This window comes from Aedes aegypti, chromosome 2, assembly GCF_002204515.2.
Source record: "Aedes aegypti strain LVP_AGWG chromosome 2, AaegL5.0 Primary Assembly, whole genome shotgun sequence".
Lineage (NCBI taxonomy): Eukaryota > Metazoa > Arthropoda > Insecta > Diptera > Culicidae > Aedes > Aedes aegypti.
In genome coordinates, this window is record NC_035108.1 from 101,605,172 (window position 1) to 101,749,350 (window position 144,179).

The 144,179-nt window shown below is 39.2% G+C and overlaps 6 protein-coding genes across 9 annotated transcripts; 4 read left to right on the forward strand and 2 right to left on the reverse strand.

The window, feature by feature from the left end:
* Positions 1-12,293: 12,293 nt before the first annotated feature.
* On the forward strand, positions 12,294-24,355 carry LOC5571393. The gene is made up of 3 exons (XM_001653593.2): positions 12,294-12,440; positions 12,528-13,127; positions 23,037-24,355. The coding sequence occupies exons 1-3, from the start codon at positions 12,395-12,397 to the stop codon at positions 24,293-24,295; spliced, it is 1,905 nt and encodes a 634-aa protein (XP_001653643.2). The 5' UTR covers positions 12,294-12,394; the 3' UTR covers positions 24,296-24,355.
* Positions 24,299-73,314, reverse strand: LOC5571389 (mediator of RNA polymerase II transcription subunit 24). 2 transcript variants are annotated; one of them, XM_001653591.2, is made up of 7 exons: positions 73,236-73,314; positions 73,014-73,166; positions 38,877-38,963; positions 36,697-38,814; positions 36,520-36,632; positions 24,597-25,082; positions 24,299-24,537 (listed from the first exon to the last, which is right to left on the reverse strand). In XM_001653591.2, exons 2-7 carry the CDS (start codon positions 73,125-73,127, stop codon positions 24,438-24,440), a joined length of 3,018 nt encoding a protein of 1,005 aa, XP_001653641.1. In that variant the 5' UTR covers positions 73,128-73,166; positions 73,236-73,314; the 3' UTR covers positions 24,299-24,437. The 2 variants fall into 2 exon arrangements, with proteins under 2 accessions (XP_001653641.1, XP_021697404.1); XM_021841712.1 differs by having other exon boundaries at positions 73,240-73,313.
* Positions 73,315-77,668: 4,354 nt separating this feature from the next.
* On the forward strand, positions 77,669-98,951 carry LOC5571387 (NEDD8-conjugating enzyme Ubc12). 3 transcript variants are annotated; one of them, XM_021841717.1, is made up of 5 exons: positions 77,669-78,036; positions 78,105-78,367; positions 86,134-86,267; positions 97,604-97,771; positions 97,854-98,951. In XM_021841717.1, exons 2-5 carry the CDS (start codon positions 78,262-78,264, stop codon positions 97,992-97,994), a joined length of 549 nt encoding a protein of 182 aa, XP_021697409.1. In that variant the 5' UTR covers positions 77,669-78,036; positions 78,105-78,261; the 3' UTR covers positions 97,995-98,951. The 3 variants fall into 3 exon arrangements, with proteins under 3 accessions (XP_021697409.1, XP_001653640.1, XP_001653639.1); XM_001653590.2 differs by having other exon boundaries at positions 78,225-78,367; XM_001653589.2 differs by having other exon boundaries at positions 77,669-78,367.
* Positions 98,952-108,390: 9,439 nt separating this feature from the next.
* Positions 108,391-109,166, forward strand: LOC110675120. The gene is made up of 2 exons (XM_021839498.1): positions 108,391-108,533; positions 108,596-109,166. Exons 1-2 carry the CDS (start codon positions 108,520-108,522, stop codon positions 109,164-109,166), a joined length of 585 nt encoding a protein of 194 aa, XP_021695190.1. The 5' UTR covers positions 108,391-108,519.
* Positions 109,167-114,576: 5,410 nt separating this feature from the next.
* On the forward strand, positions 114,577-126,071 carry LOC5571388 (cilia- and flagella-associated protein 52). Its single transcript, XM_001653587.2, has 7 exons — positions 114,577-115,127; positions 115,183-115,546; positions 115,811-115,914; positions 115,975-116,390; positions 116,451-116,629; positions 116,689-117,517; positions 125,603-126,071. The coding sequence occupies exons 1-7, from the start codon at positions 115,064-115,066 to the stop codon at positions 125,927-125,929; spliced, it is 2,283 nt and encodes a 760-aa protein (XP_001653637.1). The 5' UTR covers positions 114,577-115,063; the 3' UTR covers positions 125,930-126,071.
* LOC5571390 (putative serine protease F56F10.1) lies at positions 125,926-140,853 on the reverse strand. Its single transcript, XM_021841718.1, has 2 exons — positions 139,576-140,853; positions 125,926-126,467 (listed from the first exon to the last, which is right to left on the reverse strand). Exons 1-2 carry the CDS (start codon positions 140,654-140,656, stop codon positions 126,037-126,039), a joined length of 1,512 nt encoding a protein of 503 aa, XP_021697410.1. The 5' UTR covers positions 140,657-140,853; the 3' UTR covers positions 125,926-126,036.
* Between the last annotated feature and the right edge of the window lie 3,326 nt (positions 140,854-144,179).

Sequence of the window (144,179 nt, forward strand, 5' to 3'; positions counted from 1 at the left end):
TTAAACAGAACAAGCTTCTGAAAATTATGCTTGATTTAAGCCCTTGGTATTGTACAGAAGAGGTGCATGAAATAGCTGAAATTGAAACAATTTTCAGATTCGTAGAAAAAGCTGCAGAAAGATTCAGATTATCTTGCGAAATGTCTAATAATCCACTAATTGTTGCCATTTTTCCTTAAGCATAGCTGTGATACTATTAGATGTAAGAATAGAATAAAATTGAATTCGAGGGTTTTTTTTTAATTTTTCCCTGTTAGTTGAATTTTGGAAATAATAATCGACCTCCTGAAATAGTTTTTGACATTACTCGCAGCTGTAAGTGACACAAATCTCTGCAAAAAAAACGAATTTGTAACAACATTAGGTAGAATCGAATGAATAAATAAATAAATAATAATAAAAAAATAAAAAATATCGAGATAAGAAGGAAATCGACATATGGAGAGAGAAATTGTATGCAGAATGAAAGCACTGGAGAAATCATCGACTTAAGAAGAGATATCGAGATGTAGAACATCTAGGGTAAGTGTTACATTAGTTGTGGGTGTTCCTATAGTTGCGGTAGTGCCGTTTTCACTGATTTTCTTACATTAGCCACATAAACGACACTGCCAATCGACGTATTGGCTTGTTGATACACGGAATATTGAAAAGAGCGTTCAAATTGCTTTAAAACTGATAAAATATTACTAAAATTGCTAAAACTTTCCTTACTTGTACCAATAGTTGCGGTAAAGTGTTCCTATAGTGGAATATCCCATAAGAAAATAGCGGATACCGCAACTATAGGAACACAACTTAAAAATATACCGCAACTAAAGGAACAGTGTACCAATAGTGGAGGTATTATTTTTCACTGACATGCCGTGGATTACTGCGATGCAATCATTTTTCTCATTAAGTCAATGATCGTTACTTCCCGTTACAACATTAACATGTACATTAATTGCGCTTCTTGAATTTAGGTGGTTAAATGAAGTTCAATCGTGCTTAGTACCTCCACTATTGGTACATCTACCTTAGATGTGGAAAGTCAACTGAATTATACGGCTGACGTTGTTTTCAGTGAAGCAAACAAATTGACTGGATTACCCTTTCTAGCGTAATATTGAAAAACAGGCACGAAAGTCCATCATGTTTCATAGTTCCTTTGGGATTCAAACGAACTGAAGTCTTCACACCACTATGTAGCCTCGTTTAGGCCCATTTGTCTGCTGGATACGCTCGGAACGACGTGTGCTTCGGCGGAGTATGTGAGAACGGCGTATGGAGGAGAAGAATGAACCACGAGCTTGCGCAACTCTACGGTGAACCCAGTATCCAGAAAGTCGCCAAAGCTGGAAGGGTACGATGGGCGGGACACGTTGTGAGAATGCCGGACAACAATCCCGCAAAAATGGTGTTCACCTCAAATCCGGCCGGTACAAGACGCAGGGTGTCCATCCATCCGGGAAATCCGGGAAAAGCGGGAAAAACCCGGGAATTACAAAAGGCCGGGAAAAATACGGGAAATACCCGGGAATTTGAACAACACGCCGGGAAAACCGTAAATTCGGGTGAAATTGATCAGTAGGGTGAAATTGATCACTGCGTCACACGATTTTATTTCCCTCTAATAGGACACAGAAACCATTGCAACCTATGTAAATGAACGTTGTTTGTCTTAACTGTTGTCAAATTGCATGTTGTGAAGCTTTTTGTGTTAAGGAATGTTTATTTCTATTAAAATAATAGGAAATTCCATCATCGTGTTCTGTGTGGTATTGACAGACATCAATAAACTTATAGTTTTAAACAAGGATTTGGGCATAGTGTCAACCTGAAAATTTGTAAGGATGGTTGAAATATATCCCCAAAACGAATTGGGGACCAATTTGTTCATTTTGTTGTAATAATTGAATTTTTGTATACATATCATCAAATTCCTTCGGAAATTGCCTACATATCTGGCATAACTTTTGATCTCGCCCTAAAAGCCATTGGTAACCATGTGTGTAGCTCGTTGTTTTTGAGCATTTGAATGGATTTTCATGTTATTTAACAACACTATGTGGAAGAAAGGATCAGACGATTTTCAGCACCAAAATCACAACTGTATGAAAATTTGAGTATATAAATCAATGAAGCTCACCGTCGTACTTGTTTTCCTGCATTAAGTTGTTTGGAATTGGCAACATCATAGAAAACAGACATGGAAAACAGTGAAAAGTGATCAATTTCACCCGAAATTACGGTATTTCAAACATAGCAATACCGGTTTATATCAATTTCAAGTCTATAGACAAAGCTGGAAAACTGCATGTCAACTAGTAACTAGTTGTTAGTTGTATTTAAAAATTGTTGGTTTCCTATGAGATTGCTTGGTAAATTATTCTAACAATTCTTACCGATTTCTTGTAAAATGCTTTGTTTATTGCGGAAAGATATTAAACAAATTCAAATAATTTTCTACAAAACATCAACATTCATAGAAGGGTTGTTAAGGAATCCTGACAATGTTCTTGTTGAGATGGTTGATAGATTTCCATTTAGATTTCCATTTAGACTTGATAGATTCCATTTTAGGTAAATTTTTAATAAGATTATTGCAGCAGTCTACCGTGGTAATAATTGGTAAGTTTATTGGAAGTTCTTTGATAGATCATTAAAAAGGTAATAGGTAGATTGTTTATAAGGGTCTACCACGTTTAGCAGATTGTATGACATTTGCCAGAAAACCATTTGCCAGAATCAATTTGCCAGAAAACAATTCCCCAGAATGTATCATTCGCCAGAAAGCCATTCCCCAGAATGGACCATTTGCCAGAAAACCATACCCCAGAATCATATTTTGTAATTCGTTTTCAACCTTGATATCAACTGATCGACATATTTGTGAAGATGCATCGAAGCCAAACTTCAAATTTTCAAGAGCGCAAATCTAGAGACTCAAACAGCCATTCCAGCTGAAAATTTAATCGATTGGTCACCACCAGCGTGTGACCAATCGATTAAGTTTTCAGCTCAAACCGCTGGCTGGTTCTCGAGGGTTATGCTCTTAAAAATTTGAGGTTTGGCTTCGATGCATCTTCACCTCAAGCCTACCGAAATTTTCGATATTTGTCATTTTTGTATCTTGAATATACTCATATTATTTGCACTTATAGCATGAAACATTGTGTAGTCAACTTTCACATTATTTACATCAAGAGGATTGGACTACTTGCACTGCCCAGCTACAGCGCAAAATTAATTAAAATTTAGCGTCACTTCTACAGTACTTCACTCGCATCGTAAATATTGCTCCAAATAATATTTATATCTTTGTAATATTATAACAAGTATAAAACAACGCAACTGATCGATCCGTGTTATTTAGTCTATGTTGTTAAAATCCTTCGCATACAATTTTATGCAATTTTCACTACTTACATAGCTGGTCTGAGAACAAAAAAGCTGAAACGTTTGACACGAATTAGTTTAGTTGAATAATTTCTGAAATATGAATAGTGTATCTTTGCGAAAAAAAAAAATGCAAAACAACTAAAAAGATCAGCCTTTGAGTGAAAGAAGGGAAAATTATGTTTGAAATATGATCAGTTTAGCGCCAATAATCATTGGAACAATATAACTCAAATGACTACCCAATGTTCTTTCGGTCATATATTTAAATACATTATTCAGTCCTTGAAAAGAACGTTAAACTGTTTTACTCTTAATAATAATTTGAACCGCATTATTTATTGTTTTAAAGTAGTTTTAAAACATTTGCTACAGGCTGCCGGAAAACTCTTCAATCTTCAGTGTTTACCCTGATTGCTAGTTTTAGCTATCTGGAACCAGAGATATTTTGAAATTCTTAGCAGGACTGCTACGTGGCCATGATTAATGGTGGAAACCAAAAAAACACACATATATTGGTTTCTCATATTCTGTCGCTTGCTCTACGAAACAAGTCGGTTATGAAGATTAATGTTTTCGGAATCACTCGAGTAATCTTCAATCAGAAATTAGATGAAGGTCATGGTAAATATTCCATTATTGAATCACTTTCAATTTTGTTTTTTTTTTATTTGAGGACATATATTGATTGTCCATTTCCCGATATTTGCATTTTTTTTACATAAATTCTTTTTACAGACATTTTTATTGACAGCAGTCCTATATTGATTTTTTTAGCTGTAATTATTTAAAATTGAGATGACATAACCTTGTTTACTTTACTTCCATTCCTTCTGTTAACTGCAGGCAGAAACACACAGTACAATTATAACGACTAGCCAATAATATAAAGAAGGGTAACTCTCCTATGAAGCATATAAGTCCTTGAATTAGTTAGCCCTAAAGAACAGCCTAATCTTCAAAGAAGGGAAAATCATTAGATCAGTTGAGTCAGTCGTCGGGTGTAGACGCATTTTTAAGCGCTCCGTAGTTATTTTAAATTAATTTTTTTTGCTGTTTACAAACATCGCGCGCGACCGGTAAAAATGCAGTGTAGTGTTAAATCATGCAACATCAGTGACGATCGCTTCCTATGGAAGTGCGAGTTCTGCTGTAAAAATTACCACGCGGCATGCATTGGTGTGCAACGCCATCAGGAGAGTTTTATTTTATCATTTATGGTACCTCTCTGCGGCGATTGCCAGCATCATTTGAAAAACGGAATTGACACCCGCAAAGTGCTCCATCAACAGCAGCAGCTAATCGATTCAATTAGGGCACAAACTGACGCCAATCTTCGAGTAGCCGCCGATCTAAAAAAGCTCAGTGCAATGGAGGATTTATTTGACCAAATTGAGCTTCAACTAAAGGAATCGGTGCTGAGTATTAACAACAGCACATCGTCGATCGTCTCAAATGCTGTGTCGGCATTATCGCGTGTGGCTGAAAAAAACTCAACAATAAAAACTGATACGCCCAACAGTGATTTACTCGCAATAAAAAATCATTTGACCGGGCTTTTAGACATATCTATGAAATCTTCAAAACAGCACATTGAAGATTTTGTTGAAACGTTGACTACAGATCTAACCGGCGAACTAAAAAAGATCTGTTCTGAAGTCCAGTCACTGAGCAGTCTAACCATTGAGATGGCTGCTCATTGCAACGATCATAATGCCAGTCAGCCACACATGACAACGGATGCGATAGTTGAAATGCAATCGATCGGCAATGAAATTTTGAGTGAAGTTAAAGTTTTAATCGATACTGTTAACTCACCACAAACCAACATTGGCGCTGTTCGATTCGTGGAAGATGAGTCACCCCCTAGCCTTTTAGATGAGTTGGCTGATCAAGGAATCGAAACTTTGAACCCAGGCAGAAATTCGAATGGCACTGCAGGTTGGCGTCTGCTAGGAACAAAAAAGGTTTGGCGCTCTGATTGGACAGAATATGACAATCGTCAGCAGTGTCGTGCATCACAGCAAAAACCTAAGGAAAAGGCCCAAAAACGGAAGAAAGCGAATAAACACAGAGGCCATAACAACAGTACCAATCGAAAAACAAACACCATTTTTTCAAAAACTCCCTCCAAGCACACCAGAAGTAAAAATGAACGCGAAAATAATACCTCACAAAAATGGTTCAACTACAACGATAGCAACATGAAGCGCAGAAGCAATGGAGCGGTTTCTACTGGTCTTCCCTCGGATAAGGATTTACTCGCAGCAGCAAAGCTGACTTTTTCCAAGCCTCCAGTTAAGCAATGTGGGATCAAATTTCAGAGAGGCGAAATTTTGAATCCGTATCCTGTCGATGATGCATTCCCTTCGTGCTCAACCTCTAGTTCCAACTGGTTGTTTGGTCCTGCCTTAAGAAACTCCTTTTCGCAGCATTGTTCCTCGTGCTCCTGTGAAAAAACGTGTTTTCGATCAACTTGACGCAGTCTTCAGACGTAGACCCTGACGATCCAATCGTGGCTGATGAACAACCAGTTGGTAATATTTTAAATAATGACAATGTATCTAATGATAGATCTGAACTTTCAAATATTGTTATGCAAAGGGATGTGTTACCATCAACTTCTTCAGAAGCAAATGCTACCGAAATTTTAGTATATTGCCAAAATTTTAATCGCATGAAGAGTGCATCTAAAATGAACGAAATTTATAAAAGAATTCTAACTTCATCCTTCTCAGTTGTTATGGGCACTGAAACTAGTTGGAATGAAAAAATTAAAAGTGAAGAAGTTTTTGGTAATAGTTTTAATGTATTCAGAGACGACCGAGATTTGGTCCTTACCCAAAGAAAGATTTAGAAAGTGCAGTGACGGATTTTTATTCAATTTTGTCGGAAATTATTCAGATGGAAGTTCCTCTATTGCGAAGACGTCGTAGAAATGGGTCGAAAAACCCTGTTTGGATTAATAAGCAAATAACTAATTTAAAAAATCGTAAGCAAAAGGCTCATAAAATTTACAGGCAACAAAAATCTCGAGAAAGTTTAGAAAATTATTTGTATATTGTCAACCAACTTAATCAAGCCATATCCGCTGCACTTGAAGAGTACAACACAAAAATAGAAAATGATTTAAAATCTTGCCCTAGGAATTTCTTCAATTATGCTAAATCGAAGATGAAGTCCAACAATTTTCCATCTAAAATGACATTGGATGATAGAGCAGCAGATAATCCAGATGGTATGTGCAATCTTTTTGCTACTTTTTTCCAAGAGACTTTTACTAACTTTTCGGATAAAGATCGTGACTTTGAATATTTTACTAGTTTTCCTGATTTCACAAGCGATATCGGTGTAAGTCAAATACTGGTACAGGACATTTTAACAGGACTGAAGAATTTAGATTCCACCAAAGGATCAGGGCCAGATGGAATCCCACCTATTTTACTGAAAAACTTAGCTAATGAATTTACAGCACCATTATTTTGGCTATTCAACATGTCACTTGAAATGAGCAGATTTCCAAAAGAATGGAAAAGATCGTATCTCATACCCATTTACAAGTCTGGTAGAAAATCTGATGTTCGAAATTATCGTGGAATTGCTATTATTTCATCCATTCCGAAACTATTTGAATCAATTATAAATAAAAATGTGTTCAGCCAAATAAAACATAGAATAACGAATACACAACATGGTTTCTATAAAGGTCGTTCTACTACAACAAACCTTCTGGAATTTGTAAATTACACTTTGAATGCAATGGATAGAGGTAACCACGTCGAATCACTTTACACCGATTTTAGTAAGGCATTTGACAGACTAGACATTCCTATGTTGATTTTCAAGCTCAATAAAATGGGAATTGCGATGAGACTCCTCAACTGGATTGAATCTTATTTAACAGATCGCCAACAAATAGTTAGATTTGAGGGAAAAATGTCTAAACCTGTTCACGTTACATCAGGAGTTCCCCAGGGTTCGCATTTAGGTCCATTGTTATTTATATTATTTGTTAACGATATTTCATATGTGCTTAAACATCTTAAAATTCTGATTTATGCCGACGATATGAAACTTTATATGGAAATCAATAGCAACAAAGATAGCGACATATATCTGAATGAAATAAGTATATTTGATAAATGGTGTAGCAAAAGCTTACTTCAATTAAACGTCAAAAAATGTAATTTAATCACATATAGCAGAAAACGGAATACACCACAGATTACTGTCTCTTTAGGAAATCAAATTGTTCAAAAGTGCGATAAGATTAGAGATTTAGGTGTCATATTAGATTCTAAACTTACCTTTACTGATCATTATAATACGATTATCCATAAAGCAACCAATATGTTGAGCTTTATTAAGCGTTTTAGCTACAATTTTCGGGATCCATATACGATTAAAACCTTGTACATTGCTTATGTAAGATCAGTTCTAGAATATTGTAGTATTGTGTGGTCTCCGCATATAAAAACACATGGTGATAGAATTGAATCTGTACAGAAGCAATTTCTTTTATATGCCTTACGCAAATTAGGCTGGACAACGTTTCCACTGCCATCATACGAGGCTCGATGCATGCTTATCGATATTCAAACTTTAAATGAGCGTCGCGAAATAGCCATGATTTCATTTGTCAATGATATTGTATCGCAGCGTATTGATTCCACCCATCTTTTATCATGTTTGAATTTCTACACGCCCGCTAGACAGTTAAGAAATCGGAATTTGTTTGCATCAAATAATCATCGAACTAACTATGCAAAATTAGGCCCAATGAATCGAATGATGTCGCTTTATAATCAGCATTGCACAGAAATTGATCTGACCATGTCGCGAACAAAGCTAAGACAATATTTTAATTCCTTAAGATATAATACAACATAGAATTAAGTAAACGTGTAGTCTACTATTGATTGACGAAAATAAATAAATAAATAAATAAATTAATAGAATGTTGAAAATACAGTTGCCTATAAGGGGTTGTCCATTAACAACGTGGTCAACTCTTTAGGATTTTCTACCTCCACGGGGTCTTTCGTCCATACAAAAATTTAAAAAGAATTGTTTGTATCGTGGTCATTGGTCAGGCCCCCTTCCATCCTCCCATAAATGATCACATGGGTAATGGATGACCCCTAATAGCTTGTATAAAATTGATGACTATTTTAACATTAAAAAAAAAACAGTTATTTCTCAGAAACTACGAAAACCTCGGAAATCTATTACACCTTCTTCTTCTTATCTTGTGTTACGTCCCAACTGGGACAGAGCCAAATCTCAATTTTGTGTTCTTACGAGCACCTCCACAGTTATTAACTGAGAACTTTTATGGCCAATTGATCATTTTTGCATGCATTTTTGCATCATTTTTAACGTATTGCCGATATGAATATGCTCTATGCCCTGGGAAATTGAGAAAATTTTCAATCCAATAAAATCTTCGCCCGGTGGAATTCGAACTCACGTCCGTCAGCTTGCTGAATAGCTGCATGTTTACCCCTACAGCTATCTATATAATAAGTTTATGATATCATTATTAGTTTAAAACATTTTATCAAACAAAAAGCTTAAAAACTTACGTCACAATTATTTTGCATATAATTATGTATCGTACGCTGAAAATCATAATGATTCGAAAAATTTTACACACCTAAATATTGCTACACAAAGCAAAGCAATGTAGTAATATTTTTTTCTGGGAAATGGTCTTTCTGGGGAATGACTTTCTGGGGAATGGTCTATTCTGGCAAATGGTTTTCTGGCAAATGATCCATTCTGGCAAATTGATTCTGGCAAACGGCTTTCTGACAAATGGTTTTCTGGCAAATGTCATACAACCCGTTTAGCATAATGCCGTTTGGCATTCAGACGTTTGGCATACAATCACTTGGCATAATAGTCGTTTGGCATAATAGTCATTTGGCATAACTTGGAAAGTAAGATATTGCAGTGGACCGGGACCATAAGATGCGTCATAAAATATCATGTTCATTTTTTTTCATATAACATGGCATAGCTTAGACGTTGGGTACATTTGTTAAAAATACTTTATAATATCCCGGACATTATGACTCCCGGAAGTCATGTATGATGCAATTCTAAAAGAACTTTATTAAATATTGGTTTCTTCGAAAAAAGAAGATTAGAAGTATGTCCTATCAATAACTGACAACGGAATTTACGATCGCAAGCAATTTATCCACACCCCTTTGCTTAATGGAAGGAATTGGATCAAATTCAATGTTTTTCACAGTTATGCCAAATGACCCGCTTATAAGGTTTTTAATGGATTCTACAAAAGTTCATTAGCTTTTTTTTTTAATTTCTACTAGATTCGTAGCGGTTGGCCAAGAGCTGAGTCAAAACCAATGTCAAAATTATTGGGAGATGTATTGCAATTTTGGGCAAATTTATTAAGAATTTCGTTTGATGGTTTCTGGAGTTGCCGATGATACTGATTCTTGGTGAAGCCTAATCTGTATTACTAGTTTTAATAGTCCCTAATCTATGACAGAATTTTTCTGAGGCCCCTAATAAGTTTTTGTATGGATTTCAGCAGATTTACAGTGAGTTGTTGAGTTCTTGACGAGATTCTTGGCTAAATCTTTCATATATTGTTTGGAAGATGCTATATTGTTTGGAAGATAGGGGAACAGTAAAATGCGTTTTGGCAAGACATCATTTCTGTTAAAAATATCTTTTCTTGGATCTAACACAAGTTTCACAAGAATAATCTCGTCAGGTGTCAGCCATGAGCTATGTTTGCCTCATAATTCCGAAGGCATTCTTAGAAGGTAACGGGTTGGCTACTCAACTTTGTCATTTTGTGAAAATATATTGTAAATTTAGAATCAAAGAGTAAAAATTTGTTCATATGTTAATTCCAAGATCTTTGTTAGATATTTCAACAAATAGTTTGTATACTGTTGTTAACAAGTTTTTCAAAATTCTAACCGTTTTAATTTATTCAAAAATAATTTATTAACCCTCTAATACCCAAATTTTTATTTTCGATTTAAGTATTATTTTTCGTTATCTAAAATCGTTCTAAACAAGTTTTGGGCATTTATTTATTTTTATTCACAATTTTTTAAATTTTGGTTTTTGATTTTTATAATTTTTATTTTTGAACATCCCTAGCTTTTTTCATTTTTTCTTAAAGCCTTTTCTAGTTGTTGATTTTTGGCAATAATAAAAATTTAAATTGTTACGGTATTTTTAAAAATATTTAATTTTTAATTTTTTTTCGGAGCGTATTTTATTTTCCGTGTAACTAACGGAAAACAGGTTTGAAATGATTTTAATACCTTCAAGCTCTTCGTTTGTGATAGGTTAATCGTAGAAAAATATAAAAGGTACGATTTTTTATATTACACGTTAAATGAAGCCGAGGCATTTGTAGGTTATATAAGAATGCAATTTTTCAAACAATTTCTAAAAATACAAAAAAGTTTCAAAAGTCATAAAAAACTTTTCTTATATGCGTGTTATGAGTCAAGGAAGAAAAAATACACAAAATTCCAAAGTGTACCCCGTCTAAAGGCGGGGTTGGGTATTAGAGGGTTAATAAGTTAAATTAAGCCTAGTTTGGCCATTTTGTACAAAAAAAAAAAAAACAAACAAAATACATATAATGTCGCTGGATCGTTTTGTCATTCGTTTTTAATTGTTTGAGTATCCGGGAAAAATCCGGGAATTGAAAAACTGATTTTGAATGGACACCCTGAAGACGAAGGGGAGCGCAACGAGTTTGACCAAGTGGAGCAGGATCTTGGAAGTGTGGGGCGATCGAGAAATTGGAGGATAGCAGCCATGGACCGAGTTAGTTGGCGTAACATTGTGGCGCAGGTCATGTCTTGAAGGACGTAGAGCCAGCAAAAGTAAAGTAAGTAATACGCTCGGAAAACTCCTAGAAAGAATCATCCTCAACAGGCTGATGAAATTTCGGAGAGTGAGCACGTTTTGTCAAAAATTCAGTTTGGATTCCGCAAAGGAGTATCGACGGTAGATGCAATTCGAACAGTGCTCGAGTGCGCTGAGAAAGCGTCGAAGCAGAAACGAAAAAGTGATCGATACGATTGTACCCTGTTTGGTATAAGACGGATTTCACGCCAACTCGACAAAGGGATTGGCAGCACCCCTTCAGAATTCAATGAAACTTTCTGGGTATGAAGACTATGTGAAACTAAGATACTTTACATACTTTGTTTTTTCAAAATCGATCTAGACTAACATTTGGAAAGGGTCAAAGTTTTTTTTTTTACTTTTTTTATAAACCCGTATAACTCGAAAACGGTAAGACCTACAAAAAAGTGTTGTATGGGGGACTGTCGTGAAATTTCCTGACGTTTTAGAGAAAAATATTGAAAAAAATAAAAAAACATTTTCCGAACCGAAAAAACAATGATTCAAAACTTTAAAGTCGATTTAAAAAAAAACGGCCATTTCAGATTTTGATCATCCTTAAGCAAAAAGTTTCGTAATTAAATTTACTAAAAGTCGTCCATACATTGCAAATTGGGCATATTTTAGGGAAAAAAGTTTTTCTAACACCGAATTTTTTAAGTCCCAAAGTTTTTTTTTTACTTTTTTTATAAACCCGTATAACTCTTGATGATATAATATAATATCTTGAGTGTTCAAATGAATATTCTTACGGATTTTATTGTGGTGACTATTTGAGGCATCCTTTAGCAGATCATAATGACACTAGACATTAAAACACTGTTTTTGAGGTCAAAACCGGGGTGGCTCATATTGCCCCCATTGCCCCTACAGGTAACAGCTCCAAAAGCTATCAATCAAGCTTGCATTTGGCAACTCTGGCCGCTCGTTAATTGCTCAATTGTGCGCCAGTTAGGATAAAGATAATCCCAACGATTGCTTTTTGATTAGGACCAAGTGGGTATTTTCGGCTAGCCAGTCTTCGTCAGTTCCTCCCGAGCAATGTCCGCAAACGGTAAGTTGCGACAATTGCTCCCTGGCAGCGGTATTCCCATACAAGACCATGGATCTAACGATCGGAATTTGGCTGATTTGCGTAGCGTCTGGAGGTGAGTTTAAGTGTGCGCGCATGCAGATGTCGATAGATAAGCTCATGCGAGTAATCGATTGCTGTTATCGTTAATCCACCCCCACAGTGCAATTGGTATCGGCTCAAAACCTACTCACGAACTACCACATCACGAATGGGTTCATTTTTCCGGACAACGTGACGGTGGTCGTCGGCGAAAGTGTCCACCTGAAGATTCTCGTAGCTATGACGGGTGATGATCGTTGTTTATATCGGGAGCCGGGATCGAATCAGGACGTGGACATCCATGCACCGTCTCGTTTCCGAGACCAAGGGTCTCGTAATGTAAACGTGGACGCCAATGAGTGTGGGATCAAGATTTTGAACGTTAACCACGAGGACGCTGGCTTTTGGCGCCTTACTCTGGTCCGTGGCACCAACTTGATCCGGGGCATTTCGATGGTTAAAGTGATTGGTGTTCCAACGGTTCCGGACACCAGCGACAGGGATTCGATTACCGGGTTGGAGGAGATTACTCCGATGGGTACGGACTATTGCTACGTTCTGAGGGATGCCGACACGCAAACAAGGGACACTCCGATGTACGAGCAATGTTCACTGGAGGTGGACGAAATGGATCCCACCGGAACTGGCCACTGGAACGTGATTGCCGGGGTGCAGGGATACATGCGGGAAATGCACTTCGCCATCAATATCGAACACAGAGGTGAGTGGTGCGTGGGTGTGTGGGGGGAGATCAGGATGAATGGGATTGGATAGGCGGATTAGTGATAAGATTTGTGAGACGACGTTGCAATGGATGGAGTAATCCAGTTCATACAAAAATTAGATTGTTGCAATTTTGGGTAAGAAGAAGCTTACTATAGCCGATAGCAGTCGTTGTTATTCGATTGGACTTCAACGTCACTTCAGAAAAATAAATTTGGACCAGGCCCGGATTTGGGGGAGGGGGCCTGCCAAGGGGGCAAATGCCCCGTTAAGTATGTTAACAAAAAATCCCGGGATTTGACAAATTTAGGGATTTCCCGTTTCCCGGGAAGTGATTTCTGACGTCCCGGGATTTTCGGGATTCCCGGGATAAACCTAAAGTTTAATTAAATCCCTTTACTTTCAATCAAAGCAATACCACATTTTCTCAGACCCAATGTGTATTAAATAAAATAGAATAAAAATACCACAAAAGAGGAGAAATAGCTCTTCTTCAGACGAAGACGTACAAATAAAGTAAAACACATTAGCCTAGTTACAATCGAACTGGAAGAGCCTACGCCTAGTTACAAACGTACTGGAAGTACCTTCAATGGATCTTAAGTGTATCTCCTTACTTGAAATTTGAATAGGGTAACGGTCGTATTTTGGACCCCCTAAGGAAGTGATTTTAGTTTTTTGTCCCTACTAACTAATTGCACAGCGTAACCAAGTCAAAGAACATGCCAAAATGTAGAGAAAAACTTCCTTTACAAGATAAAAATGCCCAAACGGTCATGTAGGATCCAGAAAATGTCGAAAATAATTGAATTGTGATGTACTGCTTTTCATTATTTTGGACACACCAATACATTTTGGACCCTCAAAGTATATATTTTGGACCCCCGGTGTTTTTTATCATTCGGCGACAAAGCTCACGACACTGGTTGTATAATATGCTTGCCCATAGTCTAATCAATCGATTGACAATGGAAAACCGAAAAAATTCTACACTTTTAGTCCCGAAATTTGAAAAAAGTTTTTGTTTATATTTGAAAAATTTCTGCCGGCTTTAAATTCTGTGTGTAACGTGTTGTAACGGTTGTATGGATGAACCAATTAAATTAAATTAATTTCAGATAAAATAAACACATTTTCTATGTACAAACGGTTGATGCAAGTACGGAATAGTCCTATCTTTCCAAATGGCATGCGAATTGAGTTGGTCTTTCGATTTAAACTTGGCAATTTGCAGTAAAATGGACCAGGGGGTCCAAAATATATTGGTTACCCTAACTGTTTGAATAAGCTAAAATAAATTGTTTTATATCTGAATGATTCTAATGTTTGCCATACTTGAAGAGAGTAAATCTTGTGCATACTAACCAGCCAGAAAAAGTTATCATTTTTGTTCAATTAGGCAAATCTTAATTAAATTGTTGTAAATTGTTTTTATAACATACACATTTAGATTTTTTTCACGAGCTCGGCTGTGCGAATCTCGGTTTTCCAATTTTAGCCGAGACTCATCTAACAAATTGTCCGGTTGCCTAGCAACGAAGCATGGTTTACTTGGTTTACTGATACTCGGCTTTTATTTCCTGAGATCCCAGGAAATTTGTTTGCCGATTACTCGGCTGTGCGAATCTCGGTTAAAATAAGCCGAGATTCGGCATTCTAAATTAAGTGTGTACTATCTTGTAATGTAATTTGAAGATCAATTGAATACTATTATATTGTTGAAACTAAACTGCAATTATCATAAATATGCTAGTTTTATTGGAAATCTGAGAAACCCCGGGATTTCCGGGATATGTAACATTTTTTATCCCGAATCCCGGGACAAACAAAATAATCGAGAAATGGACACTCTAGTGAATTGTCATTATTATCTGTTACCAAGTACTGATCAGCTTCACCGGGTTGGATTGCATTTTTGTCTGCCATACTTACTTACTTGATGGGCAACAATTCCTTGCTATTGCGTTGAATCTACGCCGAATGAAGAAGCCTTCTCCATTGGACCCGGTCCTGGGCCAATCGCTTCCAGTCGCCCTGAACGTTAAGCGACCTTAAATCCTCCTCAACTGCAAAAAGCCATCTGGTGCGCGGCCTTCCACGGAGGCGACGGCCTCTCCCTGGTTCCCTGCTGAATATTTGTTTAGCTTGACGTTCCTCCGACATGCGAGCTACATGCCCAGCCCACCGCAGCCTGCCGTGTTTTATACGCTTAACAATATCCATTTCATTATAGACTTGGTATAACTCGTGATTTATGCGACGCCGCCAGATGCCATTGTCCAATTTACCGCCGAGTATTGTTCGCAGCACTTTACGTTCAAAGACCCCAAAAGCTCTCCGGTCGACCTCTTTCAACGTCCAAGATTCGTGGCCGTACAGAGCTACCGGAAGAATTAGAGTCTTGTACAACGCGAGTTTGGTCTTCGTCTGTAAGCTGCGGGACTTTAGCTGGTTACGAAGTCTGTAAAAAGCCCGACTCGCAGCTGCAATACGCCTTTTAACCTCGCGGGTAACATCATTATCGCAAGTCACTAGAGTTCCAAGGTACACAAATTCTTCAACTACATCAAATATATCACCACCTATTACCACCTCACTACCAACATCACCTATGGGCCCACGATGTCTACCAGCGACCATGTATTTTGTCTTCGTGGTATTGATAATGAGCCCAATTCGCGTTGTCTCCCTTTTAAAAGGCACGTATGTCTCTTCCACGGCTCGGCGATCAATCCCGATTATGTCGATATCGTCCGCAAAACCAAGGAGCATATACGAACGTGTGATAATAGTGCCATTCCTATGCACGCAAGCTCTCCTTATTGCTCCTTCTAACGCTATGTTGAACAATAGGTTTGAAAGTGCATCGCCCTGCTTCAATCCGTCTAAGGTTACGAAGGATGTGGAAATCTCATCCGCAACACGTATACTTGATTTCGATCCTTCCAACGTTGCACGAATCAGTCTAATCAGCTTCGTCGGAAAGCCATGTTCCATCATTATTTCCCACAACTCGTTTCTTTTAACTGAATCGTACGCCGCCTTGAAATCAATGAACAGATGATGACTCTGCAAGTTGTACTCCCGGAATTTATCGAGGATCTGTCGCAGGATAAACATTTGATCCGACGTCGATCGGCCCTCACGAAAACCAGCTTGGTATTCCCCGACGAAGGACTCTTCAAGCGGTCTCAATCTGTTGAACAGAATACGTGACATTATTTTGTACGCCGAATTGAGGAGTGTTATTCCTCGGTAATTGGCGCACTCCAATCTATGCCCTTTTTTGAAGAGAGGGCAAATGAGGCCATCCATCCAGCTAGCAGGCAGTTCTTCTTCCTCCCATATCCTTAGTAGTATATGGTGAATTATTCTATGCAGCTGCTCACTACCGTGCTTGAGAAGTTCGGCCGGGAGCTCATCCTTCCCAGCAGCCTTGTTGTTCTTCAGCTCTTTAATCGCCTTCTTAACCTCATCTAGAGATGGAGGCTCCACAGCTTGACCGTCGTTGTCGATGTTCATTCTGTTCTCCGATGCTCTATCGTTCCCTCCATTCAGTAACGTTTCGAAGTGCTCTTTCCACCTGGCAGCCACCATCGTTTTATCTGTCAGCAAATTACCTTCACGGTCGTTGCACATGACGGGAGACGGCGCTGACTTTCTCCGCACACCATTGACAGTTTCATAGAATCGTCGCATATCGTTCTGTTCCATACAGTTTTGCGCCTCGGCTATCACGTTCTCATCAAACTCTTTTTTCTTCCTGCGATGGATTCGCTTTTCGGCTGATCTTGCTTCCCTGTACCGCTCTCTGTTCAGCCTGGTACCAGACAATAACATCCGACGTCTGGCCACGTTCTTCTCATCCGTCACCCTCTGGCACTCTTCGTCGAACCATCCGCTTCTGGGGCGTCTTCGAGCAGTACCTATCACTTCTCGCGCTGTTTCACTCACCATTCCATGGATTGCATCCCATAGATTGTTGAGGTTTTCGCTCACATTGACCTCACTTATCCGCTCGTCCAGCTTTTGGTGGTATTCAGCTGTAACACCGTCTGCTGAGAAGCGCTGGATATTGAATCGCATTGTTCGCTGTGGTCTTGAATTCGCTACAGTTGACAACCGCGCTCGAATTATACTGACAACGAGGTAGTGATCCGAGTCAATGTTAGGACCCCTGAAACTCCTAACATCGATGACATCTGAGAAATGTCGGCCATCCACCAGAATATGGTCTATCTGGTTGCAAATATCACCATTTCGATGCCTCCAGGTGTGCTTCCGAATATCCTTGCGTGCAAAGTAGGTGCTGCAGATGGCCATCCCCCTGGCAGCAGCGAAAGTCACTAGTCGTAGGCCGTTGTCTGCCATATTAACCTCCTTTTCCAGAGCAGCCTAGATAGCCACGTAGTGTCGGTAGCGGTTGTTTCAACTGGCTAAGAATCAACACTACGGACTGCCTGTTCCGGTGGTAAAAGCCCACCTCACAGGTGACCCCTAATTTATGGTGTGATGCGTACCAAGCCTAGGAATGAATGGTTAGGGGGGTCTAAATAAAACCTAACCGCAAACGGAGCCTGTGGGGTACCAGGCTTAATAAGGGTGGGATTATGAATATGTTGACATTTAATTTAAATTATCACCTATATGGATTCGCATTATGCGTTTTACACAGTGTATTCTGTGCTTTCTTGCCTTTGGCGACTTTAAATACATACCGATCTGGTTTTTTCGTTGCTGGTCTTTTTGATGCTGAGATTTCAAAAAGCTTAATCCTGCCTAGTTTGGGTAGTGGCTACGGTTAGGTTAGCTCAGATCAATCTTCAGCATAAAAGAACAGCAACGATCAATCTTTGCCGACTCATGCAATATGGTGCAGCCCAAGTGGCGCTAGTTCAAGAACCCTACTTTCGTAGAGGGAACTTCTATCTAGGTAACCTTGTGGACCCAGTTTTTGCTACTTTCAGCAAACTTGAGATGCCAAACTCGCGCGCCATGCCCCGCGCATGCGTGCTCGTTAATAAGGCAATCGTTGCTACACTCATTTCTGAGTTAACTACCAGAGATGTATGTGCTGTCACAATCGATGTTTCTGTTGGTGACCTCAACAGGAAATACGTCTATTGTTCGGTATATTTACCACATGATGAACCATCCCCAACGGATGACTTCAAACGAGTTTTTTATTTATTTATTTATTTATTTATTTCAATCCATCTGACATCAAAGCGCAGCGATGTTTCACCAAAGTCGTACAGATCCTCAACCAGAGTAAAAAAACGAATCATCGAACATATTGGATCGTTATAACCGAACGTTGTTCGGTGAAACCTGCTCTGCAGCATAGAGCGCTGTCGAAGAGGACGTTGAATAGCGCGAAAGTTCAGCATGGAAAGGAACCGAGAAGAATCAATTTCATTGCCCATAAGTTTTGCCACAAAGATCGCTTGTTGCATCTTACGTCTTTTCTCAAGGGTGTCCATACCAATTAATTTGCAGCGTTCAGGATAAGCAGGAAGGTTCACTGGATCGCGCCAAGGTAAATGCTTCAAAGCCAACCGGATAAATCTACGTTGCACACGTTTAATTCTCAAAGTCCATGAGATGTCATTAGGCGTCCAAACAACAGAAGCGTTTTCCAAAATAGGCCGAACTAAGGCACAGTATAAAGACTTCAAGCAATACGGATCCGTAAAGTCTTTGGCGATCTTTGAAATAAAGCCCAGTTGTCGGTTTGCTTTCCTGATGATCGATGTATAATGGCCGTTGAACGTCACTTTAGGATCCAGCACCACTCCGAGATCAATAACCTCATCCACTCTTCGCAGTTTCACTCCATTGATTTGGTAATCGAGTTGTCGTACACTGCGTAACAAAAGGCCTTCCGCTGATTGTGGGCAGTGATGCCAATGCTCATCACATCATCTGGGGCAGCTCAGATATCAATTTGAGAGGCTCCAGTCTGATGGAATACTTAAGTAGTACAGACCTTGGATTACTTAACATAGGCAATCGCCCAACCTTCATGGTTTCTAATAGAGAAGAAGTGTTAGACATAACGCTCTGCTCGAATAGAATCAGTCACGAGTTGACGAATTGGCATGTATCAGATGAGGAATCATTATCTGATCATCGCTACATCTTCTTTGAACATTCAAATGTAACTGCGCAGACTTTGCGTTTTAGGAATTCCCGGTCAACAAATTGGGAACTCTATATTGAATTGGTTGCGACCAAATTTCATGGATATTCTCCGTCCATTGAAAATCCAAGTGATCTGGATGATGCCGTTGATACTACAACATCCTACATTATGGAAGCTTTTGAAGAAGCATGTCCTCTGCGGTCTGTAAAGACTACAAGAGGGACCCCATGGTGGAATTCCGATCTGACTAGACTCAGGAAACAATGTAGAAGGAGTTGGAACAGACGCCGTTCAGCTGGATCAGAGTCGTTCAAGTCGGCTCGCAAGGCTTACAAGCAGGCTCTTCGTTCTGCTGAACGATCCGGCTGGAAAAACCTTTCTACAAATGTTTCTAGTTTGAGTGAAGTCAGTCGGCTGAACAAAATCCTTGCGAAATCTAAGGATTTCCAAGTGAACGAAATTCGCTTACCTAATGGTGACTTTACTTCTTCCGATGAAGAAGTTTTAGAATGTTTATTCAATACACACTTCCCCGGATGTGTGGACATAGCATCTACGTATGAACCAAATGTCTTTTCGTGTATTTACGAGTCTCTGGCCTCGGCTCGCAGTATCGTAACTACTGAATCGATTCAATGGGCACTTAATAGTTTTGCTCCTTTCAAATCTCCAGGAGCGGATGGGATTGATCCTGTTCTGCTCCAAAAGGGATTTGAGTTTATCAAACATGTTTTGAAAAAGCTACTTGTAAGCAGTTTTGCTACCGGGTACATTCCCAGATCCTGGCGTGATATTACTATAAAGTTTATCCCGAAAGGATGACGTGCGTCGTATGAAGAAGCGAAGAGTTTTAGACCAATCAGTCTGACCTCTTTTCTTCTGAAATGTCTGGAACGCATTATCGATCATCACATCCGTGATGTTTATTTGGCAAACATGCCTCTTCATGCCAATCAACATGCTTACCAATCTAGAAAGTCCACTGTGACTCTTTTACACAAAGTTGTATACGATATCGAGAAAGCATTCGCTCAGAAGCAATCCTGCTTGGGTGTTTTCTTAGATATTGAGGGTGCCTTTGATAACGTGTCTTTCGATGCCATATTGGAAGCCGCACGGAACCATGGGTTACCTACAATGATTACCAATTGGATTCATCAAATGCTCAAAAACCGACATCTCTTCTCGACATTGCGTCAAGCAGCGATTCAAAAATTGAGTGTTTGCGGATGCCCCCAAGGGGGAGTCTTGTCACCGCTTTTGTGGAATCTCGTAGCAGATACGCTATTGAAGCAACTCAATAATTGCGGTTTTCCAACATATGGATTTGCCGACGATAGTTGGTATGTGCATAAGAACCCTATTCGACCTGATGCAAAGTGCTCTTCAGGTAGTCGAGAGTTGGTGTCCGCCAATATGGCCATTCGGTTAACCCGAACATCTATTGTTCTTTTTACGGAAAGTCGAAACCGCGATGGAATTCGTCCTTTACGTCTTTTTGGCTCTGAGATTAATGTGACTGATCAAGTAAAGTATGTCGGAGTTATTCTAGATTCCAAACTTTTTTGGACACCTCACATTGATTTCAGAGTCAAAAAAGCTTGCATGGCCTTCGGTCAATGCCGGCGAACCTTCGGTAAAACTTGGGGCCTCAAACCCAAATATATCAAATGGATTTACACAACAGTTGTTCGACCAATATTGGCATAGGGATGTCTTGTGTGGTGGCAAAAGGGCGAAGTGAGAACAATCCAATCAAATCTCCAAAGGATGTGCTTGATGGCGATGTCTGGTGCGTTCTCTACAACTCCCACAGCAGCGCTTGAGGCCATTTTCGACGTTGCGCCACTACACATATATCTTAAACAAGAAGCACTTTCTTGCTCTTACCGTTTATGGGTACTGGATCTACTGGAGAAAAATCCAGTGAATCGTAGATCTACACACACTTCGTTGTTTCCACTTTTGGTGAATTGGGACAAAATTGTCCTTGCTCCAAGTGATCTCACAATTGCTTGTCACTTTCCTTACAGGACATTTACCACACAATTCCCTTCACGGGAAGAGTGGACATCTGGCTATTTGGAAAGAAGTATATCAAACAATATAGTATGTTACACTGATGGCTCCTTTCTTGAAGGTAGAGCTGGTGCAGGAGTATATTCTCGTGAGCTAAGGCTGAATCAGTTTTACTCACTTGGTAGAAACTGCACCGTTTTTCAGGCGGAAATATTTGCTCTTATGTGTGGAGTGCAATCAGCACTTCAACAGCGCGTAATGGGTAAAGTCATATACTTCTGTTCAGATAGTCAGGCTGCTATAAGAGCTCTCGCTTCGGCCAACTCAAGGTCGAAGCTTGTTATCGCATGTCGAACTCAAATTGAGGAACTGAATTCAGTCAACTCTGTAAACCTTGTATGGGTACCTGGTCATTCTTCCATCGCTGGCAATGAATTGGCTGATGAGCTAGCTCGCGATGGAGCATCGCATGACTTCATTGGCCCTGAGCCGGCTATTCCAATTTCTAAGTGCTGGGTGAAGCTTAAGATAAACTCTTGGGCGGCAACCCAGCACAAGCAATATTTAAATAGTTTGGAGTCATGTCGTCAAACAAAAGTGTACATTACTGAGCCATCTCCAAGGGTGGCGAAGTATTTAACAAATCTGTCAAAGCAGAATTGCAGTCTCTTGGTCAGAGCGTTGACAGGCCACTGCCGACTCAACTATCACATGGCAAATATGCAGCGTGCTGACTCATTTGTGTGTGATAGCTGTGACTCCGATTATGGAACTTCGTATCACCTGATATGTAACTGTCCAGTTTTTGCGCAAATGCGATTCCAATTACTTGGTAAACACTTATTAAGTGAAACTGAATTCAGAAGTGTGAATCTTCAGGACATTCTGTTATTCTTAACCCGCTGTGGTAATGAGCTATAGGCTCTCTTTACGCTCATGCGTTTTGCAGTGCCCTTTTTAGGGCGCTGTTCGAACCCATTGTGGTATGGAGCTACATGCTCTCATTTCGCTTATGCGATCTTCCCTCTTCAAGGGACCCCACTCCTATTTCCTCCCATCTTTCCCTTCCCTTTCCTCTCCCATCGGGTAGATGATGAAATAGGCTCAAATATGGCGATGGCACAAATCTCCCAACTGGTGGGGAACGTGCCTTTGGAGCCGGCCTTCTGATACCTGATACCTGAAGATCCTAAATGGTAGTAGGTTTTCCATCTACTGATCATTTTAAGTCAAATTTATATGCATGATACATCCAAAGTTTATAAAATTAAGTACCTATTTAGGAAGCTTCGAGAACATAATTTAAATCTAACCAACTTGAAGTTGGTGGAATATCCAGACAACTAGAAATCGTACAAGCAATTACGTGAAAAGTCGTATACTTGAACAAACTTCATCACACCCGCACAACATGTTGAATGAAATCGTTTGATTGCCGAGTTTACTCGCATAAAATACTGTTCTGAGTACACTTGTGCATTTGTTCGTCCACAAAGTAATGCAAATCAATCCGTAGCAGCTGTAAAATCAACTTTTGACGACATCTTATACGGAAACTTTATTCAAATAAGCATCACATAACGAAAATGCTGATTTCGTTATACTACATTCTGGTTGTCTGGGTGGTATGAGAAAAACGTTCAAACTTTTAGCGGGCCGCACAAGTCACATAAGTTACGAGCCGTACGTTATGCACCCCTGCTCTATGACTCACGCTTTCCACCGTTCTTCAATTTTCCACAGACGAACAAATCTCGGCCTCGGTCCATCGCGGACCGGACTTCCACGTGCTGATGTGCAAACTGCAGTACAGCCCTAGTAGCACCATCCGGTTCTGTCGGTTCGTCCGGGTGGCGGACAATCTGGGTCTCAACATGCTGCCGGGAATCGGTTGGGACCGCTACCGCTACTACGGCAACGGGTTCGAAGTTTGGGATTGTGGACTGGAGATTGAGGAACCGGACAACATCGACAAAGGACTGTGGAAGTGCTTGGTGGGATATGAGACCGATAAAATGGTGAAGGTCTCCGGGGCCATTATGGACAATAGTGATGAGGAATTGGCGCTGGCGATAATATCCGTAGAGGACGTCAACGCATTGAATGGGTCGGAAATGACTCTTCAGTGCAACGCCAATAAGCCACTGGATTACTGCTGGTTCAGGGATCACGATGGGGAGATCTATTCGGTTTCGGAAAATCTAGTGCATGGCGAGGGGACGGATTATTGGTACAGTGGAATATCGTTGGCTTTGGGTGACTGTGGGATTAGGTTCAAACCGGTGTCGGAGAATATGACAGGGCAGTGGAGCTGTCACGTGGGTAGCAGTAAGTATTCTGCTTTGGAGGTTTCAGCAGGTATCAACGTGAAGATTGGAAATTCGCAAATCATTGCAAAATCCGACACGGTAGTTGCTACTCTGGGTACTGCTCTTGTGGTGGAATGTTCGTCAATACCCAAGAACACGCCCTTCCAATACTGCCGATTTGTCACGCCAAGCGGTCTCGCATTCAACTTAGACGAAGGTGTGACTTCGGATCAAGCAATACTGAACAATTACTACTCGAATCCCACCCATGAACCGAAGAAAGGTTACTGTTCATTGGTCATACGAAGTGTGGCCGCATCTGATCTAGGGCCATGGATCTGTGCCGGAAAGATTGCAGGCCATGCGATGGAACAATATACGATGTTCGAGGTCGCTACTATTCAGACTCAGGCAGCGCAAACAGAATTGAGTACGGCTTCCATTGTGGGTATGGCCATTGGTGCAGCCGTTATCCTCCTTGCAGCCGTCGCGCTAGGGTACTACAGCTTCAGACGTCGACTGCGAAAACTTACAACAGCAGTAAACCTAGAACATGAAATGGAAACGCGAACCACGCAAAGGGGAGCTCCTGTACAACAACGCTTCAGTGTCGTCAGCTTGGATAGATCAAGCAATGGTAGCCGAGAAAGCCAAGGCAGTGATAATCAACAACGGAACGAACAAAGTACTTAAACATTCAATAACCAAACTGTAAATTAATCGATCGAATAAAAATAACTTAGGAATTATTAAGATTATTCTCTTCTTTACACAGAGAAGGAGTCCTAAAGTGTAAAATAGAATATCCGAAATGAGAAAATGTTTACAGTAATACTTACAGCTTAATACTATCCTTACGCATCTGAATGTTTCGGAACAGGCAGAGATCCGACATGGCAAACTGCCTACCGGAAGCGGTGTTTAAGTCGTATAACCTGGAATAGAAAAAAAATCTTTCAGAATATTTCAAGATAGAGCAAACCCTCTATTATACCTTAGAATGAACCCAACGGTCATATCGTCCGTGGCGTTGATCTTCATCATGTTCTGGATCAGCCCGTTGGGGATCAACTTCAAAACCGGCTTGATCCGGTCCTTGCCCACCTCGACCAGCAGCGACAGCAGCTGGAACATGAAGAAGATCTTCGGCGAGAGCTCATCCGACACGATGTACTGGGAAAAGGTGCGGAAAAGTGTCTGCAGGCAGCCCTGCAGCGGTTCCTTCAACGGCGCCGGGTTGTCCCGGGCAGCCAGCACCTGTTCCAGCATGAAATCACTGGAACTGGAGTCGCACGACTCGGAACCGATCTTGCGCATTTTGGGCGTGGAGCAGAGCGTGTCCAGTTCGTCGCCTTCGGCAGTGATGGCTGCGCGGGAACGCTTCTTGGTGGGCACGGCCGGGGCTTCCATGGTGGCCACAATGCAGTAGACGCACAGTTTGGCCAGAACTCTGGAGAACGGATCGACGATTTCCGATATTCTAGAATAGAAAAAGTTAAATACACATGGCTATCAGTTGTGCTAAGGAGTGCGGGTTCAAAATCCAAAGGATAGAAGATTTTTAGGCTTAAACATATTTTCGACTCTCTGAGCTTAGATTGTCTTCATACAAAAAAGCTCTTAGTTATCAAGTCATTGAACACTAAATTGAGAAGGGACGAATAATTAAATAGATTACATAGATATACTAACAGCAAGATCTTGCTTGGGAGTTCTTTAACGGACTCTGTGTTTGTTATGATCGGTGGGAATGAAAAGAGCTGGAGTAATTGCTAATTACGTCTATTCTTGTCAAAAGCTAATACAGGACAACTGAAATATTTTCTCCTCCTAGCGACGCCGTCTTCCAAGGCTTGCTTGGTTGCAAATCGGTGCCTTGGTAGCATCTCCCCCTTTTGGTTAGTACCGGATGTACTCATCAAACTTCTTCGGTGGACGCACGGATCGCTGAGGACGTTGAGTTGGCAGTTGCTGCTGCAAAGGTGTTGAATACGACGGTGGTTCTCGCTGCAAATCTTCCAGGAGCGTTTCATCAAATTCTTCATCCTCACTTGGATCCTCAGCTGGTAGCGAATCATTCACCACGGATTCTAAATGTGGTTCGGTAACATGGCCTCTTTGATCGCCGGAACCATGAGGTTGTTGAACGGGAACGATGGTCGCATCATTACCAATGCACGACTGGGATTGCTGTTCGGGTTCTGCTTGTTGGTGAAGACCGAAATCCTGGATTAGAATGTTCAATGGAACTGGTCGCTCTGTTTCAATGTCCTCGCCGGAACGGATCTTCAACTGGTCAATGTGGGATCGTAGCACCTTTCGTCGGCCAATTTGGTGATCAAGGAGGATGTTGTAGTTGACATTACCAATTCTTTCGATGACAACACCTGGCATCCACTTCCAGACTTCGTTGGAAGAATGTACTTTGGCGTAGACTGCGGTTCCAGCTTCAAACTTTCGGTTGGGTTTCGGGGTTTCTCTGACGGGCTGGTACGTGGGACGTAGAAGGTCCAATGTGGTCCTCATGGAACGTCCGAGCATCTTCTTGTCCGGTGATTCTCCTCCCAGAACAGCGGATGGTGTGGATCTGTAGATGTGCAGGAACGTTTGGAGTGCTGTTGCTGTTGAAGTCTCTCCTCCCCCAATGATTTTCTTCAAAGAGCGCTTGAGAGTGTCAACAAATCGTTCCGCTTGGCCATTTGATTGCGGGTGATACGGCGCTGTGCGGAAATGAACGATTCCTAACTCCTCGCAGAATTTCCGGAACTCGGCACTGACGAATTGACTTCCGTTGTCTGTCACGATTACCGTTGGTATGCCGAATCGGGCGAAACATTCGCGGAGGAAAAAGATTGTAGTTGAGTTTGTCGGAGATCGCGTCTGCAGAATTTCTGGCCATTTCGTACTTGAGTCCACAACGACCAGATAGTAAAATCCATCCAATGGACCAGCAAAATCCAAATGTAGCCGTTGCCATGGACCATCCGCATCCGGCCACGGTTGTGGATTGGCTTGTGGAGGGGACTTGGCAGCACTGGCGCAACTTGAGCATCGGCGGACGTAGTCAGCAATATCGTTGTCGATTCGTGGCCAGAAAACAATTCCTCGAGCACTCGCTTTCGAGCGTTCGATTCCGGGATGACCATCGTGAATTCTCTTCAAGATACGTTTTTGAAAGCACTTTGGAATAACGACTCGATCCACCATCATCACGCAGCCTCCGATCAATGAATAGGACTCTCGATGACCAAAATAAGGTTTTACCTCGTCTGGAACAGCTTCAGCTCGCGCTGGCCACCCATTTTTGATGTAGGATGAAACCTTCTGCAGTACTGGATCTTTAGCTGTAGCGTCTTGAACCATCTTGGAAGTGACAGGGAGGTTTTGTAGAGTATCTTGCAAACTGGAACTGACATCATCTTCGACTCGAACCATTGCGATTACTGCTTCCTCATCTGGCTTCTCGTGGTTGTTGATGAGACGCGACAAGACATCTGCGTACCCAAAATTCTGTGTAGAAACGTACTCGATCGCAAAATCGTATCCCAAGAGTGTGAGCGCACATCGCTGAAGACGGTTTGCGGTGTGTACCGGAATCCCTTTCTTCGATCCGAAAACTTTCAGGAGCGGTTGATGGTCAGTTTGAAGCGTGAATCGTCTACCCTAGAGCATACGATGGAATTTTGTACAGACAAATACTAGCGCAAGGGCCTCCTTCTCAATCTGGCTGTAATTTTGTTCGGCTTGATTGAGCGATTTGGCTGCATGAGAAACCGCTTTGATGCTTCCGTTGGGTAAGCGATGCATTATAACGACTCCAATACCCGTCTTGGATGCGTCACCAGCTACAATGATTTCGTGCTCCGGATTGTAATGGGTGAGGAGCAGATTCGATTGCAGGACACACTTGATATCCGAAAACGCATGTTGACATTCCTGGCTCCAGATGAATTTGACGTCCTTCTTCAATAGGTTGTCCAGAGGATGGCGTAGTTGGTGCATCTCTCGTACAAATTTCCCGTAGAAGTTAACGGCGCCAAGAAACGATCGTAGGGTTGTAACGTCCGTCGGAGCTGGCATCTGGACTATCGCTGAAACCTTCGCTGGATCGGGTCGGATTCCATTTGCGTCAACAATGTGACCGAGGTACTTGATCTCCTTCTGGTTGAATCGGCATTTTTCTAAGCGTAAACGAAAGCCATACTCACGTAGTCGCTTGAAGAGTGCGTTGAGAGCAGCAAAATGTTTCTCTTCGTTCTCGCTGTGAACGATGATGTCATCAAGGAAAACGTCGATTCCCTCCAGGCTTGCTGTCATCTTCGCCATCAGCTGCTGGAATGCGCCTGGTGCTGATTTCACTCCTGGTGCCAAACGGTTGAATCGGAACAAGCCACGATGGGTGTTGATTGTCAGCATTTTTTTCGCTTCATCGTCCACTTCTACTTGAAGGTACGCGTCGGAAAGATCAATGATGCTGAACACGCGTTTGCCGGCGAGCTTGGCGAAGATTTCATCTGGCGTTGGTAGCGGGTACTGGTTCGCTTCTAGAGCTGCATTGAGTCCGGTGGAGTAGTCGGCGCAAATGCGGACCTTTCCGCCTGGCTTCTTGACGACAACTATCGGAGCTGCCCAGTCCGAAAAATCGGTGGGTGTTATGATGTCCAAACGTTGAAGTCGGTCCAATTCCTCTTCGACCTTTTCAGTGGCATGGAATGGAACTGGCCGCCTGGGCCGGTAAACTGGCTGCGCATCTGGCTTCACATTCAGACTAATTTGAGTTTTGGTGCAGAGACCTAATCCTTCCTGGAAGACTTCAGGATATCGAGCTGGGAAATACTGTTCATCACGAGGTAGGTTTGAAAGCTTCACTTTTTTGCAATGTGCAGCAAGCGGTTTCGACCACAGATCGAAAGCGTCCATCCAGTCTAGGTCAATCACATTGAGATCCTTGACCGAAGTGATGTAGCAGCGATCTTCCCGAGTGACGTTGCTGATTGTGACTGTTGAAGTGAACTCACCCACCAACTCCAGGGATTCTCCGGATGCAGTTGTTGCCTCCATTTGAGTCGGTTTGACGGTCGGTTGACCAATCTTCTCCCAGGTTTCTTGTGAGACCACCGTGATGTCGGAGCCGCAGTCTAGCTGCAACTTTGCTTGAGTTCCGTTGAATGTGACGGTTACGTACCTCCTTCGGCTCTGGATATGCTTAACGGTTTGAATAGTTTTCATTTGAGTTTTCTTGCCTTTCTTGCTGACCTTCTTGTCGCTTGCGGACGTTGGTGCAGAAGACTTCGACGAACAGCTGCAGTATCCTTCCTTATGGCCCATTTTTCCACATTGCTTGCAGGTGTGTTGAGAGAACAGGCAATCCTTCACAAAATGCATGGATCCACACTGCCAGCATGGAGATGGTGGAACTTTACTGTCTGCTGTTGACGATTTTGAGTGGCTGCTTGACTTTGTCTTCGATTGTCGGACCGCTTGAACTGCTGAAGATGAATGCTTCTTCTCGACCAACGCCGTATCATGCTTCAAGTTTGATAGACGCTGGCATTCGGTCACTAGGCCTTCAATGTTGGTGTCGGCTGCATCAGACTCGAGTTTTGACAAAAGTCGAGTCCTGACATCAGAGTCCTTCGCTGACTTCAATCCGCAAATGAACACAAGGCTTTTGAATTGATTGACGGAAAGCTTCTGTAGTTCAAACTCCTCGCACTGCCGGTTGACGACCCCAGCGTACGTGACGAAATCATCGGCTTCACTCTTGATGAGCTGCAGGCAGTCGTATCGCTTACTGAATAACGACTTTTGCTGTCCAAAAATAGCCTTCAACTTCTCCACAACTTGATCGAAGGTAAAATCGCGTGGGTGACTTGGCAGGAGATAATTCAAAAACTTCTCGTGAACTGGAACGCTAAGGCTGCGCAGCAATAGCCGCACTTTCGCCGGGTCGTCCAGGTTTCTGCCGTCCTGCCTGAAGAGATCTTCATATTTTGAAAACCAGCGGTCGAATGTTAGTCCGTTTTCCGGGTCGAAATGAAATTCTTTGATTGCGGATGACAGGGATTCGATGATGTGCTCTGGAGCGCTTCGCTGCAGTGCTGGTTGTGTTCCTCCGGTGAATTGTTCCAAGAGGGCCATCAGACGGGTGTTCTGGATTGCCATCTGACGCATCACTTCCGACAACGAACCTGTTGGCACGACATCTCCTCCTCCGCCAGAATTTCCATCTTGAGTACCGTCCGGATTTTCGCTTCGAGACATCGATTTTCGCTTGCAAAATCTTCAGGACTTCAAAACTCGTCGCCAAAAATTGTTATGATCGGTGGGAATGAAAAGAGCTGGAGTAATTGCTAATTACGTCTATTCTTGTCAAAAGCTAATACAGGACAACTGAAATATTTTCTCCTCCTAGCGACGCCGTCTTCCAAGGCTTGCTTGGTTGCAAATCGGTGCCTTGGTAGCAGTGTTAAGCTCTTAGCAGATTAATTAGACATAGAAAATTCTTACCATGTTCTGAGTAGATTCTTTCGAGAATTGTTGGGTCCCAGTTGTTATCACAACACCATGGAAACAACCAATCTCAAAATTGTATATTTTTAATCACAGCAACCCTTGTATGACTATATAAGGGCACCGACTGACACCTCAGTCTTCATTAGTTATTTGACTTCCAATAAATTAACATTTAATTGTAGCAGTAAAAGTCAAGCTCTTTTCATTCCGGAAGTAATCCGGACATAACAATTTGGCGACGAGTATTCAAGAACCCCAGGGAAGCAATGGAACGGATGGAACAACGACAGCAAGCAGTACTCCAAATGGCAGAGCTCCTGCAGAAGCTAGCGCAACCAACACCAACCCCTAGCAACCCGGAGCAAACACTCGAGGCCTTGGCAACCAACATCAGTGAATTTTCGTTCGACGCGGAAAACGGAGTCACTTTTGACAAGTGGTACAGCCGGTACACGGACCTGTTCGAGACGGATGCCAGGAATCTGGACGATGCTGCCAAGGTGCGCCTGCTGCTGAGAAAGTTGGACACGCCGTCACACAGTCGGTACGTCAACTACATCCTGCAGGAATGTGACCAAAGACGTCGATTTTGCCAGCACTGTCGAAACCCTCTCGAAAATTTTCGACGTGCAGACCTCCATCTTCAATAAGCGGTACCAGTGTCTCCAGCTAGTCAAGTCAGAAGCGAACGACATCATCACGTACGGAGGGAAGGTGAACCGTGCATGCGAGGATTTCGATTTCAAGAACATGAAGATCGACCAATTCAAATGCTTGGTGTTTGTGTGTGGCCTCAAAGGTCATTCTAACGCAGACATTCGAGCCAGGCTACTTTCCCGAATCGAAGGCGAAACAGCAGAAGCTCCCGTCACTCTCCAAACCCTGATCGACGACTATCAGCGGCTCGTCAATCTCAAGGCGGACACATCGATGATCGAGCGCCAATCATGTTCGAAACCATCGGTCCACGCGGTCCAGGAGAAAAAAGGAAACTCTCATCAGCAGTCTTCAAAAATGGAAGGTAAATCACCTCGTAGTCCTTGTTGGCAATGCGGACAGATGCACTTTGTGCGCGATTGCCCATTTTTCAACCACCAGTGCAAGCAGTGCAACCGGATTGGCCACAAGGAAGGCTATTGTGGCTGTTTTTCCAAACCGAAATCAGTTTCATCCGGGGAGGAGAAAACACATGCCAAGCCAAACCCAGCAAACAAATCAAGCAAACCCCGAAAAGCCAAAGCCAGAGGGGTGTACATCGTGAACCACATCGCTGAAAGTTCCAGCAAGCGTAAGTACGTGCCAACCTTTATCAACGGCGTTGCTACCAAGCTGCAACTGGACACGGCAAGTGACATCACCGTGATCTCAAAGCAAACGTGGAACTGTTTGGGCAACCCTCCGATGAAAAAACCAACGATCCAAGCAATCAACGCGTCGGGTGAACCGCTTCATCTGATGGGTGAGTTCCAGTGCGACGTCAGCATCAACGGCAAAACTGCTCGGGGAAGATGTTTCGTTACGACGGCTGCCAACCTCAATCTGTTAGGCATCGATTGGATTGAGCTTTTCGAGCTGTGGTCGGTTCCCCTCGACTCCGTCTGCAAGCAAGTAACGGCGAAGTCGGTCGACCAACAGATCCGTGAATTCCGAACGAAGCACGCGGATGTTTTCAACGATTCACTGGGACACTGCAAGAAAATGAAGGTAAAGCTTTTTCTAAAACCAAATGCCAAACCTGTTTTCTGTCCCAAGCGACCAGTTCCCTTCAACACGATTCCGATGGTCGATGCCGAAATCACACGGTTGCAAACGTTGGGCATCATCGAACCTGTCGACTTCTCCGAATGGGCTGCTCCCATTGTTGCAGTGCGTAAACCGAACGGCCGAGTTCGCATCTGTGCGGACTACTCGACGGGACTCAACAAAGCGTTGGAACCCAACCACTATCCGCTTCCAACACCGGAGGAAATCTTCGCCCAACTCAACGGCAGCAACGTTTTCAGCGTAATAGATCTCTCCGATGCGTACCTGCAGCTCGAGGTGGATGAAGAGTCCAAAAAGCTGCTCACCATCAACACGCATCGTGGGTTGTTTCGTTTCAATCGCCTGGCCCCCGGAGTGAAATCAGCACCTGGTGCATTCCAACGTGTGGTGGATGGAATGATTGCGGGCATACCTGGCGTCCGCTCTTTCATCGACGATGTCATCGTGTTCGGAAAGGACATGAAGTCACACGCAGCTTCACTCAACCTACTCTTCCAGCGACTAAAGGAGTATGGCTTCCACGTCAAAGCCGAGAAGTGCCACTTCTTCCAAACACAACTCGGTTATTTGGGACATATCGTGGACCAACGAGGCATCCGTCCAGACCCCGAAAAAGTGAAGGCTATCGTTGCACTCCCACCGCCAACCAATGTCTCCGAACTTCGATCGTACCTGGGTGCGATTAACTTCTACGGCAGGTTCGTGCGCAATATTCACGAACTGCGCCATCCGATGGACCAGCTGCTGAAGAAGGACGTGAAATGGCGATGGACTCCGGAATGCCAGAAATCTTTCGACCAGTTCAAGGCGACGCTTCAATCAAATCTGCTCCTGATGCATTACGATCCCAAGCTTCCAATCGTCGTGGCAGCGGACGCATCAAGCACTGGCATCGGGGCAGTCATCTTTCATCAATTCCCTGATGGCAGAATGAAGGCGGTGCAAAACGCTTCGAGAACGCTCGCACCCGCGGAGCGTAACTATGGACAACCTGAGAAGGAGGTTCTCGCGTTGGTATATGCGGTGACGAAATTCCACAAATATTTGTTGGGACGACATTTCATACTGCTGACCGACCACAAACCCCTCCTGTTCATCTTCGGTTCCAAGAAGGGCATTCCGCTACACACTGCGAATCGACTTCAACGGTGGGCACTCACTATGCTGAACTACGACTTCGAGATTCAACATGTGTCTACAAGCGAGTTCGGATGTGCAGACCTGTTGTCCCGACTGATCGACCGAACCAAGCAACCCGAGGAAGAATACGTCATTGCAACACTCAGCCTCGAGGAAGATCTGGTAAGCATCCTTTCCGACGCCGCCGAGAAGGTACCTGTTTCTTTCGCAGCTGCTCCAAGAATCTTCCCGCTGCAGTTCAATCCTACTTCCAACGCCGAGAATCGCTCAGCGTTGTCGACGGTTGCATCATGTTCGGCGACAGAGTCGTCGTCCCCGACGAGTTCCGACGAAGGATTCTGCAACAGTTCCATCGAGGACATCCGGGAATGGTCCGGATGAAGGCGATTGCACGAAGCTTTGTGTACTGGCCCGGCATCGATAGCGAAATTGAAGATTTCGTCAAGCGCTGCAACCCGTGTTCGACTGCAGGCAAGACTTCTACCAAGACGACACTGGAATTCTGGCCCGTTCCTTCCAAACCCTGGTCGAGGATCCATATTGACTATGCATGTCCAGTAGATGGGGTCTACTTCCTGGTAATAGCGGATCCTTATTCCAAGTGGCCCGAGGTGCACGTAACCAAATCGACGACAACGAAAGCCACGATCAAACTGCTGAATCAAACCTTCGCAACATTCGGCGTTCCAGTGGTAATCGTTTCGGACAACGGCACCCAGTTCTCAAGCCACGAATTCCAGAGTTTCTGTACCAGTCAAGGTATCCGCCACATTCGCATCGCTCCGTATCATCCACAATCAAATGGCCTAGCCGAAAGATTCGTGGATACCCTGAAGAGAAGCCTTCGGAAAATCCGTTCAGGGGGAGATACACTAGAAGAAGCTTTGGTCACATTCCTGCAGGTTTACCGCTCCACTCCATCTAGTGACCTGGACGACAAATCACCGGCCGAGATGATGTTCGGCAGACCGCTTCGCACCGTTTCATCATTACACAAGCCAAGCAGAAGCGAAGGAGAAATCATATCCAGAGACAGGACGAAGCAAAACGACGCTTTCAACCGGAAGCACGGCGCAGTCAAGAGAGGTTTCCAGCACGGAGATACCGTGTTCGTCAAGGTTTATCAAGCAAACTCCTGGCAGTGGGAACCAGCAACCGTCATCGAGAAGATTGGATCTGTAAACTACAATGTGTTCCTTGAGGAGAGACATCGCTTGATACGGTCGCATGCCAACCAGCTAAAGACACGTGTTCAGGAAAGCAGTTCAGCAAGTCAGCCTTCTCCACTATCGATATTCTTCGATGGTTTCGGACTCCCAACTCCAGTAGAGACTTCGCCAACCGGCATTCAGGACGAACTTCCAGTGCCGCAGCAGTTCGAAGAACCACTGACGGCCAGCCCAGATATATCCTACCTGACGGAAGATTTCTCAGAGGATGAAGCCAGAAGCAACGACGGGTCCATAGACGAACCAGCCGAGGACGAAACTCCGAATGCAGCTCCAGTTGCAACGGATGTAGCAGCCCAACCGACTACACCAATCCTGGAGAGAGGACGGCGCATGATTCAACTTCCAGCCCGGTTCAAGCCATATTGGATGATGAAACCTTAAGGGGGGAAATGTTGGGTCCCAGTTGTTATCACAACACCATGGAAACAACCAATCTCAAAATTGTATATTTTTAATCACAGCAACCCTTGTATGACTATATAAGGGCACCGACTGACACCTCAGTCTTCATTAGTTGTTTGACTTCCAATAAATTAACATTTAATTGTAGCAGTAAAAGTCAAGCTCTTTTCATTCCGGAAGTAATCCGGACATAACAAGAATCTTGATTAATACTTGGACCTAAGATTCCTAATAACTTACTTACCAGAGCCTTGCGAAGATCTTTTGTGAAATCTTCCCGTGTTCTTTAGAAAATTATTTGAATGATCTGCGTAAGTTCTTTCTGGGCCTTTTAATGAACTCTTTACAAGGCACTTGAGAATTTGACGTGAGCGTAGCCAGGGGAGAGGGCATTGCATGAAAAAACTTCTCCTAAAATCCCTTCCTTGAAAAATGTCTCTAAGATTGTTGATGAAATATGCAATTTTAAACATACCTTAAGAAATTTCTCAATTTTTTTAATTTGTAAAAGCATTTTGAAAGCATATGCGAGATATTTCGGGAATATATTTACAATTTTTTTCGGAAATCATTTAACAGGATTTGAAGTTATATTATAGGAATCATCCTAGGACTCGAACGGGAACTTCCCTGAAGACACCTCCAAGTAATTCTATGAGAATCCCTTCTTACTTTCTTTCAAGAGTAAAAACAGGGATTCTTACGAGAATTAGCCTGCCGTGATGCTACCATATTTTTCGCACGCTTCTAATTTAGGTCACTATCATTTTATCCATACTTTTATGAAAGACAATTGCCACAGTCTTAAACCAAAGGCTGTACAGAAATTGTAGCACAATTATACCAAAATTTGTTAGGTTGGGGGGTTGTGTGTTTCTACGAAAGTGTGACAGTACGTGTAGAAAGTATCGGAAAAAGCGTGACAGAGCGGGGAGGGGGAGTCTAGAAATCTCAAAAAACGACGGACGTCATATATATTTGAATCGTCCCTAAAATACGAAGAGATAGAGGGCTGAACACAAAAGATTTGCCTTTCCCATGATAATTTCCATATAAACTTTAAATGGCGTGTGTACAACCAAATTTCTTCCAAATCACTTCAAATTTTAGGAAACTGATTTTCACCATAGTTGACATCGTTGAAGCATAGGCGAGCAAAAACATCAAAATTTGCATCAGTCTAATGTATCGGCCCAGATAGCCGTAGCGGTAAACGCGCAGTTATTCAGCATGACTAAGCTGAGGGTCGTGGGTTCGAATCCCACCGGTCGAGGGTCGTTTCGGGTTGGAAATTTTCTCGACTTCCCAGGGCATAGAGTATCTTCGTACCTTCTACACGATATACGCATGCAAAAATGGTCATTGGCATAGTAAGCTCTCAGTTAATGACTGTGGAAGTGCTCATAAGAACACTAAGCTGAGAAGCAGGCTCTGTCCCAGTGGAGACGTAACGCCAGAAGGAAGGAAGGAATGTATCATATATAGTGGACAAGACTTGACCGTTGTATGACTGTCATCCTTTCATATCTCTAGATCCTTGCAAGGTTGGTGTCTCTTGAATTATTAAACAACTTTGTCGAAGATGCCATCTTCCTAAGTGCCACGATCCTGAGTGAGCAAGTCCCTAAAAAATGACTCGCTACTAGTCCTGTTACAGGAATAATTTAAGGACTTTAACTGAAATCTACTACGGGTTGTACAAACTGAAGGAATCTGCCGAAAATCTTTCAGGGGTATTGGGAGGAATACACCAGAAGATCCCGACAGGAATTGAATTCTCAAACTTACGTTAGACTTGAATAGAGTTACATCAAAATGACTAACGGTCATATAAGTTGTATAAGTTGTTGTTCAAATACTCACTGTAGTTTGTTGAGCAGCATCATCGGGACCAGCTGAGAGAGCAGTGCAATGGTACAACGTTCTATATCCAAATGCATGATCGCAAAAACGATATCCATAGTTTTATTCATCTCCTGTAAGATAAAGCATTCATTTAAGCACAAATTACCTCCTGCAAACAAACACACCGCCACCTACCCTGATATATTTGCAGTGGAAAATTTGCTGCACCAGTTTATCCACCAGCCAGAACGGCCCGCAAGACTGCAGCAAATTCTCCAGCGCCAGCGTCGCCTCGATTGGCAGCCAGCCCTTCTCCAGCACTCCCTTCCACACCTCCTCGAACTGCTCTTCCAGCGGGGCCTGCGAAACCAAACTCTGCGACTGCAGCTGGTTTCTCATCTTGGGACTGGCCACCGGCAGTCGTTGGAAGTCGATCTGCATCTTGCGGATGATCTGCACCGTTAGTCCAAGGCGTTCCTTCAGGTATTCCTGCTGCATCATCTCCTCGGAGCTGATGTTGGTCACGAACTGTTGAATCATATTCATCGGTTTCAGGAGTTCATCCTGGCGGATGATTTGCATGTATGCGCACAGCCATGACGTGGCACAAATCGAGAAACAGCAGAACCTGGACTTGAGGCTGTCCAGGAACTTCTTGATCTCCCCCGTGGAAAGGGTTTCGTTTTCCCACGCGAGAAGTACCTGATAGAGCAGACCGGGAATGTTTGCGCAAATTTCCTGCCACTTGAGGGAAGTCGCCTTCAAGCCGTCCGGAGAATTCAGACTCACGATGAGCTCATCGACCTTATTCTGGTCACAGAGCTTGACCATGTTCATTGGAGATTTGGACTTGTGCTTCTCTACCATGCATTCTCGGACCCACTTCTCGAAGAAAGAATCCGTGCCGTCGGTCAGGACCCCCTCCGAACCGTAATTCTGCACGATGAAGACCAACATCAGGAAGGACACGTCGAACAGAGCTGCCCGGGTCATCGCAGGTTTTCCCATTTCCCCGGGGACCTGCTTGGAATTCTCGTTGCATTTGATCAATCCCGCGACGAAGGTTTTGAGTTTCCCCTCAACGGTGGCGACGGACAGAATCAGCTCGAAACTGTTACCGGACAGCACCTGGCAAAGCATCCCGAGCAAGGCCTCCTGAACCTTGTTGTAATCGGAGCTGAGGGTCTTCAGAATACCGACCAAGGGAGGCTCTGCTCGCAGAACAAACTTCACTATCGAATGCTGATTAGTGTTCAAATCGAGCTTCTGCAAACTGCTGGTTATCCCGTCCCGCTTGGCTGCGATCAGCTTTGAGTACTTCTCGTTGATCAAGTGGTGCTTGAGCATCTCGTTAAGCAAGTATTCCACCGTATTGCAAGCGCACTTGGCATCCATGAAGTCCAAGATTGCGGAATCCTGCAGAAGCAGCTCAAAAGCCTCAACGACATCCGGCGAGTAATCCAGCTTAGCATCTTCAAAGTCGTTCGGGGTAAGCACTCTCGTTTGTAGATGAATCTGACGCATAATCTGCGGCACTTTGATGAACGTGAACGCGCAGATGTACGATTCCCTGCTAGTTCCGCTCACATTGTTCAGGCATGTCAAGCAAGCGCGGATAATCTCGCAGTACAGCCTAGACAGCGGAAAACCCTTCAGCGCTTGGATCGACAGGAACTCCAGCACATACATCTGGGTGTCGCAGTTGGGATTGAACAGAATATCGATCGCGATCAACGGCTGCATGCAGTAGGTGATCGGTTCCACACCCTTCCCATCGAATTCCTTAATCTCCAACGTTTCCGTCTCAATACTAGCCACCTTCCGAATGTAGTCGTTGACCGTTACATTCTTTTGGCTAACCACTGGCGGAACAAACCCAGACTTTACCGTCAAATTCTCGATCTCCAGACATTTCTTCGCCAGCATTCCAAACAGTTCCGGGTCCTCGAATTTTCCGACGAAAACCACCCCCAACAAGAACTGACTCTGCACGATCTTCTCCAGCACATTCGCCGTTTTCTCCACCACTTCCTGTTGCTCGGTGGTGAGCGATCGGTTCTCGCTGAACGTCTCGATCGCGTGCTCGTAGATCTGCATCAACCAGTAGACCAGCGAGAGCATTGCTTTGGTCAGCAGGCCTTCCTCCTGCTTGCCGCGGCACGTCACGCCACCGATGATCGACTCCAGGAACTCGAGCAACGCGATCAAGCAGTGGTGCATCTCGAAGTGATCGTACTTGGAGATGCGCTTGAGCACGGCCGCGTGGGAGATCAGGTGGGCGCACAACGAGTGCTTCAGGTAGGATAGGAACAACTGCAAACCGGGACAAAGAGATGTATTAGATTGATTGATCGGTAAGGTTTTAAATGACTTACGGTGTTGGCGCCGGATCCAACAACTGCTTGCTGCAGAATGCAATCGGCCAAATTGTAGACATCTCCGCTTACACCACGTGTTAGGACCTGCAATTATTGGTAAAGCAAAGAAAGGAAAGCTAGATATTATCTATTAACTTCAGTTAATGTTTAAGCTTGAGCTTGAAGGAAAAGCCATGATCGCTACTCTAGTACCGATAGACTTCTGTATGACTATTTAAGACAAACAAGCACCTAAAAAGTTTGAATCTCAATTAGGTTGCCGGTACCAATGGTTGTAATGTACCAGTAGATTGGACTATGGAATAAAACGTACATTTTTCGAAAAAAACGACATATGGATAACTCTCTGACGAGATGAACTGAATAAAGTAGATTATTCGAGCTTGAGGTTCAAGAGCGGAGTCAAATATTTAAGAGTTTTATTATAAATCGCATTATCACAAAGAAGTTTAATACAATTAATAAGTTTATTTAGTCTAAGAGGGGATTATTATAAGTGATATTTAGTGAACTTTACAGTGGCGACGAGAAAGTGAAGAGAATCTCAGACGGAAATTTCCAGTGTGAGCTACGGTAAGTAGTTTGTAGAGCAGATATTGAGTCGAACAGTGAACTTGTAAGCGGAGTTGCTAGAGTATCTGTTGAGCATATCTGTGACTACAGGATCCATTGTAAAAAAGGCATTTCCAGCTAGTGAAATTTTGAATACCGATTGAAATTGTGAAATTTATCATTATTTCAAGATCTATTGTTCTACTATAGCGTGTCATCTAATCTCCATTTTGATACTTTTTTCACAGTCATCATCATTAATCGATCGACATTTTGTCCGTTGGTGCCTTCTGTACAGAGCCGAGAAGAGTGAAGGAAGCAGAGAGAGGAGAGAAGTTTATGCAGAATCCATGAGCTGCGACTGCGAGCAATTCTAAGTGAGAAGTAAGCGACATCATTGGATAGGAGAGGCGAGCGTATGTGAAAAGATCAGTGAGCGAAGTGCATGCCGGTTAGCTGAGCAAGGTGCGTGAGAACTTGTGTCAGCTAGGTGGAATCGGATAGTAGATCGAACGGAGTGTAAAAGCTACCTCCAGCGCGAAACACAAGAGAGAGACAAGCAAAACAGCAGAGCAGAAGTAACAGAGGAGAAGACGACCACTGCGAGATTGTCGGTGGTGAAACTGAGTAGTGAGTCGAGTGAGAAGTTGCATTCGCAACGTTTGAGTGAGTGACCAGCATCTAACGTGAGTAAACACCTTTTTTCATTGGTAGCTTACAGAGTGCATTTGTGCATACAGGTCGATACGAAAGGTCGGTACCAGGTATGATTGGGACCATTGATCATTACCATACGGGTAAATCGTTTAGTAATTATGTAGAGCGTTTCGAAATTATGTGTAAATTGAATAAAGTTAAACCGGATGAGAAGAAACAGTGGTTTATTTCACTAAGCGGTGATGATGTTTTCGATGAGAATAAATTGCTATTTCCCAAGAAAGATGTTAACGATTTGGATTATGACGAAATGATAAATAAGCTTAAGTGTCGGTTTGATAAAACTGAACCAGCTCTCATGCATAGATACAAGTTTTATAACAAATATCAAGGACACGCAGAAAGGCGGTAAAGTTGTTAGCGGAAAGCTGTAATTTCAAAGAATTTAAAGATGAAGCGGTGAGAGATAGGCTGATTATAGGTCTCCGTGACAAGAAATTGCAGCGTAAAATTCTTATGGAAGATGAGATAACGGTTGATGCGGTAGAGAAATTGATTATAACTCACGAAGAAGCAGGAGAGAGAACTAAGGAAATTGTTGATCCGAACGACGCCGGTGCGATTTTATCCGTGAAAAATCGACTAGGTCAAAAGCATGAAGAATATAATAGCAGAAGGTTCGGTAGATTTCGTTCTAGGAGCAGAAGTAGAGATCGATCTGATAGTCACTCCAGAAGTAGAGATAGAGGCACTGGTTTTTATCGTAGTGGCCGTGAACGTGAGTGGAATGGACACAGCAAGGCCGTATGTAATCATTGCAAACGTGTAGGGCATATAAAGAAAAACTGTTGGTTTCTTAACAAAAATTCAGTTAAATTCGTGAAACAGAAAGAATCAGTGACCGAATCAGTGCCGTTTGACAAATTTAACAGAATTCGTATCGACGATGCCAGTGATAATTCTGATATAGAATGTTTGAAAATCGGAGCAATAAATAACGTTAGCGAGCCTTGTTTAGTCAAAGCAGTAGTTCAAGGTCACGAGATTGTTTTAGAAATCGATACAGGTTCCGCGGTGTCAGTAATAAGTCAAATGATGTATAAAAAACTATTTCGTTCTTTTGCATTGGATCAGTGTAATAAAAGATTGGTAGTCGTTAACGGATCAAGGCTAATAGTATCAGGTCAGCTACAGGTTGAAGTTCAACTGAATGGACTAAGAAGCTCAAAGAAGATGATCATTTTGAAAAGCGACAAGGATTTTACACTTCTTTTAGGACGAGATTGGTTGGAGACCTTTTACCCAGAATGGAAGGCACAGTTTCTGAATTCTGCAATCATCAACCATCTTGGAATTGAGAGATTACTCGAAAATGCAATAGGTAATATTCAACAAAAAATCATAAAAGTATTCAGTAAGGACTTTTATGAGACAATTAAAGGATTTAAAGCTAATTTAACTCTTAAATCAGAAAAACCTATTTTTAAACGTGCTTATCAGGTTCCATACAAGCTTAAAGAAAAGTTTTTAGATCATTTAAACATGCTTGAAGAACAAGGTGTAATATCTCCAACCAATGCTAGTGAATGGGCATCACCAATAATCGCAATTCTGAAGAAAGATGGGGAAATACGTATGGTTATAGATTGCAAGGTTTCTTTGAATAAAGTTAAAATTCCAGACACATACCCTTTGCCACTCGCTCAAGATATTTTTGCGTCGTTGGCAGGTAGTAAAGTATTCTGTTCATTGGATTTAACTGAAGCATATACACAACTTGAGCTAACCGATCGTTCAAAAAAATTGGTTGTAATCAATACGATTAAAGGTCTCTACACTTTCAATCGTTTACCGCAAGGAGCATCTTATAGCGCGGCCTTATTTCAACAGGTCATGGACCAGGTCCTAAAAGGACTTGAAGGTGTCTGTTGTTACACTCAAAAAAATCCAAACGTCATTGATACGTGAAAAATCACGTAGATCATTCCAAATTCATTTTGCCTCTACTTCACCTGACTAATAAGCGGTTTCTTCACCACCGCTTAGGCCTTAAACCTGGTTTGATCGTATGGGTAAACGTGGTTTACGGCGTAAGCGAAGGTGAAGAAATCGGCCCAAAGATAAAGATCACTAAGCCATTCATAACCATCAAATAGTGAATCGGTTATTGTTACTGAGGTTACCAATCGCACTTACGTGAAATTCACGTAGGTGCCTAAGTTCATTTTGACATCTGCATATTGTACGTACATTCGGTGTTGAGCGCATATCCTAATATGGCGCCCGCTTGATTTTTGCAGAACTTCAGAAGCTGTTGAACTTTAAATCCTGTGTTAGATTGATGTTAAGGTAAATATGCTTTGAATACCGAAGAATCCCTGCATTACTTTATTTATTTTTATTTCTTTATTTCACACCTGATTTATAACCTCTATCAATTATAGCACGCCAAGGCTGCAACCAAACTGAACAAACTCACAATATTTGGGAAACAAGATTCACAATGCTCAGATTGAATATAAAAATATCACAATCTTTTAGATTTGTTTACATTTTCCAATTGGGAATTAGTTTTCTTCCAAAGCCTATTAGAAATAAGGTTGGTCTATATTCTAGTTAATTTAATGCAAAACCTAGGGCCTATTGAAACGCTTCGTAAAGGCTACCGGAAAATCCATGTAGCTCTTACGTGTAGCGCCGGTGGAATGGACGAAGTTCAAAAGTTCATGCGTTCATTCTGGGCTACCTATGATTAACGTTAGTGTTGGGTAGGAGTAATCGGGACTCTTTTCAGCAAGAAACTACACCAAATGTTGAATCCAGAAACGCTAAAAGCTATATTTAATCATTTAATAATAAGTATTTGCAATCACAACAACAATAAAGTTACTCACACTGGTCAGATCCTACTCCTTAAAACTCTAACCAACTGACACCAAATTCAATGTGTGAATCAAACTGTAAATATTTTGATGAATTACATATTTTACTTGTTTTTCAGTATTTTTTAGTTCTTACTTTACAGGCACCAAGCACGATCTTTATTACCCTACAACCTATGGTGGACCAAATAATTCCTGTTAACCGGCAGATTTAGGCAAACAAAAACAACGCTAATAGATGCAGCAATGGAAGCAACACAATACACGCCTATCTTTACAACAGTTCAATGCGACTTGTCAGAGATATGGATATGGTTGATGCTCTCTTTCACCACTCATAGGGTACGGCGCAAGTTACCGCAACATTTCCCCGACCCGTAAGGCTAGAAAGGGGTCCGATCTAGCTTTACTCCAAAGGTTTTGTTACAGAAGCGTTAACTTTCTTACCGAATCATCTATTGCCTGATTTAAGTAGGTTTCCCCTAACCCTACAACAATAACCCTTTCCTTTGGTGATCAGTATATCGTTGCTACAATCGCAAGAAGGTCCTCGCAGTTGAGATGTATCACCCACGTAAACTCCTTTACTACTACTTTCTTCTTCTACTTCATCCAACCCCACAGCACCTTTTATTGTTTTCTCTAGTGCGTATTCTCGAATGTGGAAGCTGTAGGTATTTCCTACCAAATTGTCTTGATTGTATCCATATATCGTCCACCCTAAACGTGTCTTGGCGGCAATTGGCTCCCCAGGTTGACCGTCACGGATCTTTAGCGTCGACGTCACGTGCGCGTTGTCGTTTCCTATTAAGATTTTTGGAATTGCATCACGGTATCCTTCGACTGGAATACCTTTCAGATAAGGGAACTCTCTTGCGAGTTCTGCAAATCTCAGTGATTGCTTCGGCAAGTCCAAATTCCTCACAGTACGTGCTCCAGTCAGAAGATGTCTAGTATCAGGATTATTTCCACTGATTTCTAGATTCACACGCTTTGAGTTAATCTCAGCCCTTTTCACATTAGCAGTCCACTGCAGACACAGCTTTTGCGGCTCTCCTACTACACCTAGCTCTTTTATCACCTCTTCATCGATTAACGTTTTTTCCGTTCCATCATCTAAAAAGGCGTAAACTGATATTGAGCGATTATTTCCGTATAGTGTTACGGGAATGATGCGGAAAAGTGTCTTCTTATCCGTGCTATGGTGATTAGTAATTGCTTGAGAACCACTGGGCATTATTTCGCAGGATGTTTGATCATCTCCGTCCTTATGGGCATTTACTTCGTTGGGTTTGCTGTTGGTTCTTACATCTCTTGGATCTGGACACGAATGTAATAACGGGTGGTGACGTCTTTGACATCCCTCAAAATCACATTGCTTGCGTACTTTGCAAGGACGTTTGCCGTGGGCACCGAGACATAGTCGACACAAACCCAGTTGCTGAGTCAACTTCCAGCGTTCGTCGATTGTTTTCCTATCGAATTCGACACAGTCTTTCACGCGATGGTCTGGATTTTTGCATATCAGGCACGCCGGTACTACTGGATGAATCATATCCTGATCCTCTTCTTCTCGTGACATCCCTTCTAGTGTGTCATCTTTCGAATGAGCACCACAAAACGTCTTCTCTTTGCAAAGCTTTTCCTTGGACATGCGCTGTAGATTTTGGGTAGGATCGTAGTGCATGGTTACATCTGTAGCAGCTCGCACCAACGTTTGCATGTATTGCGAAAACGTTCGAAGATTCGCGTCAGCAAAACGTTGCTTGTATAGCGACCAATCAAGTTTCATATGCGCTGGGAGTTTCTCTACCAACTCGAATAGTAGCATCGGGTTGTTGAGATGTGCTAATTGTCTCCCGGCTTCCAGATGGTCGCTGAGATTTTGTACTGCCATTCCAAATGCTATGAGAGTCTCAAGCCTATCTTGTTTCGGTGATGGCACGTTTCGAATCTTCTGCAACAAGGTGTGAATAATCAATTCCGGTCTGCCATACAATGTTTCCAAAGTAGCGATAACGTGCGGTACACCAGCTGGCATCAACAGTCGGCTTCGCACTGACTCTAAAGCGTGCCCTTTTAAGCACCGTTGTAGCCTCGTTAAATTCTCCACATCTGAGAAGCCACACGCTCTTGTCGAGTTATTGTAAGAGCTTATGAACAACGGCCAGTCTTCGGGATTACCCGAAAATGTAGGCAAGTCTCTGGCCATCACCTGTCTTGCGGCCAATTGCCGTGCGGATGGTCCCTCCCAGTCCGCTGGCAATTCAGATGATTCAGGCTGCTCTCGGTTTTGCCGGATTGTCGAGTGTTGCTGCTGACCGAAAGATCGCTGTGGTTCGAATGATATTGGAAGTCTCTGTTCCAACTGTGTCCTGGTTGGTACGTACCCATCCATTGTTCGTGGTGGAAGCGGTCTTCTCAACATTTCTTCTTCATTTCGTTGACAGACACCACCTGGATGTGCAACAGCCGGGGGGCAATTATGCGTTGGTTGTTGACTGAACGATGAACGAGCTGGATCCAAGAGAATGTTGGTTTGAGATATATTGTTCGTGGCTAACTGAGTAGAGCCGATAGGGTTTGCAGGCTGGGAAACGAAGAGAGGATTTTCCGTAACAACCGGCAATATGGTGTTCTCAGTCCGACCAATTAGTCCTCCAAGAGATGGCTCTAGATATGACTGCCCTAATGAAATACCCGCTAACGCCGTTTCTAGAACACCCTGTGTGATGCTAGACGGATGCTGAGTGCCTTTCTGCCTGTATGGCATTCTAGTCCCAGTCGCTGCTTCGTCATTATTCAGGCCAGTTTCGTGAACCCTTCCTGTTGAGGCTACCATTGTGGAACTTAAGGTTTTCCATTTGTTCACTTTACTGAATGTGCTTTGCTCAGAGATAACACTTTTGCCATCGTCTTCCTCTTCATCATCATCTAGTGCAATAATTTCCCGCAAACGGAAAGATTCTTCCAATATGGTCTGCTCCAGTTCTAGCTGCCGCTGTTCTATTTCTATTTCTTTGCGCTGCTTCTCCTGCTCAAGTCTATGCTGTAGTAATACTTCAGCTTCCTTGGTTTGATGCTCTAACTTACGTTCCTGCTCTCGGAGCTCCAGTTCCAGACGTTTCATTGCTAAAGCTTTCTGGGCTTCTAGTTGCTCAAGCTGTAGGCGGGCTTTTTTCGTACGTGAGCTAGCGCGTGTTGAAATTGAACTAGTTTTACTTCCAGCTTTATTTAAACTTTTACAGCCAACTGAACTAACTGCAGCGTGTACTACGGCTGGTGATTTTTGGCACTTGGGACAAACGAACGCCAGATCCTGTCCCGAAATATCGCTGTAATTCACACAGGCAGAATGCCATCGCGAACCACAAATATTACAGCTAACCATTTGATCGTTGTCCGGATCATTGCAGGCTTGGCAACACACCTTAGCATTGCGACTGCGGGTACTTCTCGTGCTATTCGGCATGCTGATGCGATCTCAGTCTTTTAGATTGTTGGGTAGGAGTAATCGGGACTCTTTTCAGCAAGAAACTACACCAAATGTTGAATCCAGAAACGCTAAAAGCTATATTTAATCATTTAATAATAAGTATTTGCAATCACAACAACAATAAAGTTACTCACACTGGTCAGATCCTACTCCTTAAAACTCCAACCAACTGACACCAAATTCAATGTGTGAATCAAACTGTAAATATTTTGATGAATTACATATTTTACTTGTTTTTCAGTATTTTTTAGTTCTTACTTTACAGGCACCAAGCACGATCTTTATTACCCTACAACCTATGGTGGACCAAATAATTCCTGTTAACCGGCAGATTTAGGCAAATAATTACAACGCTAATAGATGCAGCAATGGAAGCAACACAATACACGCCTATCTTTACAACAGTTCAATGCGACTTGTCAGAGATATGGATATGGTTGATGCTCTCTTTCACCACTCATAGGGTACGGCGCAAGTTACCGCAACAGTTAGAGCTACATGAAAAGTGCGATGGAAAAAAACCACATATGTTTTCACGTAACAATGACGTTTCGATTATTTTCAGTGTACCTAGATGACGTCCTGATAGCAGGGAAAACATTTGAAGAATGCTATGACAAATTAGTTCAAGTTCTGGAAAGACTTGCTAATGCAAATATTCGTGTGAATTTTAAAAAGTGTAAATTTTTTGTAGGATCTTTAGCATATTTAGGCCAATTGGTTACAAAAGATGGTTTGTTGCCCTCTCCTGAAAAATTATCAACAATAGAGAAAGCTAAAACGCCACAAAATGAGACTGAACTTAAAGCGTACTTAGGACTCATTAATTATTACAATAAATGTATACCCAATATGTCAACTAAATTAAGATGTCTATACAATCTTCTAAAAAAAGATGAAAAATTTATATGGACAAAAGAATGTGAAGAGTCTTTTCAACAAAGCAAAAGAAGTTTGTTGTCTGCTAACATACTGGATTTTTATGACCCTTCCAAACCTTTAGTAGTGGTTATGGATGCTTCTTCATATGGTTTAGGAGGCGTTTTGGCACAAATAACAGATGGAACTGAAAAACCAATCTGCTTCACATCTTTTTCCTTAAACAATGCTCAGAAAAAGTATCCTATCCTGCATCTTGAGGCTTTGGCACTTGTTTGCGCAATCAAAAAGTTCCACAAGTTTTTATTCGGTCAACAGTTTAAAGTGTATACGGATCACAAGCCTCTTATAGGGATTTTTGGTAAAGAGGGCAAGCAATCGGTTTATGTCACAAGATTGCAAAGGTACATAATGGAGCTCTCTATTTACAATTTCGAAATAGAATATAGACCAGGATCTAAGATGGGAAATGCTGAATTTTGCAGTCGTTTTCCATTGGATCAAAAAATTCCGAGAGGCGTAGATCGGGAGACGATAAACAGATTGAATTTTTCAAATGATTTTCCAATTGACTTCGCTTTGATTTTGCAAGAAATTAAAACCGATAAGTTACTAACAAAAATAATCAAATTTGTTTCAACAGATTGGCCGAACAATATACCGAAGCAGTTCAGGGACTTTTTCGCAGTTAGAGAAAAATTGGAAATTGTTGATGGCATTCTTATTATCATAAGAGTCTTCTATCGAAGACAGAGTAGTTGTACCAGAGAAGTTAAAACATGATATACTTAAACTATTGCACAGCAATCATAGTGGTCTAGTTAAGATGAAGCAACTGGCAAGGAGAGCTGTATACTGGCCAGGGCTCAATGCAGATATTGAAGCTATGTAAAATGCTGTGAATCATGTGCTAAAATGGCGGTTGTACCTAAAGCCAAATGTACTGAGACGTGGATCCCTACTAAACGCCCTTTCAGTAGAATACACGCGGATTTCTTTTATTTTGAAAAGAAAACATTTTTGTTGATTGTTGATAGCTATTCAAAGTGGCTTGAAATAGAAATAATGCGAAATGGTACTAACGCAAAGGCAGTAATTAAACACTTTATTTCTCTATTCGCTAGGTTCGGTTTACCAGATGTGATAGTCACAGATGGAGGACCGCCCTTCAATTCCAGCGAATTTGTCAGTTTTTTAGAACACCAAGGCATCAAAGTTTTGAAAAGCCCTCCTTATAACCCTGCCAGCAATGGTCAGGCGGAAAGAATGGTACGATTGGCTAAGGATGTTCTAAAAAAATTCTTTTAGACAAGAAGACAAAGTCTTTGAATATAGAGGACCGATTGAACCTATTTTTAATCAACTATAGAAATAGTTGTCTTGGTACGGAAGGAAAGTTTTCTTCAGAAAATGTGTTTTCGTTCAAACCCAACATGTTAGTGGATTTAATTAATCCACGGTATACCTATAAACACTCTCTGGGAAATCCACCCAAACATACGATAGATATCGAAGTAGGAGGAAAACACGAACCTCCAGATGATTTTGACCAGGGCAGGGGATAAATTATTTTATAAAAACTATGACAAAAGAGATTTGCCCAGATGGTTAGAGGCTAAATTTATAAAAAAAAACTTTCCAATAATATCATCCAGATTTCGTTAGGGGCGGTCCATTAATTACGTAAGACAATTTTGGCGGTTTTTCGACACCCCTTCCCCCCATGATAAGATTTTTTGTATGAAAATCAAAAATAATTTGTATGGTGCGTAAGAAATCTCAAACCCCCCCTCTCCCCATAACCCCTTACGTAATTAATGGATCGCCCCTTAAGGGGACACAAGTTGACGGCACATCGACATCAGCTTAAAATGGTGCACAGACCTAGGCGTTATGGCAAAGTCATGTTCAACATGAGCGCAAATTCATCGACCAAGAGACGAAGAAGTGTCTCAGTTGAAGATGATTTTTTTGGATTCCAAGAAACCGCCAGAGAAGAGACCGAATCACCACCGAAGAAAATATATCTACAGATGCGTAGTCCTATTCTCACAAGATCCAAAGCTAGCACAATCCATGATGCTGCCGAAGAAGATAAATAAAATATATGATACAATAATAAGTGCTAATCGTTGAGAATTCGAAGTTGTTGAAATTATTGAAACACACAAGTAAGTTTGTAATCTGAAATAAATTAAACAATAAAATTATGTTAGAACTTTCTAGAAAGCGAAGAATTGTAATGTTCTGTAGTCTTTAGAGTGCTTTCGGTAAAATCGATATGGATAACTCTCTGACGAGATGAACTGAATAAAGTAGATTATTCGAGCTTGAGCCGTGTTCAAGAGCGGAGTCAAATATTTAAGAGTTTTATTATAAATCGCATTATCACAAAGAAGTTTAATACAATTAATAAGTTTATTTAGTCTAAGAGGGGATTATTATAAGTGATATTTAGTGAACTTTACAAGTAGTTGCCGTCGTGTTCCAATAGTGGATCAATGGATAGAAGTAGTTTTTAAAATGGATGTATAAAAATGAAGAAAAGCCCCAGTGATGCTTTTATGCTTCATTCGAAAGATATTACCCAAGGAACAATTGGTAGCTTTTAAGACACTTACGTGTTTAATACAAGCTGCATAGTAGCAACCATTGCTGAACAAATTTTTAGTTGAATCATTAATTGAATAAAATTAATTTCCGCATATAAAAAAGCTGTTATTCCACTTGCAGTTTGTGTTTTGAATAAGAGCTGAATAAACCTCCAAAAATGCAAATATAGTAGCTTTTGTTCTACAACACATAAGAAGTTTAACAATTGACTGATTAAAAGCTTCTATAGGTTGTAGCCATCATTTTAGTAGCATATTGAACATTTGATTAACAACAAATCGTACAAAAGTTTAAGTGTCTAATACTTAAAATGTTGACCAGCATGATTAGTAAAACTTATAAACAATGTGAATAAAGTATATGAGTATGCTCTTATTCAAGCAAAACATATTATGTCATCTACTTTTAAGTTTCTATATTATGTCGTTTAATGTTATTTTCAAATGTTTTTCAAATCAAATCTAAGACGTGTATGCGATGGTTGGATTAACGTAATGGACGTAATGGCGACGTAATGGATCAACGAGGGTAAAGTTCGAATCACATTGGATTAAAAACATCAAAATTTAAATTTTCCATATGTAGTGATCATCATCTGCGACGTTATTGATATCGGAAAAAGTTACTAATCATAACATTGTTAAGCATAATCGAAGTAAAAATAATAATTTAACAACAGTTTCATGAAAGTGGTTACCCAACTTACAGTCAAGTGTCACAAATAAACATACATAGTTAATTATTGTGGAATAATGATGACAGCTGAAAAAATGCCCTACAAAGAGCTGAGAAGATGGTATTTAGATCCAAATTTAAGTCAATGTTCAACATTTTTCATTGGAATGAATAATAGTAGAATCAACACTTATTAAACTTCTCCAAAGAATCTCTGCCGACTTGTCAAGATTGTTTTACTAATGAGTTGAGTTTTTCCTTCTTTTAAAGAGCCAATATTCCACCAAACAAATATAATTGTGTAAACAGATGTACAGGAGACGAACTAACGTTTTGGTTGCTTCGCACTTCAGCTGTTTCCATGTTTAACATGAACATGATCAAAAGCTGAATAGGTATTTTATAAAATCCTAATACAACGTAGATATATCATCCGAGCAGGTCATCCAAAGAAGTCCAAAATAACGATTACTAAACACATTGTTCAGCAACAAAGAAGCCTTACAAAAGAGGTCACACCATAGCCAAATTTTTGAAAAATGGACAAAATATCTAAAAATTGCGTTGTATTCCTAATGTATTGCAATGTTCAACTTACTAATATTATTATTATTTATCTTTATTTGGGTGGCTTTTTCGCCCTTGGCGAATTCGCCACTAACTTACTATTATATATATTATAATATTATATATATTATAATATATTATAATATATAAAAACATGTTGGATACAATAATAACTGATGCTTTCTCAATACAATATTTAATTATGTTTAGAAAACATTTTGAATCAGTCTTCTGGCATAGGATTATTGATTGAAATATATTTTATATTTGTATAATGTTCAACAGATGGAAAAAGTACGACAAATAATTAAAATATAACCCTAGTAGAAATATTATACTTTTAATAAATGAATTTTAGTATCGTTAGATTAACAATTCAATTAAAGTTTTAACAAGTTAAAACTTATTATGAAATTCGATTAATCATTTCAGACTGTTTTTACTTTGTGAATAAACTTTATTTTTGACCAGCATTGAAATAAATTTTCTCACTGTGCGCTATAAATAGCCGACTGAGTTCAGCTCGCATCAGTACTGAACAGCAGCAGAAGTAATGCGCTTATTCAGTTGTTGATCAGCATAGCACGTGTTGATTAGTTATTGTTGAATAGAAGCTCAAGCATGATCAATAATCAGCTACAAGAGGTTTATATTGGGCACTGGAAGGCTGATATATGAATTCAAGGATGGCGCAGATGGCAAGGTATACCGCTGACGATGGGAAGGTCTCGAGTTTGAATCCAATATCCAGGTAATTATTAAAAGTGGTTATTAATTCATGGGAAAAGTATACACTGCATTTGATGTATACAGTGTTAGCTATTTTTAGTCATTTATTTGTTTTCAATCAATTTTGTGGCAGTTGAATAAAAGCTGAGATGAATGCTTTTAAAGCGATTTTGAAGTTGTAGAATAAAGTCAATATACAACGACACGCTTTATAACTTCTCCAAATTTGTGTGAACAACGCCTGAACAAAGGCTTCACTTTCAAATAATTAAAATGTTGTTAAACATGATGCTGAATTAAACTGCAACAATGTAGTTTGTTAAACTAGCGTTGTTAAATCATCAATCCTTATTAAGCTAACTTAAACCTGAATAAACATCATTACAATATATGATTACAGTCACTAAATGATAAGAAGCTTAATAATTTCGCCAGATTTGCTTGAACAATGTGTGCGTAGCAGCTGCAAAGTAATATAATAAAGCAACTATTCAGTATGTAGTTGTGAAAAATTGCTTAATAAATGATTATAAAATAGGCAAATGTTTCTTGGGTAGTTGCTGTTCCGAGAGAAAAATGTTAAACCTATGTAAAAATTGACTATTTTGTTTGAAATTCCTTGTATCATTCCCGAGCGTCTACTACTGGAACACGTGTACCAATAGTGGCTCAAGCGATTTTATTCTCAAAAAAATTTTTTATCACTCTTTTTATATTTTTCCCATATAGGGAAGAAGCACCGATTTTGGCCATACGCCAGTTGTAGCCATAGAGGATTATAAACCGTTTTATATAGCCAACCAGCATGAAACCTGTTGTGTTCAGTAGATCACATTCGCATGATAGAGTTACACTCATTTACTCGTCCAAATTGATTCAAAACATAAGAAAAACAATTCATTTTTCTTATAATTTCAACTCCCATACACCTGATTTGGCCACTAACTGAGAAATCAATGCGATTGGCCAATTTAGGAACCGAAGATAAATCTCTGGCAGAAACTGGTTTTGTTGGCCTATATTGACCAACGGGATTTTCAAAGCGAAAAAATGGTTATAGCTCAGTTTCGATATTTTACACACATAATATGGATTGAAAGCTTGCATTTGACATATTTGTAGTATAAATACGGCTTTCCATTTAATTTTTATTGACTTTTTCTCTTAGGCTGGCCAAAACCGGTGCTTTTACTCTAGTAGAGGTTGAAATCTTTCTGTTGACGTCAAAAAACACCTCTGTTAAAGCTTTTCATTATTATGTTACGATTTTTTATAGCTTAGGTAGTCCACTAATGGCACCGGCACCCTATCTCGAATGTACAGTCAAGCAACCGTTATGCCTATCACGTCAAAATGCAGGCCAATTAGGGAAAAAGGGGAGAAAAATAATAACAACCGCGAATTCCTCTGCATATGTTCCAATTGATGCCTCAAATCGCCCAGAACGAGGTCTGCGATTTTGATTTGTTCTTTCAAACATTTCAAACTCTGATCCCAGTAACCCTGTCAAACAACCAGTTTGGAAGTTGTCACCAAAAACTTTGGAAAGGCTAAAAATTATTCATTACTCACCCCCTCGAACATCCTTGTCCAAAGGTTTGACCTTCGCCATGATCGACAAATTCAAGCTCGGGTCCGGCCTGATCCGTTACATCCGCGGAGTGCCTTCCGTGCCGGCGAAGCCCAAATTCAAATACATCCAACCATCGAAAGCACCTGTCCCACGGGGGGTCCAACAATGCACGGCCGTTGCCAAGGACTATTACAGCATCCTGGGCGTGAAGCCTTCGTCCAGCTTTCGGGAAATCAAACAGGCCTACTACTCGCTGGCCAAGGAATCCCACCCGGACCTGCAGCACTCGGGGCCCAATGCGCGAACCCAGGCGGATGAAGCCAAATTCAAGGAGATCACCGAAGCCTACGAAGCGCTGATGAGCGAACAGAAAAAAGGCGACAGTGTGATTGCGCTCAATCCGGAACTGTACCGGTAAGTCAATCTGTAATCTGTACGATGGACAGGAGGATACCCCGAATGGCATAAAGTTGTTTGGCATAACGTCAGTTTGCATAAAGTCGTTTGGCATAAAGACATGTACAAAAAAGGAATCATAGATCAGCCACCAGTCTTATTAATTTCAACCTTTCGGTAGGCCTTTTTGAGGCTTACCTTGTTTAAATTAGATAAATTTAATCAGCGGAGATTATTACGGTGATATTTTTTTAATAAAAGCAACCGTTCAGTTTAGTCAACATGAACATGTTTGGCATGTTGCCTAAATCGAACGGGCGCTGCACGCTTTGTCTAAACCAGCAGATTATGCAAATCGAATGTACCTCGGATTTTTTCCGCGAGAGTTCTGTATTTGGGTTATATTTTCATAATCGGAAGGTTTTAAAATATTCCATCGGTGAAATTTTGATTTTTTCCACTTTTAGGCTATTTTTCCATGTAAAGACTATGAAAATCACGTTTTCCTACACATTTCAGCCCATATAAAATGTATGGGAAAAATTTCACCGATGGAATATTTTGAAACCTTCCGATTATGAAAATATAAACCAAATACTGCACTCTAGCAGAAAAAAATCCAAGGTGCATTCGATTTGCATAATCTGCTGGTTTAGACATAGCTGTAGTGAACGAAAAATGATAGAATAAAATTCACATCTGATCGCTTCTACAGTGGTCAATAGAATGACGTTCATCGACTCACTTTCCACGCGCCACCATCGTTTCCGCCACCAAGCTTTTTTTCTTCTCGCATCGCAACGACTACCATCGTATTCGTCATCAAACGTCAACATCCCACCGCAAAATCGCTAGTGTTTGGAGGGGATTTTAACCTCCAAATTGCCAAATAACCTCCAAATCATCACCTCCAAGTTGGTTCTAATACACTCCGTTATATGGAATATGGTGGCGCGTCGATCGTCGCAAGTTTATCGTTAAACAGTCAATTAAGAAGTTCGCTGACTCCTCGCCGCATCCGACATCAACGCGTCGGCTGCCAATCGGTTTTCTATGTACCTCATTTATCATCGTGAGTCTTCGTTAAGTTTCCCATGTTTGTGCTGTTCCCACACTGATTCGTTTTAGGGATGTCCCATTCGACGTTTAGATTTCCATAAACTCACATACACGTAAATATAATAGTTTCATCTACCATAACTACCACAATAGCGTGCACTGTATCTACTTCGAACAGCAGATATAATGGAAGACGTGGAAAAAAAGAAGAAAATGCTCTGAAAACTCTTGAAATGTCAAAGCAAAGTTGAAAACATAAAAAAATGACGGTTTGACCTATCCAAATCATGAAACATTGCCTATTAGAAATCATTAATCATTTCTAAGGAAGGTTTGACAACCATTGTTTCATGATTTTTTATTTTATTTTTTTTTTATTTATTACGTCTTCAGATAAACTGTACAGAATAATAGATTCCAGTACTTTGAGTTAACTTTTTTTCAAAATAAAATGACCCGATTTTGCCAGGTTCCCCATTTTGTCAGCCTAAAATTCATCGAGAGGCTGACAAAATCGGGTCCTTACTGTATCGATTTAGAGAACCATAGTAATAGTTGGTTTTCATGGCTATCTCGACGGCCCCTTAGATCGCATTTGCACTAATTGTGTCTTCTATAACTCGATATCTCCCTAATTCGATGGTCCCTTCATTTTTTTTAAGGATAGAAAGATACAAAAAAAAAAAACAATTACAAAAATAAGGAATATGTACTATAGGAATAATTTTGTAAGGATTAAAAATAATATCAAGAATCCAGAAGGCACTTCTAAGACTTCCTTTGTTGTCGCGTGTGTTGCCCTCACTTTGACAGAACCTGCTTTTCAGCTTAAACGCTTTCTTTGCCAATTTTGCCATTCACGATACACTATGCACAGGGAAGTCAAGGAAATTTCTATTACGAGAAGATCCTGGACCGACCGGGAATCGAACCCAGACACCTTAGGCATGGCCTTGCTTTGTAGCCGGGGACACTAACCACTCGGCTAAGGAAGGCCCCTCCTCATGACATTACGATAGCTTTAGGCATTTTATCGTGATTTCTTCCAGAAAATTAATCATGATTAAATTGATGCTCGGATTTTCTTAACCATCCCCGTAATTTTCGTGCCAACAGCAAAACTCTTATTCAACCAAGATTTTTTTTAAAGGATGTATCCCGAAACTATTTCAGATTGCTGCAATGATTATACCTGAAAATTTTCATGAAAGTCCTCAGATCTCCAGTAATGTAATCAATGATTATTTCAGTGGCGATTGCAAACCTTAAATCTACCTGTTCCACGATTACAAATCCTTGACTTTCAAGAAAAAAAATATATCAAAAAGGAGGGCTTTGTTTGAAAGGTATATACCAATCATTTACTTTTTGTGCTTCATAATCTGAATTTGCCTAATGAGCCATTTTTAGATTTGTAGAACAGACAAAAAAGGCCTTATAACACTTCCCCGAATACCATTACCCCGAATGCAACGTTACCCCGAATGACATATTACCCCGAAAACCATTAATCCGAATACGAAACTTCCCCGAAAATCAGTGATGCACTTCAAGAAATTCTTCAAGGAAGCTCGCGAATTTGAGCCTAAAAGTTTTCGGCTTAATAACTACTACTATTCCTATTACCGTGCCAGTACCACAGCGCCATATTCTGAACGGTCCGATCCTTATGTTGAACATTCATTGTTTTTACATGCAAAATAGTAAACTGTCAGTTCGAAACATGATTCATTGTAACATTTCAAAACTAAAATACATGGTTAAGTTGTTTTTTCAACAAATATTATACAGTGAAACCTCCATGAGTCGATATTGAAGGAACCATCGACTCATGGAAATATCGAGTTATGGAACAGATATTCTATGGAGAGCTGTTTGAGGGGACCATCATAGTAACCTTGATTTTTTGAATTTAGTATGGTTCCATGAGTCGATATCGAGTAATGGAACATTGACTCATGGAAGTTTGACTGTACGTTAAGTTCGTTTGTTGCCCATAATAAGGAACAATGTGTGTTCATAATTAGGACATTTCTGAAAACGGCATCAGATTCAGCGACCCAAAATCTACTAGAGCAGGGTGGCCAGTGAAAAGTCAATTTTGAATTCCCGGTTTTCTCCCGGTTTTTTCCCGGAATTTCAAAAACATTCCCGGTTTCATTATAAGCAAAAAAAAAAGTTAATTTCGAGAATTTGTACCATTCCAAACGACTTCAAGTACGAGTTTATTTGGCCATACACCAAAGCATTACAAAAACGGAAATCAGATTTGTTGCCGCGACTTTTAAATTTCTTTTCAGAAATGCCCAAAACAATTTTTTTTTCCATTGCAGGTGAAATTTTATTTCGAACTGAGCTTGCAGTAGAAAATTTCGTGGTCAATTCTGTCGCAGAAATTTTTACTTTTCTTGATGGGAACGGCAAATTTAACTTAAGCGTGGAATTTATTATTTTTTATGAAAATGTTTAGTTTCACCACAGACAAACAGACGTCACACTCTCATCATTGTGCATCGACCACCTTTTTAACGGTCGATTCAAAAATATGGTAGGTTTGACAAACCGATTTTAGCATTGGGCGTACATGTCCTCGTGACTATGATTTTGATCGAGATTTGTTCTAAGTGTTACGACTGTTTGTCTGTGGATTCACTAAAAGTTTGACCACTGCTTACATGATATCTAGCCAACTGAAGAATAAACCATAGTTTTAGTTCAAAACAGCCACACAGCCTTGGTAGACTTCAAAATCTGGAATGGATTAAAGTTTTATAATATATTGTTTTGTTTTGTTATAAAACAAGAAGCGAATATCAAATCTTTTACCATGATCATAGGTTTAAATATTCCAATATATTTGGAAAGATATTTTTCAAAATTCCTAAGATAAGCTATGTTATATCTATATTTAAATATCAAATTCATAGAAATAATGTTTTTGAAAAGTTAGGTAAACTTTCCTTTCCTGCTTCCTAAAAATGATTGAAACAATATTATCCTAAGGATGCTGTGTATTATGAAATGCCATGAAAAACCACTATTCACAAGATTTTTCTTCATTTAATTTTCACTTATTGGCTAAATAATTACTAAATTAACACAAGTCTTCGTTTAGACTATTATGCGGAGAATTAAGTATACCGCCGAGACAGACGAACGGTCGGCGGATTTTTTTCTGAAGATGACCGAAATGAAGTAGGTTGAAGCGTAAAATTTCTATATCGGAAATCATTACCCGTCACCGAAAAATACCAATAAAGTGGAAACGATAAGTACTAGTATGCAACATTTTCCCGGCGTTAATTGATATTATTTTTTCCCGGTTTTCTCCCGGTGATTTGTGATTCCCGGCTTTTTCCCGGTTTTCCCGATTTCCCGGTGCGCTGGTCACCCTGCTAGAGCCACATAATTTGATCCTTGAGACACGCGAAAATGTCATTTTTGTTACGCTGTGTAATTGATGGACGTTTTATTTTAATCTATGCGTTTATTGAGATATTAGACTAATTCAACGGCAAGACAAACCAATATCCCAGCTGTTGAATCCTTTATAATTTAAGTTATTCAAATTAGATTTTCATAACCGTTCAGAATATGGTACTTGCACGGTAGGGATTTTTATTCTTTCAATCATCGGCTGTTCTTTCGAAGTTTTAATGAATGATTTTCTCTTCTTTGAGCTATAGGCTGTTCTTTCGAGTTGTACCGTTTGAATTGAAGTTTGAGCGATAGCGGTAAAAAAATCGACTGACAAAATTGTCTTGAGCAAATTTCAAAGTTGACAGTGACTTCAGACGAGCAACCTTGAAAATTAGCCCCTGCATTACTTGTCTGTATTACATCTTGTAGTATTACAATTTCCAACAAGAGATTTGTCCTTCTTTAAGTTTTCGGCTATTCTTTCGGAAGTTGCACTAGCAAAGTGATTGTTGGCATCATAATTATTGACGCTTTCATCAGTGATTTTTTCTTCTTTTATCATAGGCTGTTCTTTAGCGATGTACTTTTCCAGAATTTGTTTTTTGATGTTCTTGTTTTTGCTCAATTCTTATGCATAAATCTGAGATAATTGAGTATTGCAATATGCAATATGAATAGTTTTGCAGTTTAGAACGTATTTAAGAAAAGGGGGGTTTGAAAAAGTGGTGTTTTGTGTATACTGGTCATTTTTTTTTTTCTTGAAAAGACCCCTACTGTTTCTAGAAAAAAAATTCTGACTACGCCACCGCATCATATAAATAAAATAACAAAAAAAGATAATATTTATTACTTTTATCAAAGATTCCAATTTTTTTCTTAGTGATTCGATTGTCCGGAGAATTCGATTATCCGGAGTGAATAAAAAATCAATAAGGTACCGCGGGGCAAGTGGGAAAATGGGGTAAGTGACAATTGGTATATTTAACTGAATATGTGAATTAACGTTTTAAACTCATGCGTAAACCTTTGATGCCATGGAGAACATTACGTTAGGCAAGAGATGTCTGAGATTTTCCAGCCATTATTGCATAATAGAGCGAAAGATTGTTAACCTGTTATTTATCATTCCGTAACAAGTTGGTGGCGTGCAATCTTATTTTAATATTTTTAGCGGAAAAAGTTGCGGAAAATAATTTTCTGTGCCACTTTTAAATTGCCCCCTCTGACAGTTTTAAACTGGTAAAAAATAGTTTTAGAATTAATTCGACATAGACCTAAAAATAACTAAATTGAAACACCGTTATTTTTCTAATCACGTGGGGCAAGTGAAAAGATTCTCATTAGAGATTGATTTAGTGTTTTCTTTTAAGGTAGCTATTATTATACAAGGTTCGCAATTATCATAGAACAGCAGAACGTGCTGATAATTCAAGAAACGCTATACTCAAAGCGTTAAAAGCTATAATCATGGCCAGATCATGGAACTTCTCTAAAAAAAAGGTTGCCAAATATTACGATACTAATATGTTTACTTCGGACAGCCGATTAAAAGGAAGACGTTGATTGAAAAGTTCGAATATAGGAGAACGCACGGAAATCTCGTGGAATATCTATGTAAAGCTAGTTCAAAACATTAAAATGGGGTATAGGTGTATCCACATAAAAGGGTTCTAAATACTTTATTGAAGGATTCCATTTGATTTCTCCCGAAGAGTTATCCGACGTCATATTTTCTTAATAAATAACGAGCGGTGTAAATTCTACAGAGTAGAAGTGCAATTGCTGTCCCATGATAACGTTGGAAATGTTGCAGTTATCAAGTTGTCGAATCATTTCAACAAACATAGCTGAACAGAAGACAATTCAAGTAACAAGAATAAAATTGTCTTTGTTTACATGTTACTTATGTTATCGTTTATTGGGACGTCTTAACAGATGTTATAGGTAATAGAAATCGTGAAAATAACTGTTAGTTTTTGAATTTATTGTTCAAAACGATAAACTTTTCACTTGCCCCACTTGTGGAGCAAGTGAAATGTAAAGAGACGTTTTTCTAAAACTTTTCCTGTGCTTTTTTCTTCAATTATACATAAAAATAAATTTCAGCATACTGCTTATATTTAGTGAGAGTCAGGCTAAAATATATACACGGCCTCATTTGTTTTAATTTAAAGTCTCTAGGATTTGTAGAATCTCAACTATGCGAAATCCATTACCCACTTGCCCTACGGTACCTTACTCCGGATAATCGAGTCCGACCTGTTCTATGTACATTAGTTGCGCTTCTTGAATTTAGGCGGTTAAATGAAGTTCAGTCATGCTTAATACCTCCACTATTGGTACATTTACCCAAATTGCGACAAACAAATAAAAGAATAGGTACTGATTTTTTTAAACAAGTATAAGGATCAGTGCTGGGAATGGTAATAGTAGTAGGGTTGAATTTCGAGAAAATCACGTGGCTCTCTCACTACAGTAGCTAAAAATTTGTAAATCTCATCAAGCAGCCTATTTTTGGTGCGTGAATTTTCTAAATCTGTAGTGTCATCATAGGCTGTAAATGCGGGAAATGCAGCGGAAAATAGAAAGTTTTTCTACAGTAATTCAGGGCTGCCCTTAGCAACGGATGTTTTGCAATTACCGTGTACGCACCAAACTTTGCGCAGTTAAGAAATTATCATCCTATTTTTGCTTCAAATAAGGATAAAATATCAGAGGCGTCGCGTCCACATGTGCAACATGTGCACTGCACAGGTGGCAAATCGTTCATCATAACAACCTACTATTTCTACTATTATTGAAGTACGATTCTTTAATTCTCTCAATACAATTTAGCCTATTTCAATTATCTTTATCATTGATCATCGCAATTTTCACCTTTAAAAATATTTGTTGTTATATGTTTGCTATTCAAATTAAATGCAAAAGCTGTTTGGTGCGGCGCGAGATCTGTGCCCTAATTTTCCCTACGCGCTCAGTGCGATGCATGCTACGCAATACTTTGTTCCACGCTACACGTTGCTGCTGTGACAATGAAACCCAACGTGTGCACTCTCATCGGGAGACGCGTTGCCTTTCGTCGTACACACAATCCTGTATATGTGGTAGAATGTTTTTTGCACTACAAATGCCAGTGTGTAACGGTGCGGCCATAGTAACGCGTCGGCGTCCGCGTACGCGATGCGATCAAAGGATTTCCTGTTGTTGATATTCTGCTTTGCGGGCTCGCAAACGCGCACGCATCGCAAGACGCGTTTACTATGGCAGCACCCTAAGTAGCCAAAGCGTCAACTTTGGCCGGTGCACAGTCTTGCCACATCAATCTGTGCGAGCGTGCCGAGCGTGCGGTGGGGAGACAAGAGACAAATCAATCCACGAGAGAGATCCATTTTACTTGCTCTCTTTTTTCCTTCGCGCTTTCAACATCACCACGCTTGTGGTGTGGAGTACTGGCGTGATTTTTTAGACGGCTGACGGTAAGAAGTTTCTGTAAGTTTGACGGTGCGGCCATAGTAACGCGTCGGCGTCCGCGTACGCGATGCGATCAAAGGATTTCCTGTTGTTGATATTCTGCTTTGCGGGCTCGCAAACGCGCACGCATCGCAAGACGCGTTTACTATGGCAGCACCCTGAGACTCAGGGCCCGCGCGTTTTTTTTTTACAATACTGGTTAAGAACCTCGCTTCCAGCATACAATATTAGCGCGGTGGTACTTGTGATGGTCAATCAGAATACAATCAGAAAATGAATTCAAAAGCGGTCGTGCCCTCCGTACCGTCATCGTCAGTATAACGCTTGTGGTGTGGTTTAAAAGCGAGCAATTTTCTTGATGCGTGCACCAAGTACACGAAGCGAACGATCTTGTATTCATTCTATGTAAAAATATGTGGGTTATGAAAACTAACTCTATATTGCAATATTAGTTAGAATCCAGTGCTTTATAAATCGAAACTGATGACCCGCATAATTTGAATTATTTTCATATGCAATTTTACAATTTCCCCATAATGATGACTAATCGTTAAAATTGAAAATGTGAAACAATAAAACTAAACAACCCGATTAGCATCTGCAATCATAAATGTTTTTAATCAACTGAAAGACTAGAAAAAAATTATATTTGAAAACGAAGGTTAGTAAAGATTGATTATACATTTTATTACCTTAGAAAAAAAAGGGTTGAATCCAAGGTGTACCTAATAATGACATATTTAAAATGACACTAATGTTGTTTCCGTTTTTAGGAACTGGGTCGGTTATCAGCACATAAATAAACCAACGTCAAGCAAATTGTACTTCGGTCGAACTTGAATCGGGTTGGGGTTGAAACTGTGGTTCAGAACAGGTTGCGCCAGTTCCAACCTAGGTTCAAAAACGAACTCAACATAAATTAGAAGTGCACAGGTTGATAGTTAGGCCACGCGACGCCCCTGTAAAATATGTATATTCTTATTCAAATTTCTGCCAAAGATAGGCATTTAACCCTTCAGTAGAACACATGATTTAAAAAAGAATAAAAATAATTCATAAAAAATTTAAAAAATGCAAAAGGTGATACAATATTTTGTGCCTAACATTGCGCACAAAATCTGAATTGTTCCTAACTTTGCGCATGATGTGTCTAACTTTGCACATGCCTTAAAATGCTCGTTAGCTCCAAATAATATTACTTTTTTATTGCTTTTGTATTAAACAAAAAGGGTACAACTAATATGAGTTTCATCAGGAGTTTTTCCTTGAATTTCAATTTAATTTGTTCATCCACCTCAAACATAGAGTGGCCACGAATAGTGATTTACTCTGTTCTTCATTTTTTATTTTATATTCACAAGATTACAATCTGAACAATACAGTTTACAGCCGTAGTTTGTGCTTGTTTGTTTTCGTACGTATTGTTTATTCTCTTGTTTTTTTTTAAATTCTTAACCTTTATATATTTTTGTGTTGTTTCTGTTTATCGTTTTTCTTATTTTATTCCATCTCTTTGTATAACTATCGAAATTCGACGTTCGTGTTCACTGCTAATGGTCGTGAACGATTCGATTTCGCACAATTTGGAAGCTTTTTTTAAAGCAAATCTTCTCTGTTGTACATGTTGTCAGCAGGAAATGAAGGATTTCCAGATGAACTTGACGAGTCTTAATAAGCAGTTATGTGCTTCAACTGAAGCTCAGCCGAACTATGCTCGAGAGTTTTCTCGTTTGCAATACTGTCCATTAGTATATTCAAGCTTTCCACTGAAATCGAATTCATGGAAAGCATCAATTAGTTCGGGAGATGTATCGTTGATCACTATCAATTCATTATTTTTTGTTGCCGTTCGTACCGGATATTCCATAATTGAGCGGGCTTTTTTGCTAGACAACTGGAAAGTGAATCATTGTCCATCAACTGAGAAGCCAACCGCTATCAATTATCCAAGTTTACAGTAAAAGTCTCCTCCTGCGTCAATACAGTATTCAGTAGGGTATTTTGAGATTTTTCGATGCACACCATGCCTTCAGCTTCATGCAAAAGGTACTTTCAGGAATATTATATGTAGCCGCTGCCTTATGGATTGAGTGACCATTCCTGGTTAGACCGACAGCTTTTATCATTTGCAATAACGTACATGTCAGTTGACAGCCTGTACTCGAAGACTTCGGACGTGTGTAGAAAATCTCTAGTGCTTCATATCGGTAAAATGAGTGGCGTTCGCAAAAACACTCTGGTAGTTGATTTTAGCGTTGTTCCAGTGCGACCCGATGTTCGGAAAGTTGAACATTTCATGGAACACGAAATTAAACTGAACCTCGCGGAAGTGAAAAGTATCCAGTTACACAATACGCGTAACTGTGTATACGTTGAGATGCTGGACCATGAAACAGCGCTGCGCTACGAAAAAGCGCATAACATCAAGCGAGCTTTTGTGTGGAAAGACAAACGCTTCAAAATCCCTGTATACGTGGATAGCGAGGCAGTGACCGTCAAAGTACACGATCTACCTCCTTCCGTACCTCATAAAATTGTTGGTGACTTTATGATGAAGTACGGAGATGTAATTTCTATACAAACCGAACGATGGAAGCATTACTTTGCCGGCGTACCCAACGGGGTTAGGGTGCTTCAGATGCGAGTCAAACACCCGATTCCATCATATCTCACGATAGCAAATGAGATGTGCTTCGTGGAACACCAAAACCAGGTCAGAACTTGTAAACGGTGCGCAAAACCAACACATCCAAACCAGAGATGTTTGGAGGTATCTGTAACCGAACGCGAAACAGTCCCGATAACAGCAGCAACCACATCACCCTACCAACCAATATTTACCCAAGCTGATTTCCCTCCGATAGCCAGTGACCAATCCAACCAATCTTCCCCTGATGCGAGTGATCCGTTCTTCAAAATAGTGGCAAGAGGCAAACGTGCACTCGCTGAGCAAGAAAACAGATCATCTGTTATGACTTCGAACCAAACAGAACAGAGCACGAGTGAGGACGGCGACGACGATGACGAGAGCGACGGGAACGATAGTTCAACTTCTCCAAACGAGAACAATGGCACCAACAAGCGACGACTGTCAACGAAGCGAAGGAAAGATAAAAAAAAGTTGTGTGCAAAACAGGGATCGCAGAGTAGCTGTGGTTCTGATAAGCTTATAAATTGAATGTTATTGGCATATTCGGCCCCGTTAAGCCTTCGGGCGTTTGGGCCTTCCAAATAAAGAGATTGTAAAAAAAAAAAAACGTACATGTATTTACGTGCCATTTTGAATTGCTAGAAGTGCGCAAAAATTAAGACCCTTATGTAAAAAGTGGGTCCTAACATTGCGCATCGCTTTTTTCAAATAAAAAATCGACATATTGTCTGGAAAATTAATGGAATTAATAGAATATTACCTTTTTTGCAAATATACCGCAAATATACTTCTCACAACACAGTTTTGTTCAGAAAAATGTTGATTTTTGGCAGAGCCACTTCTTAGCGCTTGTGCTAAGACGGTGTAAAAGTTGAGATTTATACGAGTAACGTCAAGGTTTTTCGATTATTTACAAACATGACCGAGGGTTTCTTAGTAAACAAATGTATGTCAAATACTTATTTCACATAAACGTACATGTTACTGAAACTGAATTGTTGAAAAAATCATTGATTAATTATCATTTTTTCATGCTTGTTAAAAATGCGCAAAGTTTGGAGCTGCGCAAAGTTAGGTGCGTACACGGTATCAAGGCTTTTGCCTACAGCAGCGATGAGCGTGAGTTTCACTGGCTTCGTTGACTGTGATTTGCTTTGCTTAGCTACTGTAGAGTGAATTTCAGGGTTTTTCCCAACCCTGCTAAGCACGATTGAACTTCTATTTAACCGCCTAAATCATGCCTGCCCAACCTTTTTTAAACCGCGGGCCAAATCGCAAGAATAAATTTGTGTCGTGGGCCACATTTTTAAACGCACAAATATTCCTATGCGATCTGACGAAAGTTAGTAAATGAAGTTCATAAAACCCGACGAAATTCAGTGAATGGAGTAAATTTCATTTGAAGAAATCGATAAAAAGATAATTGCTGCTGGACATTGTGAGAGTCCCTTTCAAAATTATATAATAATCTAGTCCAGAATATTTTGAAGAATCTACCCAAGAAATTTTGGATCCTGTGAGAACTTGCTATCTAGGATTGTTTTTTAGAATCCTACTCCAAATTCTGTCAGAATCCGACCTAATATTATCAGCATAAGCAGAAGTGTGCTAAAATTCCGATCAAGCTTTTACGAAATTTTTGATCAAAATGTTCAAGATTTTACATTTTTCGTGCCTTGGTTTCCTTCAGAATCTTACTCAATAATCATTTTGAAAAGCTATCTATAAATATTTGAAAATGCCTAAAATTATTTCAAAAAATAACCTGCTCATAATTTTATTATAAATTCGATTAGTTTTCTGGCAAAACGTTAAATCTTGCCCAGGATTTTACAAACCTATGTATTAAATTCTTTGAAAATTCTGGTTATGGAATCCTGGTAAACATTCTGTGAGAATCTTGTCAATGTTATCCGTGAAAGTCGTGTCCAGAATTCTTAAAAAATCCTGTTCAAGATTTTGAAAAAAAAACTGCCTTTCTTATAATCCCGTGAAGGATCAAATGTTCAAGGACAAATGAATGAATGTCGAAAGAAGCCATGGTAGAAACATTGTTTAACACTCATAATTTTAGATTTAGAATTTTAATAAATTTAGTATCTCCCTCCCCTTGGTTATGCGACCTTGCCGCGATGGGAGGGCATAATCCATTAGCCCATATGATGGAAACCAAAGGCGTAACCTGTAGTGGTGGTATCACATTTTGGCACTTTTTGCTTAAAGCCGCGTCATAATTCATATGGCATAGACGCAATAATATCTCGGATGTGATCCAACGGACATTCTGCGTCATTGATAGAATTGATGCCCATTTCAAATAATTAATCTATTCGAAGTGGACATTAATACTATTGGTGACGTTCAGTTTGCCTTTTGCTAACCAGAATGATCCGTAGCCACTCTTACTATTAGCTAGCTAGATACATCGTTATCATATACGACGTAAAGAATACTTAGGAACTCTTAGGAAAATGACTATTAGATTCACTGAGTAGAAATAAGTGGCGACAAACTTATTTTAATATTGTTTTTACATTGCCATAATAAGAAATACCTCTTTTGTAACAGCGGTATAAATAATCTAATTCCAGCTTCATTTTCGCAAAATTTACAAGTAGAAAGTAGGCGTTGTGAAGCATTGCATTTGCCACCGAAAAGTGAATCTTGTAGGAGACTGTAATAGAAGCCTAAGGTAACTTTACTCTTCAATATTCACTATAAAAATGACTATGGAAAGTAAGACGCTGAGATCGATCATTACGGTACACTTGCTAGTTTCGAAAAATTGTTGAACAGACAAGGAAAGCGACTTTTTTCTTTAAGGATATATGAACGTAATGACCAATAAATATTTTGAACAACAAAAAATGAAATTAACTAGAACTACTACTAAACAGCCTAATTTTGTTAAGACTTGACGACACTTGACATTTAAGACTCTAATCTTACGTAAAAGACAATAGTAATCAGAATAGCACTTGAATGACAAATTATTCAAAACCATTTCGACTAGACAGTATTAGTAATGCACTACTATTTCAAACAAATTGTACACTACTATTTCAAACAAATTGTAATGGAGCTGCTGATTTTCATAATGCTTCCTTTTCTCAGAAGCAAGGGAATATGGGTACTTTTCAAAAACTACCACGTCACAATACTAATAAAAAACAGTGTTCATGTGGGCGCCATTGCCTAGTCCGTCTGAGTATTGGTCCTGGTAGAGGGGAAACTTGGCAAAAGCCAGACCGAGGGTTCAGCCTTGACAAGTTAAGCTGTCAGGCAGCTCCAACTGAATACCACACAAAAAAAAAAAAAAAAAAAAAAAAAAAAAAAAAAAAAAAAAAAAAAAAAAAAAAAAGAATTTTAATAAATTTAGTATCTAAGAAGGTTTATAAACAAAGCAATATAAATAATTACTATACCAAAATTTTAGATTGAAACTAAATTAAAAATTAATTAGGTTTAGTATGTTCTAATTTCGGGTTGGTAGAATATTCAACGGGCCAACGGGAAGAATCTTCGAATCTTCCGCGGGCCGCACAAAATGAGGTCGCGGGCCGGATGCGGCCCGCGGGCCGTACGTTGGACAGCCCTGGCCTAAATTCAAGAAGCGCAATAGGGTAACGACTGTTTATTTCGTTCTTAATCGCTAACAGTTGGCGCCAGCGGCAAAAAGTACAGGCAACAACCTTTCGAACATTCAGTTTCTGTCACCGGCCGCCGAGCGACGACACTGTTGTTTGTATTCCTCCCACTGATCACGCTACGCTGGATTCTCAAATTTCTCAAACTTTCATCACAAGCGCATGGAAGAATGGTAGTCGGAGAACTGTCAAAACATATGGAAAATAATGAAAAACGTAAATTACTTGCAATTTGAAAACTGGATCAAAAAAATAGTGATTAGAAATCAAGTGTAAAGTGAATACATAACTTTTTGTGTTTAGTTCATCTTCCGTAGAGCTTTCTTGGCTTCAGGATTTCGTTTTTACTACCACTGAAAAAGAGCCATCTATTGCCTTTTCAGTTTTGAATATCGCCCTATTGGGGCCTAAATTTTTTAATGAAATCTTGTTTTTATTCAATAACAAGAAAGAGCATCTTACTGCAACTACTTTAGCAATATTTCTCGCTCAAATAACGGCTATATCATGTTTAAACTTAAATTTAAAAATTGGGTCCATAAATGAACCTTGACACTTAAGATCATGTTTGACGTTCGCTTAGTCGACAAAAACACCACAGGGGTTTTAGTTTTACCACTGGGGTTGTTCCTATCTGACATTTCGGAAGGGACACGGAAAACAAAATACACCCAAAATTTGAGTTTAAGCCAAGGAGTGTGACAAAATCTAAAAAAAATGTTTTTTGGACTCAAACCAACGGAAAACATTAGAAAATTGAGTAAACATGTGTTATTGGCCTAAACTTAAGCGTTTGGCACTAAAATTGGGACAGGGCTTTAGGACCCTATTAATGTACATGTTAATGTTGTAACGGGAAGTAACGACCATTTACTTAGGGGCGGTCCATTAATTACGTAAGGGGTTATGAGGGGAGGGGGGGTTTGAGATTTCTTACGCGCCATACAAATTATTAGTAATTTCCATATAAAAAATCTTACCATGGGGGGAGGGGGGTCGAAAAACCGCTAAAATTGTCTTACGTAATTAATGGACCGCCCCTTAATGAGAAAAATTATTTCATCGCAGTAATCCACGCCATGTCCGTGAAAAATAATACCTCCACAGACCTCCACTATTGGTACACTGTTCCCTTATTTGAGGTATATTTTTAATTTGTGTCCTTTAGCGGTATTGCGGCGCTTATATTAAATCCACATCCAGCGGCGGCGGTAACGCGCAGAAGATATGCGCGCAATTCAAACGCAACGTCAAAATTCAAGTAGGCTTGGATTTTTTCGTCCTTCAAGGACACAAATGTTTCAAATTTGCCCAATCTGAAACATTTGGTGATTTTCATTATCACTGCGACGGTATATCGACATTTTCAGATAATCGCATTACGTGGATTTATCTTGCAGAGCACAATATCCGTTGTTTTCTTATGGGATCCTCCACTATAGGAAAACTTTACTGCAACCAGTGATGGAAAGTGACGAACATTTCTTCTGAACTGGAACAAAAACACTGGTTTACTCGCATCTGTCGGCTCCCGAGTAACTGAAGCTAAAAGTGATTCGCGAACCTGTTCGGAGTTGTTCAGAGTCATATTGTGCTTTTGGGAAAAATGCTGCTTCCCCTCTGAGATTTATGGTTTTCAAGGGCTTTTGACTACAAACTAGTAGTTTGCTGTCGATATGATGGTTATACAATTAATTTGTCCGTCAAAACCATAATAAATCACACCTTGCTCGGTTACTCGCGAGTAAACGCTCCCGAGCTTGTTGCTACTTCTTTTGACATGTTCTCCCGAGCAGACGGGTGCGGACTTACTCACACCTAGCCAGTTCCCGAGTCAATGATGTTTGTTATGCGTTGGTATACACTCGTGAGCTGCTTCGTGATGCGAACTTTTCCAGCACTGACTGCAACTATTGGTATTGCGGATTTTGCCCTCTAATAGACTCACACCTAAATAATTTTGTCACACTAAAATATTCTCCCATCATGTTTGCCATATATTGGATGGCATCGTAGCTAACAAAACCAACAGGTAACGCACATGTAACGCATTATGTTGGATTGTACATTGAATGCAAGGTGCGTGCTTCTATGAAAGTGCCATATAAACTGACGTGTGAATATTTATTTTTCCACGTTGAAAATGTGCACGAGAATCTATTTCTCAACTAAACGAACAATACAAGCAAGAAAAGTTTTAGCAATTTTAATGATATTCCATCAGTTTTGAAGCAATTTGAACGCTCTTTTCAACTATTCTGTGTTTCAACAAACCAATACGTCGATTGGCAGTGTCGGCTCTGTGGCTAATGTAATAAAATCAGTGAAAACGGCACTACCACAACTAAGGGAACGCTTACCCTAGATAGGAAATCACTTCGTTGCCAGGAATATGAAAAACAAACAGGCATCATTTCGTCTTTGCAAATTGTTTTGAATCTCTAAAATCTAGTCTAGTAACCTTTGATAATGGGCATATCGTCATACGGAGAGAAAATTGGGAACGAAAATCACATCGAGATAGGGAGATATCGAGATAAGGGGGATTTCGAGATATAGAGAGTGAAAATGTATGCAGAATGAAGGGATCGAAAAAAACATCGACTTAGGAAGAAATATCGAGATATAGAACGTCGAGATGTGGAGAGTCGACTGTATTATGGAAAATAGCATCTTCTCAAAGTTTGGAATGAATCGAAAGAAATTTGACTGTGCACAGTCCCGTGTGTGTTTATATGGAGATTACTACGGAAAACGTCATCCTATTGTGTTCAGCCCTCTATCTCTTCGTCATAATATTTTATGGAGAAGTGAACACAATCTTCTCATGAGAAGAACCATATTTTGATTGGACGTCAGGATAAATTGTTATTCATAATCATAAACTGGGTATGCATTTTGCATGCTGTGAACCGTTTCACCAATTCGTTTAACTATTAGTTAAAATTTGACATTTCGATGGTTATTTTCCCCTCAAATGATTAAATTAAACTTCGCGGTCGACCCATTTGAGCTTTGACAGTCGAGTAGTTATTTCAGAACAAGGTTAACAGATGATTAGTTATTCTCAAATCCACGGAGCAGAAAATAACTTTCGAACTGTCAAGTTTGACCATGCTTCAGAGCAGAGTTATTTCTAACCCGAGGGGAAATAACTATTCAACTGTCAAATTTTAACTAAAAGTTAAACGAATTGGTGAAACGGTTCACAGCCTTAACCAACTGCCCGGCAGACAACAGTGGTGCTCCTGGCGGGTAAAGTTGATCAAAGTAATCCAGGCTACTATGTTCTGCAGCAAAAAAAACAGTGTTGCTCTGAAAGTAATTGAATGATCATCTCAGCATGGTTTGTACTTTGTTATCAAAAATAACAAAGCTGTGAAGATTTCACATGGAAAGGATTTGTTCATTTTTCCATAGATTATTATTATGAGCAATTAGATGACTGAACACAAAATGTTTGCCTTTTTCATAGTAATTTCCATATACACCCTCATTCTTGTTTACGGCGGATCCAACTTTCGATCGAATCCTATTTGTTCGTATCCACGGACCACTTGATTTTGTTGGCGAAAACGGGAATGCAAAACGGTTTTCGATCGAAAGAGCATTCGAACGTAAACTAGAATTGGGGTGATAAACTTTAAATGGCGTGTGTACAACCAAATTTCTTCCAAATCACTTCAAATTTTGGGATAATGATTTTTATTATAATTGACCCCGTTCAAGCATAGGGGAGCAAAAATATCAAAATTTGCATCTGTCTAGGTACACACATTAACCCCCTTCCCCTATGTAACAATAAGTAACGTTGCACGGAACCCCCTCCCCTCTAACTTCGTAACGGTTACTAGTAGTGATCCTTTATAGATCTTATAAAGGATTACTAGTTACTAGGCTACCCCCTCCTCCTGATTTTAAAAATTGAATTGAAAGAAAGTTACTCCACGTTACACTGTGGCTGTGGGAATGTTTCCCTCGTCTAGCAAACCCCCCATTTGCAAAAAATCATTATAACAAACGACATTATGTCTAATAACTATATGCCAAATGATGTTATGCCCCCCTTTCCATGATGAACAGTGGTCCACTTCACAGGAACGTAACCCGTGAGCGGCACAAAACGCTCACCTCCAGCTGGAATGCCATCAACGAACTGAACTATGAGGATGTTATTCTGACGATTTCCTTCAAGGAGGCCATCGAGGGCGGAAGGCGCGAACTAAAGCTTCCCGTTGGGTCCAAATGTGACAAATGCTCAGCCTGGGGAAGCTTTCCTCCGCTGGACAATGAGGGCATGTGCAAGGTGTGTCAGGGCACCGGAAAGCAAACCCTGCAAACCGAAAGCGGAACCCTTTGGATGACGTGTAAATTCTGCAAGGGCATTCGAACCGCGCCCCAAAAATTGATCTGTCCCAAATGTCACGGCAGGGGAATCACGCTGAAGCCTACCCCACTCATGGTCAACATTCCAAAAGGGTCGCAAAACCGGGACATCATCAAGTGTCGCGTTCCTGGCCACCAACGCTCGGTCAACATCATACTCAATGTGCAGGACGTGGACCGATTCCAACGGGATGGCCTCAATATCCATTCGACGGAACAAATAACCCTAACACAAGCCATCCTCGGAGCGAACATTCCCATCAAAGGTATCAACGGGACTTTTAACGTGCACGTCCCTCCGGGAACGCAACCCGACACGGAAATCCGTATTCCCGGCAAAGGAGTTTGGGACCTGTCTTCCCAAGAACGGGGCCAACATATCATCAGAATCAAAATTCGCATCCCAACCCATGTGACCACCCGGCAGCGGCATCTGCTCAAGGAACTGGACGCCACACTAAAAGAGGATAAACAGGACTCACCGCCTTCACGTTGATTCCCCACTGGCAATCGGTCCAGCGTTCCTTCCAGGCCCGCAGCAGCATCAGCTTGAGGAGCGTTGTTTTGCTGGTCGATTTCTGGTTGTCCATGATCATGATGATCAAATAAATGCCTCCCGTGGTAAACTTGAGCAACTGTAATGATTTTTTGGTTTATAGATTTGATGGAAAATGCAAAATTTTAGGGGAAAATCGGAAAATTACCTACAGTTAACTGTACCGGGAGAGGGTGGATTGTTGATGTTGTCGTTTTGTGACGTTTCAGGCGGAACACGCTCAGAACAAATTAACCAAAAATGAGTTAAAATATCACGAAGGTCAAGGTATTTAAAGGTGGGAAGAAAAATGTACACAAGCACAGATAACAAACAGACGTAGCACGGAGGAAGCCGAAAATGCCAATAATACCAAAGCTTACTGCGTTAAAATGCGTCACAATGAGTGAATAGACCGAATATGTTTTTAGAATGGTATACAGTCAACTTTCGTTCGTTGCACTAAACCCGTGGCCCGATTAGTGAAAGATTTTCACTAATCGGGCTAAGATTTGAGCTGTCAAAACACCGATTACAATAGAAATTCAGGGCTACCAACATTAACAAATTGCGGTTTATGTCAGAAAGTGACACTTGCCTTCGTTTTAGGTGGGCTATAGCCCACTTAACGGGAGCCCAATCAAAACGAAATGCAATTAAACGTAGTGCAACGAACGAAATTCGACTGTAAAACTTATTCAGAATTTCTCGATTAATTTTTCAAATCGACGTAAGAATCATAACCTGTCTTTTAAAGCTATTTTAAAATGAATCACCTTTTTAACATTTTTTCGACGTGTACATTTCTTAAATTTTGCATACAATGAGCTCGCGTTCAAAAACTATGGAGTTCCTATTATTTCACACAAGAATTTTATCACAAAATTATAAGCCGTTTTATTCATTTACTTGCGACGTGTTTCTACCAGTGTAAAATCGACTCAAGTAGTTTTTTGTTTTGATTCGTGGTTGTCACTTTGTCTCTCATACAGCGGGGCGGTGAAAGTAGTGGTTAGGTTGCGAAAGTTGAAAATCTTACTTTCGTCGTTTTGTAAATCCGGAAATTAAACGTTCTAAAAGTGAAAAATCGAGTTAGTTCAGAGTGAAACGAGTAGAATTTCTTCAGCGGAACACGTAGGATCGATAAAGTAAGTTTCTATACTTTTTTGACTTGAGTCTGTATGAATAAGTTTTCGAGATTTTATTTCTTAGCGTATTACAGTCAAACCTCCATGAGTCTATATCTGAAAAGACCATCGATTCATGAAAATATCGAGTAATGGAACATAAATTCCTTGGAAAGCTGTTTAAAGGGACCATCATGGAATCATAGCAACCATGAAATTTTGATTCTAGTATGGTTCCATGAACCGATATCGAGTCATGGAACATCGACTCATGGAGGTTTCACTGTAATTCCATAACACATTTTTCAGGAATTTCAAAAAATGGTGAATGTATCCTGAAATGATTTCAGATACCCTCAAAAGGGCGAAATTGCAAAAAATATTTGTACACAACTCGATTTTTACAGCATTCGTCATAATTTTCCAACTCGGCAAGCCTTGTTGGATAAATACGGCTCGTGCATGTAAAAATCTGGACAAACATTTGAAAAGGGCACAAGATGTTTTGAGCTTTTTTTTTTAGAAACGTTAACGTCGCGGCCAGGGTAGACGTGAATTGCGAAGCGAAGCGAAAATTGCACGGGAAGGAATAACAATTATTAATAATGAAATGGATTTTCCCGTCGCTTCACGTGACGCGTCTACCCTGGCCGACACCTTACTGTTGTGCACGTATTAGCCCGCCCACGCAAACTAACACTACTATCAGAAAGATTGGTGTCAGCTCGTCGTTACCTAGGTTGTCCTGTGTGCTGTTCATCAAACAAAAACATGGAGTTGCTATTCATCTTTGTCTCAGACGAGACGTACGTTGTTATTTCGCTCCACCCGATTTCTTTTTTTTTCGTGATCATGTCGGTGTCGAGGAAAAACTTTATCGTGCTTGATACATCGATTCTTCCGCGTCGACCAAGCATTCCGGATATCAAAAAGTTCCTCGAAGAGGAACTCAAAGTGGACATGACGGCAGTAAAAAGCTTGCAGCTCCACAATGTAAAAAATGTTGTGAACCTTGCAGCAAGCCGCTTCCAGTTTTGCATCGAAGCATCATCTGAAACATTTTATGGAGTGTGACGGGATAAAACTGAACATCCCACTACCTATCTACGTAGATAGCACCGCTATTGAGGTCCGCATCCATGACCTCCCGGAGGAAATTGACAATCTTGCGATCATCAACCATATGTCCCAGTACGGTGATGTATTCAGCATTCGAAATGATGTCTGGAAAAAATATTTTCCAGGCCTCATTAATGGTGTTCGCGTGGAGCGAATGCGAATTAATAAACCAATCCCATCATACGTAACCATACATCATGAAACTTCTTCAGTTACACATTTCCAACAGATCCGCACGTGTAAAAACTGCGGTGAAAAATTGCACCCAAATATGCGGTGCTCAGAAGCCGCAGCTAAACCTGAAACGGCTTCTATTAGCCCACCACTTCAAGTCCATCAGCAAACAAAATCATCAGCTACACAACAACAGAACGAGACGATGAACATCGACACACAATGGCCATCACTGTCGAAGCCTTCGGTTGCCGGGAGCAAACCTACAGCACCTAAACCAAGCAAAAGTGAAACAAAAAGACAACGATCAGTCGACTCGGACACAACGAACAACCAAACACCGAAAAAACCCGCACCTTCAGCCACAATCGTAGATGATAGCAGCGTTGTTGTGATGCCTGTTGCCTCTCCCGCACCCTCACGTTTTAGACAGGTTTCGTACTCGTGGATCGATGATGCAGAGTTGCGGGCACAGTATATTGAAGAAGATGATAGAAGAATAAATGATCTGATTTCACAAGGGTATACATGTGATTAAACTTTGTAATCAGTTAGTACCAATCGGCTCTGTTATGCCTTATGGCGCATGAGCCTATCAAATAAATAAATGAATAAAATTAAACAAAAACATGAAAAAATTCGTTGCAGAAAGATGGCATTTCAGGTAATTCATGTGTTGTTCCAAGTTTTGCTTTATTTTACAATGAAATCTATTGAAAAAACCAGAGGAAATATTACAACGGAAGACACCCAAGAGTTACCAAAACTGAAAATGTGCTGGGATAGGCTGAAATTGTTCTTTATTTAAAAAGGATATTTCGCGTAATTCATCCATGAATGTGGTGCTAGGAAAAGTGCTTTAATCCGCGAATATAGTGCTAAAACATAATTCCCGGAATCCTGGAATACGACTTTTACGTCTATGTGTTAGCTGCAGATTATTTTCTGGTGTGATCCCGGATAAAAACGTATCATTCAGTGAATGGAATAAACCATTATTGTACAATATAACGTATTGGATACAATACAGCGTATTGTTATTGAATGTCGAAGCAACATCATTCTTGTTTGAATATACAATTCAAAAACAATATAATATATTGTAACAGAACACTGTATTGTTCTTTATTGGTTTTATACCTTACAATTTTGGTCAAATTCCTATTTTCGTGTAAAACAACTGTTGCTTTTTTTCTGTGTAGCTTGGCTAAAAGAAGTAAACAAAACAAGTTCAGAAAGCAAGAAATGTTGGTGAAAAATTTTCAAAAAGTAAAAATAAGTAGTTTTGTAGAAGTCACTTGACATTAGCTGTAACAACAAATGCAACCATGGTAAATATCTTTATTTCTACAGGAGTTAAAATTATTTTGCTACTGTTGGCACGAATATCCGGTAAGTCGGGGGACAATCCATACAAAATACAAATTCTATACTTTTCATCACTAATAAATACAGTTCTTTGAATTGTTTTTGTATTGTACAACAATACACGAATCACTAATCAAAACAATACATGAACAATAAATCGTATTGTATTTTCAAAATGTATGTATGAGAAAATATCTATATTTGTATTGTTACGATACTTAACCACCCATACATTATATTGCAAGACTCTCATATACCATACAGTGAACTATTCAAAACAATATATTGTACTGAAATTGCATTGTCATTTTACAATATACTGTATTGTATTTCCAATATACTGAATGGTACTATTACAATACGTTATATTGTTTTTGTATTGTATTTTTTATCCGGGATGTTGGTTTGTTCCACGATATGGGGCTCTGCACTGTTTTGATTTTGTATGAGGTTTTGACGTTTACTGGCCTTGTTGTTTACTAATTTTATGAAGGAGTGAAAGAGTGAGACTGATTTCTGTGCAGAGCCCCATGAAGCGTTTTGCATGCACTCACAAAATTTCATTGAAACGGTATGACGTCACTCGTCTTCCCCTCAATGTTTGTTTTGAATTTTTACTGCACCAATACAATCACAATGGCTTTCTCCTCACCTGTTATAGATCACATTGCTAGAAATCATCATTCCCGACCGTTTCTAGTAAGCTTGACAGTCTGGCAGCACTAGTGCAAGCAACTCACCTCACTTCAAGCCTCCTTGCTGTCACTCCGCATTTGACTGTGTGCGTGCAAATAACTAGTCGCCTCACATCCCGTTTTCTTCGTTGTTGATTGATTGTACGAATCGCGAGAGAAAGGAAAACTGCAGCAGCTACGGGAAAAAAGTGAAAAGTTACCTCGGAATAAATATACGACTCCCATTTCCGTCGGTACCAGGCGGATTCCCAAGCGCCACAAAGCGATTTTCCGCGATTAACGGTGTTTCAGGTGTCGCGGCTCAAGTGGTCAGAAGTATTTTCAGTCAAGGTCTCCTCCCCCTGGCTAGAGTTTGGCATTGTTGTGAAGAGAAGTTCCTTCGTCGCAGAAAAAAAAATCCGTTTCTTTGCCCTCGTCATCCGTCAGTGACTGAAGAAGCTTCTGAGCTGCTGCCCTTGGCCTCGTCATTAACCGTCATTGTGGTCAGGTGAAGAAAATCCGCGTTCTTTTGTTTGGCTATCGAAGTGCTGATTGAAAAAAAAAATCGTCATCCAGAAATATTTTCGTCTCCGTTGTCAAGAAGCAGCAGGAAGAGAAATTTTTCCCCCCACCACCAAATCTTGGAAGTAGCTGTCAAAAACAGAAAAAAAAGTTTCTGTGGTTTTTTTCGTTTAGCTCCGTCGTCTCTAATCAACAACCACCACAAATCGAAATGATTAAACTTTTCTCGCTGAAGCAGCAGAAGAAGGATGGCGAAGCGCCAAAATCCGGACCCCAGAAGAAGGCTTTTACCGCGGCCCAGCTGAGAATCACTAAAGGTAAGTAAAGCCTCAAAATAAACACTATCGGAGCAGGGCTGGTAGCAGCGGGTCTCTTCTTTAGAGACAACAAATATCTTGAAAAACGCTATTTTTAATGGAAGGTCTCTAAAGTCTCTTGTTACCTTTTCTCCCCGTGGGTGAATCCTAGTGCAAAATCATAAAGGCTACATTACTATTACAGAGGTTCTTCATGAATTTCTTCTTGCATTTTTCAAGAAAATGCGTCAAGAATTTTTCCTCTGGTTTCTGCAGTTTCTTCTAGAATACTATCAGGAACCCCTCTAGAGATCTTTCCAGCAATAACTATCATGATTTCCCAAAAGTTCTCTCAAGTATTTTTTAGCACTGCAAACTTAAAAATTTGTACAGGAATTGCTCTAATAATTTTCCATAAGATTATCTCAGAGTATCTTCCAGTTGTTGTTCTACAAATTTTCACAGTTTACACTGAAGCTTTTCCAAGAAAATCCACGATAGTTTATTCCAGTTATTTTTTTAAGGAATTCGTTTAACGTTTTAAAAGGAAACCTAACAAGAATCCTTCCAGAATTTCCTTTGCCTATTTTTTCAGTTTTTGTTCCAGGCATTTTCATATGGTGTTTCTTTAAGAACCTACCCATAGTTTCCTTCAAGAACTACTTGAAATAATCAGTGCTAAAAACGGTACTTTTCAGTACTATTTTTTTCTACTGTTGATCCCTTTACGACCCTTGTTTGGACCCGTGCCTTCGCTTTCTCGTTGGACCTATTGGCGAAAGCTAGCGGTGGTAATCCTTCTTGGACACTGTCTTGGGAAAAAAAACCTCTTAGGAGGTCTCGTCTTCCCTCGTTTATTCACTAAACATGGTTGCAACTACAAACAAAAGGAAGGGTGAATCTCTTAATTCACAACCTCCTTCCAAAAAACTGGGATTTAAAACTGTCACTAAACGTTGCAAGAATGGAAGAAAGGACGTTTCTCCGGAATGCGAACTTTCTTCCAAGGGTAAAATGAATAATTGTATCGAAATGAGCAATCAGTTCGATGCTCTAGACAAATTTTCCGAACACCAAATCGAAGCAGCCTCTAGCCCAGGCTCTTTGATTCAAGTGAGGAAGCAAAGAGTGCCGTCTATCGTGGTCAGTTGTTCCGAATTTGGGGGATTTAGACAAGAGATCTTGAACTCCATTAGGTTAATAAAGGTTTCCTTCCAAATCGCAAAGAAAGGAGACTGTCGCGTTTTGCCGGAAACTCTTAAAGATCGCGAACTTCTTCTCAAACATCTTGAAGAGAAAAAGCACATTTATTTTTACTTTTGACGACAAAACTGAACGTTTGTGTAAAGTTGTCTTGAAAGGTCTCTCAAGTGACTATAAATCACCTGAAGAGATCGAAAATGAAATAAATGATTTACTTGGATTTTCCCCAGTCCAAGTAATCATTATGAAAAAGAAAACCCAATCTGGCATTTTTCGGGCAGGGCTTTCCCAAGAATATTCTTTAGTTCGCTTTAGAAGCTTTAGAAAAAGCTAGACTTATGTTTGATGTCCGTGTGACATGGGAACATTTCCAGAAACTTGGAGGAAATTACCAGAACCTCGCTCAGTGCCGTCGGTGCCAAAAGTGGGGCCATGGTACAAAAAATTGCCGCATGGATGCTGAATGCATGGTTTGCGGAGGTTCTTCTCACGTTAAAGACGTCAGTCCTGTGAAGGATGATACCACTAAGTTTGAATGCAAGGGCCAATCATAAGTCAATTTTTTGGAATTGTCCTTCACGCAAAAAGGTCATTGAGGCTCGTGCCAGGCAGATGAACGGTAATGTCCGTAACGATCGTTTCCGGAATTCCCTTGGTAGAGTATCGAACAATGCTCATTTTTCTGTTACCGATCACTTGATTAAGAATCATACCCATCGGGAAGATTATAATCATGCTCATTCCGAAACTAATTTTAATCCGTCGACTAGTCGTTCGAATCTTTTAATTTCGAATGGCTCTACCCAGGAAAATCCTATGCCGATATCGTAGCAGGTAATTTGAACTCCTCCCCTTTTCACACTACGAGTACCCGTTCTAATTGTTTCAAATCAAATGGACAAAAACCTTGTCGCCACAGGAAACTTCTACTCCGCCACTTCGTCTACCGAAAATTCTAACGGGAAATCATCAGATAATGTACTCACTTCAAGTGATATGTCTGCCTCTGATTTTAATTTTCTAACTGAACATTTGAATCTAATGATTGATGCAATGTTCAAAGCCACCACTATGACTAAAGCAGTCCAAGTCGGTGTAAAATTTACTAATCAAATTGTTATTGGGTTACGTTTTTCTAATGGATCCAATAAATAATAATTTAAATATTTTAAATTGGAATGCTCTTTCTTTGAATGGTAAAGCTGTTTAATTTTCTTACAGCTAACAAGGTGCACATAGCAGTTATCACTGAAACGAAATTGAAACCTTGATCCAAACTTAAAACAGATCCTAACTTTTTTGTTCATCGTAATGATCGATTTGCTGGGGCTTTTGGGGAAGTTGCACATCATTCATACACGCAGAGAATTAACAGATATTCAAAACAATAGTTATTTTTGTCAAGCGCTTTCTATTTGTTGTAATCAAACAATTGCGTTGAATCAGCAAAGATTTTGATTAAAGCAAAACAGAAATATTTTTGAATTTACTGACAGTATTTTAAATCAGATTTATTTTTGGAACAACAACAAAAATCATCATTTCAAATTGAAAATCTGTTTGTTGATTTTGGTAAAAGTTAAACTCAGGTTTGACCTACCATTTTGTTTCTCGCTCTAAACAGTGTAAACGTAGGGGTCTATTTTATAAGATGAGTCGATCAAAATGACTCGACTAGAGTCACTGTCGACCGAAAAATTCGCTCGACTCAGCTCTGTCACTCGAGTTTTTCGACAGTTGTCACTCTATGTGACTGGATTACTATGGGAGTCGACGGGTGACATCTGAAATATGCATGCTTGCTTTGATCGACAATGAATACAGACGAGTCACATGAATCTGCTCGATTTACAAAATAGGCCCCGTAAAAATTTCGGTCGCGGATGTTGAGAAAATTTTCTTAAAAGAACTTCGATTAATCGCCATTTTTAATGGTTTCGGAACATCCGATATCATAATGGAAGCCTGCTAGGGTAAGTTATAATCATTATTTTCTTAAATTTTTAATTTAATTAGCGATTTTACATGATTGCAGTTAACTCCCACTTGAACAGCTGAACTTCACTCAGCGGAAGGAAACTGAGTTTATGAGTCCAGCCCCGTCGTTTGCGGTGCAGAAAGTGCCAGTTTTTTATCTGCATTATCCTAGAGAATTGTAGTACATAGAAATATAAACACATTAAGTTTTTTAAAGCTACAGGGGATAGGCAAAATGATTGAGATAGGCGAAATTTTGCCCAAATTCAAATGCTTATAACTTTATGAAAAATGGATGAAATTGGATGCATCTGGAAGCAGTCGACGGCAAATTTGGTCCAGTTTTAGGAACTTTCTGGGCCATGCATATTTGCCACTGGACACCGGAGATGTTCCGGATTTTCTGAGGTCATGTCCAAATGTCATTTTCTCTGTCGCTTGTATTTTTGTGCGGTGTAAAGTTGGATAGATGTTTGCAATTTTCCTAGAAACTAGAACTAATAGGAAGTTGAATGCCACTGAACGCATTAAGATTGGTTGGAAATCTTCAGAAATATGACCATTTCCGTAAAACTGGTTCCGGAAAGCATGGTCAGTCATGTTTGTATTTCAAATCATGTAAATATTATCCGGAGCTATATCCAAGCGGACAGCAACCTTAAAAATGATGTTTCCTGCAACGTATTCAGAACCATTAGATGCACAGACCACTCTATAGAAGGTTCCAGGTACCCCGGGGGAAGTGGTCAATTAGGAACATATCCGGAACCATATCAATATGGGCACAAACTTCATGATTTTCAAAGGTTATGCTTTCCGAAGCATTTCCAGCATCACCGGCTGCCATGACCACTTTATAGTAGGTTCCAGGTGCCCCGGGGGATGTGGCCAATTCAAAACATGCCCGAAAACACATCAATATGGGTATAAACATCAAGATTTTTGAAGGTGATGCTAATAGAAGTATTTACAGCGCAACTTATTTATACGACCACTGTATAGTAGGTTCCATGGGCCCTGGGGGATGAGATCATGTTTCGAATTGGCCACATCTCTAGGAGTCCCTGGAATCTACTATAGAGTGGTTATTACATCATGTGGTTCTGAAAATGATCGCCATTTTCCAAGTCCCAGGGATCTTACTTTTTTTTTCTATCTTTATTAACGAAATTTTTAGCCCTGGGCTAGTTCATCTCGGGACCAACGGCTTTACTTCCCTTCCGAAGGAAGACGTCACTGAAATGTTTAGTGACTATCTCGGGGGTGGGATTCGATCCCAGGTCCTCGGCGTGAGAGGCGTGTGTTCTAACCACTACACCAGGTCCGTCCCCGTATATGGATCTTACTGTTTATGGTAGTATGTGATTCTAAACAGATGAACGGACATGTTCCGAATCGGCCACATTCCCCGGGGCACCTGGAACCTACTATAAAGTGGTCATGGCAGCCGGTGATGCTGGAAATGCTTCGGAAAGCATAACCTTTAAAAATCATGAAGTTTGATGCCCATATTGATATGGTTCCGGATATGTTCCTAATTGACCACTTCCCCCAGGGTACTTGGAACCTTCTATAGTGTAGTCTGTGCATCTAATGGTTCTGAATATGCTGCAGGAATCATCATTTTTAAGGTTAGTGTCCGCTTGGATATAGCTCCGTATAATATTATAGAATATAGAATTGTTTTTGTTCATTTAATAATAAAGGAAAATGAAGTGCGAGAGGGCTGGGAACAATAAACAGGTTTTATTATTTCAAATAAAAATATTGTAAAATCAAAAAAGAAATCAACATTGTTTCAAAAACGAATATTTTTATTTTATTGCGAAAATATTGTTGTTTCAAAGCAATACATTTTTAAATAAAAATTATTTTGTTGAACCGCATTCAACCCAGCTGTCAAATGCAACAAGAAATATTTTTAAAACAAATTACTAGTAGTTATAAAAATAATAAAAAACAATTATAAGCCGGCAAATAATGTAGAAATTTTGTTGAAATGATTCAGAATATATTTGACTTTAAAATAATTTTCTCTGCGTGTAGGCGTATAAAACATCAACTCTCGGAAACTTTTTCATATAGACTCAAGTCAAAAAAGCATACAAACTTACTTTATCGATCCTACGTGTTTCGCAGACGAAATTCTACACGTTTCGCTCTGAACCAACTCGATTTTTCACTTTTAGAACGTTTAATTTTCGGATTTACAAAACGACGAAAGTAAGATTTTCAACTTTCGCAACCTAACCACTTCTTTCGCCGCCCCGCTGTATGGAGAGACAAAGTGACTTAACCACGAATCAAAACAAAACACAACTTGAGCCGATTTTACACTGGTGGAAAAACGTCGCAAGTAACTGAATAAAACGGCTTATCATTTTGTCATAAAATTCTTGTGTGAAATAAAAGGAACTCCATAGTTTTTGAACGCGAGCTCATTGTATGCTAAATTTAGGCAATATACACGGCGAAAAATGTTAAAAAGGTGATTCATTTTAAAACAGTTTTAGAAGACAGGTTGTGATTCTTCTGAATTAATTTTCTCAAAACCGTATGGAAGTTACTTACGTCGATTTGAAAAAGTAATCGAGATGTTTTCGTCGTTTGAAACTAAAGTTTTTGAAATTTTAGGTGTTTCTGTTGAAACACAGCTTGGTAAATATACTTTCATAGCTGCCTATTTGCCTTTTCAATGCTATGGACAGCAAGTTAATTTGCTCCAAACTGACTTGCGAAAATTGACTCGCAATAAGTCAAAATTTTTATCATTGGTGACTTTAATGCCAAACATCGGTCATGGAATAATTCCCAAAGTAATTCCAACGGCAGAATTTTATTTGACGAATGCTCTTTAGGATATTTCTCAATTCAATACCCTGATAGCCCTACATGTTTTTCCTCTTCTATAAATCCATCTACGATTGATTTGGTCTTAACCGACTCTAGTCATCGTTGTAGCCAATTAGTTACTCATGCTGATTTTGATTCTGATCATGTCCCTGTTACATTTTGAATATCCCATGAAGCAATTCTCAAACCTATCAGCTCCACTTTAAATTGTTTTCGAGCCGACTGGAATATATATGAAACATAAATTGACTCTAATCTTGATGTTAACATCTCTTTACAAACCAAACTTGATATTGAAAATGCTTTTGAAACTTTAACAAATTCCATTGTTGAAGCCAGGAGCATTGCAATTCCAATGTGTGAAGTAAAATTTGAATCCGTGATTATAGACGATGATCTTAAACTCTTGATCCGTCTTAAAAACGTGCGGAGAAGGCAATTTCAACGCACTCCCGATCCTGCTATTAATATTATATGGCAGAATTTGCAGAAAGAAATTAAAAAATGTTTTTCACAATAAAAAAAAAATTGAAAATGCAAAACCTCAGAAGCCAATACCGGCTTCGAAAGAGAAAATCAAACTATTACTAACTAAATTCGAAAAAATACAATTTTTAAAACCAGACAAAAATCCTGCAGAAGCTTCTAGCTATCGTCCATACAGTTTTTTTTCCTTCATCAGTAAACTTTTTGAAAAGGTCATTTTGCACAGAATGATGGCTCACATCAACGAACATTAAATTTTTGCCAATGAACAGTTCGGATTCCGCCATGGACATTCGAGCACTCATCAACTTTTACGTGTAACAAATTTGATCCGTTCAAACAAATCTGAAGGCTATTCTACTGGTCTTGCTCTTCTAGACATAGAAAAAGCATTCGACGGTGTTTGGCATCAAGGCTTGATTGTAAAATTAAAAAAACTTTAATTTTCCAACATACATTGTTAGAATAATTCAAAGTTATCTGTCAAATCGTACCCTTCAGGTTAATTATCAGAACTCCAGGTCCGAAATACTTCCTGTAAGAGCTTGTGTTTCTCATGGCAGCATTTTGGGACCAATATCATACAATATTTTCACATCTGACTTACCTGAGTTACCTCAGGGATGTCAAAAATCCTTGTTTGCGGATGACACAGGCCTCTCCGCCAAAGGACGAAGTTTGCATGTCATCTGTAGTCGATTGCAAAAAAGTTTGGATATTTTTTCTTCATACTTGCAAAAATGGAAGATTTATCCTAATGCTTCCAAAACTCAACTAATAATATTCCCACATAAACCAAAAGCTCTTTATTTGAAACCTTCAAGTAGACATGTTGTCACGATGAGAGGGGGTTCCAATAAATTGGTCAGATGAAGTTAAGTACCTAGGGCTCATGCTAGATTCATAAATCACATTGAGGGCATTCAAGCCAAGTGTAACAAATATGTAAAATGTTTCTATCCCCTTATTAAAAGAAAATCAAAACTTTGTCTTGCTTTTGATATTCAAACAAATTTTCAGGCCAGCCATGTTGTATGCTTTATTTAACATGATGGTCAAAGTCATATACTTCTGTTCAGGCTGGTATAAAAGCTCTTGCTTCGACCAACTCAAGGTAGAGTTATGTTATCGCATTTCGAACCCAAATGAGTCTACAAAACGTCTCTGAAATTTCTATTTTACCAGCACTCAGTCGCTACCAGTCCTGCTATTGATATCATCCAAAGGCTTCACCTTATTTTCACGGTCAATACTCTTTCCGATTTCAGATATCAACGAGCTGAATCTGCCCAAGACCTGTGCCACGGAATTCCCCGATCCGGACGATTTGCTCAACTTCAAGCTGGTCATCTGCCCCGACGAGGGATTCTACAAGGGGGGACGATTCGTGTTTAACTTCAAGGTAAGTATGCAGTGGTTCAAGAGAATCGAGAGGGGCACGGACTGAGTTCAGGGTCATTAACCACTACGGGTATATAAAGCGAATCGACAATGAAATTAGTGGATTAATTTCGAACTAGGAATCGATTGCAGTGATTGAAAAACGATCAAGAATGTTTGAAGTTTCACAGAATTTTCGTGTTTCAAGTAAGTTCAAGTGAACCTTAGCTTTTGCGCAATGACTTGAATAACTATTTTATTATAACTAAATAGCTTACGGATTTTACTGCTACAATTTCGTATGTGCTCTTAAAAGAATATAAGATTGCGGTTCTAATGACGCACTAATTTAAAATTTAGGTCGATCCTATGCTGAGAAAATCAGCCATGTTTTTCAGTGCTTTTTTGAATGTCACAACTTTAAGCGAAAACGTAGTAAACCAATTTCAAAACTTGTTTTTTTTTTTTCAAAATACCTATGAAGTACGAATAACTCATTGTCTTTCGAATACGTTATAGAGAGTTTCAATTTAAATCGTACACTTTAGGTTAATGATCAGAATTCCAAGTCTGAAAGAATTCATTTAAGAGCTGGTGTTCCTCAAGGCAGCTGCATTGAGGCAGCATTTTGGGACCAATATTATACAATATTTTGCATCTGCCTCACCTGAGTTACATCAGGGATGTCAAAAATCTGTGTTTGCGGATGATACAGGCCTTTTCGCCAAAGGACGAAGCCTGCTTGCCATCTGTAGTACCGTAAATTCGGGTGTAATTGATCAGTAGGGCGAAATTGATCACCGTGTAATGAGATTTTCGATCTTACTAATAGTGCACCAAAATCAATTCAACCTAATGTAACTGGACGTCGTTTGTCTTAAATATTTTTGAATTGTGAACAGTGAAGGTTTTTGTGTCAAAGAATGTCTATTTCAACGAAAATAATGTAAAATTCAAGATATATGGTTGGTGTGATAATGATAGACATTCACAAACTTCTTGTTCTAAACAAGGATTTTGACATGGTGTTAGCCTAAAAGTTGGTGAGGATGCTTAAAATATATTCCCAAAACAGATTGTATCATCAAATTTATCATAGTTGTTTGGAATGCATTGGCAACTGTTTATTTGATGTATTTATTGGTCTTTCACCGTACATTTGCATTTAATTCACTATTAAAATTTTATAACTCAATATTGTTACTGTGCATCACCTATGGAAAAGCCATACAATAATCAGAAAGTTATATAGATATGGTCCAAAATGGAACAAGATAATATGAATCACATATTTGTATATAATATGCTGTTTTAAAATGTGACACTTCAAATTGTTCGAAGCGTTTCAATCAAAATCACTTTCGAAACATTATTGTCAGAAATATTTTAGCTGTAATGGAGGCCTAACTTGATATATTAAAACATCAGAACATCTGGTTAACCCAAGCTTATGAAATCCATTATATGATTACGTGGAGCAAGTTCTTATATAAGAAACGTGAATTGTTGTCCAGATCTCGTATTAAATTGATTTTAAATTGAAATAAATCAAGTAAAATTAAAAATCTTCATTTCTTTTCGCCGGAATAAGATGATTGTTTTATGTGCAAATGAATAGTTCATCTGATCAAACTAGTAACATTCTCCCGATAACATTACGCTTAAATAGTCGCTTAAATTTCTGGCAGGAATTTAAAAGGATTCAAACGATTTTTTTGACGTTCTTCGTTGATGGCCATTGACCTGGCCATTTGGTGCTGTCTTATTTTTTATTTTCTTTCGATCGTTTATACTGTATTTTTTTGATATTTCAACGTAGTTTAGAAAGATAGTACAGGAGGTTGCCTAATTATTTTATAATCTATAAGGAAAAATCAATTCACTCTATGTGAAGCATCAAACTTAGAAACGGGCAAATTTTTGATGTTTCTACTTATTTTTTTAAAAATTTTGTAAAATATTATACCAATGATTTAATCCTGGTTGAAAAATAACCAACAGAGTTTGATATTTTTTAGAAAATTTCTACTAAATGTCTATATTAAATTGAAGCCTTCGATTTGAACAAAAAACATAGACAGATAACAATTTCAGCCGTTTCATATTTCTTCAAAAATCTGTGTTTTTTATATAAATCTTCGAGCTGTTATTTTTACATGGATGTTGTCCAGAAACTACGCATTAGTCCCTATATCGCGAACCTCTGTTGTGGTCTTATCATATCGTACAAATCATAGCCTCGGAGAAAATTAGCAAAATTATTAATTTTTGTAATTTTTCAACCGACTCAACCCAGATTTCTGGATGTCACCTAGCTTATGAACGGAAACTTGCTCAAAAGTAGTGGATTATGATTGCCTTAGTTATTTTATACCAATCAAACTTTTATAATTTGTGATTGTATGAACAGCATCGAAGTTAAAAATATGGGGTTAAAAATCGACTAAATTATCGCATGTACTTAAACCGATGTATCTCGGCCATCCGCAAATATTTGCAAAAACTTTTGGTAGCACATGAAAGAGTGGAGAGTCTAGGCTTCCACCTCATACTGGTTGCAAGCCGAATACGGTGGAATACCTTAACTTTTAAGGTGAAATAGTAAAAATATAGTGAATATTACTGGTACATTGTAAAATCAATGCTAAAATTTAAAATGAACTTTATTTTTATACCAGACATGTAAAATGCACTTAATTTGCTTTCCAAAAATGTGCTCACAATAATTTTTCTAGCCATTTTTCCCCTCAAACCAAATTTTCTTAAGATAGGGTGAAATTAAAGTTTTACAGTTTAAACACTATTGAGCCCCATAAAGTGCACTGAAATAATGTAATTAAATAAATAAGATAGTTGGTATACAATCACACATGTTCTCATTAATGAGAAATTAATCTCAATAATTCATTTTATTGAAAAAAGGTTTTTGGACTTTTGTCGCGAAAGTTTTATTTCTGGCCCATAGTGCCTTGGTAGGAAATGCTGTTATTTACCGACCTGATCAAATTCTCCTCAATTTTCCTCCGGTTACGGCCAGAATTTCATTTCCAACTTTTAGAGGTATTGGAGAATATTTATAGATACTGCTTATATGGCAGCCTGATAGTGTTAAAAAGATACCGAAAACAGTTTTTCCATGGCTATTTAAAAAAATGCTCACCAAGGGTTGTCCGACAAACTATTCCGCGGTGTACCATTTCGTAGTTTGAACCATTCTGTTGTATTTCGTTTTGCGGTTTGTATCGTCGTATGCCATTTCTCGGTGTAGCTATTCCTACAAGTTACACTGAAAATTGTTGGCATTATCACTCATCGGTGCTTTACCTTTCTTTGAACACAGGCAGTCCTTCAAATTGCAATGTTAAGTTGATTAACTATTTCGGTACAAACCGCAAAACGATACACCGCGAAGTTGTACTGTCCGCATATTGGCATAACGCCTTATCGCGAAATGTCTTATCGCGAAATGTCTTATCGCGAATGGATTACCGCTAAAATTTATACGATCAGACAGCTGCGTTTATTAAAATTGTATGAAACAGGAATAAGGGTTTATGTTTATGTAGTAACGAACCATCCATTTCATATATTTTTTAAGGATTACATAAACGCAGTGTGTCCATCCATCCGGGAAATACGGGAAAAGTGGGAAAAACCCGGGAATTACAAAAGTTCGGGAAAAGTACGGGAAATACCCGGGAATTTGAACAACAAACCAGGAAAATATGTATTTCAAACATAAGAATACCAATTTATTTCATCTTTAAGCCTATGGGCGAAACTAGAAAACTACCTGTCAACTGTAACTAGTGTAAAGTATATATCAAATGGGAAGAACCCACAGTGAATTTATTATACCACTTACACAATCAAACAATACCCAAAGGTACCCTTTTATAATTTGAAACCTACAATACAGGAGGCAGTCTCAAAAACGTATCCCGTGCAGACAGTTCTGTTGGCTATCCGAAAAGCCTGTGACCCCTATCTCTATCGTTTTATTACATCCTGTAGACAGGATAGAGATCTCGGGTAAAACCGTACTAGTGAGTTAGTCGGTGGTGATCGCGTAGATATATTCCGTGTGGGGATATCGTGGTGTGATACACTTCGTGTTAGTGCGTGACACGGGATCGAGACTTGCGGGAGAAGCAATATACTTTCAGTGCCATGAGCCCTCATGAAAACCGCGTGGTTGGACCATTACAATAGCTTAGTGTCCGGGGACAGTGCGATTCAATAGCTATTATCTACGGAGTATAATAGGTCAAAAGCTCCATCGTGCCGCGTCCGTGTAGTTGAGTGTTCTTTTGTCGGGAACGACTCTGTTGCTGTCTCAGGTGAGGGTAGCTGAGTGAGATCGCTGGAAATCGGCTATCGTGTGAGATCTTTGGAGAGCTGGACTTTATATGCCACGCAGTGGTGAAACTTTAGTGAAGAGTGAGGGTTATGAGTGAGAGTGAAAGCGACCTCTCATTTGAAGAAGCTTTAGGCCGCCTGAGTGTCGGGGGTGGTAGTGACCAGAGAGTTTCTGGGACGGTGAAGATTGAGAAAGATAACGATCTACCACCGAACGTTGTAGACCGCAGCAAGAAAAACAAACATTCGTATAAGTTGAAAATGGAAGAGCAGTATAAAGCCGAGATCGAAGCTCTCAGAACTGAGCTCGCTCAGGTCAAACTGGCTGCCCGAAGTGCTTCACAAGCAGTAGCCAGTACGAGTGCTACTATGAACACACGAATGCCTGATTTTAGGGAACTAAAGGAGTATGTGTCAACGTTCGATCCCAAGGTACCCTCGTGTTTATCTGCTGATATATGGGTAAAGTCCATAGACGACACTGGAGATGTATATGAGTGGACGAATGCAGTCCGCCTTCATTGTGCAAGATTGAATCTCGGTGGATGCGCCAAATTATGGCTGGAAAGTTGTCCAAATGCGATGAGAGATTGGGCAACCTTTAAAGCCGAGATAGTGAAGGGTTTCCCCTCCAAGAAGAACCCAATATATTATCACAACTTGCTTTCTTCTCGTAAGTGGAAGCCTGGAGAGACCGTGGAAGAATATGTCTACGAAATGTTGGCATTGGGACGAAAAGGTGGATTTGATGAAGAAACCACGGTGACGTACATTACGAGCGGTTTACGTCAATATGTAAAGCGATCTGGGATGACTATCGGCAAAGTGTGTACAGTGGAAACATTACTTGAAGAGTTGAGATGGATTGACAGCGTCGATGCGGTGGCTGCCTCCAAGGTGGCGGATCCTAGTCCAGCAGTGCAAAGTGCTCAAAGGAAGAGTGAGTCGTTTTCAGACGTCTGTTTCCAGTGTCATCAAGCTGGACATATTGCTCGTCGTTGTCCTAGAGTGATGTGCCATCTTTGCAAAAAGGAAGGACATATGAAGAAAGAATGTCCCTCTGTTGCGTTCAAACGCGAAGCCCCCAGAAATCAAACCCCAAAACCGATGCGCGTGGTAGATCAGAAAAGTGCCTTCGTGAAAAATGTGCTTGTGGGTGGTGTTTCGATGAGAGCGCTAGTGGATACGGGCGGAAAAGTTTCCACTATTCAAGAAAAGTTTGCGAAGAACGTCGGTGAGATTAAACCGAGCCAGAAAGTGCTTCGCGGTTTCGGGAAGAAGGAGATTGCTGTTACTTCGAAAGTGTGCGCCGAGTTGCAGGTGGATGGTGTGTCCCTGCCAGTGGAGTTGCAAATCGTACCAACCTGGGTACAAGACACAGCGGTGATTTTGGGCGAAGATATTATTGATAGTGAGGGGTTAGTGATGATGAAACGCAAGGGCGATGTGCGGTTTGAGTGGGATGGAGCACAACAACAACGACAATCGTCACGTGAACCTCGCCCTCGTGATAGCATTGTAGAATCGTCGATTGCAAATATGTATACGATTGATGTGGAATCAAAGGGGCAAGCTATAACCGAAAATCAGATCAACAGTGATGGATCGGTAGAGTACAATACGCATTTGTGCCGGTTGATAGCTAACTACAGAGACTGCTTTGCGTTGAACATGAGAGAGATGGGTCGTGCTACGTCTGCCGAAATGAAGATCAGTTTAACGAGTGATGAACCTGTATATGTTAAACCACGAAAACTTGAGTACGCCCGAGAGAGTGTTTTGGCTGAAATAGTGCACGATCTGTTGGAAGCTGGTATAATAGCTGAAACTGAGTCCCCTTACAATAGCCAAGTTGTGTTGGTACCAAAGAAGAACAATGAGTTTCGAATGGCTATTGACTATCGTCTTCTCAACTCCCGAACAATCAAAGATAAATTTCCGATGCCCGATATTGAGTCGTGTTTGCAAAAATTGGCGGGGACGGATTTGTTTATCACGATTGATTTATATAGTGGTTATTACCAAATTCCACTAGAACCAGAAAGCCAAAACTTTACTGCGTTTTCAACGGTAGATGGGCACTACCGTTTTCTTCGTATGCCCTTTGGACTGGTAAATGGGTGCGCGGTGTTTCAAAGAGCGATGAATAAAATAGTGGAGAAGCTGAGAAAGCAAAAAATTATTATTGTGGCGTACATTGATGATTTGATTCTGCCGGGGAAGACGGAGGAAGAGTTGTTACACAAGCTTGAGCGACTGTTAGTGGCATTGCGCGAAGAGGGTTTCACTATAAATTTAAAGAAGAGCTACTTTTTCATGCGTCAAGTTGAGTTCTTGGGATTTGAAGTTGGTAAAGAAGGTGTGCGACCAGGTGAACGAAAAACAACGGCTGTCGCAGAGTTTCCTGTGCCCGAGACAGTACACACAGTTCAACAGTTCCTGGGATTGTCGGGATTCTTCAGAAGATTTGTGCAGAATTACAGCCTTATTGCGGAACCTCTATTCCGCTTGCTACGAAAAGAGGCCGAGTTTGTGTGGGAGGCAGAACAACAGCAAGCGTTTGATAAACTTAAGGAGCTGTTAGTGGAAAGGCCCGTGCTTGTGCTATATGATCCAAATGCGGAAGTGGAATTACATACCGATGCGTCAAGCGTCGGCGTAGCAGGAATTTTGCTGCAGAAAGTGAACGAAGTGTGGAAGCCAGTGAGTTATTTCAGCAAGAAGAATTCGAAGACCGAAGTGAACTATCATAGCTACGAGCTGGAAATGTTAGCTGTGGTGGCGAGTGTTGATCGGTTCCGGCAATACTTGGTAGGACGTTTCTTTGTGATTCGCACAGATTGCTCGGCAATTCGTGATGCTTATGCGAAAAAGGAAATGAATAAGAGAGTGGCGCGATATTTTTTGAAGCTTCTAGAATATGATTTCCGTATCGAACATCGTGAGGGCTCTAGGATGCAACATGTCGATGCACTGAGCAGGTCGCCTACAGAAGAACCGCGCGAGCTTGAAACTGTGGCGGATTGCATTATGGTGTTAGAGTTATCGAATTCGGATTTCTTGGTCAGTATGCAACGACAGGACCCTCGTTTGCTAGCAGTGATTGATAAACTGGCCAATGATCCGAGGTGTGATGAAGATCGACAGATACAGCAGAACTACGTTGTGGAGAATAATCGGTTGTATCGAAAGATTGGTGATCGAAAGTGCTGGGTCGTCCCAAACATCGTGCGCTGGCGTATAGTGAAAAGCTACCACGACGATAAAGGACATTTTGGCGAGCAAAAAGTGTTATCCATGCTGCAGGATTTATTTTGGTTCCCTAAAATGAGAAAGTACGTCCGTGCGTACATTGCGGCTTGTCCAAAGTGCGCGTTTTTTAAATCAAAACCAGGTCGACCAGAAGGGTTTCTCAACCCGATACCGAAGACCCCCGTGCCCTTTCATACAGTGCACATGGACCATTTAGGTCCATTCCCTAGGTCGGCGAAAGGCAACGAACACATTTTAGTGGTGATTTGTGGATTCACGAAGTTCTTGCTGATGAAAGCGGTGAAAACTACTAACGCTCAGCCAGTAGTGACAATGCTGGAAGAAATTTCCTGTGTTTTTGGGTTGCCGTCTCGTATCATTACTGACCGGGGTACCGCTTTCACTTCAAACGTGCTACGGAAGTTTTGTGACGATTATGGAATAGACCACGTATTGGTTGCTGTTGGAACGCCGAGAGGAAATGGTCAAGTGGAGCGGAGCAACCGAACCATTCTTACCGCCATTCGAACCATGGTGGATTCAGGCGACCGGAAATGGGATGAGAAGGTGAGAGCAGTGCAGAGTGCCATCAATACTGCACCGAATGCGACGACAGGCCTCTCGCCAACGTCATTGGTGTTGTCGTACAGGCCGAAAGATATGGTGCAAAATGAAATTGTGTCAGTGATTGCGGTTGAAAGCGAAAATCCTCAAGTTACTACAGATGAGCTAAGGGAACGAGTTCAACATGCTACGCAAGTGAGTCAAACACGGCAGAAGAAGTACTACGATGATCATCGACGTGAGGCCCAGAAGTACGAGGTAAATGATATAGTTTTGGTGGCAAAGGATCAGTATATTCCGGGGGGAAGTCGCAAGTTGGAGGCTCGATTCAAGGGCCCATTCATTGTATCGGAGGTGCTGACCAACGATCGTTATCGCGTCACAACGGTGCCTGGCTTTGAAACGGCAAGAAGGTTCAGTACGGTTTACTCAGCGGACCGGATGAAGCGATGGTGTTCAATTGCGGATTTGGAGGACACTGTACATAGCAGTGATGAAGAAGAGTACTGAAAACTTTGAATTTGTTAATGAAAGTGAATAGAATGACGATGAGGACATCTATGAAGTCTGGGTGTCCGAATGTAAAGTATATATCAAATGGGAAGAACCCACAGTGAATTTATTATACCACTTACACAATCAAACAATACCCAAAGGTACCCTTTTATAATTTGAAACCTACAATACAGGAGGCAGTCTCAAAAACGTATCCCGTGCAGACAGTTCTGTTGGCTATCCGAAAAGCCTGTGACCCCTATCTCTATCGTTTTATTACACTAGTTTGTTCTATTAAAATACTATAAAACAACCGATGGTCTCCTAGGGAATGTTTGGTAGATTATTCTAACAATTCTTATCGATTTCTTGTGAAATTCTTTGTAGATTTATTGCGGAAAGATATTGAAAAAAATTCAAAGGATATTTTATAGAACATCAACATTCTTAGAAGGGTACTTAAGGAATCCTGGCAATGTTCTTGGTGAGATGCTTGGAAGATTTCCATTTAGATTAATGGCAGATATTTTCAGGAATCTCCACAGGAATTGAGGCAATAATTGGTCAGTTTCTTATAATTTCTTTGTGAGTTCACCGAAAAGGTAATTGGTAGGTTGCTTATAAAGATTGTAGTATATTCTAGAAAAAAGCTAATTTTTTAAATCTTCTATATAAATAAAAATGAAATGGTGTTTGCATGTTACGAAATGGCTTGAGAACGGGCTATCGGATTTTGAAAACTCTTCCAAATTTATGTTAAAAAAGTGTTCCGTCATGTTTGTGTATATAAAAAGCACAACATATTGAACGAGAAAGTTGAAAAACAGGATTGAACGAAACTATCATCTTGTAAGGAAAACTTCAAAGCGTTTTTCAACGAATCTATGACATTTGGTCGAACGGTCATTTCGTCGAAAAGGTTTAATTGCAACATAAATAATATGACATTTGGTCAAACCGACATTTCGTGGAAAAGACATGTGGTGGAATTTAAATAGTATGGAAACAAAATTTTACGTTTAGTCCCATTATCGTCGAGAGAAGTATTTTGTCGCTTATACACAAAATGATTGAATAATTACACTTTACCTATACTAATCTATATGCGGTTAGCAGAATTTTGTTATTCAATTTTATCGGCCCTACTATCACAACAAATTGATCAACCTCTTGCACTTTGACGTTTCATACTACTTTTTCATTCATCATTCATCATAGAAGCAATCAGACTTTTGTCTCCTCAGTCAACTCGTCTTTCCTTTCCCGATGCATAAAACACGCACAATTTTCTTGATCAATTATTCAAATCTTCTACCCCAAACTCTGTTATTCTCCCGAGGTCATCAACACCTTTAGCAAAATCATATATTTGCTTGAGGAATGTTATTAAGCTGGAAGTCACAAAAAGCCCATTGGTCGACTCTTAACATTCACTTTCCATAAAAGTTTTCCTTATAACAATTTTTTGCTCCCGTTTTAAGTCTGATTTCCGTATTCAAAAATCTTACCCACGTCCGTAAGCTGAAGTCCCGGCATTCTAAGAAAGATCTCAAGCACTATCTCCGAATGCTTTCATTGGATGAAGTTCATTACAAAGAAAGATGGCATTTCAAAATCAGCATGTTTACTTAACTAAGTAATAAAAAAATTGATGAGCAGTTTTTGAAAGAATGATGATATTTGAAAATAATAAATTCACTAGAGCTTAATATTTCGAACAATGTACAAAACATAGAAAACAACAATCAATTTTACCAAATAATCTTTCGATAAATCATTTCAAATAGATAGATTAATAGATTCGTAACGTTTGGCGAAAAGCCAGCCATGTCTAACACATATTTCCGAGGGGATTCTTAGAAGGTAAAGGATTAACTATTCAAGTTTGCCCTTTTGTGAAAATATGTTGTAAATTTAGAAACACACATTGTACGTTGTTCATATAATTTCAAGATCTTTTTTTAGATATTTAAACAAATAGTCAATATGTTTTTGTCCAAAATATTTTTGAAATTCATACCGTTTTGAGCAAACAGTATTTTATAAATTTAATCAAAAATAATTTATCAATCACTCAAATGAAATCCTCCAAATTTAATCATTTTCTATGACAAAAAAAACAAAAATATCAAGTCGCAGGATCATTTTGTCAAACGTTATTACAGTTAACTCTCCCTTACTCGATATTGAAGGGACCATCGAGTTAGGGAGGTATCGAGTTGCAGAACACAAAATCAATGCAACTGCGATCCAAGGGACCATCGAGTTAGCCATGAAAACCACTTTTTACTATGGTTCTCTAACTCGATATCGAGATACGGAATATCGAATAAGGGAGAGTTAACTGTAATTGCATGGGTATCCGGGAATTAGAAACCTGATTATGAATGGACACCCTGATAAACGTAACGTTGCGTTGGAACGATGAAAAATATTGTAAACATGAAACGAGCTCACCGGTTGGCAATCCATCCTCGACCAACCACAAATAGGTCTTTTCGCATAACGTGAACCGGACACAATTGATCTTGATTCCGTCGCTCGCTCCAGAGAAGCATGCAAAGGAATCAAAAGACCACACACTACTGACGCGATTATGTTTTCGCACTCGAACAGCGCACCTCCAAAACATATTAGGATGTTGGAAAAAAAAATCAATATACTCAACTAATTGATCATAATCCGCAGGTCGGCCCTAATTATCCCCATGAGCCCCCGAAGGTGAAATGCGAAACCCAGGTCTACCACCCGAACATCGACCTGGAGGGTAACGTGTGTCTCAACATCCTGCGCGAAGACTGGAAACCGGTGCTAACTATCAACTCGATCGTGTACGGACTGCAGTACTTGTTCTTGGTAAGTCCTTTCCGGCAGAAAATGACTTCCAGTGTCCATTTTCTGCCGGAAAGGTAATATTGTTTTTTTTTCGCAACCGCAGGAACCGAACCCCGAGGACCCACTGAACCGAGAGGCGGCCGAAGTGCTCCAAACGAACCGACGCCTCTTCGAGCACAACGTGTTCAAGGCGATGCGCGGTAGCTACATTGGGGAAACCTATTTCGAGCGCTGTCTCAAGTGATACATAAGTTCAACACTCACACTAAAATGTTGCGTTTATTTAATTATTCTTACGATTGGTGGACGCTATTATATAGACTTTAAATATAACTAAATGGTAAAAGTGTGGCGAGGCGGGCGGAGTTAGAACAAGCGCAAATAATAAAAGAAAAAACAATAGCCGGGACACGCGAGCACGAGAGCGTAATGAACGTTTGGTACCGGAGAGGTCACCGTGTGGAATGTTTAGCACTGCGAGAGATCGAGAAGAAGTGGAACTGCGAGAAATAATGAAGATATCGCGTTCGAGTTGCGAGTGAAAAGGAAAGGTAAAAACAAATTGAGCATTACAACACTGGGAATGTAAAATTTATAATCCAAACAGATTAAATCAACAACTATGAAACAAAATTGCAACATCATCTCATGTATCAATAATGAACGCAAATATAACCAAACACTTTGATCGAGTTGCTATTCATTTCTGTTCTTACCATTGAAATAGAACGTGTCTGGTTGAAAAGATTGCAGTCAGTTATGCAAGCTCTGAACGAGAGAGCGAAAAAAATGAACACAAATTGACTACTTGAAGTGGAATAAAATAAAAAAATAAACAAGAATCAATGATCTTAGTTTAATTTACATGAACAGTAAGAAGTAAGATTAATAAACGGTATTTATACATAGGCAGACCACACAAATGTATCTAATATCTTGATTTCTATTCCACCAAACCAACACAACACGCTGCAACGTTCTATATGCTAATCCAATTCTCTCACTTCTCTATCTATGAAAACAAAAGGTAGACTATATGAAAGCAACAACAGACAGAAAAAAAAAAACAACAAACATGAATATCCACGAATCCAACAACAAACAGGCAGTTTAACGAATTACTGAATGTACTGAGGAAACTAGTGACAAAAATGGAAAAAAATACAGAGAGCTACAATTAAATATGGAAATTTTATTCGAATGTTGTCTAAGTTGTTATCAGTGGTTTTTAAGCGATATCCGAAATTCCTCACGCGTTCATCAAGCAAATTATTCATTCGCTACACTTTTTTCAAAATTTATGGATAGATTATTAGAGTATATTAAAGAAAACGAAAAATTTTAACCAAAATGTGCAAAAATCATGATGCAACAGTGTACAGGCGCCAAAGAAACCTTTGAAGACTTTTACGGGCTCAACAGGCTCTTTAAGTAGCACGGGTTCATATTATAAATTGAACTAACGCGTTCAAATGCATCACTGCTACAGGGAGCTCTGCAGACATTCTTCTAAATATTTCTCTACCAAAGAGCATAAGGACTGTTCATATTATAAAGTGGACACCTTGTGCATGCTATATCTTTTTAATTTATCAATTAAATTTCAATCGGTTTTCTGTACATCATTCGACTAGTATTGTACAATGTTGTGATAATAACATATTCTCCAAAATAATTAAATTTTACACGAATATGGAGCAACGTTTAGAACGATCGTTTTTTGGAGGTTATCAAAATCAATAAATGTTATAAATTGGGTGGGAAACTCTACAATCTATATTCTTCAATTTCAAAAAAGGCTTGTTCTTCGAAAGCATCATCAATCAGAAGCTTGATGGAAAAAAACAAGATATTTTTGGGGCAACAATTTAACAGATATAATAAAATCATTTTCCCCGATATTTTTAGAGAAAAAAATTTTGAATTTGAAGGGAACTGATATGAGTAGATTTTTTTGGTTTAAAGAACGTCCTGACGGAAGTGCTAATATAGTATTAATATGAAAAATGACTTACGCCTTCATAGAGTTACTTATTTAGTCCCCATGTCACATATAAAGCACAATAGAAAACAATTGCTTTAAGTAGATGAAAAAACCGAATTTGGAATTAATTTGGAATTACATGGTATAGTACTAAATTCGGGTTTTTCATCTACTTATAGGTATTCTACTAAACAGCTCGAAGATTTATTATCAATTGCTTTATTTTTAGAAGACCTTTCAAAGCACAAGGACAATCATCTAAACTGGCAACACTGCTGTGATAAAATCGATTTTATTTTCCACATATTATTTTCATAATATGTTATCCTGAGATTATCCATTGAAATATTCGGAGAAAAACGTTTACAATTTGCTGTAGATCGATAGATACGCGTGCATGATTTTAAAAGTATAAGACTTTTTAATAAAACGACCGTAAAGAGCAAAATTTATACTTAAGACCGCGGTTTAAAATCACGATTTAGCTCTCGTTTATACAAATATAGTTTCTTTAGTAGTCTACTTTTGAACAAGCTTTTTACTTTTTTCTTTCGCTGGGAGTGAAAGGATCACCAAATTTCGTTATAACTGGATAAATCACTAAAGTTACCTAATATCAGAGAATAGTGGAATATAATTCATTTTTTTTCAAAGCTACACCTTTAGTAGAATAGTAAAGGATGCAAACATACAAATTGTTCATAAAAATAACGGTTTCTGTTTTGCGAAAAATAATGTTAAACTTTGATAAACAGCTTTTCTTAGGAGTTTTTGGAAAAATTCTTTAGCTCTTCAACCAAAATCATTTTCAAAGATCTTATATGTTCATAGCATTGTAGAATAATAGTTGAACGATGCACAGAAAACCGATTACGACTTTATCAATAAATGAAAAAGATATAGCATAAACAAAGTGTCCACTTTATAAAATGAACAGTCCTTACATGTCAATGGTTGCTACTCCGTGATTGATCGGAACTGGTAAGAATGGATCATTGAAGGTAGTTTTTGCAAGTGCTCACCGCATCAAAACAAAGGCGCCACTGTATATGAAATTTAACATTGTGACAGCATTGCTGTTCTGTCAAACACACAAGACTACGGTGGCGCTATCTATGCTTTCCATAGCGGCCGTTTTGGTTATTTTAATGATCCATTGCAATAAGATCCAAACGAATAAGGGATGGGAGTATCCGCTTACTTACGCAATTTTTGCAGATCTTATATTATTGATCAATAACGTCGCCGGTCAAGTCCTTACAGTCAGTTGGAATGGGGAAGGAATGTTAGGGAGTAATGATTGTTGCTTCTAGAGACCGAGTATACCTCCACAATCACCATGGGAAGGGTGTTTATTAGTGAGGGAGGAAAAGATCTGGAAACAGAGTGTCGTATTTCTCATGTACACCTAAATGAGCTAGTGTGCCATGCGATATTCCAGATTATGTGAGACACGAGATGCAGATACACTCAAAATAATCCAAACGTCATTGTTACGTGAAAACATACGTGGTTTTTTTTTTCCATCGCACTTTCCGCGTAGCTCTTACGTAAATCATAGGTAGCCCATAATGAACGCATGAACTTTTGAACTTCGTCCATTCCACCGGCGCTACACGTAAGAGCTACGTAAATTTTCCGGTAGCCTTTACGAAGCGTTTCTATAGGACCTAGATGGTTTTGCATTAAATTTAACTGGAATAAAGACCAAGCTTATCTCTAATAACTAATTCCCAATTGGGTCCTAAAATGTTTAATGAATTCTTGTTTTTATTTAATAATACGAAAGAGCATGTTATTGCAACTACTTTAGCAAGTTTTCCAGCTCAAATAACGGCTATAACATTTTTAAACTTCAATTTTAAAAATGGTTTCGAATATGAACCTTGACACTTGTGATCTTGTTTGACATTCACTTTTTCGACAAAAATGCCACAGGGCATATAGTTTGAACACTGGGGTTGTTCCTATCTGACATTTAGGAAGGGACACGGAAAACAAAATATACCCAACATTTGAGTTTAAACCAAAAGGTGTGACAAAATCATAAAAAAATATTTTTTATACTTAAACCAATGAAAATCAATTAAAAATTGAGTAAACATGTGTTTCTGCCCTAAACTTAAGCGTTTGGTACTAAAATTGAGACAGGGCTTTAGGACCCTATTGGAAAATGTAAACAGACCTAAAAGATTGTGATATTTTTATATTCAATCTGAGCATTGTGAATCCTGTTTTTCAAATATTGTGAGTTTGATCTGTCTTGCTGTAGCCTTCGCCTTCGCGTGCTATAATTGATAGAGGTTATAAATAAGATATAAAATATGAAGTAATGCAGGGATTCTTCGGTATTCAAAGCATATTTACCTTGAAATCAATCTAACACAAGGTTTAAAGTTCAGAAGCTTCTGAAGTTCCTCAAAAATCAAGCGGGCGCCATCATAGGATTTGCGCTCAACACCGAATGTACGTACAACAAGCAGATGTCAAAATAAACTTAGGCACCTACGTGAATTTCACGTAAGTGCGATAGGTAACCTCAGTAACAATTACCGATTCACTATTTGATGGTTATGAATGGCTAGTGATCTTTATCTTAGTCAGGTAAAGTGGAGGCAAAATGAATTTGGAATGATCTACGTGATTTTTCACGTAGCAATGACGTTTGGATTTTTTTGAGTGTACGTACAAAATATATCTTAGTGAGGGGGCTACCCCGTTTGGCATAAAGTCGTTTGGCATAATGGTCATTTCGCATAATGGTCATTTGGCATAATGGACGTTTGGCATAAAAGAAAAGAAATTATAAATATAAATAGTGCTACTTAAAAGAAGATCTGGTGATCAAAAGAAGGGAAAATCGTCGATGAAAATGTTAGTAGTCATAACGCCAACGTAGGAAAGAAGGCAAAATTGTCAATGAAAATGTTATTAGTTACAATGCAAACCACTAGTTTAACAACGTAATGAGAAAGAACAGCCTATGACCAAAAGAAGGGAAACTCATATATGAGAATGTTAGCAATGGTAACGCCAAAAACAGAGCAACTCAGTTTTCAATGATTATGCCAAATGTCCATTATGCCAAATGAATATTATGCCAAACGACCGTTGTGTCAAATTATTTTATGCCAAACGGCTTTATGCCAAATGGCGTTCCCCCCACACATCAAGAGCATGAGATCTGCTTGGCATGAGCGCACAAAAATATCCGCACGCATGAGCACTAGTGTACAAAATTTAGATTCTCGCCCAGTCTACTTTTTGGATTGCATTTAGGTCCCATATCAACTGTGCAAAATTTCAGCACGATCGGTTTAACTATGTTTTAGCGCCAGCCCTTCAAAGTTTGTATGGGATTTACTATGGGAAAACTTACTTTTGCAAAGAAAAATCGCCAGAAGTCGCCCATTGACCTCTATAAAAAAAAACGCAGACTTCGGTAGGTATTCTTACTATGAAGAATATTCCCGAAGACCACGAAACAATCCGACACTTGTGAAAAAAGCTATTCAATGAAAACCTATTGGCAAGGCCACGTTGATTAACACGTAAAGGAATATCAATAATAACAAAATAACATAATTTGCAAAAGTAAGTTTTCCCATAGAGCAATTCTCGCTGAAACCAGGCCGTCATCGGCACCCATCGTTAGAATTCCAATTTTATGTCACTGATCACTAGTTTTCGATAAAACTTAAGGGTGGTCCTTTTTGTTTTCTCAAATTGGTGGACCCCTCGTACGCCAGCTAGCTAAACAGTTTGCGAAAGAGCCCATTTTTTGATAAATCTCGGCTATTTCTTGACGGGATACGTCTCATATTTCGCTTGAAACACATAGCAAACTTAGTGGCATCGTATAGAGAAAGGACATAGCTTTCATTTAAAGTCAAAAATCTTGAATTTTGTTAGAAAAGTCGATATTTCACCATTAGCGCACCGCTCGTTTTGAATTCTTAGATCACCATCAGAAAGTTGAGGAAAAATTGCGTAAGATAGGCTACAGAAACTAGGTGAGCAATGGTATTTACCCTATGAAATGAACGATTTTCTAAATCATGTTCTACGATTTTGACGTATATGGCGAGTGCAATCAATGCCAACATCATTTTTTGTACAACAATGAAACAAGCTTTCAATCCTTTGTCTTTTATTCGAGTTGAGTGAATAATAAGAGTATTATTTTGAGTGATAAAATCTGGCGGCCATCTTGGATTTTGACGCCATCTTGGTTTTAAACAGTAGAATGCATTTTTCACCTTGATAGCACTCAGCCTGTCGAATTTAGAGGCTATCAATAAATAGGAATAGGAATAGGAATAGGCACTTGCATGATTCACTTTGGCATGGGGGTTTTTTCTCGGCCGAATTGTCTAAAACTGTGCAATAAGAAGCGCATCAACATGACGCATATTGTCAGGTCCGTCCCACTTGTGCTCAGATTGGGTACAGCTTCTAGTACTACATTTGGTCCCTCGGTAGTGCAACAGGTACCCAAGTTTGACAGATCAAAGTACACTTTTCACGGCATTCTAGATCACCTTATGAGCCATCAAATTTTGGGCAACTGCAAGGGACATGGAGCCTTTAATTTGTCTTTGATATTGTGGCTAAATATGAGCTCTGTAGCATTCAAAAAACTCTACTGCCGAAGTGAATCAAAAGTGCCAAGAATAGGATCTGGCTCCCTATATTGAAATTGTATAAAACAGGAATAATGCCGACACTTGTAGTGACGAACCATACAAAGTTTATTTTAATAATACATAAAAGCACAGACAAACAGACGTCACACTCTCATCGATGTCCATCGACCACCTTTTTAACGGTCGATTTGAATAAATGGTAGGTCTCAACTAACAATTTTAGCACTATAAGCCAAGATTATTTGCTTTGTGCTGTAAAACAGTTGAATTGAAGCAGCGAACGCAGCAAAAAATAAAAGCTGTCAAAAATAGAACGATTAGCGTTAATACAGCTGTAACGCAAACGTTTTGCAGCTACAAATCTTAGCTGAATAAATTTCACCAGTTATCGCTTTCGCAGCTTTCACTAAGCTTTAACTCAACACCTTAAAGGATAGCAACCTAATGATGTGGAATAAAACTCGCCATCATCAATCCGGCTGCTTCTATACAATATGATTTGTTATGCTGCTCAATATATATATTTAAGAAGCGCTTTGTCGTTAGTTATACAGTGAGCATACAGCAGTATGCTGTAAAACAACAACTTGTGGCGCATCTACTCAGCTTGTTGGATGTAAACATTGCGTTTGACGTTTCGCACCCTTTTACAGCCTGATGAAGTGGTGTAAGCGTGGCTATGACATCTTTTACGATCATTATAAAATATTGTGTGAACCGTTTTCGATGTAGAACAAAACGGTGTGTTTTCTTTGCCTTTCGATATAGACTGTGGTAGCAGGACAGCGTCGAGACTTGTGGATGCAGAGATCGTGAGTTCGATTCCAAGCGGTGGCAGGTAACGTTGGGAACATTAAATTCAGATACTTATGATATGGATTCCGGAAGCTGTGAAACAGCTTGAAAATAATATTTAATCGATAATACAGCGAAGCTGTATAATAATTATTCAACAGTTGCAAAATGGTTGAGAAAGCGCCTTCCGAAGATGTTACATAGCTACTTAACGTATAACTGTCGAGATAGAGCAATGATCGATATGAATAAGAGCTGCCAACACAGCTTAAAAGTAGCTGAGTAGATTCGCCAGATTAGTTGGTAAAAAGGATCGCATAGAAGCTTTCGTTCGTATGTACAGTATTGTGATGCAAATTTTGAAATTTTAGCTCCCCTATGCTTAAACGATTTTAATTATGGTAAATAGCGTTCTCCCAAAGTTTGAAGTGATTCGGAAGAAATTTGGTTGTGCACACGCTATTTGAAGTTTATATGGAGATTTCTATGGAAAACGCCAATCTTTTGTGTTCAGCCCTCTATCTCTTCGCCATAATGTTTTATGGAAAAGTGAACACACTCATCTCATGTGAAAACTTCCCAGCTACAACTTTGCCGAAGACCACTTTTTGATTGGACGTCAGGATAAATTGTTATTCATCATCATAAAGTTGGTTTGCATTTAGTATGCTTCACTAACTGTTCGGCAGGCAACAGTGGTGCTCCTGGCGGGAAGAATAGATCAAAGTAATCCAGGCTACTATGTTCTACAGCAAAAAAGCAGTGTTGCTCTGAAAGTAACTGAATGATCATCTCAGCATGATATAGACTTTGGTATCAATAATAACAAATTATCCTTACGGCCCATCAAAATGTGGTCTTCGGCAAAGTTGTAGCTGGGAAATTTCCACATTAGATGAGTGTATTCCCTTTTCCATAGATTATTATGCCGAGCTGTTAGAGGACTGAACACAAAAGGTTTAGCTTTTCCATAGTAATTTCCATATAAACTTCAAATAGCGTGTGCACAACCAAATTTCTTCCGAATCACTTCAAATTTTGGGAGGATCATTTTCATGATAATTGACATCGTTTAAGCATAGGGGAGCAAAAACTTCAAAATTTGCATCAGTCTAATGTACAGCGCTTTTACTCAGCATAAAGCCGTATAAAGAAGTCCTAGAGAATGCTTACATTTGCACTAAATGTTAGTTGGGGTGGCTCTGTGATAAAAGTAACGCTGGCATGAAACAATGTGGTATCATAAAGCATGAAGTAAGCTCACCAGTTGGTAGTTTATCCTCGACTGAACATAAAGATTTGGAAGGATGCTTAGAGGAATATCTCCAGAACTTGCTCTAGGAAATCCTTGAGAGCTCCAGAGCTACTATCTCCAATAATTTCCTCAAATATTATTTTGATTTTTTTTTTGTAAAACTATCTGAAAAATTTCTCCAAAATTTTTTTTACGAATCTTTCATCCGAATTCGGCAGTTGTTATTCTAGGATATCTTCTAAAAATTTCTACAGAATTTCTTCCGAGGAAATTCACAAAGGTTCCATTCAAAGTGTTTGAAAAAATAGCATAGCATTTTGATTGTAAACCTCTATCGAAAATCTAAAATTTTAGGATCGTCACGAAATTATGTTAGGGGTTGAACGCTAATAACTCAGCTATTTATCGATAGATTTTCAATATTTTCCCACCAATCGGTCGGAAATTTATACATCATTTCACTCGAATGGAGAAAGCAGTTTTCCACGCTTCTTTTGCGTTCCGCTTCGCACTATAAAAGCAGACCGATTCCTCGTTTAGAGCCTTGCGAGGAAGATCAGCCCGCCTTTCGGAGAAGTGCCCCAGCCATCGTCATCGCCACCGAAAATTTCATCGGTAGAGGATTCAATGCCGCCCGTAGACGACGCGTCGTCATTGCGACCAAAATCTCATCGAGCGAGGAGGATTTCAACCATTTCAACCTATGCGCCGTCAAAATTCAGCGAATCAAGTGTGGACCGTGTGTACGTGTTATTCGAATCTAACAGTTCAATCAACCATTTTTAGGGTTTTTTCTAATGTGTGTACCTCATACTCGCTATAATATCTTAATTCATCTCGTAGCATCATACAATATCTGATTTGTTATGTCAATTGCACAATATTGCAATTTGCTAATGTTTCCGAGGACGCTGCTACAGTGCCGTCGGGATATAATAACAGCATAATGCTCATATTGTACATCCCTTGCCAAGAATTAAGTTTCATATTGCCTATTTCCCAGATCAGAAAGCGAAGAATACAATAAGGAGTAGCCATTCTAAGGGTATAAACCATACCTCCTTTGTCGGATTCTGTTTCATTCTATTTTCGCTTACGAGCTGGTAATAGTTCCTAGTGCGAGGCTGACCATCGGCACAGTCAAGAAGCAAGCCCGTTAGGCACCCATACCTGAAGCACAGACAAACAGACGTAACACTCGATGAAAAATCATCGTTCACACATTTAACGGCTAATTCAAATATTTCTTAGTTGGCCAACTCACCACACGCGGCGCGCTTTCATTTATTTTGACGTTTCATTCGATTTGCTTTGATTGCATCATAGTGTGCGTGAGCTTGTCAAAGTGATCAGCCGTAGCGATGGGTCGCAAGTGCGAAATATTAGCTGTGTTCAACGAGCTGCTCGAACTTGGTTGCAACCACTTGCGAGTCAGCTTTTGGTGTTCATTGAGCCACTCCAACCTACTTCGAGTCGCTCGGGTTTGTGTTCATTGAGCCGAGTCCAACCAACTCCGAGTCGCTCGAAACAGGTTGGAAGCTAGAGTCCGAGCTAGTTCAACCAGCTCGCAGTAGCTCGTGTTTTTGACGTTTAAAACGTAAACATTGAGAAAAAAAAGCAAAATTCCGAAGCGATACGGATTGTTAAGTGCGCGAATTTTTTTTCACGTGGAATTCCGGTAAATTAGTAAAAAGAGTAAAAAGAGCGTTCATTGAGAAAGCAGCTTGGAGTTGCTCGAAGTAGCTTTGACAGTTATTTGTTGACAAAAAATACGAGCTAGTACAACCAACCCCGAGCAAGTTCGATCAAAGTCATTGAACACAGCTATTGTTTTGTTCTGATCGCGAAGGAAAAAACATAGGAAAATCATTTTATCGCTTTCCCGTGATTACGAAAGGTAGTTAATTCAATTCTCCGTAAAAAAGTAACCGTTGATTTATGAAAACTATTCTACAGGTGTAAACAATAGGTTCTATTATGCTGCTCTTCAGACTTGACGGAGAAATTTGCATCGGAAGGCTCTGAAGCTGTCCGGAAGTTGAAAATTTGCTCGGACCACTTCCATTCCTCTTCGTTTCGAAGCTATTTGATGCCGGACAAAGGGTTTGTAGCTGAATCTATTTAAAAAATACAATTGGATTAGATCTAATTTTTCAAAACTGCAGGTTGAAAGATGATGCTATTCCATCTGTAGTCTACAGTCACGTGAATCCAACTAGTACATCAGATGAGTCGGTAAATATTCCGGACGAATATGAGGAGATAGAATATTTGGATGAATCGATGGAATCCTTATATGAAGACATAGAATATCTTGAGGATGTCGATATGGAAGGTGATCGAACGGATGACACCTTATGTAGCTTCAATGCATTGAACCACGAATCATTTACCGATTTAGAAATGGAAATTTTGGATTACGAGTCGTATGAACATAAGTTTGAGGTCTCTGCGGAACAAAATTTGAGTGTCTCCGTATCAGATGGAAATACTGAGTACCACAGAAACGACAATGATGCTTATCTTCCGTCGAATGATGACAGCGTAAGGACACTTGATCAGAGCACCGAAACAAAACTGACCATTGATTATAAATCATTGTATGAAAAGGAAAAGGAAACGAACATCCTGTTGCACAGCTCAACGGATAGCATGAAACAAGTTCTCCGAAAAAGCAATCGTAAAAGTGCATGGCGGCTTAAATCGAATAAGCCATTTTACGAGACGTTCGATTGACGTTTTCCGGCGGGCCGCTCATTGTTGTTGTTCAAAAAACTAGCATGATATCTGAATGGCGCTGGTCACATTTTTGTTAGCGATGACGTCCCCGTCTCTTTCAGCGCATGTTTCTACCTGGCTTACATGTATTATGTTACCTGTAAATGAAAAATACCTTCCCTGCTTGCTGATTTCAATTTTACATGCGAAAATTAAAAACTTTGTTTCATTGCCACCAGCGCCATTGTTGAATAAGCTCCTTCCAAATGTAACGCTAGAAGAAACGTAAATACATCGGCCCGCCAGAAACTTTCAAAGCTGGTAAACAAACGGAAACCATATGATTCGAAACGTCTCATAAAATGGCTTATAAGAACTTGAGGAAGCAAAATCGATTTCTTAAGGCCGCACGGGACGTCATCATAATCACCCTATCCATTTCAAGAAGCAAATCCCAAGAACCACTCCATATATCGATGGAAAAATGTATCACTATGATTCTATGTATGTAATGCACAACCCGATAAATTTTCAGCTTCATCGGTTCACTAAAACTCGAGATTTGCTTCCACAAAGTTTTGATGATTATTGTTAGAGTGAGACGAAAGATAGGAAAAATAACACGGTCTCCCGAGTCCCCTTAAATCCCGAGTTAAACACCTGCAGAGAAGAAGAAGAAATGATTCGACGTTAGCGAACCTTGTGAGAGGGAATCCAGTACAGCATAACAGTCTACTGAATTCCATACGGAAACCTAAAGGTCGCAGGTATTACGACGCAACTAAAAAATTTGCGATTGGTTCACACCTAGCAGGTCCGGCTACCTATCGCTTTATTCAACGATCGAGCATTTTACAACTCCCAAGCAAAATGACTCTCAATCTATGGAATTTCGATATTCATATGAAACCCGGATTGAATGAACCAATCTTGAATCAATTGTGCTCCAGTTTGAAAAATTGTTCAAAGGAAGAAAGGGCTATAACCATTAGTATTGATGGTATGTCTGTGAAGTCAGAGTTGACTTATAATGCCAAAAGTGATACTTTTGTTGGATTTCCTGATCAAGGAAAGCATTATAAATATGAGAATAACAATCCTTTGGTACTAGCTACAGAAGCAGTAGTGTCATGGTTTCGGGAATCTCTCCTTTAGGCAACGAACATCTAAATACACGTGAAGATACTAAGCCGAAAAAAAAGAATTAGCGGTTCAAACAGGTAACATAATAGTCAAAACCATTAGGGATCATGCACAAATTATATCACGCCTCAAAAGGGGGTTGGGTCAATCCAAGTGTGACAGGCCTTACAATTTTTTGGAGGGCTCATACAAAAAACGTGACTTACTGGGAGGGAGGAGGCTGATTGGTCGAAAAGATTAAAATTTTGCGTGACATTATTTGTGTACCATCCCTAATACTTATTTTATAATATAGAACTCATTGATCTACTTATTGAAAAAAAAAATCTATTTCTACAGGCCATAGGCTACGTTTTAGCTCACCACACTATGGGAAGCGACAAACAACTGCGTCTTGTGAAAGACACCATTAATGCCTTACGTTGCCGGGGATTCCATCCATTGGTGTTAGTAATGGATCAATGCACCACGAACGTGAAAATGTTTCATGAGGCTGGAGCAACTGAACAATATCCGATTGTTACCCTGGAAGGTCACGAAATTGCCTTCATGTTCGACACTACTCATCTTTTAAAAAACGCTAAAAGTATGTTGATGAAGCATAACGCAATATTTGAAGGGAAAATTTCTTCGTTCAAACATGTAAGACAGCTATACGACGTGGACCATGCATCTACACCACGACTTGTCCCGAAACTGAAAGAAAAATGTATCAGTCAAGCTCCTTTCGTAGCAATGAACGTGGCGCAAGCTACACGTACATTGAGTAATTCTGTGGCTGTACACGGGAAAAAATTCTGTGGTTAAAATTACTATTTTAGCTGACTACGCCCATTCTTGAAACTACCATGGAGTTTTCATCCAATTTACTATGTTTACGGTACATCCCACCACATTATTGGTACATTTGACAGAAATAATTTACAACAATCTGATTTCGACTACAGACATGGTAAAATCAAGCGCATTTATGGTCTGCTGAAAATTGCCGGTGTGAGCGCTTAAGTTAACCCCCTAAAATGGTAGTTTTTACCGCACATTTTTTTTGCGTGTAGGAATAGAATATTACGTCGAAGTTGATGAACTACCACTAGCTGCATTAGGAACTGCTGTGTTTGCTCGATTTTTTGATAAATTGTTCGACACATTTAACTGTAGAAATACTAAGAACGTTTCCAAGGTAATAATTTTAACTTATTTCTTTTAGTTAATTGAAAATGCTATGATAGCAATACAAGGTATATAATTTATTGTATCAACTCTTATCTAATTATCTGATTTTATAACAGCCATATCGAGCATTCATTACAGAAAATTCATGTCATTGGGATTTTCTCGACGAAGCAGTAGCTACTCTTTCAAATATGTACTTCACATCAAAGGAATGCTTCAGTATGAAAAAGGTAATCAATAAGTAGAGCGTAACATATGCAGGGCTGGTAGCGACTGATTGCATTTTGAATAGGAGCTCTAGAGACCTTATGCTTGTAAAGAGAGACCTAACAGAAACAAAATAAGAGACCGAACGGGAATTAACAAGAGACCATTGGGGTCATGCACAAATTACGTCACGCTCCAAGGGGGGGGGAGGGGGTCGAGCCAAGCGTGACAAGTCTTACAAAATTTTCGGAGGACTCATACAAAAAGTGTGACAAAGGGGGGGGAGGGGGTCGAAAAATTTGAAATTTAGCGTGACATAATTTGTGTACCATCCCATTCAGAAACCAAGAAAACAAAAATAATCCAAACAGGAATCAGGAGATTCGAGTCTTCTTTAAAATTTAAAAAAAAAAACCGGCCAGACATTTTATTACGAATATTTTTATTTATTTATTTTTAATTGCAAGAAGCAGTAACGTGTTACTGTATGAATTTATATCAAGATTTTTTCCAGGAATTTCATCAGAAACTATTTCAGGTTCTAAAATTGCGCTTTTAAAAACGTGGAAAATTGTGAATGTTTTAAGCTTGATTTGAATTGGGTTGTTTAGTGAAGAAAAATTCACAGTTTGTTGCAGCTTGATCGAAAGAGCACATCATTCTAAGTATAACACAATTTTATTGCACTCCAATATCTCAATGTTGATATTGTAAATGATTAACAAAAATTTCAATACGTTAACTCAATGACATTTCAATTTACACAATGACAGTTTGTCCCGAAGTAAAATTTGCCGAGGGGTGATTCAAAAGTGATTTCCATACTAATTTCAAACGTGTTTTAAAAATAGTTCCAGGTGACGGAAAATTGTGAAATTTTGGATTCTAGTTCAATTTTTAGCGTAGATTCGGAATATGTAAGAAAATTGATACCCCTAAACAAGCCAATTCAGCAAGTATGAAAAATTCAAACAAGGAAAATATTGCAATATGATCTTTACTTTTTTAGCCAAATTCGCAAATTTAAATGAGTATACCGTGCAGAAAAAAAAAACAGTTGGTGCGAAACTCTCTAAAGGAAATCCTGGAAAAGCATTTTGGAAAATTTCCAGAGCAATCGATGTTGAAATTCCTGGTGAGGTATTTCGAATCAGAATGCACGCAAGGAGGAAAATAGTGACTCTTAGTAGTCTCTAAGAAGAGACCTGCTGTCAGCCCTGCATATGAAGTAATACAATTAATTATATTGCAGGCTAAGCATCAATCGAAGAATTTAACTTAAAAACAACGAAAACCTAACTTTCTTGGTGGCTTCACCGGCAATATTGAAGCAATCAAATGGTTGTTTTCAAAATTGAAAAATGAATTTGGATGTACAACTTTATGTTGTAATTACATATGCCAGGACTGCATAGAAAACTTGTTTTCGGAAATCGGACGTAGATGTGGATGCAACGATGCATCAAATGCGTGTCAATTCGCGTCTGCTTCCAAATATGCAGCTTTTTCAGCGTCCAAAATGGTATCCGTAGGAACAAATTGTAAACCAGATAGTGCTGTATTAATTTGTGCCGATGACTACTTGGTAATTGAAGAAAATGTTAGTCGAAAACAATGTGATATGTATCGATTTTGTAAGCTAAAAAATGCTTGTTGTTACCCAGGGACCAAGGCTTTCGAAATTGGCTTAGTAGCTTTTAAGGCTTACAAGCAATACTTTTTAAAATTCCTCAATCAAAACAGGAGGAATGTTAAAACTAGACTTAAGGAATATATTAAGAGGGCATGTCCATTAGTGTGGGACAAAATTTAGATTCTCGCTCCGGTCCACTTTTTGGATTGTATTTAAGTCCCATAACAACTGTGTAAAATTTCAGCTCGATCGGAGAAACTATATTTTAGCGCCAGCCGTTCAAAGTTTGTATGGGATTTACTATGGGAAAACTTACTTTTGCAAAGAAAAATCGCCAGAGGTCGCCCAATGATCTCTATAAAAATTCTGAACACAAGCCTCGATAGGTATTTTTACGATGAAGAATATTGCCGAAGACCGCGAATCAATCCGACACTTGTAAAAAAAGTTATTCAAAGAAAACCTTTTGGTAACGTGACGTTGATTAACACGTAAAGGAATAACAATAATAACAAAATCGGGCAAAATTTCTGAATAGTCTATGCTTAATAACTTTTTTTACAAACATCGGATTGCTTTGCGGCCTTCGTCAATATTGTTTATCGTAGAAATACCTATCGAGATCTGTGTTCATTATTTTTATAGAGGTCCTCTGGCGATTTTTCTTTGCAAAAGTAAGTTTTCCCATAGTAAATCCCATACAAACTTTGAACGGCTGGCGCTAAAATATAGTTTCTCCGATCGAGCTGAAATTTTGCACAGTTCTTATGGGACCTAAATGCAATCCAAAAAGTGGACTGGAGCTAGAATCTAAATTTTTCATATAACCGTGTCCCAGGCTAATGTCCATAGGCTGTATTAAACAAAGACGCGTTACGGGTTCTACTTTTCTCATTGTGAAAGAAATAGGAGAGTGCCTAGATGTCGGTCATAAATGAACTTATCATGAAAAAACTGATTTTCGGGACCACCCTAACTTATTTGTTTAAAAAGAGATAGAAATTAGGGCTCTTCTGCAAAGTTGCCCCAAATCGGTTGTTCTAAAACATTGTAGAACATTGTATACACAGTTCGAACGAAACGTGTAAATTTCTGAGACATATAATTCACATAATTGGAGCGTGGCAAATCATGGATATTTACATGTAATGTCATGTAAACTTCAATTATGTGTCATGTAATCCAGCAGGATCTTCTGTGGTTACGTGACATATAACACATATTTACATGATTTCAGACTTAAATTTACATGACGTAATGTTTACATCGCATAAATGAAGTTTACATGACGTGTAATCTTCATTATTTTTAACTGTGTAGGCCTGAATGCGTCAGCAAAAAAGGTTGAATTCTGATCTCGCAAGCCGTGCGGGCCACCCTAATTTCACATCACTGAAAAAAATGTCTGAAAAATATGGAGAAACTTTGTCGAAGACACCATGTATCTAAAACTGACGGTTTAGGTTTAGACGCAAACATTTTTGTCTTCCTAGATATGGCTTTGGGACCAATGTGCATTGCTCACACGTGAGGGGTGCATATCTGAGACGTGCATATCAGTGGTGATTCATCACAACGGGCCATGCTGCCTATCGCATATGCACAAAGAGAGCTTTTGAAAAGTGCGCGCGCAAACCGTTACCCGGGGATACCGCCCCCATTCATTATTGCCGGTAACCTAGTGAGACGGTTAGTTTTATGTTGGATTGACAAAGCGTCCTTTTCTTGATTTGGTCGGTCATTCCGACTTGCGATTACGATGACTTCCGCGGAGGCATGTGAAATAATTCGACTGGAACCGGCGGCCATCATCGGTTTTGACGGTATTTACATCCTAAAATATATCATTTTGCGCAAATTAAACTGTACATCTTCCAGGCCATGTCATCGCCGGCCTGCGGGTCCACCCGGACCAGAAGCACCTGGTGTTCCCGTTGGGAAATGAGATTTCCGTGTACGAGCTGGAAACCAACCGGCAGACGTTCCTGCGCGGTCACACCAACACCATCTCGACGGTGGACATTTCCCCGTCGGGTAAAATGGTAGCCTCGGGACAAACGAACCACATGGGCTTCCGGGCGTACGTGATCATCTGGGACTGGGAGAGCCGCCGAGAGATTTCCCGCTACGAGCTGCATCGGGTCAAGGTCCAGTCGCTGTGCTTCTCGTCCAACGAACAGTACCTGGTCAGCCTGGGCGGGAAGGATTGCGGGTCGATCATCGTGTGGGATATTGAGCAAAAGTGAGTTTGATGTCGGAAGTTTTTTAACCCTCCAATACCCAAATTTAAGTTTTCGACCCGTCATCAGTTTAAGAATTTTCAAAAGCAGTTATTTCGTTAAAAACTATGAAACTTTACATGAAAATGAGTTTACTGTATTCTATTCTCCAACCGAAACACAGTGAACACATTTCCGTCGAAAAAAATTCAGTTTAAACAGAAAAACTGCTTTCGATGATGACGATGATTATGACGACGGATCCTCGATTAATGGAGTATTTTCAGTATGGCCATTTGTGGGGTTACGGCAACTAAAGAAACAACCGGCGATGCGTTGAAAGTTTGCGGTCTTAATCAACGTTGGACGACTTTTGTATCGGGTGGTGATCGTAAGTTAAGTTTAAGGCTGAGTACAATCCGCTTATACAAAAGAGATTTTTACCTTACAGAAAATCTTCGCGTTTGGCACATCGACCGCGATCGGAAGCGATTGAACGTCCAGGATGTGGCCGTGGGAAAGCTGAGACGGGAATTCACGGGTATGTGCATCACCGAAAACGACGAAATCCTTTACGTGGGCACCATGAGTGGCGACATTGTCAAGATTCGGCTCAACGTGAGCTCGAATCCGAATGCGCCGATGCCGGACAAGACGCCGGTTATGTTGGGCTGCTTCGGGAAGCACAACCCAAGGAAACCCGTTGGGAAAGATTGCGAAAAGTATCACTACGGGGTGCGCGATCTGTTGATCTTGCCCAACGGAAGTTTGATCATCGGGGCCGGAGATGGGACCATAGAGATGGTGCACGAGCGGAACGTCAGCTTCAAAAACTACAACAGCCCCACGTGGCCACAGTTGAAGTCGGTAAGTATCGATGATGCTCGATTTTGATGTCAGGACCTAATCAAGTTTTTAAACTTGCAGCTTCAATCAACCAAGGTGGGTGGCGTGATCACGTCTCTTCAGATCGTGAATCAATACACGTTGCTAATCGGGACAGATGGTTGCGAGATCTACTCGCTGGAACTACAGAATTTCAAAACCAGTTTGAAGTTGTTGAAAACGTGTCACACCAATGCTGTTTATGACATTGCATTTCCCTAGTAAGTATCATTGCTAAGGTCCTTTTTGGTGCGATCATCCAACAACACTTCTCTTTCAGCAATTTTTCATTGGTCTTTGCGACTTCGAGTCACGAATCAATCCGGATCTGGTCAACCTCCCGCATGCAGGAGCTGCTACGGATCGTTGTGCCGAACTTTGCTTCCTCGTCGATCGTGTTCAGCCGCGATGGTAAGAGTATCATTTCGGCGTGGAACGATGGAGTTATCCGTGCGTTTACGCCCCTGACCGGCAAGCTCATCTACGCCATTCCGAACGCGCACAACAAGGGTTGTTCATCGGTGGCCGTTACGAGCAATGGGAAGATCCTCGTCAGCGGTGGAATTGAGGGGCAAGTGCGAGTTTGGAAGATCGAACCCTACATGCAAAGCATGATCGGCGTACTCAAAGAGCACTACGGGCCGATCGAGTCGGTTCACATCAACAGCTTCGATACGGAAGTTGTGTCCGCTTCGCGAGACGGAAGCTGCGTAATTTGGGATCTGATTCGATTGACACGAAAGCACGTGATCTTTGCCCACACGCAGTTCATCGCGGCGCAGTACTATCCGACAGGAGTGCAGATATTGACAGCAGGATCTGACAAGCTCATCGGATATTGGGAAGCATTCGATGGCAGTTTAGTGCGGGAGGTTGAAGGATCAAAGTCCGGCCCGATCAATGCCATCGATATGAACATGACCGGGGAGTACTTCGTTTCGGCTGGTACCGATCAGGTGGTTCGATTGTGGGACTATCAGCTGGGAGTAGAGGTTGCCGTGGGAATCGGTCATGCCAGTGCCATCACGTCAGCTAGGTATAGCCCGAATGGAAAGTTTCTGGTGACCGGATCTAGCGACGGCGGGATTTTCGTTTGGACGGTTCCCGAGGTACGTGTGTTTAGGCATTTATTCATTTTTTGGGAAACGTGACCTTCTTTTCTTGCTTATTGATCACCAGAATCAGTTAAAAAATCCACCAATTGTTCCTATTGGTTATTGTTGTTTTGCTTTCGACAAATGCGCCATTCAAAGAGGAAATATTGTGATGATTTCTCGACTAGTTTAATCGGGTAATTCCTAGCGATTCTTGCATGACTTTTATAAGGAATCTACCAAAGATTTTTTTTTTTCATAGTTTAAATAGAAATTCTTTCAGGTATTCCGTTTTCAATTCTTTTAAGATTTTTTTTTCTATCTTTATTAACGAGATTTTTAGCCCTCGGCTAGTTCATCTCGGGCTTTTAAGAATTGCAATCCGAGTTATTTTGAGGAACAACACCAAGATATGTTTTTCCTACCTCAGTTAACTTTTTTCAGGTGACCTATCAAAATAATTTATATGAAATTACCTCTCCAGGAATTCTTACGAAAAGCTCCTGATTGAATTGCAGTCAATTCTCCATAACTCGATATTGAAGGGGCCATCGAGTTAGGAAGGTGTTAACTCACATAACACAAAATCAGTGCAATTGCGATCTAAGGAATTATCGAACTGGCCATGAAATCCAACTTTTACTATAGGGTGTCCCAGAAAGTATGGGCACGACTTTGATAACGAGAATCACAATATTTTTTTCCAAACAAATAAATATTTTTATATTTTTGTTTATTTCCTTGGGGCATCTTCAAGTCTGCCTATGATAATTTTGTTTGTTAAAATAACTTTTAACATTGAAATTTTTGATTTTAGAAAATCAATTATCATCTAGCCAGCACAGACCCTACTTTTGTGTTTTGTTGGAACTAAGCTAGTAATAATTGTTTTAATCAAAATCCTTCGATGTGGTGAGTTTAAGTACATTGTATCTTAGGTGTTCCACAAGAATGTTGTTTAAAATTGTATTTGTCTTTGCTAGGAAAGATTAGACAAAATGGTAAAATTCTAAAAAATCGCTTGTTTTTCTCTCCACATAAAATAACTTCACGAAACCAAAGCTTTTTGGGTATTTTCAATATAAATAAAAATTTTTCATTTAAAATAAACTATGTTCAATATCTACACTCTTGGATAGGCAATAAACATTTTAGATTTTTACATGTTTTTAAACGGATATACAAGGACTTGGTTTTGACCATTTTAAAAATCGACCCCAGCTGAAATTGGATTTTCAGTCTCTATTCAAATTTTATAAACTAAAGTTTATAATTTTCACTAAAATAAGTGATAGTCTGATAATTTCTCGTATCGGCAATGATAAGTATATTTTTTCAGATTTTTATTGTGCGTTCTTTATGACCAAGCACAAATTTCGTACAACAAAGTCGCTCAGTCATAGCTTCAACACCAGCGTGTAACACCATCAACAAACAGGTAGCGAAAAAAAAAACCGCTCAATATTCTAAATGGATTCGTCCAGGAATCTTTTTAAGAGTATCAATGAGAAATTTTCCAAAACTCTTGGAGGAACTGTTGGAGGCAGTGCCGCATTTACGGGGGGCCGAAGGGGTTGTATGTTGCAGAAATACAGCGAATGAAATGGAAAGCACGTATAAAGTGTATATCAAGTGAGAAGAACCCACAGTGAATTCATTATACCATTTACACAATCAAACATTACCCGAAGAAACCCTTTTTTAATTTGAAACTTATAATAGATGTCTCAGTTTCAAAAACACATCCCGTGCAGACAGTTCTGTTGGCTTCCGAAAAGCTTGAAATCCCCTATCTTTATCGTTTTATTACACACTTTAGAGATTGTACACATAGATATATTTTAGTTGTTTTGAAACTTATGCAAATAGGCTTAAATAGAATCACTAAAACAAAATATTAAAACATCCAGAACGGAAAAAACATTAATAAAAATTTTAACACTTCTTTTGCAAAAAAAATAAATAAAAATATCGCAAAAAATAATTGCAAGTCAGTCCCATCTGCATTTTCGTCAAAATTAAGTTGAGTTCAGTTTTCAAAATATCTTCTAATACCCTCCCAGCTGCACTAGTGGCACAATATAATTTGTTCGGAAAAAATAAGAAAAAACTGCACGTCAGATTGTCCCATAATGAAAAATAATTACATATCAGTCCCACTACAGATTTCCGTACCGTGTAACACAAAAAATAACCGTGTTCTGATCAAATGCAAATTGTGAATGTTTCATCAAGATTGGAACATGATCAAATCTACTGGATTTTTTTTTAATATTAGTATGGAAATCGAGTTTGTAAATTTCTAAGCCGATTTTCTCAATGCCTACTTTTTACAGATGGAACTGACTTGCGATTCACGGCTGTAAAAGTCACTACTATTTGCTCGCCTTACTAGTGATCTTAAGTACCTATTTTGTTTCATTTTTTTCGCAAACTAATTGGATTTTAACACTTCACGTTAAAATCCAATTAGGGTTTTTTTTTAACATACTCTAATAATCCCTCCAAAATTAAAAAATGGTAGGGATTCAGAATGGCATTTTGTTGTTTCCGCGAGAAACAAGAAGATTGAGAAAGATTCAAAAACGATTTGAATAAACAAGTAGTGTGCCATCCTTTTGCTTAAATTCCCTAACGTTTTTCCAACGTGACTTTTCCAACTATAACGAAAGCTTTCTCAACGAAGTTTAAGACTACGTTCCAAAGAAATTTATATATCTGCAAATCATCTGCAGGGCTGTTAGTGTTTAAGTGCCTTGAGTATAGGAATTTTAGTGACCTCTAGCTTGGAAAAAGAGACCAGACAGGAACCAAAAAGAGACTGAAAATGGACCAAGCATCCTTTAAAAAATCACTGAAATAATTTCTGGGAGGACTGGTAGAGGAATCTCTAGAAGAATATCCAGAGAGATTCCTGTATGACGCCCTGGAAGAATTCCAGATGAAATCTCCGGACACTAGAAAATTTCTTGAAGTTCTCCTTGAGACATGTGAGACGAAATTCTTGAAAAACCTGCTGCATAGCCGCGTTAAAATCATTGAATTTTTCAATGGAGCCTGTAGAATTTTGCATCAGGATCATTGCAATCAGCATAAGAGAAAAATATTTTAGAGATTTTTTTGATCAAAATAGAGGCCTTAGAGACCTTCCATTAAAAATACAGACTTTTTAGAGACATTCATTAAAATAAAAACCAATTCTCTAGAAGCAGACCTGCTCTGGCCCTACTCCAATTTCTTCAGCTTAAAACTGTTAAGTAATTCTATATGCTCAACAACTTGAATATATATATATATATATATATATATATATATATATATATATATATATATATATATATATATATATATATATATATATAAACAACTTGAATATTAATATATATTAAGGTACTAATAAAAAGATCCTATAACATTTCCCCGAAAACCATCACCCGAATGATCAAGTACCCCGAAATCCATTTCTCCGAATAGTCCGTTACCCCGAATATCATTTTCCGAAATGGGCCATAACACCAAATATTATTGCCATGAACATTCCAAAATGCGAATTCGATAAAAGAACACCAAATATATTTTACGGAATATTAACCCTCTAATACCCAACCCCGCCTTTAGACGGGGTACACTTTGGAATTTTGTGTATTTTTTCGTAGCTCGCAAATCAAAATGATTTTATTTTTGGCTTATACCTTGACTCATAACACGCATATAAGAAAAGTTTTTTATGACTTTTGAAACTTTTTTGTATTTTTAGAAATTGTTTGAAAAATTGCATTCTTATATAACCTACAAATGCCTGGGCTTCATTTAACGTGTAATAAAAAATATCGTACCTTTTATATTTTTCTACGATTAACCTATCACAAACGAAGAGCCTGGTGGTATTAAAATCATTTCAAACCTGTTTTTCCGTTAGTTACACGGAAAATAAAATACGCTCCGAAAAAAAATTAAAAATTTAATATTTTTAAAAATACCGTAACAATTTAAATTTTTATTATTGCCAAAAATCAACAACTAGAAAAGGCTTCAAGAAAACAAGAAAAAAGCTAGGGGTGTTCAAAAATAAAAATTATAAAAATCAAAAACCAAAATTTAAAAATTTGCGATTAAAAATAAATAAATGCCCAAAACGTGTTTAAAACGATTTTAGATAACGAAAAATAATACTTAAATCGAAAACAAAAATTTGGGTATTAGAGGGTTAAGTTGAGGTTAAGAACGTCTTCTCTTGTTCGTTGGAGATTATTTACGAATTTGATCTCTACCACATATGACAGAGATAATCTAAAGCTCCGAAAATGGGAAACTTCTCCTCAGTAGGACGAGTAGTTTCCTACTTCAAAACATACTTCATCAATTGATTTTGATTTGAATTCATGCTCTTGTTATCAAAGATTCTTTTAATCATCAGCTATTCTTTGAGGGCCATGTGAGAATCAACATATGTGTGCTGATATTGATACTGTTTGCACATGGGACAATTATGCGAATAGGGGCAGTATAGACGAATCGCATTTATCGTCACGACTTTAAGCTAAACAGTACAACTCGAAAGAACAGCCTATAACTCAAAGAAGGTATAACCACTAATTAAAAAATGCCAACCTCGAAAGAACAGTCGATGATTGATAGAAGGAAAAATCACTGATAGGAATGTTAGCAGTTATTACGCCGACAACTATTACACTACTAGATAAACATCGCGTGTCGTACACATCACGAGCAAGACGGAAGACGGATTTCTAGGCTCAAATTCACGACCATTTCACGATCACGATCACGACCATTTTGGAAAGAACATTCAAAATGCATCACTGATTTCGGGGAAGTGTCGCATTCAGGGAACTGGTTTTCGGAGTAATATGTCATTCAGGGTAACGTTATATTCGGGGTAATTGTTTTCGGGGAGATGGTTTTCGAGGTAATGGTATTCGGGGAAATGTTATAGGACCATAAAAAAGAACCATCAAACGAATTTTGTTGTTGACGAATACCGTGGTGAATCAAAATCCGGACGGTACCAATATCCGGACACTCTGATAATATTTGTTAATCAAAGGAAAAATGTTAATATGAAATTTGTATTCATTATCATAGTCAATGTTATCAGCTGGTCATGTTACATTTAATAATAATCTAGTTACCCTTGCCAAATAATTAAGAGTAATAAAAACAAAAAAGTTGATCCTGTTGAACGTCTTTTCGCCGTCTTGCAATTGATTTCGGCGGTAGCCTCGACGAACGCACCCTCAACGTTTTTTTTAGCTATAATGTATTAAAATTACATTATTTGTGCAGTGACTTCAACATAATTGTTCGTTAAGTTATTGTTTAACAGCTTAGTGACACCACATTGGAGATCGACAAGATAAATACAAGCATTGAATAGTGAAAACAAACTGTCCGGTATTGGGGCCAAATGTTTGTAAATCCGGACAATGAATTGAAAACGTATATTTCGAAGGGTTTACAACTTATTTTCCAACAGAAAGTGCAAAGAAGCTTTTAAGATTTTGGAAATAGAGATCAGAACAATGCGGTGCATCGTTTCATGTAAAAAAAAAAAATGAATTAATTAGTGATGGTTGCATTGCAGTTCATATCGCAGAGATTTCAGTACAGGTAACCCAGATAACGAACCACTCATTTTGCATACCTATATATTTTTGAACGAAACATATTCTTTCGTTACTTGTTTTTAATTATGAATCGTGGTTTTACGGCTAACCAGCCGAGTGGAAGTTTAACAACTACCGAAAAGCTAAACATTACATATAATTTGCAATTGGATTAGATGGACAAATTGATGTGAGTATTTGCGAAAAAGTTACACGTCTTCTCAGTGAAAATCGAACTCACGACTACCCGATCTCTAGTTGGGGCGCGTTACCACTACGCCATGAGAGGACTCATGAACGCAGAAGACGTATAACTTTTTCGCAAATACTCACATCAATTTGTCCATCTAATCCAATTGCAAATTATATGTAATGTTTAGCTTTTCGGTAGTTGTTAAACTTCCACTCGGCTGGTTAGCCGTAAAACCACGATTCATAATTAAAAACAAGTATTTATCGAGCAACGGACTCATGTTCCGTAACCGGTCGTTTAAGAACGTCGTGACCCATTGGAAGCCCACACAATAGAAACCTCAGCCAGCGCAGTTGCTGGCTAGTGTAGTGTGCTATTCCTATACCTAAAAAACAATGCGCTCTCGGGCTAGGCATTGGATATATATAGAAAGCGTTGTGTGTGGATGGGCATCTAGTTCTTCCGAAAGAGGTGCACTTTGCGAAAAAGGACCACGTGATTATTGAGCTGAAATCGAATTCAGGTTAACTTCTGCGTTCATGAGTCCTCTCATGGCGTAGTGGTAACGCGCCCCAACTAGAGATCGGGGAGTCGTGAGTTCGATTCTCACTGAGAAGACGTGTAACTTTTTCGCAAATACTCACATCAATTTGTCCATCTAATCCAATTGCAAATTATATGTAATGTTTAGCTTTTCGGTAGTTGATATTCTTTCGATTAATCTTTCAAAAGCGTGTGAAATGCATTTAAAAAGTTTAACACAGTTTAATTTGATAATTCCATATTAAAACTTAGCTGTCCGGGTTTCGATTCAAAGGTGTCCGGATTTATCGACATGCTTTGCCGCAGGTGTCCGGATTTAAAGACAAAAAATGCTTCATTGTTTTAACTATTTTCAATGTGAAGTCTCGTCGGAAAATTTATCATTTTTACTAAGCTCAAACATAAAACTGTTCGTTATGTAACGTGACTCTGATAAATTCTGAAGGAAACCTATTCGCTCCCAAAACGACAATTCGTCCGCTGGGGTGTGCTGCTGTCGTCATGATTATGGTTTCCAAGATCAATGTCAAACCCAGTCATGGTTTCAAAACACATAAATATAAAATCAACAAAGGTATATAAAATATTCAATGAAACCTTAGTTACATTAATTTAAATTTAAAATTGGTTCACGTTCATAAGAGATTCAAAGAATTTGTCAACATTATAAAATAGTTTGACTTCTGATAATTAAAACAAAACCAAAAAGTGTTAAAAATATCTAGTCTATGCTTAAGTATCAAAATGTTTTTCTTGGAAAAGGGCCCCCACAAGACAAAGGCCTCCGGGCCTCCACATTTGTAAATCCGGCCCTGGTTGGAGATGTTGTACCTATGAGCGATATTTGGCAACCAAAGAATGTATTTATTCGAAAATCTGTGTAAAAATTCCACAGAAATGAAGTACAAGGTCAATTTTTTATTCGATTTCATTCTAGAATTCTAGAACAATTGTCAGGCGTTATTTAAAAAAAAATAAATTGAGGAATTATTGGAGATACTTAAGATTTCCTCAACTACTCTGGGCATAGACCCTCTATGCTTCGATAATCCATTACTTGATATCGACTTATGGAACCATACTGAAAACAAAAAAAAAAAAATGGTTACTATGATGATTCTTCAAACAGCTTCCCAAAGAATATCTGTTCCATGATTCGATATGTCTATGAGTCGAATGTCCCTTCAATATCGTTTCATGGAGATTTGACTGCATCGTCTTACCTGCCACACGAAACAAATACGAAAATGGCAGCTATGGCAAAGAAAGTTCTCAATTGATAACTCTGTGCTCATTAGAACACGAAGCTGAGAAGCAGGCTTTGTCCCAATGGAGACGTAATGCCAAGTAGAAGAAATTCGAGAATTTGTCGAACCAAATGCTAGAAAATCTTGGCCAGAATTCCTTAAATAATCTCTTGAGAAATAATGTGTGTAATTCCTAGTGGAATTCAAAATTAAATACCTGATGGAATCTCTTGAAAAATATCTAGAGGGATTCATGGAAGAATCATTAGTGGTATTCATTAGTGAATACTTCGAAGTTCTTAACTATTTCCTCAGAGATTCTTATAATAATATCTTTGAATGAAATCCTTCGTTAAATTTCTATAAATATCTAAATAATTTTTCCTGTGAAAAGCTTCGGATAAACATGAGTTATCTCTGAATAATATCTAATACATCAAAGGCAATTTGTCCAATTATTTTTTTACAAGTCTAATATTGCAATCACTTCCAGAACTATCACATCAAAATCCCAGCACCGGAAGTGACTTCCGGTGGCAGCGGTAACAACAACCGGACCAAACCCAACACGGACAGTGCCAGCAAGAGAGTGGTTCCATGCCGTGCCCCCAAAACCAACAACGAAAATGTCCGGCAGCTGGAATCGGCCCGATCAAACCGCTCGAGCCAAATCACCAACTGTCCGGCCGTGGATCTCAACGCTCAACCTACAATCGATCCTTGCGTCGACACCGCTTCCCTGGCGGACGATAACGAACAGCAAGAGCAACTGGAGACCAGGTCTGTACACTCGCAGAAATCGCAGATTTTCGACCGTTAACTTTGAGAACATAGTGTTTGCATTTTATATTTCTATATTAATCTACAAGTCAGTTTGATCAGAAGAGAGAGCTATTTTTTATACAAACTTTTAGGGCACAGCAAAGCTTAATAATCATAATCATCATCCATTTTGAGTAATCTACCAATAAAGCTACTGATTTGCACTCGCGCTGCTTTCAATTGTGGGAAATCGTCCTCCTTGGGTTCGTACATGTTGGCACAGTGGGCGGTTCCGTCGATGAAAATGGTCGGCATCTGGATGTCGTTGCTCTCCGTTAGTCCCAACCGGTGCCACGGGTCGATCGAGCCATGCACGTACAGGACATTCGTCGTCGAGGGGTTCAAAGCACCGTAGTTGGTGTTGGTCCGATAGACTGCTCGGCTCAAAGCTTTTTGATCGAACCGTCTTCCGTACACATCGGCACACTGGCGGGTGAAGAATTCTGCGGGAAAACGATCACCGAACACCGATTCGGCGTTGTCCGATGTCTGGTAGAAACCGAACTCGTTGCAGGTTTGGTATATCCATTGGCGAGCTGAAAAGAGGAATTAGACGATTACTGGAGAGGAAATGAGCCCAATTAACAGTTCCGAAACTTCCTAGTTTTATGTAATATTATTCTGGTTTCATACTAGCAGCTTGATGATCAAGCACATAAAATGGCAATTTAACTGTACGATATTTTTGACAGTGCTTCAGATTGATTGAAACTATATGTTAGTCACTGAAAAACAACAACAGCATGGTTAATTACCACGTGATCACTCATTCTACAGTGATTATGATCTAGAGTGCACTATCGCATCACTGCTGTTGGTTGTCAAATCAAAGTGATATTGATAGCTTGCAAATGATATTGATAGTTTTAGAGCATCAGCCATCAGCTGATATGATTGATATTAAGCAACTCTGATTTAATTTGTCATATACACATACCTACATATTTGAACGAACCTTATTGGTTTGTAGTTTCTTGGTTTCCAGAGGCCAAGTCTATAGAATGTGACCTGCTACCAAGCCTGTATTTAATAGGAGCTATTTAGATAGGTTATAGCTGACTAGCAGGTAACAAGTCTCCTTTTAGAGACTTGGTCCTAATTTTAATGCAACAGGGTGTCTACTACCTGGAAAACCTGGAAAACCTGGACTTATCAGGGAATTTCGGCTACACTCAGGGAAAATATTTCGAACCAGTAATACATGGTAGAATATGTTCTTCTTGTAACACAAAATCTCTTCATTCATCAAAATTTTCGGCTGCGCCGCTATTACAACGCTACTTGATATTACCAGTCATATATTTTTTATTTATTTTTATTTATTCCGAGTAAATCTTGTATAAATAAGGAAGCAGGACTTAGGATTGTCAAAATGGTAAAGGCAAGAATGATTACCAGTTCCAGTTGGGTATCTTTCATGAGAATATGAAATAAATAATTTGGTAGGAGAAAACTAAAGATTACAATGAGTACGAAAAATAGTATATTTTCAGATTCGCAGGTCTCTAAAAAGTGTATATTTTTATTTAGGGATGGTACACAAATTATGTCACGCTAAATTTCAACTTTTTCGACCCCCTCCCCCCCTTTGTCACTTTTTTGTATGAGTCCTCCACAAATTTTGTAAGGCTTGTCACGCTTAGCTCGACCCCTTCCCCCCCTTGGAGCGTGACGTAATTTGTGCATGGCCCCTTAGGGTCTCTAAAGAAATGTTTATCAATATGATCTATAAAGTCACTTTTTTGCCTTAACCCTCTTTTTCCCATGGTAGCTCCAGAACTCCACTAAATTTCGATGAACTTGAGACAATGAATTTACAACAACCAAATTTTTTTTAACTGATTTAGAAAGAATAAACAATTTGACTAACTATTTTCCAGAGATTCCTTCTGGAATACTTTCTAGAACTCCATCAGGAATTCTCCAAGCAATTTTTCAATGGGTGCTCAGAGGAATTTCTTCAGAACTTAGTCCAGAAAATTCTAGAGCAGTCCTGCGCTACTACTTCTAGTGATTTTCACTAAGATTACTCTGAAATAAAATCTCAGTACTTCCTCCAGATGTTATTCTTTTCCCGGCTATTCTATTCTCTATATCGATTCTTTCACTGATTTCTCCAAGTGTATATTCTAGGATTTTTCCCACAGATCCTACAGAAGTTCTTCCCCAACGGTTTGTTCCCGAGTTTAAAAAATCGATCTTTTTACAAGAAACCCTATAGAAATTCTTACGCCTTTTTCATTTCATCCAAGCATTTTTTCAATGATTCTTTTAAAAATTCATTCACAACAACTCCCCGGGATTGCTTTAAATTTCCTTTGGCCATTATTCGAGGAAATATATCATAAACATTTTTCAAAAATTCCTCGATAAATTACACACGGGATTCCTCATTTGATTCTGTTGCGATAGTATTTTGCATTTAGATTCAATTCAAATACTTGATAGAAACTACTAACTGGAATAAGAGTTGTAAATTGATTCAGTGTAAAAGTTCATATAAGAGAGAGCATAAGAAGACGAATGTTGAAAGGATTCCCCAAAGCCGTCACAACGCTTCATCGGGATTTATATTATAGATTAAATAGTTTATATAAAGTAGTAAGTATAATAGTTACAATAATTGAAATGTGTCAGCATTCAGCAATGTAATAATCTAGTGTCTAAATTTACCACAGATAACACCAAGAAGATCCGGCAAAGCCGATGCCAGTAAATGTTTGCTGAGTGGAAGATAGGGCACAGATAGTTGTTGCACTGAAAAATTGTAATACGAGGTAAACTGCCGTGAATCGCAAGTCAGTCCCATCATCTGTAAAAAGTAGGCATTGAGAAAATGGGCTTTGAAGTTTCCAAACTCGTTTTCTATACGAATATTCAAAAAAATCCACAGGATTGGAAAATGATCAAATCTTAATGACAGTTTCACAAATTGCTTTTCACTATGATATCTCTCGGAGAAAAATATAAAAATAATCAAAACATGGTTCATTTTTGTGTTATACGGTGCGGAAATCTGTAGTGGGACTGATATGCGGTTACTTTTCATTATGGAACAATTTGACTTGCTGTTTTTTCCTAATTTTTCCGAACATATCATATTATTTCATTATGCAGCTGAAAGAGCATTGGAAGATATGTTAAAAACTGAACTCAACTCAATTTTGACGAAAATGCAGATGGGACTGACTTGCGATTCACGGCAGTAAATGAGTCATGAAGACATTGAACTTATAAAACTGTATTGTTAGCTTTAGCTTATCCACCAATTTGCGGAGTTAGCTTGATTTGCTTAAAGAAGCTACCCTTTGGCAACAGATTCCTTTAGAAATGTTTACAGCATTTCATCAAAATATAATTGCTGCGGTTCAAACACTTCACTAATATTTTTTAAAACACAATTTCTAAATCTTCATACATTCTTCAAAACTTCATTCAAGGTTCCACACCAGTTAATACTACAGAAATTATTACAGTTATTGCTGGATTCTGATCAAATTTCTTCAAAAAGCCTTGTAGGACATTATTCAGAGCTTCGAATTTTTTTTATTATCTTAGCAATTTATCAAGAAAATCTTAGAAAGAAATTAATCAAGAATCCAGGATTTGTCAGAGATCCTCATAGAAATTCATCATTCAAGTTTTCACACAAGTTTCATCAGAACACTAGGATTTTCTTTAGAAATACATTGCTGATTTTTCAAAATTTTCCATAAAAAATCTGAATGTTTTTCTTGACATTTCCCTGAAGACAACCCAGGATGAATAACTGGAAAAATTCTTTGAAAACTTCCTCGTTTTATCCATAAAAATTTACAGTAAGTTCTAGGGAAACTAATGAAAGAATCAATGAATATTTTTTCGGAGAACTTTGAACTGAAATGATCGGAGCCATGATAAAGAACTAACCATGGTGATCTTTTGAGCTAAAACCGTGGCTCGTGTAAACTGCCCATAAACGCATGTCAGTCCAATGTTTGCAGGATTTCCTATTCACATGGGACAATTATGCGTTTATGGGCAGTAAAGAAAACTGTAGAAAACAATTCGTGGTAGATGTATGAGTGTAATTTTAATAAAATAGCGTTGTTTTTCTTAGAAAAAAAAAGTTTGATTTTTTAAAGGGATCTAAACGATTCTTCGAAGAATTAGAGTCCCAAGGAACAATTCGTAGCTTTTAGGATACTTACGTGTTTAATACAAGCAGTAACCATTGCTGAACAAATTTTTAGTTGAATCAATAATTGAATAAAATAAATTTGCGCTTATAAAAAAGCTGTTATTCCACTTGAAGTTTGTGTTTTGAGTAAGAGCTGAACAAACCTCCGAAAATGCAAATATAGTAGCTTTTGTTTTACAACACATGGGAAGTTTAACAATTAACTGATTAAAAGCTTCTATAAGTTGTAGCCATCATTTCAGTAGAATATTGAACATTCGATTAACAACAAATCGTACAAAAGTTTCAGTGTCTAATACTTAATATGTTGACCAGCATGATTAGTAAAACATAAAAACAATGCGAATAACAGTATATGAGCATGCTTTTATTCAAGCAAAACATATTATGTCTTTTTTATGTTATTTTCAAATGTTTTTCAAATCAAATCTAAGACATGTAGGCGACTAAGGATCAACGAGAGTAAAGTTCGAATCAAATTGGATTAAAAAAATCATTATTTAAATTTTCTAAATGTAGTGATCATCATCTGCGACGTTATTGGTATCGGAAAAGTTACTAACCATAACATTTTTAATGGTAATCGAAGTATAAATAATAGTTTAACAATAATTGCATGAAAGTGGTTACTCAACTTACAGTCCAGTGTCACAGATGAACATACATAGATAATTATTGTTGAATTATTGGTTAATTATTAGTTAATTATTGGTGACAGCTGAAAAAATGCCCTGCAAAGAGCAGAGAAGATGCTATTTAGATCCAAATTTAAGTCAATGTTCAACATTTTCCATTGGAATGAATAATAGTAGAATCAACACTTATTAAACTTCTCCAAAGAATCTCTGCCGACTTGTCAAGATTGTTTTACTAATGAGTTGAACAAGTCATTTTGCCATCTGTTAAAGAGCCAATATTCCACCAAACAAATATAATTGTGTAAACAGATGTACAGGAGACGAACTAACGTTTTGGTTGCTTCGCACTTCAGCTGTTTCCATGCTTAACATGAACATGATCAAAAGCTGAATAGGTATAAAAATAACAATTAATAAACATATTGTTCAGCAACAAATAAGCCTTAAATAAGAGGTCACACCATGGCCAAATTTTCGAAAAATGGTCAAAATATCTGAAAATTGCGTTGTATTCTTAATGTATTACAATGTTCGACTTACTAATATTATTATTTATCTTTATTTGAGTGGCTTTTCGCCCTTGGCAAATTCGTCACTAACTTACTAATATATAAAAACATATTGGATACAATCATAACTGATGCTGTCTCAATAAAATTATTCAATTATGTTTAGAAAATATTTTGAATCAGTCTTCTGATATAGCATTATTTTGAAAAACAAAAAGCTATTTAATGTACAAATGATTGAAATATATTTTATATTTCTATAATGTTTAATAGATGGAAAAAGTACGACAAATAATTAAAATCTTAACTTAATAAAAATTATACATTTAATAAATTAATTTTAGTATAGTTAGATGAACAATTCAATTAAAGTTTTGTGAATAAACTTTATTTTTGACCAGCATTTACATCAATTTTCTCACTGTGCGCTATAAATAGCCGACTGAATTCAGCTGGCATCAGTACTGAACAGCAGCAGAAGCAATGCGCTTATTCAGTTGTTGATCAGCATAGCACGTGTTGATTGGACATTGTTGAATAGAAGCTCAAGCATGATCAATATTCAGCTACAAGAGGTTTATATTGGGCACTGGATGGCTGATATATGAATTCAAAGATGGCACAGATGACAAGGTATACCGCTGACGATGGGAAGGTCTCGAGTTTGAATCCAGTATCCAGGTAATTATTAGAGGTGGTTATTAATTCATGGTAAAAATATACACTGCACTTGAAGAACAGTGTTAAGCGATTTTTGGTCATTTATTTATTTTCAATTAATTTTGTGGCAGTTGAATAAAAGCTGAGATAAATGCTTATAAAGCGATTTTGAAGTTGTAGAATAAGGTCAATATACAACGACTCGCTTTATAACTTCTCCAAATTTGTGTGAACAACGCCTGAACAAAGGCTTCACTTGGAAACAATTAAAATGCTGTTAAACATGATGCTGAATTAAACTGCAATAATGCTGTTTGTTAAACTAGCGTTGTTAAATCATTAGGCTAATTGAAACCTGAATAAACATCATTACAATATATGATTACAGTCACTAAATGATAAGAAGCTTAATAATTTCGCCAGATTTGCTTGAACAATGTGTGCGTAGCAGCTACAAAGTAATACAATAAAGCAACTATTCAGTATGTAGTTGTGAAAAATTGCTTAATAAATGATTATAAAATAGGCAAATGTTTCTTGGGGTAATTTACGGCTTCGACATTATTCGACTATTATCGGCAATCAAATTTCAAAAGCCAAATACACAGTATTTTTCTATCAAAACACACCGATGAGAACATTCAGATGATTCTTTGTTCTGTCAGCTTCCCACTGACAAGATTTCGGAGACTGAACAAACAATTTCGCCAAAGATGTGATCAATCCGAATGAATTCGTCTCAAAATGAGACTGATTTGGAGCTGCCGATGAGATTCATCAGCAGTTCTTATGGGAAAGCTGCCGAAGAGAATAAGGCTGCCGAAAATGGTCACACTGACAGGAGCGCGTAAATGTAAACAGACAAACACGTAATTTGTCTAATGAAGTCCGAGAAAATTTCAAAAGAAGCGCGGCATCGGCTTAGACTGCCGAGAATACGTAAATGCCCCTATATTAAAAGTTCGTAAAATCACAAAACAAACTCCTCAAGAGCTCTTTGAATTACTTTGTGAATGAAATTTACATTAAAACGAACAGTAATACTTGTAATAACTATACGAGGAAGTCTTAGAAATATTCTTAAAATGTCTGTTCAAATGAGGAATCAAACTCTCATGTCGTGGTTCATGTTAGGTTTATTTTTATGTTTATAATTCATAGATGGTTTATAATTAACAAATATGTACCAAATGTTTGTTTTTCAGGCAAGAGTTCTCTAAAGTTATTATTTCTAAGACTACCTTTGATTTACCCATGATATCATCTAGGAAAAAAACCAAAACGGCCTCCGGAGAAATATTTTGGGCACGTCGCTGGATGTCTATAAATCGGAATCCCATTTTAAGGGAAAGGTTATTTTTTTATAAGATCAAATAGAATATTTGTTCATATCTGATTTTGATAATTAAATACACTTTCAGATCATTTTACAAACATTTTTGTTTTTCGTGGAAATTGAATAAAAAAAAACAAAATTTCTCTGAAATTTTCGTATGTTGTTAACGCATTTAGAGCAAACAGACAAACAAATATTTTTTCACTGAAGTGAAAAAGACTGATGTTTATCGATAGATTTTTTTTTTGTTTAAGTGTTTCGCAGCCAAACTACCTATTAGAGTGGTTCAAAAAAACGTTTTTGCTCCACACCGCTCATCCGATTCTAGATAAAATTCTGAGTGTCCTCCCAAAATTTGAGCTCATTTCGATGAAAACTGAGACTGCACAAGCCCTTTAAAGTTTATATGGGAATTACTATGAGAAAAGCAACCAATTCATTCAATCGGTCATAGTTTTTGCTCATGTGCTCTTGGGGATTAGAGCTACGTTGATACTGTGAGATACATTCATCAGCTACAACTTTGCCGAAGACCGTTTTCAAATCGGACGCCTCAGTTATTAGTTATTGATTTATATTCAGTCACAAATTCTTCAGCAGTGCTCATTTAACTTCTGAACAGGCAACATTGCTACACCTGGCGCGAAAGATAGCACGCTCAAATCATGGCTACTATGTTTTACTGCATATATCCAGTGATGCCTGCAGAACAGCCTATTAATTATAGCCAAAGTTTTACAACTCATCCAAAAATCAATAACTAATAACTGGGGCATCCGTTTTAAAAACGGTCTTCGGCAAAGTTGTAGCTGATTATTGTATCTCACAGTCTCAACATAGTTCTAATCCCCAAAAGTACATGGGCAAACACTATGACCGATTGAATAAATTGGTTGCTTTTCTCATAGTAATCCCCATATAAACTTTAAAGGGCTTGTGCAGTCTCAGTTTTCATCCAAATGAGCCCAAATTTTGGGAGGACACTCAGAATTTGATCTAGAATCGGATGAGTGGTGTGGAGCAAAAACGATTTTTTGAACCACTCTACTACCTATCTTTGAAAATAAATTTTTAATCACCTATGTTTAACTAAAAGGGCTTCGTAGCCGTGTGGTTAGCGGAGTCAGTCGTTTAGGCGTATTGTGCTACGGAGTGTGGGTTCGATTCCCGCCCCAGTCGGAGAAAACTTTTCGTCATACGAAAAATTCTTCACTGGTCCACTGGTCGTTCCGTGTGTCCGTTGTCTAATGTTAGTTATGTTCAGTCTGTGTAGCCTTATGGCTGAAGACGGTGTTAATTGTCTTTTTTAAGTCAATCATTTATTGTATTTCAGAGAATTTCTCAAAACTGGAATTATTTATTTTTTTTTAATCTGGAAAAACCTGGAAATATCAGGGAATTTCATTTCTGCAAATGAGTAGACACCCTGTGCAAGTCTATTATATATTTTAACAGAAGGTCTCTACAGTCTCTGTTTCAATCAAAATGATCTCTAAAGTCACTTTTTCCGTATTCTCCTTACAGTAAATCCTGTTGCAAGAATTAGAGTTTCCAGATACTGTTTCACAAAACCATGAAGAATTTATTCTCAGTTTCTCAGATTTCTCGAGGGAAAGCCTCAGGAATTCTGCTAGTGATTTCTTTAAAGATTTATTCCGGCATACTTTCAGGAACTCCTCCAGAGATCTCTTCAGAAATTCTAGTGATTACACTGCGAAACACGTTTTTGTCTCAAGCACAAAAATAACGCTATTTACTCAATAAAAGGTTGCTGAAACCATTGCCGTTTCCAAGAATATCGAAGCACGTCTAGATTTTGAGATATTGACTGTTGAAAATGCAAAATTTGACTATTTCAACCAACTTATATGGTAATTTATTTACTAAATTTGCCACAGAATTCAAACTTCATGTGTTAAACCATAATTATCAATAAAATTCATACTATTTTCAATTGTTAAAAGTTAATTTTTGGGGGTTTAGAAAAGTATTTTATTTTGCCATATAAGAGAAACGAAGAGTTTTGTCTGGAGACTGTAAGCATGTTGAAAAAATCAATTCAATCAAAATTTTATCGTGCAATTTCAACTAAATTATATCTAAATTGAAAGTTTAAGTCCTATTTTGCATGATCATAAAAAAGTTTGATAAATCATACCTAAAATCTCATGTGAACATCAATGAAATCAGTGTTTAAAGCAACTTTGGCGACCTGTAGCTAAAAATTGTGACGTGCTTGGACCATTTCTGAGAGCGGCATCCGATTCAGCGACCCAAAATCTACTAGAGGCACATAATTTGATCCTCGTGACACGCAAACATGTCATTTTGTTGTTACGCTGTGTTATTCCACAAATTCTTCCAGAAATTCTTGAAGCTGCGCTCAGAGGAATTTCGTCAGAATTTGCTTTAAGAATGATCTACCTCCCAAAGAGTATCTTTTCCTATCACCAATATTCCCAGTTTCTGTTATATGAGAACTTCCGAATTAGTTCTGCCAAGAAAATCTACAATGTTTATTGTAGATTTTTTAAATTGCTTATGGTTTTACATACATGAATCATCGACTTTTACTCCCAGGAATTGATCCGAAAATTCTTCCAGATAATATTCGAGGTAATATATTAGAAACACTTTCGGGAATAATTGAAGAATTATTCTTCAATAATTTCGACATGTGATTCCTTAATTTCATTCAAGTAATTTCTCAAATAAAATCTTCATGAATACTAAAGTGTTCATTTAAGGGGGCAGGATCCGTCATTGCATTGATTTCAGAATTTTCAAAAGCAGTTTTTTCGTTCAAAATCAAGAAAATTTACAGGAAAATGTGTTCACTGTATTCTATTCTCCAACCGAAACACAGTGAACACATTTTCATCGAGTAATTTTTAGTTTTGAACAGAAAAATTGCTTTTGAAGTTTCGATGATGACGATGATTACGATGACGGAGCGCTGATCGTTAAGGTTTCACACCAGCTAACACAGGGGCCTTCCTTAGCCGAGTGGTTAGAGTCCGCGGCTACAAAGCAAAGCCATGTTGAAGGTGTGTGAGTTCGATTCCCGGTTGGTCCAGGATCTTTTCGTAATGGAAATTTCCTTGACTTCCCAGGGCATAGAGTATCATCGTGCCTGCCACGCGATTTACTAATGCGAAAATGGCAACTTTGGCAAATAAAGCTCTCAAGTAATAACTGTGGAAGTGCTCATAAGAGCACTAAGCTGAGAAGCAGGCTCTGTCCCAGTGAGGACGTAATGTTAAGAAGAAGAACCATCTAATACTACAGTAATCATCCCAATAATTCCTACTGCACAGATTTAGCGATTTTGCCCGATAATTTTCAAGGAATTCCTGCAGGATATTATACAGAAATTTGATCTTTGAGGATTGATTGAGGATTCCCTGAAGTAATTTCTGAAGGTATTCCTAAAACAGTTTCTGATTGAAATCTCAAATAACAATGTTGTAAGAAATCCTTAAAAAATCCCTGGAGAAAATTCTGGTTGAATTCTAGAACATATTCTAAACGAGAATCTTGGAGAAAGTCAGAGGCGTCGCGTCCACATGTGCAACATGTGCACTGCACAGGTGGGAGCTCGTTCATCCTAGCCACCTACAATATGTACTATTTTTAAAGTACAATTCAATAATTTTCTTAATAAAATTAAATTTATTTCTTTTCAATTATCTCTCATTGATAGCTTGCAACGGAATTTTCATCTAGCAAAATATCTGTTGTTAAATTTTTGCTATGCAAATAAAATGAAAATGCTGTTTCGACGCACGATCTGGGACCTAAGTTTTTCTTCGCGCTCATCACGATGCATGCTACGCAACACTTTGTTCCACGCTACACTTCTTTGCTGTGACGTTGAAAACCAACGCGTGCACTCTCATCGGGAAACGCGCTGCCTTGTATCGTACACGCAGTTCTGTCTATGTTGTAGGAAGCATTTTGAATTGCAAATGCGAGTGTGTAAGTAGCCAAAGCGTAAATTCTGGCCGGTGCACAGTCTTGCTACATCAATCAACTCGATCAGTGCAAGCGTGCGGATGAGAGAGATAAGAGAAAAATCAATCTACGGGAGAGATATATTCCGCTTGCTCTTTTTTTACCCTAGCACCTTCAGCATTACCACGCTTGGGGTATGAAAACAGGTTAGGTGCGATTTTTCCGATTTTTCAGGCGGCTGTTGATAGGATTTTTTTTCAAGCTTGGCACTTAGTACTCGCGCTGCTGTTTTCTGTACAGTACTGGTTAAAACCTTGCTTTTAACATACAGTATTAGCGCAGTGGTACTTGCAAGCGATAGTCAATCAGATGACAATCTGAAAATTAACTCAAGAGCGGTTGTACCATCATCGCCAGCATCTTGACGCTTGTGGTGTGTTTTAAAAGCGAGCGTGTTTCACGATGCGTGCACTCAGTACACGATGCTACCGATCTTTTAATTCTATGTTAAGATATGTAAGCTATGATTACAGCAATATTGCGCATTTCTTTCACCACTGGACTATCGCAGAAGCTTTTACAAGCGCGGAAACGCTAATAAAAGTGCGCATTTGCATCTAATCGTGTAGGTGTCTTCGAGGGACTTATTCTTCGCACATCAAAGAATAAGTGTTCTGAAGACACTAACATGGTTTGAAGCTATCCCGCACTTTTTTTTTACACTTTCGCACTTATGAGACTGCACTTCGCAGTCCAGTGGTCAAAGAAATACCGTTTTGAATCATATTACGGACAGCTTCAAATTCCGGACACGCTACTTTGTATGGGAAACATTTCACACGAAATGTTTCAATTTTTGCCATTCAAAAGTTCTCATTTTCGAGGCTCGTTTTAATAAGCTTTTTCCATAAATATCTATGCAAATTTATAATGTCCGACTACCTTAGACGCCTCTTTAGTGGTTTGACGATTTCAATTGATGATTTGACTGTTCTATTAATGGTTATCATGAGCTGTCCGCAATTCGAATCAAAGTGTCCGGAATATGAGGCAAAAGTGAGGAAGCGTCCGGAATAAGAATCATGAAAAGGCCACACATTTTGATTTATTTAAGATTATTTAAGCTGCGTAAGCGTATTCTTTACCCACCATTCGAAAATTAAGGGTTTCCGACGTTCGATGACGGTAAGGAATCATACAGAATACATCATTGTATGCTTTACGCTGGGTTATACTTCACTGAGGCCTTAAGTGTCCGTAATATGAATCAAAACGGTACCCAACAACTCGATTAGTCTTAAATATTTTGAATCAACTGAAAGATCAGAAGAAAATTGTATTCGAAAACGACGGTCATTGACCACTGGCTTATTAACTTAAAAACATGGTTTGAACCCAAGGTACCTAATAATGACAAACATAAAATGACACTAAACTATAAGTGCACAGGTTGATAATTAGACCACGCGACGCCTCTGGAGAAAGTCGCAGAAAAAACGATGGTAGAATCATTGGATGAAACCCTGTAGGACTTGGGACTTTCTTGAAAAAATCTGAGAGAACCTGGTGAAATCTGCGAGGTAACTTTAGTAATTATCCTTCAAATTCCTAAAGGCATCTAAACGAAACTTTTAGGGGATTCCTTGGTAAGTCCGTTAAATTAGCGAAATGAACTCCTAAAAAAATCTTTGGAGTAATATCTTAAGAAAGTTTTGGGCAAATACCTGATCAATTTATGGAAAAAAACAATGAAAAAAAAAATACATACAGAAGTACGAGCAGTAATCTTAAAAATGTTCTTAGAAAAATGTATTTTATAACCATCTGAACCAACAAACCAATCATCAGCGGAAAATTTCGATAAAAAATAATAATTTGTATTTTAGAAGTTTTAACTAAGGTCATTCGCCACTGATAATAAAAATAATAATGGTGAGAGTCTCTGAGGAAAAATCGTCTTGTCTCCCAGTTCTCGTCAGATTTTTTTTATGCCAAGTTGGCCCCTTTTTTTGGTAACAATTCTCGTATAACTTGTGATCTCGCCCTAAAAGCCATTGGTAACCGAGTGTGTAGCTTGTTGTTACCGAGCAAATGATTCGATTTAAACGTTATTCAACTACGTTACGATGAAGAAAAGCTCCTTCTCTATCTCCCAGTTGTGATAGTTTTCATCCTGGTCCATTCTTTTGCTTAGAAACAAGGAGCTACACACTAGGTTACCAATGGCTTTTAGGGCGAGATCACAGGTTATGCTAGAATTCGACCTCTTTTTCGGATAAGAAATCTTTAAGTTCCTATTTTTAAGGCACTTAGTCGCTACCAGCCCTGACGTAGGATAAAATTTTAATTACTGCTTTGGTAACCCACCTCCACTGGCCACATCCGAGTCCCACGAAGTGTTCTGCATCTGCTTGATGGTCTTGTCGTACACATAGTCCAAACACTTGGCCTTATCCTGCTTCATAACCATCTCGTTGACGACGGCCAGCCGCGAAACCGGCACCCCAATGGTTTGATTCATCATGACGTCGCACACCTCGTCGATCGTGAGCCTCGCGTGAGGACTGTTGTCTTTGTTGTACTGCACCACTCCGGCGAAGTTGGAAGCGATCGCTTCGAACAGGCTGGAAAGGTCCAGTTCGTTTGCGATGGACTTTTCGACCGGATCGCACAGTTTGAACTTGTCGTTCAGATTCCGCTGACCGATCATGTGCTTCAGGAGTGTTTCGACCTGGGACATGGCACTGCGTACGTTGGCGACGCACTCGGGTGAGTACCGGTTTAGAGAGTCGGCCACCACTTCAAAGTACTCTTTGAAATCGATTTTCGCCAGGAGAGGACCACTGCTACTGATGGATCCGTAAACCAGGTAAGGGTACTTCTCACGCAACCAGGCTGCCAGCGATCCCGGATATGATCCACCGAATGCGATCCAACGGTTGCTTCGGCCCAGCTGGTACTTCTGCTTCATCGCTTCAATGAAGTACGCCAAATCGGCCAGCGCTTGTTCCGAAGTAAGGTATGCCAAGTTCTTTGTAGACAAATCTTCCGTTGGGTGACTCTTGCCATAGAAACGATGTTCAAGCTGGAAGCAAAGGGCGCCATATTCCTGCGCATAGCGGATCCATGCCCCTTCCGTCATCCAGCGGGCGGTGGCCTCACCTTCCCCTCCAATCATCAGGAACACCGGTCCGTTATCTTCTTCGTTCTTGAAGTATTCATCGTTCACGTTGTATCGCTGCTTCCAAGTGGTCGGATTGGTGGGATCGTTGTGATCCAGCAGCTGATCGAACCACAGCGTTTGTACATTCGAGCCCAACCCCTTGAAAGATGGATTTTTGGAAGGTTCGTCCTGAGTGAACTTTTTACCGCGCCAGAAACTGCGACCGGCGTCGACTGGACTCAATGCCAGGTACAACGTTAAGATCCAGGCAAGTTTTATGAGCATTACTGAGCACTTTTCACTACAACTCAACGAACACGATCCGAACGCAAGCACTATCGAGAGAGAAATGAAATGGTGCGTCCAACTTGTGACTGTGAAGCCCTTTTTGCGATGTGTGGTGGACGTCAACCTACTGATTATGGCAAATTTTATTTTATTTACTGCTGACCCCGCAGTTCCTCATATATGGGAGAATAGCACACCATTGCGCAGCAGCTTTCCGCTTATAAATACGATGAGCTGGTAAACATCGTCGTAGTCAGCACCAGCAGTCGAATTTGCTTCAATTTAAAATTCTCGATGATTGATCATCAATCGTTGATCATATTGGCTGTAATGTATTGTATAAAAACTAACGGTCAATATCGTATACTATTATATACTATTCCATTGATAAAACAAAACAAACTTACACATTGAACCGCTGGCTAGACGGTTATCTTCATTCATAAGAACGTCATCTACCGAATAACGGTTTTTCGAGTGTCGACTTCGGATCTTTGGATCCTTTTTTACGGCTTTGGAGCTTTTGGGATGTTGTATATAAGAATCATCACTCTGGTAGCTTTCCACCCTGAGTTATTGTTAGTTTTACTCGATAGTTATCGGAAATCTTTTGTTTTTGACTCAAGCATAGTTTTGAACACAATGTTGTGGTTTTATGACTCAGTTTGTTCTTTTGTTGAAAACAGAATCAGCGAAAACAGGAATTCTTAGTTAAAATAAGAGTAACCCTGACTTTGACTAGAATTTATTCAGAGTGGTATCAATCCACTTGCTCGAATGTGAGCTTTTCAAGTGTTATTGCATTTCTTGCATTTTGCTCCAGACGTAAGGGGAAGAAGATATAAAACCGTCATCCTAAAACAATCAAATTGACGAATACGCGTATCTGTCAACGGATACAAACTGCAGTGGAATTGAATGATTTTGTATTAAATTTGGTTTTCATTTACTCATTGGCACAGACAAACAGAAGCAACATTTTTATATATTTTTTTTCCATCTACCACTCATATAATGATCATTACAAATTTGCCATATTTCCAACCTCACAACAGGAAGCACACGCATTATATTTGTTCGTGTTTCACATTACCGCCATCTAGAGGCCAAAAAACAGTAGCTCGTGTAACATGGCCACCAGATAGTGATGAAGTGAACTGGACGAAGGATTTTAAAGAAAATCGTTCTATGTGTTACGTCTGTTTGCCTGTGTTATAGGTATTTCACTAAACAGCTCGAAGATTTATCATCATCATCATCGATATCACACTCGAGCAAAACTTCCAGCAATAAATTTATTTACGGATCTATAAATACTGCATGTACACTGCGCAGGCAGCAATAGTATTCATACTTTGATGCAAAGTATTCAAAACTACCGATACTTTATAATGCCAATGGCAGCGCAAAATAACGGATTACCTGCTATGCTCTTTTTCACAGTTGATCAGCAGAGGTTTTCTCATTTCATGTTGTACAAGGAAAGGCATATGTCTCCTTACTGCTACTACATAGGATAACTTATATAATTTGGACATGCATATAATATATATAAGGAATATATAATAAGGAATATCTGTACGAGAAAACATGTATTGCATTATCAATATACTATATCATCAGTGCGCATCGTACCTTCGTGCTGTGCGTACACGAGTTCTCTCTGCCCTTGGAAGTTTTCTTAAAAACTACCTAAAGCAATAAAACAGTCCTCTTTAATGAATGTTCGAATCCTCTGAGCAGAATCTCAAATAGAGAAACTTTAAAGTAGATGGAGTACCGTGTACCTTTTATTAGGTACACGGTACTCCATCTACTTTAAAGTTTCTCCCCCCCCCCCAATAAAACAGTACTTTTCAGCGCTAAAATTAAAAACGGTACTTTTCAGTGCTACTAAAACAGTACTTGTCATACTTGTTTTTAATTATGAATCGTGGTTTACGGCTAAGCCGAGTGGAAGTTTCACAAATTACACGTTCGATTCTCACTGAGAAGACGTGTAACTTTTTCGCAAAACTTCACATCAATTTGTCCATTTAATCCAATTGCAAACTATATGTAATGTTTAGCTTTTAAGTAGTTGTTAGTACTTTTCAGTACTATTTTTTCTACTATTGATCCCTTTTCGATCCTTGTTTGGACCCGTGCCTTCGATTTTTCGTTGGACCCGTTGGCGAAAGCTAGCGGTGGTAATCTTTCTTGGACACCGTCTTGGGAAAAAACCTCTCGAAGGTTACGTCCTCTTTCGTTTATTAACTAAACATGGTGTCAACAACAATCAAAAGGAAGGGTGAATCTCTGAATTCACAACTTCCTTCCAAAAAAGTGGGATTTAAAACTGTCACTAAAAGTGGTAAGAATGGAAGAAAGGACGTTTCTCCAGAATTCGAACTTTCTTCCAAGAGTGAAATGAATAATTGTATCGAAATGAGCAATCAGTTCAATGCTCTAGACAAATTTTCCGAACACCAAATCGAAGCAGCCTCTAGCCCAGACTCTTTGATTCAAGTGAGGAAGCAAAGAGTGCCGCCTATCGTGGTCAGGGCGAATTTGAGGGATTTAGGCAGGAGATCTTGAACTCCATCAAAAGAATCAAGGTTTTCTTCCAAATCGCAAAGAAAGGAGACTGTCGCGTTTTGCCGGAAACTCTTAAAGATCGCGAACTTCTTCTCAAACATCTTGAAGAGAAGAAGTACATTTTTTTTACTTATGACGACAAAACTGAACGTTTGTTCAAAGTTGACTTGAAAGGTCTCTTAAGTGACTATAAATCACCTGAAGAGATCAAAAATGGAATAAATGATTTACTTGGATTTTCCCCAGTCCAAGTAATCATTATGAAAAAGAGAATTCAATCTGGCATTGTTCGGAAAGGGCTTTCTTAACAATATTATTTAGTTCACTTTAACATAAAAGAACTAAATAATATTTAAGCTTTAGAAAAAGCAAAACTTATGTTCGATGTCCGTGTGACGTGAGAACATTTCCAGAAACCTGGAGGAAATTACCAGAACCCCACTCAGTGCCGTCGGTGCCAAAAGTGGGGTCATGGTACAAAAAATTGTCGCATGGATGCTAAATGCATGATTTGCGGAGGTTCTTCTCACGCCAAGGACGTCTGTCCAGTAATGGAAGATACCACCAAGTTTATATGCTCTAATAGACCATTTCCGTGAAAATTTTTTATTAGCCTATATGCTTTCTGTCAATTTACTGAACAAACTTTCCTAAGGAACCGATATGTTTTGGAGCCTTTAACTGTTAGAAAACAATGAAAAACTTGCAGCACGTTAGTTCACCCCTCAGTCCCCTACAATTTGTTTCACCTCGAAAAAAGCAAACCCCTTTTTCCCCTATGGTTTTGCCACCACGTTGTGGTGAATTTACGATCAGCTGGCATGACCAGATGATTTTTTTTTATGTTTTTATTCATCATAATGGGCTCCGTTGCGGTTTCGCTCCCTCCTTCCTTCACGGCTCCTGAAGTCTCCGTAATAACCGCGCCGGCCGGTTATGACCA

What these genes read in the sequence shown, in the direction of transcription:
- LOC5571387 (XM_001653589.2), top strand. Translation starts at nt 78,262, where the DNA reads ATGATTAAACTTTTCTCGCTGAAGCAGCAGAAGAAGGATGGCGAAGCG. An exon ending in CCAGCTGAGAATCACTAAAG is followed by an intron (nt 78,368 to 86,133) that starts GTAAGTAAAGCC and finishes TTCCGATTTCAG; the next exon opens with ATATCAACGAGCTGAATCTG. An exon ending in GACTGCAGTACTTGTTCTTG is followed by an intron (nt 97,772 to 97,853) that starts GTAAGTCCTTTC and finishes TCGCAACCGCAG; the next exon opens with GAACCGAACCCCGAGGACCC.
- LOC5571389 (XM_001653591.2), bottom strand. Translation starts at nt 73,127, where the DNA reads ATGATCATGGACAACCAGAAATCGACCAGCAAAACAACGCTCCTCAAG. An exon ending in GGGGAATCAACGTGAAGGCG is followed by an intron (nt 38,964 to 73,013) that starts GTGAGTCCTGTT and finishes CAATAATTGCAG; the next exon opens with GTCCTAACACGTGGTGTAAG. An exon ending in ACCGTTGGGTTCATTCTAAG is followed by an intron (nt 24,538 to 24,596) that starts GTATAATAGAGG and finishes TTTCTATTCCAG; the next exon opens with GTTATACGACTTAAACACCG.
- LOC5571390 (XM_021841718.1), bottom strand. Translation starts at nt 140,656, where the DNA reads ATGCTCATAAAACTTGCCTGGATCTTAACGTTGTACCTGGCATTGAGT. An exon ending in CTCGGATGTGGCCAGTGGAG is followed by an intron (nt 126,468 to 139,575) that starts GTGGGTTACCAA and finishes TCCTCTTTTCAG; the next exon opens with CTCGCCAATGGATATACCAA.
- LOC5571388 (XM_001653587.2), top strand. Translation starts at nt 115,064, where the DNA reads ATGACTTCCGCGGAGGCATGTGAAATAATTCGACTGGAACCGGCGGCC. An exon ending in GTGTGGGATATTGAGCAAAA is followed by an intron (nt 115,547 to 115,810) that starts GTGAGTTTGATG and finishes GAGTATTTTCAG; the next exon opens with TATGGCCATTTGTGGGGTTA. An exon ending in TATGACATTGCATTTCCCTA is followed by an intron (nt 116,630 to 116,688) that starts GTAAGTATCATT and finishes CTTCTCTTTCAG; the next exon opens with CAATTTTTCATTGGTCTTTG.
- LOC5571393 (XM_001653593.2), top strand. Translation starts at nt 12,395, where the DNA reads ATGGATCTAACGATCGGAATTTGGCTGATTTGCGTAGCGTCTGGAG. An exon ending in GATTTGCGTAGCGTCTGGAG is followed by an intron (nt 12,441 to 12,527) that starts GTGAGTTTAAGT and finishes CCACCCCCACAG; the next exon opens with TGCAATTGGTATCGGCTCAA. An exon ending in CATCAATATCGAACACAGAG is followed by an intron (nt 13,128 to 23,036) that starts GTGAGTGGTGCG and finishes AATTTTCCACAG; the next exon opens with ACGAACAAATCTCGGCCTCG.